Consider the following 116,059-nt stretch of genomic DNA (forward strand, 5'->3'; position numbering starts at 1 on the left):
CTTTTGGCCTCTCGAATGCTCCTAGTACTTTTATGCGAGTGATGACACAAGTACTACGACCTTTCATGGGCAAATTTCTAGTCGTGTACTTTGATGATATTCTCATCTACAGCCAATCAAAGGAGCAACACTTCGATCATTTACGACTGGTATGTACAGCCCTGCGAAATGCCAAACTTTATGCTAACCTTAAGAAGTGTTCGTTCTTTACTTCTTATGTCAACTTCTTAGGCTACATTGTCTCCTCAGAAGGTTTGTTTGCTGACCCTGATAAAGTCACTGCGATAGTCGAGTGGCATGAACCTAAAACCCTCACCGAGGTTCGCAGTTTTCATGGGCTTGCTACTTTTTACCGTCATTTCATTAAGAGGTTTAGCACAGTTATGTCCCCAATCACTGATTGCCTAAAAAGGGGCGACTTCCAGTGGACTAGTGCTGCTGTTAATGCATTCCACGATGTCAAGAAGATGATGACGGAGGCGCCAGTTATGCGTTTGCCTGACTTCAGTAAGGCCTTTGAAGTGGAGTGTGATGCATCTGGCCTTGGCATCAGTGGGGTGCTCAGTCAAGAACGCCATCCCATAGCATACTTTAGTGAGAAGTTAAATGAGGCTAAGCAAAAATACTCTATCTATGATAAGAAATTTTATGCTATAGTCCAGGCTCTCCGGTATTGGTGCCACTACCTGCTACCTAATGAATTCGTACTTTACTCCGATCATGAAGCTCTTCGCTACCTTAACTCCCAAAAAAAGTTGAATTCTAGGCATGCCAAATGGGTTGAGTTCCTTCAGGAATACACTTTTGTCCTTAAACACACATCGGGTGCCTCCAACACTGTTGCTGATGCACTGAGCTGGTGAGTGACCCTACTCTTGACCATGTCCATGCATGTTACGGGCTTCGACAGACTCAGAGATGACTACTCCTCTTGCCCCGATTTTGGAGAACTCTACAAAACCATCGCTGATGGACATGAACCCTCAATTAATGGATTTTATCTTCATGATGGATATCTATTTAAGGCGGCGAAGCTCTGTATCCCACGGACATCAGTAAGAGATTTTTTGGTGTGGGAAGTACATGCCGGTGGCCTTTCTGGACACTTCGGGCGAGATAAGACCATCGAAGAGGTAGAACACCAATTCTTTTGGCCTAGCCTAAAATGGGACGTTGCTAAAATTCCTAGCCAATGTCGCACATGCCAACTAGCCAAACACCGAAAACAAAACACTGGTCTCTATACTCCCTTACCGGTACCTGATCGTCCTTAGCATGACATTAGTGTTGATTTTGTGCTTGGTCTTTCCCAGACCGCCCGAAAACATGATTCTATTCTTGTCAAAGTGGATCGTTTCTCTAAAATGGCCCACTTCATTCCATGTTCCAAAATCTCGGATGCTTCTAAAGTGGCCAAACTTTTCTTTGATGAGATTATTAAACTTTATGGCCTTCCCCACACCATCGTATTTGACCGGGATGTACGTTTTATGAGTTACTCTTGAAAAACTTTGTGGCACTCGGTTGGTACGAAACTTAAATTTTCTACTGCTTACCATCCACAAACTGACGGCCAAATAGAAGTGGTAAACCGAAGTCTGGAACGGTGCCTTGTGGGTGAGCATGCTCGTAACTGGGATTCAGTTCTTCCTGTCGCACAGTTTGCTTACAATAATTCAGTCAATCGGTCCATAAGCATGAGTCCATTTGAGGTTGTACATGGTTACAAAGCTAGAAAATCTTTAGATCTTTTATCCATGTCACCTCATGTTAGGATTTCTAAGTCTGCACACGCATTTACACAACATATTCATGAGTTACATCAGGAAATCCAAAAGCGCATCCATGCTAGTAATGCTCAATATAAACTACAAGCTGATTCTCATAGACGGGACAAAATATTCCAACCTGGGAACTATGTTATGGTACGTCTTCAGCCGGAGCGGTTTCCGCATGGGACCGTTAAGAAACTGCAGACGTGTAGCACGGGGCCATTTCGGGTATTGCACCGGGTGGGCACGAATGCCTATGTTATTGACCTTCCCTCTGATTTTGGTATCAGCTCTACTTTTAATATTGAAGATTTAGTTGCTTACAAGGGTCCACCATCCATCACAGATGATCCTTTTGTTGAGACCTTTCTTGAGCCTACTACTTCCCATATCCCTGATTCCATTCTATCTTCACTTCCTTTGCCTCTCCCACCGGCACAGAAAGAACTTATTGATGTCATTTTGGATGAGCAAACCATTTTATCCAGTACTAGTAGCATTCAACGGTTTTTAGTTCGTTGGCGTGGCCACCTAGAGTCCGAGTCGACTTGGATCACCCAAAAGGAGCTTCAGCGTATTGATCCAGACCTCTTGGAGTATTACCAGAGCTACACTGCGCCGCGTTCGTCGAGGTCGACTTCTTCCGACCCGGGGAAAGTTGGTGCGGACACCAGTACCGGACCGCCTGTGATGCGGGTCTACGATCGTCGCGGGAGGAGGATCCAGCCACTCTCGTTATGGCTGGACTGATTTGATATTAGTTTATTTTATGCAGTGCCGGCTCGAGCCTTAGGCGACTGAGGCGGTCGCCTAAGGCCCCCGGCCCAGGGAAGGCCCCCACCGGAAGATGCTGCAGCTATACAAATACTCATTCCTTCCATTCTCGTCTTCCCCCCTTCGTCTTCCACTCTTATCTTTCATCCCTTCTCTTTTTTGGTTTTGGTCTTGGTTTTCCTTCCCTCACATTACTCCTGATCCAGCTAGGCCATCGGGAAGAAAGATAGGGGGATCGGAGATGGACTTCTTGGAGGGTGGAGATTCTTTTAATTTTCTCCTCTCGGTTTCTTCTCCCCTCTTGGGTGGTAGAGAGAGAAAAGGAGCTAGAGGGAGTTGAATGGCTGCTGTGCTGTGATGTTGCAGTTGCTGCTTGGGTACTCACTTGAAGGGGAGACGGTGGGATGGGACTTTTATTTATTGGATGGAGTGAATTTCCCATAATGCCTCTACTTTCTCTTATAGAGAGGTGCAATTTTTTTATTATCTTGACAATGAAGTGGCATGAGATAACCATTTCCTATTCGGCTTTTGCTTGACATGGTAAACACTATTGTCAAGCATTATCTTAGTTAATTAATCAGTTTCATGGTCCTTCTTTTCGAGCAATTACTTTTATTTACTTTCATTTAAAAATTATATTAAATTAAAAAAATTTTTACCTATTTTTATTAAATTTATATATCTTTATTGAAATAGTATACTTGATAGCTATCTATTTCTATATCATTTTTTTAAATATTTTATATTTATTAAAAAAAATTATTATTAAAAAAAAGAGGCCTCATTCATTGGATTTGCCTTAGGCCCCCAAATGTATTGGGCCGCCCCTGATTTTATGTCATGTTATGTTGATTGGGTTTATGTACATATTGTTATATTATGTTAGAGTCTTATTGGGATTAGTTTATTTGGAGGGACTTTTTTGTATTTTGTAACCCTATATATAGTTTTATGCATTTGTTAACTGGATGATGAATGTTTAATAAAATCATCTGCCTTTTCCCCTTTCCCCTCTCATCTCCCTTTTTCCCTTTCCCCTCTCATTTCCTCCTTTCCCCTTTCCCCTTTCCCCTCCATCTCCTCCTTTCCTGAGGCGAGGTAGTGCTGCATCACTAGAGCATTGGAAGCCGCCAATTTTGACGATAGCACCTTGCGGGCCCGGTAATTTTACCTTCTTCCAAGGGCTTTTTCGTTTTTTTCCTTCTATAAATTGCCGAAGGTCTCTCCCTCGACAGCCAACGGTCTCTTCAAACTTGAGCCTCAACGTACTGAAGTGTGTCCAGCGGAATGAACAGAATCGGCAGCGACATCACGATCCGGGAGGTCTGGGAAGACAACCTCCCTGACGAGTTCGGCCAGATCGGCGAGATCGTTGACATATACCCCCACGTCGCCGTGAACGTCGAGTTCCCCGGCGAAATCGTTCAGCGTCTCGGCAACTTCGAAAGCCCCGCCGACTCCCGCTACCAGACTCTCCAAACTAACGTCGAACTCCTGCACCCCATCCGGATCACCTTCACCTTCTTCGACGATGCCGGCGACCTCCCCCGCTTCCCTTCCGACAAGGCGTGCCGCTGCGTCTGGCAGTTCAACTTCCGGGAGTTCGACGTCGATGCTGACATGGCCGACCCTGATGCCGTCGAGCTCCTCCGCGGACACGGTGTCGACTTTGGGAAGTTCCGGGAGCAGGGGATCAACGCCTGCGACTTTGGCGCGCTCCTGATGCCCTCCGGAGCCGTCCTCAATGACTCGGTCGAGTGGATCGCCTTCGATGGTGGATATGACATGGCCTTCCTCCTCAGGATACTGACGGGCCGCAGGCTCCCCGAGACCCGGGAGGGGTTCTTCGAGCTCGTCAACATCTTCTTCCCGACGGTGTACGACGTCAAGCACCTGACGGCATTCTGCGATGATCTCGATGGGGGGTTCGTCCAGGTCGCCGAGCAGTTGGGCGTGGAGAAGGTCGGCGTCTGCCACCAGGCGGGCTGCGACAGCTTGGTCACCGCTCGCGTATTTAGGAAGATGAAGGAGAAGTACTTCGATGGAGCCATTGAGAAATACGGGGGGTCGCTGCATGGTCTCAACCTCAATAACTGAGGAAGCTATCTATCTTGCTCTCTGTTATCACGTCATGACAAGTGCTTTACTTAGAGATAATAATGTTACCTTTTTGGTTTCATAGTTTCAGTATACAAGCTTTAATTGCATGGATAAATATCCCTTGCTCCGATCCTCTTTTCTTAAATTCATCTCCTCTTCCCGTCTTTCCTCTTGAGCTCTATTTTTGGTTCTATTTGCTCTTTTATACTTTGTTGGCCTTAAGAAGCAGGTGGAGCTTAAGAAATCCCTTGCACGAGCTTTTATTTTTCTCTTGCTACGTCATAAAAATCACGCTAGTGGGTTCATTCTCCTCTTTTTTTGTTTAAGGAGGAGAGACTTCATTCTTGGTTGATCATTATGATGTTCAATGGATATTTTTCCCTCTTCATTCGAGATAAAAGCAAGATTATGAGTTGCAATTACATCTATTCTATTGTGTAAGCAAAACACTGGACCATATTGTTGTTGTTGTTCTTATTATTCTTGTTATTATTATTATTATTATTATTATTATTATTATTATTATTATTTATTAAGATAGCAGCTATCCAACTTGCACTCTATTGTCACGTGCATGACACGTGCTTACGGATGATAACGCAAGTGCCTTATCTGACTGAACAAGCAAGCTCCTTCCATTCGTCGGAACCGTCCACTTACATGTTCGGCCCACTGATCTACGAAAAATTCGCATCATCCACCGTCCATCTAGAATCTCTCACCCCGATGATTAGGATGTGAAAGCCAAGAGCGAGGCGGAAACGGGTATTCCTTCCTTCCCTCGTTTCCCGCTTACGTTGACAGCTTGACGTCAAAAATAAATAAAAAAAAATCCGCTCGTCCGTTTTCTTCTCTCCTCTCCGCCCTCGGAAAAAAGATCTCAGAAACCCTAAATTTTCTCCCAAAGCTTCCCCCTTTCCCACGTCCATTTCCACCCCAAATCCATCCCATTTTCCTTCGATTTCTCCAGATTCGTCGTCAGATCTCGCTCCACCGTCGCCGATTCTGGGCTTTCGATCCATCTTCCTTAAGATCTAGGGTTTCTTGGATCCCGACGTCCGCCCGGGTTTCTTATGCCTCATTCGAAGTCGTAGGGATTCGAGGCGTTGATGTCGATTCCGGCGAAGAACGACGACCCCGTCGAGATCCGGGAGGTGTGGGCGCATAACCTGGAGGCGGAGATGGCTGTGATTCGAGAGATTGTCGACGAGTACCCCTTTGTGGCCTTGGACACCGAGTTCCCTGGCGTCGTCATCACCCCCGTCCGCGATTTCAAGAACAACGCTGATGAAAACTACCAGAAGGCCCGCGCCAACGTCGATCTCCTCCACGTCATCCAGATCGGCTTCACCTTCTCCGACGCCTCGGGCTGCCTCCCGCCCTCCCCTTCCGGCGTCGGCCGCCCCTGCGTCTGGCAGTTCAACTTCCGGGAGTTCGACGCCGACCGGCACTTCTGCAACCCGGCCTCCATTGACCTCCTCCGCCGCTCCGGCATCGACTTCCAAAGGAACCGGGAGTGGGGGGTCCATGCCCTCCGCTTCGCGGAGCTCCTCATGTCCTCCGGGGTTGTGCTTAATGATTCGGTCCAGTGGATCGCATTCCATGGCGCCTATGACTTTGCCTACCTCCTCAAGATCCTGACTTGCCGTCGGCTTCCGGAGACCACGGCGGGGTTCATGGAACTCGTTAGGACGTTCTTTCCTACAGTCTATGACATCAAGCACCTGATGAAGTTCTGCAACAATCTTTATGGGGGGCTTGCAAATGTGGCCGAGCAGCTGGATGCCGAGCGGATTGGGGCCAGCCACCAGGCAGGCTCCGACAGCTTGCTCACTGCTCATGTCTTTTGGAGGTTGAAGGAGAAGTACTTTGGTTGGTCCATTGAGAGATATGCTGGCCCTTTGTATGGTCTTTAGACTCGACAGAACAGTTATTTGGACAAAATAGAAAATGTTAGAAATAAATTTTGGATGAATCCAGAAAGACAAAAAAAAAAAAAAAACTTGCTTTGGTGAATACATGCTTGGTGTGATATTCTCCTCATTTGTCTACTTACATCTTTGGTTGGTGAAAATGGTGGTGGCTTCTTTGGCTGGTTTTTGTTACCTTATCTATTGCTTCTGTGCATTCAGGTTTGTAGGACTGCATTTCATCGCTTTATTCCTCGTGAATTTAATGTTGAATTACTGTGATGCTCATGGCTATTGAGATGCTGCAAGTATGCTCTAGGGGTCTTCTTTTCTGGTTATTTTTTCAAGTTCTGTTTATACCTCCACTAGGAACATTGACAATCTGAATTATCTTTTGATTATTATTGTTCCATCCACTAGTACTGTTATTGCAAGGTGGAAGGATGCTTCATTAAACAGAAACTACTTGTATTAAAGGACGTTATGCCATTCAAGGTATGCATGTGTACAAATTCTAGGATGTTAACAAGCTTTACTTCCTACTTCCTGAGCTAACTGTTCATTATTTGAGGCTTCTGTCGCTGATTTAATAAAATTCAAACCATTTTGATTCTTCTCTATGTTTCTCTATGTTCCCATGAGAACAAAAAATTGTTTGCCATTCTATAATGCATGATTTTCAGGGGTACTAATTGATACTACTACACTTCGACATTTGGATTGCTGAAAATTGTCAGTAAAATGCCAGTGTTAGTGAACATTCAATTATCTGATTAAGATTGCATGGAGAAGTTGTTTTCCGGGATTAGAGACTGAGGAATTTGTTTAAACAAGAGGTGAGAATTAATGCAGTAGGGTGGATTTGGTTATGAATTACTTTTTCATGGATTCAAGCACAGGATAGGGTTAAGTTCCACTTTTTAATGTGTAAGGAATAATATGCACATATTAACATTTCAGAAATGGAGATATACGAGGCCTGGTTATAATGCAAGAAATTGTGGAAACCCAAGAGCAAAATCTTGGGTTTTAAGGCAATTTTCTCATCTGAAAACTTGGATATACTAGTGCTGCTATACCGAAAATCTGAAAACTTAATCTCATCTGTGAAGGCAAATGGATCGGAGGCATTTGGAGATAAAGGGAATGTGTTTTAAGGATGGAAATTGGAAATTAGAGAGCTTCAACAAGATTGAATGTAGTGATCGGGTGAATGTTTGGCTTAGACTCTAGGCATTGGGACTTCAGATAAATAGGATGCATCACAAGGAGGTAAATTGAATATTGGTGAGTGCCAAAAGACTGCCTCTAGTGAATTAGTGATTTTTTGATGTTGGATGCAGCCAAGCAATTCTGAGTTTGTTTAGGTTTAGGGTTTTAACGTGTTTCGCTGTACTGGTGTTCAGCAACCAGTTGAGGACATGTTGAGACAACAATACAGCACCTGGCTTTTATGTGAAAATAAAATTCAAATTCCCAATTTTTTTTTAGGTTTTGGGTTTGGTGGTTGATTGTAGGAAAGGCTATTGGAATTATTTCAATTGGACTGTGAGCAGGTTTCAAGACTCTGTGCAGATCTTTTAGGTGCCTGCATGAATGTTTAAGGATTGGTCGAAACAAGATGACAAATATACTGGTTTTAAGGTAGGCAAGGATGTGGAAAGTAAATTTGTTTCCTATATCGCTTGTTTCCTTTGAGGGATGTAGCACAGGTTTCAAGCAAGAAGCGCAATCAGATCTGATTTTTAAAGAAAAAAACCTCCAAGAGAAGAAGAAGAAAGAAGTTGGGGAAGAATAAATTACAATGAGAAGGGGAAATTATGGAAAAGAACAGAGAAGAGTAAGAGTAGCTAAACCTAGCCTTTCTTCTTTTTCTTACATCAGAAAATCTTTTAAATCTATTTACGAAAGGGCTCCGAAAGCATGACACATGAAACCAGCTGCTGTTAGACCACATTTTGATCAGTTAAGCGGCCCTCACCTTGTTTTTTTGATTCCAACTAGGTCTCTTCCAGGTAAAAGAAAATACATACAACAGAATCATGTGCCTCTACGTCTCCCAAAAATGAAGAATAATAAAAAAGGAGGAAATGAAATGAGGCTGGCTTATTAACCTCAAAGTCCCCTCACATCATTACCTTAAATGACCCTATAACTTTTTTTGACTAAACTTCTGTAAGCCTCTTTTAGCAAAAAAAAAAGTCAGCCTTTAGATGAAACAGAATTTCAGTCCTATTGCCCAAAATCTAATTATTTGCCCTTGGACTTATACTTAGGACTCTAGTGTGTCCCAACTCAATGTTTGTTTCTCCCCAAAAAGCTCTTGCATGAGATTCCATCTATTCTGAAGGTTTTGTAGAGTGCTCTTCCATCATGTTCTCCTTTGCTAAACAAGGTTTAGCCCTATTAAATCAAGGGCTTCTTTAGAATATTGCCATTGATGCTGCTTGCACCTCTACTTAAAAGGGTGACCTGTTTCCCACCATCCATAAAAGTAAATATGCCTTCATGGGTTCAGGCATGATGTTGATGTAAAGAATGTGGATGGATCATAATATGCAGGATCATAAAGATTGAAATTAATCTTTTAATCTTTAGAATCGCATCATCTCTCAATCTCATCCATGCAAGGTTGTAGAAATATTTAGTCTCACTGTAGGAAGACCTCCTTGTCAGGGAAACAAGATCTTGTGAGACAATATTTGGCAAAACATCATCAAAAATTAAGTCACAGGTTTGCCAAGCTTAGGTTTCAAAAACATTTTTTTGCTGCGATCTTGTTATGATGGACTGATTAAGGAAATTTTGCTGCATGACAAGAATTCCCTGAAAATGCCACCTTGCAGCTGAACCATTTGCAACTGAAATTTATGTTCTTGACCATCATCTTCATGTTCTTTCTTCAAGCTTGCTATCTTTGCAGGCACTTTCCCTTCTCTCTGATGCTGCATAAGCACTGTTTTTCAAAATAATAATAATAATAATAATCTAAATCCTCCAATTACCTTGAGTGCAGAAAAGTAGGCAGGATTGCATGGTCAAGCTGGTTTACGAGAAATGAAAATATACTCAAGTTCTTGAATTTTCCTAACCTTAAAAATGTCCACATCAAAATTTAGAGCCAAGTATAACATTTATACCCAAGATGAAGTGTACCTGAAATTTGCATCACTCTTTCGAAAAGAATATAACATGTAAGACCTATTAAAAATTCCAGTGAATGCTAGCAGCCCTTTTTTTTTTGCATTCAAGATGAGGACAAGGTTCTTCCTTTCTTTCATCTCTTTTATTATATTGAGCACATATATATATGTCTTTATTTGCCAAGGAGTGACTTGATCCACCACAAGCCCTTTGTGTCATTGAGGCCTTCTTCACCCACTGGAGGAGGATCTATTTGCTGGGTCTTCTGTAGCTTTTTCACATCATAGCCTTGTTCTCTAGCCTTCTCCACCAGTTGGTTGTAGACATCCTCTTCCATGCGGATCTGCCTTGATAGTATCTGCCAACCCACCCAAATGTGAAACTTATTATCTTCAACACATACAAAAAAATAAATCATTAGCCACAAAAGAAGCCTCACTTTTCCTTATTAAAACATAATTTTCACACTTCAATAAAAACCCATTTTTTATTAATATAATATGAAAAGCCTTTAACTACTTAAAATTGGCTTCATCTCTCGACAAAAGGGGGATATATATATATATATATCTTTTATTTGTTTTGGGGGGGCCCGCTAGAATATCCAACAAAGACCTTTCTTATTATTCCCATTAAAAAAATGGCGATAAGAAAGCTGAGAAACAAGCCAATAATTGAGGCATTTAAAACAATACCAGTATTCATATATATATATATATATATATATATATATATATATATATATATATATATATATATATATATATATATATATATATATATTTGTCGGGAAAAAAAGGGAGATCGTACCCAGAGATGCTTTCTGGAAGGCTGGCCGACGAGGGCGTACTGATAGTTCTCGTCGAGGAAGAGCACCCAGTAGTCGCCGACGACGGGGAAGACGGGGAGGAAGGGCGGGACGTAGAAGCGGACCTTGAGCCTGGCCTCGTCGGCGGCGGGGTCGGCACGGAAGGCGGTGCCCTCGATGGAGGGGCGGCGGCTGCCGTCGGCGGTCCAGGTCTCGTTGAGGACGCGGACGGTGCCGTCCGGGCGGAGGGCGTAGGTGGCGCGCGTCCCCCGGCCGTCGCGGGGCTGGAAGGCGGACGGGAAGCACGCGATCTCGTACCACCGACCCATGTACCGCTCCAGATCCAGGCCCCGCACCGCCGTCATCGGCTTCCCCTCCCCATCCGGCTCCATCTCTCGCGACGATCTTTGGCTTCGATCTGGGGAAAAAAATTTAAAAAAATTAGAAAGAGTCAACCCGAGTTTGATCTATTTATTAAAAAGGGTTCGAGACAAAAATAAAAAAAGTAAAAATAAAATCCGACCTCTTTATTGATTCGGTAACATTGTCGGATCGGATCTGTGATGACCTATTAACTTGATTTGATGCAAATGCCGGTCCGCAAATAAGATGTACTCAACAATAGGTCTTCGAGAGTCTATATTACAAGTAAGAATCTAAGGTTCTAAGGTTATATATATATATATATATATATATATATATATATATATATATATATATATATATATATATAGTGGATGACTCATGCACATTTAATATGGATGTACCCAAAAATAAATAGAAAATAACAAATTTTGAAATGCTTTAGGCAACTTCTTTTTTCCGACCTACAACTCCAATATGGTCAGCCATGTACGAAGCCATTCAATCTATGAGCAGACTGTCATGATCTGTCAAGACTTCTCAAAGAGTGGAAGGCTTTAACTTGAATACTTGTTTCATATTGTTTAATGGCAGATTGAAACTAGATGCTCTTTAGGTAGGGGATAAGTCTTAAGTTTACCCAAACTTGACCCAAAGACTTAATAGGTCTTCAAATGTCTAAACTTGGTCAACCTAATCCTTCAACAGTCAAGGCCTGGAAAATAATTTAGAGCCGGATCTTCATTCTTCAACAAGCCATGGTCCAAGTTTGATCCCAACCTTTTATAGTGTCGAACTTATCTCTTAATTTAAGTGCATGATTTTGGGTTATCCCTCCGACCCTCCCTGTGAGGAGAGGGCCCATACTATGTTGGGCTCGTATGGAATGAAATTCTCCATAGCTAAAGCCCATTCTACATGTACTCTCTTATAAGAACAAGGTGGTTGTGGACTATTCTATTCTTTTAGGAGAGTTTTCTTGCTAGGAGATCTTGATGAAATGGCAACCCATAGCTTTGGGAGGCTCAAAGGTCTCAGTTTGCACTAAAAACCAGCTGTGTCGTCGATCCCAATCTTGATCCAGTCGTCAATAGAGCAGCAGAGCCATGCTGCAGCCAATCGATCGATGGCGTGACTCGTGCCGGGCAGCATTAGGAACAAGTATGTGAACAAGATCTGAAGGGAAATTTGAAACCAATCAGCCGACTCGGAGAGAATAGTGGTTGCCATATTAGCAAGAGATCAACAGCTTGGTATCCTTCGCAGAAAACGCTTGGAAAAAAAAAAAGAGGAAGAGAAGAGATGATTCTTCTAGTATCTCTTAGCTATGGATGGGAAGCATTTGGCTTACCTTCTTTCGAAGTATTAATAGTAGTGGAATCTCCTCCACTCCTAATTTGGCAAATGCAGCACATAACACCTCCTAGGCAGTGGCGAGCATGGACTTGGTTTGGAGATAGAAGCAAAGCATCAGCAGCTTTTGGATGCTCAAATCCATCAAAGTTCATCCTCACAGCGTCTGGATAAGGGGGAGAACGAAGTTGTGATAACAATCAAGGTACACCACTGCCTAAATCTTCTGCATCACAACCATCGATCAGATTATATATATCTGTACTTTATGATTCATGTTTCTCATTAGATCTATATTTTATGATTTATGTTCCTCATCAACACAATTAATGATCGTAAACAATAGAAGCGCACGCAAATTTTATTAAAAATTCTTTTACAGATGCATGATCTCTATTGCTGCAGCATATGTGGGCCATAACTTGCGTGCTGATCATGCATAGAGAACAGAGAGGAACACTATGTATGCAATGGCGAAATTGCACTTCAGAATTTTCATATTTGAAGTTACTTTATTATTTTTTTTGCAACTTTTTATCATTTTATCTGCCTACCATATTTAAATTTGTACCATGGGGATTATATTTAAGTTGAAGATCCAATTCAATATTGAACCATATTATCGGAAACAACATCGGTAATAGAAATCCACATTAATTATTTTTTAAAAAAATTATACTTTTTAGTTGTATGATTATTTTTTTCTAAATGTATAATAAATAATTGTTCTTTATTGAAAAAAAAAAAAGTCTTGCATGCATAATAAACCCAATAGGTTCTAACTCGAATTCATTAGCTTCGATTCGGGTGACCTGACTCGGCTTAGCCTAATGTTCTATGGGTCTAAAAGATTTTCATAGATCCGAGATCTGAGAATGTTATGGGCTCATCTAGGTCTAAAGTTCTCACTGACAGGATAAATAGGTTGGGTCCGACTATTCTTGACTTGATCTGGCATGCCCAAGTTGTAGACTTTTTTTTATGGGTAACTTGCAGGAAGAAACTATAGAGAATAATAGATGGAACAAAATGGAACAGAAACCAAAACAAAACAAAGAAGAAAGCAAGAATTGAGCCTTTAGGTAAATCAAACATAGATCAGCCTTGAAATAGTCAAAGGAAGAAATAAACTCACAGACGTTACTAAGTAATAGAATGTCACACTTTGGATTGATATTTACCATCAACCGTAGAAGAATCTCCTTCAAGGATCACCTCCCGCACATCCCTTAAAGTAAGCGTTGCAATAATGAGACCTTTCCATAGTATAGCCAACCTTTAACAAAAGATTTCTCTGAATCCGTTCTTGGCTCCTGTCGGTCAGACCTACCACGATGAAATCACTCACAAGATCCATGTAGTGCCCCACTTTTTAATACTCGAGGGAATAACCTATCTAGATTCTGTCATCTCTTCATCACCATTCATGCTTACCTGATTTTAGTCTTAATCTTATGATGCGAACATACGATCTATAACTTATATTGGACCGAGGTGTATTATAACAATATGTCATTATAAGGAATAGGATAAGGCCGAAAAGTTGACTGGCTTTTCGTAAGAGGACAAACGAGTCGGTCCTCATGGCGTTGATGGCTCATGGGGTGGCTGCAAGACTTCCACGTGAGGTGTGGAGGGAGGGGAAAAAAAATTATTCTTAATGATGAGATCATATTGGCCCTCAAATTCTTGAAGTCAGTGTCTTGGTTTGATCGAGACATCTCATAAATGTAGAATCTTCTTTGAAATGCTGGGAGATTAAATCAGAAATCTCAATCAAAAAGATTTCCCAATTAATCTTATAACTTTTTTTTATTTTTTTCCTTGTTCGGCACCTTTGCATGATGCCAGTTCAAAGGGAACAAAAGAAAAGCTGAACAAGTGCTAAGAATTACTGTGGATAGAATTTCTGATAGAAGAGTTTGGGGCCTTAATTAATCTTGAAACCGACCCAAACCATTGGAATCAATCATTCTGACTCATTTCTCCCTCCTCGCTTTCTTTTCTCACGCCATTCTCTCTTCCTCCTGAGCTTGCAGGAGAAAATGGCCTGGGTTTCATGGCTTCCTTCTATGCTGCTCCTCTTCCCCATATTTGCTTCCACAGCAGTATTCTCCCTACCAGCCTTCTTTCCAAGAGCACCCCTACAATCTCTAACCCAGAGAGCCCAAACACTGAAAGATCCCAAGCTCCCCTTCACCACCCACTTCTTCCCTCAGCAGCTTGACCACTTCACCTTCCAGCCGAAGGCGTACAAGGTCTTCTCCCAGAAGTACCTCATGAACTCAACCTACTGGGATCAAGGCCCCAACCACACTGCCCCAATCTTCGTCTACACCGGGAACGAAGGCAATATCGAATGGTTCGCAGAGAACACCGGATTCATGCTCGATATCGCACCCAAGTTTCATGCTCTGCTTGTCTTCATTGAGGTATCCTCAAACACAAACGAGCCTATTCGTTCTTTCTATAGCCATGCACCAATATGGTGATCCCAGCAATCCATCTATGCTCTGTGTGTTCTCTTTTAGCATAGGTTTTATGGGGAGTCGATGCCATTTGGGAAGGAATCCTACGAATCCGCAGAGACACTGGGATATCTAACTTCGACGCAAGCACTGGCAGATTACGCAGTACTTATCAGAAGCTTGAAGCAAAACTTATCCGCAGAGGCATCTCCAGTTGTGGTTTTTGGTGGCTCCTATGGTGGAAGTAAGTTCATCAGTGCTGTTCCTCGAGAAATTTATTAATCCATATCCAATTCGATCAATGCTTTCTATTTGTTTAACATATAGCTCACACTTTGATGGGGAACAAACTTCCATCTGTAAAGTTTAAACTAGAGTCATCCGTAGGAGTAGTGCAGCTAAGATTCCTCACATCAAGGCTTTAGCTGTAGTTACTTTCTTCTTCTTTTTCTTTTCTCGATACCCTTATGGTTTTTTTCTGATTTATTTGGTTTGATCCTAGTGTTGGCAGCATGGTTCAGGCTAAAATATCCCCACATAGCTATTGGGGCCTTGGCATCATCTGCTCCTATCCTGGAGTTCGATACCATAACCCCATGGAGTAGTTTCTATGATGCTGTTTCCGAGGACTACAAGGTCTGACTCCAAAGTGACCCACCTTGTATTCTTCTTCATGGTTTGACTTCGATCGTAAAAGATTCCCTTTTTTTCAGTACTGTTCATGTGACATTATTCTGATTGGGTATTTCATATAGGATGAGAGCATGAACTGCTTTAAGGTAATCAAAGAAAGCTGGAATGAGTTGATGGCAGTGGCAGCTCGGAAAGGAGGGATGTTGGAACTTAGCAAGACCTTCAGAGCTTGCAAGTAAGAGTTATTTCCCAAAGAGCACTTATAAACACCTTCCTTTTAGAACAATGCCCAAGATTTTCATACACACACACATACACAGAAAAAATAAAAAAAAAACTCGATTATTTTGCAACTTTTTTGTTGGTCATTCCACGCGTATTGGTCCAATAATAAAATTATACGTTCATTGTAGGACCTTTTTGTCTAAAATTTTTGTGCTCTGAATCATTTCCCCTCATAGAATTTGGAGCCACATCCATGGGCTAGCTTGCAGTCTCAGAAAACAAGGGGACCAGCTTCCTCTTCTGTCTTTTTTTTTTTACTCTCTTTCTCTCTCTCTCGTGTATGTTTTCGCTATATTAATAAATCTAATGGGTTTTGCCTATTATAATAGTACTATTAACTACTCTATCCGACTCTAATTTTATGTTATTTCTTCATCTAATTGAATAAAGGTTGGGTGGTAATTACCTCCCTTATCATAAAAAAATAATTTTATGTTATTTTTGAGAGTCAGAGACTTTGCCAAACTTTCGTCTAGAACATTATTATTTTTTATTATTTCTGAACTCTGATTTTTTTTTTTTTTTTGGGGGGGGGGGGGGGGGGGGGAGGGGGATTATGAAGCTTATTAGGGCTTTCTAATACCCATAATTATCACCAAATTAGAAAAAAAAATCAGCAAAAATTAGTAATAATAGCTTAGCAGGACTCTAGACCAAAAGAGAACAAGAGAACGAGTACTGTAGATATGGAGGCATCATGACTCCCATGTAAGTAAATGATGTACGTTAGAACAAATTCCACACTAGGCCGTGGATCCTAGCGAGGATATAACCTTGGCCTGCGGCCAATGGTCCCAATTTTTGAATGAGCTCTAGCTAGGAAAAAAGCGTCCGATATCACAGAGGACCACCGATTTGATGCTTGGGATAGCTACGTTGGTTTAATTATGTTTTGTCATGTCATGGTCCGCTTGTGAGACGGGTATCCATCTAACTGCTTAAGCTGATAGGATAAGATAGATGTTGAGGTTAAAGAGTGCAGAGACAGGGTTCGAATTCAGAACCTCTACTTTGATACCATATTAAAATCACCACTTATCCAAAAATTAAAGCAAGCTGATATGATGAGATAGATTTATTTCCTCTCAAATATGAGGACCATTTTTTTAGTATTCAAATGGAACTTCATCAAGCTTTTGAAGTCCCCTCAAATTTCTTTTTTCCAACATATTTTATAGTTGGCACGATCATAGCCAACATCTAAAGTCATCTTCAAAGAAGCATATTTTGTCTGATCTGTTTGGGTAGTTCAACAAGATTACTTTGAGAAGGTCATGTTGAAATTGTCGATTAAGATTCCTCCCTCGCTTGCACGTTGCTTTGACTGTGGGTGCAAGGCATGCCATGGAATTCTTTGCACAAATGGCTTACTTGGAGGACACAAAGTACCCGAGACACTTAAAGTTGATGACCTCATCCAGAAATATTTCCAAAGTTTGTTATCATCTTGTTTTTGGAATTACCTTAACACTGTCTAACTTCAATTTTCTTTATGTTAAATCTTTGGTATTACTTCTTCTCGTTCTTCACCTCTGCGCCAATTTGCCATGCCAAGATCGACTGAAAGGTTCAAAGCATAATTTTGCTGGCTGCACCAATATCAGAGTAGGATGAGCAGCCGTTATATCAAAAAAAAAAGAAAAAAAAAAAAGAAAGAAAGAAAAAAAAAAGAAGAGGTTCAAAGCATATACAGCAATACTTGATGGAGGTGAGGTTTAGATGCAATCAGTATGATTTGGAGAAGGAGGCATAATGTTGCTCCATTGACATGGCCCCTATTTTCGTTTTAAGAAAGTCATGCCCCTTAAATTTTAGGCTGCCAACTATTTGTCCTTTTTTTTTTCTTCATAGCGTCTCTCAACGGCCCGGACCATGCCATGAGCCACTGAATAAACCCAATAGATCGACTCAATTGCCTCTTCTATCAGTAGCCTCTCTTTCTCCCTTGAGATACTGCACCTTGGCAACCAGAATACCTTCGGCGAGCATGGCTCGTGCATTGGGTCTCCTCCGGTATCATTTGCTTGGGGTCACCCTCAGCTTCTACCATCAGCTATCATTTGTGATGACCCATGCGAGCATATATTTAGTTCCATATTGGTTATTCGTTGGATAAATTTTGAATACTTATATAAGATTAAGGAACACAAATAATACTTTTCGGCTAACTTTTTTAGGTGAGGTCCTACAAATTATCTTATTCGAGTTTTATTTTAAAAAAAATAAAATTTTCTTATCCCCTAACCTTTAGTTATTTTAAATGTTTTAAAATATCCTTTTATGAGATGCTTCTTTTTGGTTTCTGAAAAGATACGGTATTTTCGAAATATTACGTATCTTTGGAAGCATTGCATCTCTTCGGTCTTCGGATAGAGTCTATAAATAGACTCCTCTAGGATTAATCCTAATCCAATCCAATTTCTCTCTCTTTCTCACTAGTACTCTCTCTTGAACAGTTTCTTCCGCATATAGAGTTCTTCCACTCTTCAACTTTCTGCTAAAGGAGTCGGTCGGATCAAGCCTCTCCAACGATCGTACTCGTTAGAGAATGATCAAGCTGAGCCAGGTTATTGTACCTTAGGGACGAGATCGCCACAAGCTCGTACGTAGGAGCCAAATCACGTTCTTAGGACAGTATATATCACACGCCTCGATCCAGCCAAGCTCTTTTCAATCTTCTAATTTTATTCTAATAAATTATTTATTTATAATGCTTCTATAAAATAAAGATATAACAATTTCTAGACAAAATATTTTCAACATATCCTACTCAAGAAAACAGCCTTCTTTTAATGAAAGCCAGTAACAACAGATTGTAAAGATAGCAGCAGCACACATGGCTGCTCCGATCCCTAGGTTACATGTAACCCATTGTGATTTGCTTGATCAGTAATACAAATTACCCTAATTTAGAAAGGATAATGCTCTGAAAAGTTATAACTTTTGGTAAATGTCTGAATATTCTTCGCCCTTATGACTACAAAAGGTAGACACCCGTTCCTGCAAATATTCTTATCTCTTATCATCCATTTCTCACTGATACTGAATAAGAACTTGTTAAAGATGATGCCTTTCTACAATGCAGGAGTCTTCAATCTGTTTACTCTGTTCATGATTGGTTATGGACGGCATTTGTATATACAGCAATGGTTGATTATCCAACTGCAGCTGATTTCTTGATGCCTTTACCTGCTTATCCCATTAAAGAGGTAATCTCTCCCTTAATATTCTCTTGTGACAGCAGTTGATGAGATGTACTAAAAGAACAATGGAATAACATGGAAAAGTTACACAGATGATCTGTAACTATACTACTGGTTAACTTAGCAGGATACCAGCATTACAGTTACATATCAACCATGCAAACTCTTCTCTCTTTTCGTGAGATATTAATTCATGTTTTTTTTTGAGAAACATGAAAAAATGAGATAATTCATGTTAATTAATGTAACATCCTTATTCCACAAATAAATGATTTTCATCTTACATGTTTGAGGGGATGAAAGATATTGATTTATTTCTTATGGAACATCGAACCATGGAAGCACCTCCCCTTTAAGTTCGCTGCATGCATTTGTTGATATTTCTTCTATGAGGATCGTGCATATATGTGTTTAGTCCTGCATCAACTATGTACTAGGTAGATCTTGGATACTTATACAGGACTAAAGAATTCAATAACCTTTTTAGATGAGGTCCTGGATTGTTACTCCTTCCATACTTGATAGTATACTGAATGAATTTACAAAAGTTTTGTAGATGCAGAAGATAAGCTTCAAAATTCCTTTCAATTAATTAATAATAGACAATTTTTCCTCTAGTATAAAGTCATATATTATCAATTGAAGTGAACTTATCTCCTGGTTTATGGTTTCTGTTAGGTAGAAAGCCGGACTTGATTTGGTAAAAAACTATGAGTGTTTTGGATGATCTCTTTTTCAATTTAAATGTTTCATGTGAGTACTTGGTGCCTCTTCTGTTTCATGAAGATGTGCAGGATTATCGATGGATTCCCGCAAGGGGAAAGCAAACTTACCAAGGTGTTTTCAGCTGCAAACTTGTATTACAACTATTCTGGTAATAAATCATGCTTTGATATAGAAAATGGAACTGATCCTCATGGTCTCCATGGATGGGATTGGCAGGTAGAACCATCTTCTCTTATAATTCTATTTCAATTTATTTAAATATTTTTCTTTTTCAAGAAATCCATATGCTATGTGCTCTAGCTTTTAAATGGGTATTATTACTACAAAATACATGCTCCTTGTCATGACTGAAGTTGATCTCGTCGCTAAAAATATTGGTAATGATTTTTAGGTTTTATGCATATCTTCATGGCTAAAAGTTTTCATGACAACAAAAAAACTATCATCCCTAGATCTCAAAGTCGTTTGCGATGATTCTTTGTTGTCATCAAGCATGCTTCTTTTCGCGACAAAAAGTAGAAGACATATATTTTGCCATATGAATACATAACTTGTTCTCATGGTGATGAGGTTCTATTATTTGGTGACGACATAGGTCATCACAAAAGACCTTATTTGGCGATCTGCAGGGACGAAAAATATTTTCATGATATTTATTAAATCTAAACCGGAGTCTCATCGAACCGGTCTCTATACACTCGTCTAAATTAGGATCATGTGGCCTAGTATCTATGGCAAATTTGATGAAAGCCTTTAAATATACTGTCCAGGATCCTGAATGACATAGTATGGTCTCTGCAGCCCAAAACTCTATTCTCATTGACCACCAAAGTACTTGTACAAACAAAGGAGGCTGCATGCACATAACAAGATATGATTTGTGGTATAGTTTAATGTGGAAATGTGCTTTCTAAAGTTGTTAATGCTCCTACAGGCATGCACAGAGATGGTCATGCCGATGACATGCTCTAATGAAAGCATGTTCCCATCATCGAGCTATGATTATAATGAATTCGGAGATGAATGCATGGCAAAGTATGGAGTTCGACCAAGACCCCATTGGATCACTACAGAATATGGTGGCAATGTAAGTGCTTTCTTCCTTCTATACGTATCCAATCTCCAAAAAGAAAAGGGTAACCTCTTAAAAGAATGTATCTCATGAGTCATGATGAACCAAGAAATAGTTTTTTAATGCTTGCTTGGATGGTATCATTCATTGTTATTTGGACGAGGGAATGGGATTCAATTCAATTCTGGTTGGAGTCATCCTTCGAGGGGTAGAATAGGTATAGAGCAGAAGGTAAGAAAACAACAACAATAACAATAATAATAATTACATAAGCTTGCTCTGCATGCAATTGTTTGTTTAATCTATAAGATCCTTTCTATGACCATTGTTAGCATATAAAATCCTATGAATTTTTTTTAGAGAAAAGTTAAGAACATTTCTAATTGTCATGCTCAATGGTTGTGGTGCAACAGAGAATTGATGCAGTACTTAAGAGGTTTGGAAGCAACATCATTTTCTCTAATGGAATGAGAGATCCTTGGAGCAGAGGAGGGTAAACAGTTTTTTCAAAAAAAATTCGAGAGCTTTAAGACCAACTTTAAATCTTTTAAACATGCTTAAATTAAGATTTTGGCTGTTATAGTTTGTTCATAACTTGAATGCAGGGTACTCAGAAACATATCATCTAGCATCATAGCCCTGGTAACCGAGAAAGGTGAGTATCAAATGAGCATAAGATCTTTTTTTCCATCATTTTCCCTTCTTTTGAAAGTAAAGAAAGAAGTAGCTTAGGCCATTATGAGCGACTACAGCTTAGTTTTGCCATGAATGAATTTCCAAATATTTTGGCCCTTATTCTTAAACCTCAATTAAGTGCATCAGATAATCCTAAATTACAACCCACATAAGTGTTGTCTGTAATTCTCATGCATATATGAGAAAATCATAAGAACATCCACTACATTGTAATATATATATATTTGCCTTGTCTTGCAGGAGCTCATCATCTAGATCTCCGATTTGCCACAAAAGATGATCCAAAATGGCTTTTAGAGCAAAGGAAACAAGAAATTGACATCATCCAATCTTGGATAGATCAGTATCATATAGATTTCAAGGAATGATCAATGATCATATAGATTTCAAGGAATATTTAATGATTCAAGTGCCATTGAAGCATTAAGATGCAAATATTTGAATAGGACAGAATACATGAAAATTTCTACTTTTTGTAAGTCCTAAAAAGAATATACAGGTGATATGAGATTTCAACTGTAATAATTTTCCACAGAAACTGGTTACATGAGATATTTCCAGCTTTGAGATTGAACTGATTACCAGCAGTCAAATTTGATATATCATGCAGGCTACGTTTAATCTTTCTTATGAAACTTGGCTTGGATTTTGGTAGCTGTTCCACGTTGAAATCCATGTTGCTCATTGAAATAGATGCTGATATCACCTTTTTTTTCAGCCATTGTTTAGCCAGGAAATTTAAGTTAATTTATGTCACAAAGTTTGATGACCCTCTTTGTGAACTTGGCCTCCTGAGAGATTTTGAACCGTCACACCAACAAGGATATCGATATAAGTCCAAATGCAAGGCTCATTAACTTTGGATGCAAACTCATTCATGGTTTCTACCAGGCAACTCTTTGGTTCAGTGCAAAGTGATAGGTAATAGTTATCTACCACTTGGTTTCCTCTAGGAACCGTATGCTAATTGAGCCACTCCAGCATCCATGGCTACAACAGTGGCAGATGAGCACATCCTTTTCTCTTGGATCGCAATTCTTAAACTTAGTAAAATAATCTAATTCCATGACTCTTTGAATGTAACTTATATTTAAGTTAAATGTTCATCAATGTTGACATCTTCTTTGCTTCATCAAAAGGCATGTTCTTTGCTGGTCTCCAGAGACTCGAACAACAATTCTCCAGAGACTCTTTGAAGTTGCAACAAACAATGTCAAAATTCTGATGCTCCAACATGATGGCCAGCCCATTTCACCTATACAAACAATAATTATTCATACTAACATAAAGGTCCACATTGCAACATTTTAATGCAAAACCACCAACTTTCCATCAAATGATCATTTGACGCACACGCTTGAGTATCCTAGAAAAAGCAAAGGTAAACTAATGCGACAACTGTAAATAGCACCCATGAAAGAGGGACTGCACAGCAGCATAAAATAAGTTCAGAAATGATGTACAAATCTGTCAACAATGAACCATTAGTCCTCAAACTGAAGGGTTTCACTTCCATATTAACATTCACATCCTAAAACTCCATCCACGAATTTGACAACATTAAGTTCCTGCAAGACACAATATAATGCATTTAGCAACGTAAAAATATTTTACCTTATGCGATTATATGAAGAGATTACTTTTCTAAATCTGAAATCCACAACAGCTAGCTATTCAGATTTGGAATGAAATATGCTGAACAGAGAAGTGAATGGGGGGAATCTTAGTGATATAAATTTTGATCACAAAAATTGCAGTGGTTCCCAGAATCGTACATTTTGATTTCATTTTGGAAGTCATGCAAAAATGTTTCTTTCTGGTTCTTTAGATATAACTCACAATCACTTTCAGGTTTCTAATTGTATGTAAGTCTTTCTCCCATGATCAAATGTCGGTATGAAATGGGATGTATGAGAAGGAACACAAGCAACAAGTAACTCAAGTTCTTGCACACATTAAAAGACCCTAGAGTCAACAATTAATGTCCAGGTAGTAAATTGTGCAGTTAAAATTTTTATATGTGCAGTAGCAAGAAATATTCTTTTTTTTTTTTACTATTTGATGGCAACTGAAGATAAAGCTAGAGATAAAAATCAGCAAATAACACAATATGCAACAGTTCTAGAGATGACTAGTGTAAGGGAATTCTTCTGGTCGGGGAAGTAAAATCTTCATCTTAAAGATGCATGTTATGCACCCTCTCTCTCAAAAACAAAAAACAAAAGAAAAGAAAAAGAAAAATCTTATTCTGCTTCAGAGTTTTTGCCAGGTTTTAAAATGTGTGTAAAGTGAACAAAAGCATAATCTCAACTACAGTTGCCAGTGTTCTGCAATGGAAAACGTTCAGTAAGTCTCATCTCGCTTGAGTCATCGGGCCTCTATTTAGATTGTACATGATCGACACTCTTACCCTTTCAATACCCTTGCTCTTGTATATATTTTAGCAGTTTCTAGTATAGATTAAGTCTCCTCAGCTTTGCATCCAATGTACTTCTTATCCACTTCTATATTCTGTATACTGATTAATGGAAAATAACATTTCATGGTGACATATTACGTTTGGAGCACCACTATGTTCCTCTTTTCAAGCACAAATTGTTGGTAGGTTTATTTTATATTCCTTGTCTAGAGACATCTTTTCTAAGGTCTCTAGAAGCTGAAGAGTATTATCTCAATCCAGAAAGTATCAATTTCTCATCTTCCAGCATGGTTCATCACCAACCAGCAGACTCAAGTTCCTTAGAAAGTTTATGATCCCAACATGGAGACATCGTACATAAACTCAGTCGCAGCTAATGGTATTGGCAGAGACATTCAAGCTTTCATCTCACAACCTCATGCCAACATCTGCAGCTCTAACCAACAAAATCCAGAAACCAATCCTCTGCAGAACACAATCCTTACAGTTCAAATCCTGGTGGGCTCTCCACATCAACCTATTCAATATGGATGTAATTGCTTAAACTCTACAGATTGTTAATATCTTCACTATAAGCCGCTCAAATAGCTGTTAGAGTACAATGGACTCATGCAAAGGAACACTTGGAGCATTAATAGTCTGCAATCCTATAATATTATTCAGTAAAAGGGCACACCCATAAGCAAAGGCTGAGGTACCTCATTCACCAACAAATGTAACTAAAGTTCATCCAAGAACTGATCTCTTGAGAATTATAGCATTATAAGTCAGGGCATGCAGTGTTGCATAGACACAAACTTGTGTTAGATCCAAGGTTCACCATTTTAGGACCAGACCCTGTACCAATATCATCCTATTACAGTGTCAGTACAAGGTACTGTACGGTAAGGTTCGACATACCGAGTGTTGGTACCACATACTAGATCGGTACCAGTAGGATACAGTACGTCCGATACAGTATCTGGTACTGACTGGCACAACAAACCTTGGTCAGATTTATATGCATATCTAAGGGTCTCATTCAGCAAGAGGAAAAAGAAAAGGAGATAAGTGAATACATCAGAAAAAACAATGATAAAACTAAGAAATATATTAGCTTTTTAATATCATAAAACTGAAAATGTATCAAGGTGTTTTGTCTTCTATATAAATATAACAAAGCACCACTTTCTTGGTGCTAAATTATTAATAAGTTATTTGCATCAAAAAACAATAAAAATTAAAAATCCCATTCTTGATTTCACAAGTTTCAATACTTTTAACTTGTTTATGTGTTCATCAAAATGTGTCGCATTAGTAAATTGATGCTTGCAAGATCTTAAAGAGCGGTGATACATACAAAATTGCAAATCTGAAATATATGGTGGTTTGTTAACTACATATAGTTAGAATTAAAGCATTTAGCATCAAGAGTGACCAAAAGAAACATTACCAAGCCATATAGAATATTATCATCTAAATGCTTAAAAAACAAAAATAAAAGTTTATTGTTGTCTGTTTTGCCAAAATTTTGTTACCAAAGTACATGTTTCATGCTCCAAAATTAGCTGAAGGAAACAAGAGACAAAGCACATCATGAAGTTTTGCAATACCTCCATCCTTGCCCAAGATCCAAGAGCAAAAGAAGCTCACTTATAATGTCGCATGCTGGACTTACTACTGGAAGCATTCGGCTCTCCATCAACCTTTAAAATAACAATCAAAAGTGTTCGTAAGGATCCGAGCCAACACATTTCAACTTGCTGAAATGTTAATATATGGACACTTTGAATTAGGTGAGAGTCCAGGTATTGCTGGTTTGCCTTCTCAGGACCTAACTACAATTTGGGCTCAGAAAATAAAATAATCAAAATTATTTATGGGTAAGCGACCTATGCATGAATCTTTGCCCTAAACTATAGAAGAAATTTCTGAAACGACTGAGTTGAAAATTCAAAATGCATGACAAGGGGATCATCTACCAGTTGACAAAGTATGATAACAGAATATCTCAGAATGAAGAGCAGCATGTGTCTCTAATATATGCCATGAACAGTTCACATTCCATAAACTAACAATGAAACTTGAATGTACTATAGATAATGAGAAAAAATATATGATAAAAGAAAGATATTCCTCCATGCTTGACCTTTTTCAGGACATTTGCACATCACTCTATCTCTCTCTCCCTCTCTCTCTCTCTTACAATATATGCATGCTGAAAAAATAAAATGCAAGTCAAGGTAATGTAACAGAATCTTTCTATAATATATATTCTTGTCCAATTATTGGTTCTCTGTCAACACAATTTTGATATTTCCAACCTTTCAGGAAAGAACAACAATTCTGCTTGTCTAATACCCCCACCAACAAATGCCCAAGAACAAAAACATGGAAACTGTATCCGTCAGCAAAATATAGTTCCCAATCCGTTTGGTTCACCAAAAAGTGTATCAATCTGGAAAACATTTTTTTCTATACTTCAAAGAAAACTGAACTTTCATCGCCACCGAGAACCTCTAGAAAATGAAATATAGAATCAAAGACCCTTTTTAAGAAAGAAAATAAGCACCTCTTCTTTATTTTTCATTTTCTTTTTCCTAATATTTAAAAACTTTTTTTCAGCCAATCATCCAAGCATGCCCTAAAAAAGATTTTTATTTTATTTTCTTTTTTTCCCCAGGCTTCCTTGCAACCAAAGATACCCATATATTAGGTTCTCCAATAATCTACATATCATACGCACAGCTGATCCTTGGACTACTACAAAGCTAATGAAAAACACATATCAGTAAGTACAACATAGTGAGTGCAACCAACCAAAGGCATCTTGAATTCACCATCCCTATCATACTTAGTTATCCACATGCACGACCATCAACTCATACCTATTAGCATGCATGTATTTGGAGTAATGAATTGTTAAACACAAAGTTGTTCAGGCATGGACATGGATATGAGGACTGGATCCAGATAGATAACCAAAAATCTGATTCAACAAGAGGAAAAAAAAGGAGATATGGGAATACTAAATGCACTGGAAAAAAAGTAATCTTAATTAATAAATAAGTATACATTTAAATATAGTTTAAAAATAAATTAGTTAAAGATATTGTATCAAATGTATTATTTGTTAAGGTCTTCCAACATTCGCGTTCCTTATCCACATTTCCTAATTAGCTTAAGAATTTTAGGAAAATGATATTTTTGCAAAGTTATTTTTGTATCTGCATTCTTGACCAATCTCGAAAGTGAACAAAAGCTTACTTTTAACATTACTATACTGAATTTCAATATTCGAAAAAAAAAAAAATTCTATACTGAATTGAAGTCATGGTTGGAGTCCTACTCTCCACTGATTTTTAAAGCTGCAATTAAAAAAATGTAAGTATCCATATCTGACGCATACTCTATGTATGCTTCTAGCCCATAATCCTAAATTGACACTTATATGGTACTCTATGAATTATAGGAAATAACTTTGATTCTCAACATCTATAACAAGGATACTTATTGAGAATTTGTATATATAGAACATTGCTTTTGCTGATGCAAAACACTATTCATATTATGGAAAAAGATGAAACGATTAAAATTGTAAGAAAGGGATAAGAGATAGGAATTTGTACTTGAGAAAATCAAAGAACATCCAGCAATCATTTAAAATAGCTCCAGTTATCTACTCTTCCTACATTCAACCATGTTCTGAAGTTTTGGCTCAGAGATAAGATATGGACTAATAGTTTTTTTTCTATGTAAAGGGGAAAAAAATTGACCATACATTCATACCGGCTTAATCATGGCATTCACAAGTCCATCATGGCTGCAATCAGTAGAATTAAAATCACACTGCGACTTTATGATCTCCAATGCATCTTCATCCTTGTAAGTCAGCTGACCATTAGCTCTCGACTTATCGATACTGCAATCTTGTGCAAGGCCCGAAGCATCAAGCACCATTTGTCCAATCACATCTGTATCCGTCCTTTTGTTACCAATGCCATTGCTCAATATCCGATCATAAATAGGATTAAAGCTATGGTTCTGTTTGTCTGAGCTTCCAAAGTCTGAGAACTTTGGGTCTTTTTTAGCACCTATTGGAATAGGCATTATGCTCCCACCAAGGGAACCGACTTTGCCATGTACATCATTTCCTATCACTGAATCGTGCATAGGTGCCACTGTAACATGGATGGAAGGTTGACAACAAATATCACCATTCATATTTGAGATAATTGGAGAAACACGGCCTCCAATGTTGTTGGTAGAAGAACAGTTATTACTAAAAGGAGCACATATAGGCAAAGTGCTTGCACAAAGATCAGTTGATGAAAGAGCATCTTGCCAGGTGTCATCACATCTAACAAGATCAGGAAAGTAAGAAGAGTCCCCAAAACAAAACTCAAAAGGGTCTGAGCTAGAGGAAGGCATTCTAACAGAAGAATAATTGCCCGATCCCCCAGCGTGTGTCTGCTCCTTATTTGCTTGTATTGACAAAGCATTGTTTGTCATATTAGCAAAAGTGCTGCTGAAAACACCATTGGCCAGTCCACTGCCAGATAAACCAGAAGGCAATATATTGTTTGCTTCCTGCACTACCTTGGGTTGTTGCAGCTGATCTGGTCCCATAGAAGTTGGCATCCCCTGAAGTGAATTTCCTTGATGGTTTCCAAGTAGACTAATGCCCTGAAGCTTCCTGAGATCATTAATAGGATAGCTTCTATTGTTCTGGGTGCAGCCAAGTTGAACATTCTGAGAAGGTACCAACCCATGCATTCCAAATGCGGATGAACTATTCATTTTACCAGGTAAACCGTTTGGTTGAAAAGATGCAAGAGTTGGTAGCTGTCCAGATCCCCTCAGTGCGTGAAAATTACTAAAACCATCCAATGAACTCATATTAATATAGGAGTTTCTACCTCCTAAAATGGTGGCCATGTGAGTTTGCTGGTTTGCCACAGTACCGAGCCTTTTCAGGTAGAGCCTGTACTTCTGCAATCACAAGATGGAAGATTCAGCCAATTAGCTTCAGAGCAAGAAAACACACATGTAACGAACAAATGATGCTAGGCAGGACAAGGATGTATTTATAAAAGGCAGCCTGATTTGATTATCTTAAACATTAGCAGTTTACCCTTGCTTAAACTATGGCCTGCACCTTCTCTAACCTTTTAAAAGGAATTTATCAAATGGACAAGTAGATCCATTCACTAGAACTAATTATGAAGAAATTACCAAGTAGGTCCTCCCTATCCTTGTGCTAAAGTCTAAATCGGTTTTACCTGGACACTTACATCTAGCTCAAAAAATCTATGTCGGATACATATCCAAATCAGATATGTGTGAGATACTTAGACACCTACAAAATTCTCTGTTTATAGCTTTTAGAGATGTGTGGAGAGCTGGACTCATACCAACAACAAGTTAACTCTCCATTTTGACGTTAGAAGTGCGTAGGACAACAAATATATATGCCGAAAGACCTTACAGACAATATCTTCTAATTTAAAATTATAAATATATATTATTTAAGTAAAACTATCTTCTATCCTAAACATCCCCATATCTTCATTTTTTCCTCTTGCTGAGTCAGACAGTTGGATATGCGTACAAACCGGATTCCCATGTCCCTGCCTATGCAACACTGGTGTAAATGGCTTCCAATAAAAGTTGTTTTAGTGTTAAAATAGTTGTCTGGCAAATTGAAATTAAATATTCAAAATGACAAAATGCATCCTCAAATATTGTACCATATATTAGAGAAAGAATCATGTGCTAGCAGTTGACTGAAAATGAAAGCCTTGCCTGCAGATGGCTTGCAACATTTTCTCTTGTTAGCTTCTCAACATTCATGAGACTAAGTATCTTCTTGGGTACAGCCTCTGTTGTCAGAAATAACAAAAGGGGGCTTAGTACTAAAGAGGCAATGGCATTTAAAAAAGGATGGCGCTGATCCAAGCAAAAGGTTGACAAAGGCATTATAATGGAAACATAAGCTTTATGACAAAGGCATTATAATGGAAATACAAGCTTTATGCTTTCCCTTCTAACAAATGAACTACATTATCAATTGAAAGCTCTTACTGTCAACGCCCAATTGATTAACAGCAGCGACAAATTTGCGTTGCAACTCAACGGACCAAACGACTCTTGGCTTCTTCTGCGTTGAGGGATCTTCATTCCCATGCAGGTTTTCTTCAGAATCTAGTTCATCTTCTTCAGTCTGATCCTTCCTCTTCCTGTTAAGCTTACCACTACGATCACGAGGCCCCTGCACGCCTTCAGAATTAGGAAGTTGGGCCTTCAGACTACTCTCCCCTTCATTCTGATATCTTGAATCAAACTTTTTCCTCCTAACCACATGCTGCCAAATGTTCTTAAGCTCCTCAATCCGGATGGGCTTCAACAGATAGTCACAAGCACCATGAGTTATCCCCTTCATCACAGCTTTAGTATCGCCATTTGCAGACATCACTGCATTGTAAATTAGCACAGTTCAGCGAATCTATCATTGGTTGCTTTTCAGATTACATGCAATAAGAAAAAAGCAAATAGGGGGTAAAGTAAGAATCTCGTTGAAAAATTCCAACATAACCATTCAGCGCTTTTGTAATTTCATATAATCTCAAGAACAATGTTATCTTTTAATCACAAAGTTAACGATCGAGGAATTCATTTTAATCAGGAAACTAGGAATCAGATTAGAACTTGGGACTTACTAATAACAGGGAGGTCCATTTCGAGGCCCACAAGCTCTAAAAGCTTGAAACCATCCATGTCTGGCATGTGGACATCACTGATAACCAGATCAAACTTGTCTTTGTTCTCCCTCAACATCTTCAAAGCGACGATTGCCTGACTGGCTGTTGTAACTGAAGAAAAACAACCCACGTCTCTTTAATAAGCCTCCACTTCTTTTCTCAAAACAAAAACTTCAAAGAAACCCAATCCTTCTTTCGACTCATACGGATATTCACATTGAAAATCAAAACTTTCGATGAGAATCATAGAAAGAACAGCCAAAAATATAACAAAAAGAAAAGTTCAGTGAAAGAAGCATGAGGGCAGTCTCAAATACCATCAAAAATTGAACTTTTTTCCGTAGCGAAAAAACTATATCAAGGAAATCGACCAACAGCTATTATATAGAAAACGAAAAGGAAACAAAAGAAAACGGATTAAACGAGAACAAACCATCATAATGGCAGCGCAGGAGAAGATTCTCCAACAACTTGAGGCAAGTGGGATCATCATCGACGGCGAGAACACGCATGCCCGTGGGGAACTTGTCCGTGGTTTCCGCATCATTCCCCTTGCTTCTCCCGCTCTCTTCTACTGTCATTCTTCCACTCCAAAGAGAAGTCGAGGACCAGCGACCAAATCCGCGGCAGGTATCCAACACCTACCTAAGAACTCCCAAGGAACTCAAAACCACAATAGCCTTCTCAAATCCTATAACAGAACTGGTCAAAGAGAAAAGACCGGGAAAGAAGTCAGCAGTTGCCGAGAAAAAATAGGAGGGAGAAAGGGAGCGGATTTGAAGGGATTCGGAGTAGAGTTGGTTTGGCAAATGGAAGGGTTGACGGAAGGAAATATTTGAGGGGTTAAGGGAGGAGGTTAAATGGGGAAAGGAGCAAGAGAGCTTCGGATTGGGTGGAATCATGCAGGGGACCCATTGCATGCACCCACGAAAATGGAAACTTTCCTTGTTTTATTTTAAGATTTATTTCTTAATTTTCTATGTGCTATCAATTAACAAGAGAAATAATTTCCAGAAAATCATGGAAAACTAGGGGAGCTACATGAGGAAAAAAAATGAAGGAGAGATAGGCTTTGTTCCTATTTAATAATTATTTAGCTTTTTTAAAACATCATTAGGCTATTTTTCTAATTTTTTATTTTTAATAAAAGTTATATGCTCGTAGATACGGTGGTATGTACCATTCACTCAATGCATCAATTAGAAAGGTGCAATGTCAATCTATCATGTATGTTCACCAACACGCATCTAACTAAGCTTAATGGAAAGCTTCTTCTACTATCTTTGCTGGTCATCTGATAAGTAGCAATAATATGGCGCATAAGCAATATATATAGCTATGATAGAAAAAATACTAGAAAAGAATATCAAATACTATGATTTTAGTTATTATAAAGAGTACGGTAGCAATTTGGTGGTAATTGTAAAAATGTTAAAAGGAGGGTTGAGTTATGAAGCAGTTTTGATCTTATTTGGAAAAGATGAGAGAGCACCTATATTAGTCAAGGTGAGAAAGTTAGCAGGAGTAAGTAAAGTATTTTCAAGATAAATAGAAAGTATATATTTGGTATAAAAATTAGCAAAGAAAATCAAAAGAGAATATTTTTTGATTTCAAAACTGTTATTTTTATATATAATATAGATTATAGTATAGATACAAACAGGTATATATGCATGCATGCATGTATGTGCACATTATATTTCCTAGGAGTGTTCAGACATCCTTGTTCCATTTATAGGAAAGGCAGTAGGCTTGTGTTGGTTAACATTATGGAATAATAGACAAAAAAATTACTCGTAACTACTTTGTCTTTTCCCCCCTGCCTTATATTGGCTCCCTCACATACACATATATAGTAATTTCATAGGAATCTCTTAAAATCTTTCTTCCTATTTTTAATGAAGACAATGTGCTTATTTTGATTTTTTTTTGATACATAGTTCTTATTTTAATTATCATTGGTAGATTGTTATACAAGAGGATATTTAATAACGATTTTGTCTTCTCGCTCGTCCACATTAGTTCTCCCTCAACATTGCTCCTCTTCCTTCATCTAAACCAAGATAAAGCTCCTCTTCCTCAACATTAGAATTTCTCAGTGAAATTCTATACGGATCAAGTTGCGACCTGCAAACCATAACATTTGCCAATTATCTGTGACTAATCCAATGCTTTGGGAGATATTTATTTGGCCTACACATAATTACATCCAGAAAGCAAGATAAAATCAAAGTCATCATATAGATGTATATTGTATACATTCACCAAATTTGCCACAGAAAACTGTGAAAATCTCCTCCACGTCAATGCTTTTCACAGCTGCAATTTCCACTTGGTCAATTTCTATAGGATTTGCCCAGTTACCAACAACAAAGAAAAGCAGAGGTAAGAATTTATTGAAATTTTGCCTTCTGATGGATCTAAATTAGTTCAGATGTATAACCTTCCCTTTGAAAAAGAATTTATAGAGAGAAAGAGAAGGCATAATTTGTTTTTTTTGCTTCTTCATTGCTTATTTTCTTCCTATATAAGTTTGTTTTACCTACCCTAATTTCTCAAATTAATTCATTTTATTCCCTCCTCCATAAAAAATATAAGTTCCTTTCACTCTATTAGGCTCATGTTCGAATAATTATTCTAAACTTCCCCTTACACTAATCTTTCTTTACTTTTTTTCCCTGACTTGTCTCGGTACACCCCAAAATAGAGTGCGCTTAACTACCAAAAAATAACAGAACATATTTTCACTCCAGCTACCAGCGTCATGAAGAACAATTTGCAATGCATATGACAGTAGATTGAAGCTCCAAATTCAGCAAAGATATATTATCAATCAGAGTGTCTTTAATTGTTAAAAATAGAAAAAGAAGTGCAGCTTTGTTTGTTTGAAAAACTAAAAAATGACAAAAATAAATATTTCACAAGTAGTTTACATCCAATCTATACTGAAGGAGTGAATTTTCTTTAGAGTTTCAAGTGATTCTACTTATTTCACATACTGAAATAAACAGTTGGCTGCTTGTCAATTTCTCACGTAAGCTAACTAATCATATCTTAAGAAAAAGTCAAATAACTTCGCACTATTCGCAACAATACCAAGAATCAGATATACTCCCACCCTAAATAGCCTTGCAAATTTATAGCCATATTTCACATGTATTAAATATGACTAATGCCAAAGCATATATGATCCATCAACAAGTTCAGCTAGAAGCAGAGTAGCCAAATAATCCAGAATAGCAGACAAAGAACCAACCATGTATCAAAAGGATGCAACAACTAGGAGACGATAATACTGAAAGAAACTAAGCTAAGCATAAATAATAACGAATCAAATCCTAAAATTTATTTCAATACCTAGTTTAGTCATCTAACAATGTTGATATTTATCAAAAGTAGGCCTTTTCTATGCTTTAAGTACCAAACTACGAACTAGGGTTTCTAAATTTATAAAAACAAAAGCCCTAGAAGGGCAAGCAGCCTGATTTAGACTATTCAATTCAAGCCTATAAATTTTCTTCATATTTTTCCTTCGCTTTCAACTCCAGTGAGGACTTAGGGTTCAAAGTTAAGCAAAAAAGAAACTAATCGACCCACAAAAACTAGCAAAGGAGGGAACATTCCTAGGGTTTTGGATCAAGAGGCATTAATCCAAAACACCACAGATTAATTCAGAGGAGAAATTGGAGTACCTGCATGGTTCTCGCTGGAAATTCGCTCTCGAGCTTGGAAGGGGATCGCCCTCAGCCGGTCTGCCCAACATTTTAGATATTGGGGGCACGAGGCGGCGGAAGACCGCGCGTATAGAAATTTCTATGCAGTCTCCAAGTTGGACCCGGATCTGAGCCATTTGGGATCTATATGGCCTTCTCAACAGAGCCAATATGGACCGCCTAAGGCCCACCGTAGTCCCAAAAAAGCTCCCTGCGAAACAGTTCCAAATCCCACAGGCATTTCAGTTTTTCTGGCTGTTCTCCTCTCCCCCCTCCTCCTCGGCTTCTCGAAGTTCTCTCCTCTCCAGAGAAAGAAGGGGAGCCAGAGAGCTGAGAGAGAGAGGTTTTTCATTTCTGAGAGAGACTCTCCTCTCTCGGCAGGAGCCGCAGGACATCTCCCTTCGAGGCCGGGGCGCGAGTCGCGAGAGCGAACCGGCGAAGAACGCTTCTAGATCTGGCGCCGGCAGGTGGAAGTAGCTGTTCTTGGCCTCTTGGGCGAAGCCCTCACCGGCGACTTCTTCTCCTTCGGCGGCGGGCACGGCAGCACCGCCGGGATCCGGCACTCCACCCTCTTCGGCGTCTCCTGCCAGTCTCTCTTTCTTCTCTCTCCCAGAGGACCCAGACAAGCCCTCTTTGGCTCTTTCTCTATTTTTCAGGCAAGCCCTCTTCCCTCTTCGACTTGAGAATGCAAGGAAAGCCTCGACTTGAGAATGCAAGGAAAGCCTCGACTTGAGAATGCAAGAAAAGATAGTCTTTTCAAGTTGCCCCCTGACGTTCCAATTTTTTCACGTTGGTTCTTTCTTCTTTAAAAATTTGCAATCAAGTCCCCTATGTTTTCTGACGCAATGTGAATCCAGTGATACAACCGTGGTGGGCATCAGAAGACCAGAACAGCCATAGCTCTCATCCCAAGAGGATTTAGGATGGTTATTTGGACTAAAATATCAGTCACAAAAATAGTAATTTCTTGATTATCAATTTCCTCATCCAAAAAAAAATATTTTTAACTAATGAAATATATTTTCTTTTTTTTCTTTTTCTAATCTTTGAAGTTTGAATTCATGATTGTTTTGCTTCTAGGATTTCAGTTCTTGTTGTTCTTGTTGCGACTTCGGCTCTTCTCCAACTCCACCCGTCAGTCTCCAGCACCGTTTCAAATGTCTAATAGAAAATATGAATATAAAAAAAGGTACAAATCCCATGCTTGTATGGAGACCCATGATCCATATGGACTATGAATCAAATCTGCTCTAATACTATTTATAAAAATTTAGAAACGCATCAAAAAAGTATTATTTATATTTTTTAGTCCTATAATGATCACCAAAAAAAAGGATTTGTCTGACAAGTTATGCATTACTCCTTTGCAAAGCAAGCTAGCTAACACTTATTATGAATCAAGTGGTAGACATTTGACTTAGTTATTAGCACAATGATGCTCTCATGCAAATTATTGTCATATGTATTGTTTTCATGAGCTCATCTTTCCTCGTAAATTGTATGTATTGTATGGAGAGAATTAGCGAAAGGTATATAGTGCATGATCTTTAGAAACAAATTTTCGGGTGAAGAAGATATAATCAAGTTAGCAAGCAGATTGTTTTGGCCGCATTAGCTGGACTTAATTTCCTCTCTCAGGACTGCTATTGCTATTAGAGTATTCCAACAAGCTAGGATTTCAGTGAGCAAATCCAGTTGTATTTTTCATTTTATTCTTGTCAGGATGGAGTGTAATCTCTTTTTGTTAATTAGCTTTATGTTCTTCTCATCACTACTCCTCCTTGGTTAACTTCCAGCTGAGACCTGACATGGAGAAGAGGGTAGAAACAGGAACATGTCTGCTGTTTACTCTCAAAAGGAAATGTTCTGCTGTTCCTCAAATGTATACAGATTTTTAGCCATCTTTTAGATTTCCAGACATGCACGCGTGCGAGACAGGAACATCTCAGACTCTTCTAAAATGATAGAGTTTGTCCCCGGCAATCTATGGCTGCATTCGATAACAAATGAAGTGGTCTTCTCCTCACTGTTTGTCATGGCTGCTTGTAACAACCCCAAAATTTTTTTTTTATAAAAAGGGATAGAATAGTCCTTTAAAATTAATATAAGGGGTAAAATAGGAAAGAATCAAAAGATAATGGCATAGTTGTAGATGCATTGAAGTGGTAAGGGTAAAATTGGAAGGAATCAAAAGTTAATGGCATAACGGTAGATATGTTGAAGTGTTAGGGGCAAAATGGGAATTTAATAATATTAAACAAAGGGTGAATAGTGTCTTGATGTGATTTAATTGGAGGGTTTGAGCTGGCTTTTGGAATGAAACCGAGAGAAAGAGGGAGGGGGTTCTCAGGCGTGAAACAGAGGAAAGAAAGAAAGAAAAAGAGAAGAAGAAGAAGAAGAAAGAAGAAGAGGAAGGGGATTCAAGGAGGAAAGGGATCCCGGTTGCACTTCCAGCTGCAGGGAAAAACGTAGATCTCCTTCCCCTCTACGCAAGGACCTCGATTTCCAAAAAGAAAAAGGTAAATATCCATCCCTATCTAGTCTTTTGATGACATTAGGCTATACAAAGGGTGGATATAGTCTAGAGGGGTCGGATAAGGGCTGTAGAGGTGGTTAAAAGAAGAAGAATCGGATTTTGACAAATTTTTCCGGCACTACGGAAAAACTGTGTCGAAGTCCCAACTTCGGCAAATTATTTAGGGGGTCAAACGGCCTCCGATGATGATGCATGTTATCTCTTTGGAATCCTCTGTGAGTGTAGAATGTTAGGTAAAAATTTCATCAAATTTGGAGTCCTGAAAGTGGATCAAAACCGGGATGAAGTAACCCACTGTCAGTTTGGGTTACTGTTCATCCGGGTGGAAAATAGGGGATTTCATGCTATAATAGAGTATTAAGCCTAGATCAAGCTAAAAGGGACCTTGTACTCATGCAAAGGAGTCCCTAATACACATAAATGGTGAGTTAATTAATTAAAAAGGAAAAGAAGAAAGAAAAGAAAAGATTTAGGGAACAGGGGAGTTGAATCAATTAAAGTTTCCTATGTTATAATTGGCACGTAGATTATAGCCCTTGATACAAGACTAAATGTATTGTAAATGCATGTCACAGTTGGGCAAGAAGCTAGGGAACAAGAGAAAGAAGTTCCCCACTGCCTGCTGTAGATTTTTGGAGGCATATCAGGGCTGTGCCAGATTGACAGGTGAGTGGGAGTCATGTACTTTGCACCATGAGCATCCTTAATTCATTTTCATGAATGTCGCCAAGTGTGAATTGATTCAACTTGAGCATATTGATTGATATTGTAGTAGATTCCTCTATAATCTTGATTCTCCATGCTTGATTATTCTGTACATGCATTTGAGGGAACATTGAGAGGAATTACGAGGGGTTGATGAGTAATCAAATTGATTCCGAATTGTGAAATGATTTCTTTTGTAAATTGATTTCATTTCCTCTATTTTAAAGACTTGTGAGTCGTAGCTTGATTATACTCTTTTATGAGTAATTAAATTGGTTCCAAATTGTGAAATAACTTCTTTTGTAAATTGATTTCATTTCCTCCATTTCAAAGATTTGTAGAGCCTTTTTAGTGGTATATTGAGTTGCATTGTACATCCTTGACCCCTCACTCCCAACCCTGATGTTAGTTTATGATTGGGTCGGAGTCGAGTGAGCGGTAGTCTTGATCATACTCCTTTTTAGTAGAGTATTGGGAGGGTGCATTATGGCATTTATGCATGGCTTGGCAGTATCTGCAGGACACCTATAGTCGATGGGGGTTGAACATCGGCCTTTGTGCACATAGTAGCCTTCTGGGTGGGCGGAGCCCAGTCCCTTCCTAGGGGGGGACACGGCCCTAGGCGTAGGATCGGCCGGTCCTACGACTTATATTCTGCTTGCCGCCGGGCATAGTAAGACCCCGCGAGGTGCAGTATGGCTTTCCGCGGATGTAGAATTCCCGCGAGGTGCCGTTTAGTATGTAAATGTGAGATGGATTTCTGTTCTGGATACTGGCCAGCATTTACATGATCAGTGTGGTATCTTATCCTGCATATGCATGTGACAGTGGGGAGTTGTTGCTGGTTCGCCTGGGGCGTAAAACCCACCTCCCGATAGCTGTCTAGCATTTACATTATCGATATGGTGTCTTATCCTGCATATGCATGTGATAGTGGGGAGTTGTTGCTGGTTCGCCTGGGGCATAAAACCCACCTCCCGACAGCTGTCTAGTGATGATTTACATATTGGTGTGGTGTCATATTCGATATATGCATATGGCAGTAGGGAGTTGTTGCTGGTTCGCCTGGGGCGTAAAACCCACCTCCCGACAGCTGTCTAGTGATGATTTCAGCATATTGACACCTGATTTGTATGTTCCAGCATTATGATCTGTTGAGCATATTCATGAGTAGCATATATGTTTACTTGATTATTCCATATATGCTTCAGATGAGTTGATATTGATTGTGGTGATATTGATGATTTACTCCATATTCTCTATGTTGAGATCATGTTCATCTTGTTATTGATCTTGAGATTTCATCTCGAGCCATGATTATATTCTGTCTCATGTGCATAGTACTCTCTACTCCACTCACTGAGTATTCATATACTCACTCCCCAGTTTGATATTTTTGATTGCAGGGCAGGTATTGTATAGAGAGGAGCAGGATTAGTGGTTGCCTGCTAGCTGTGCCGCTCCATAGTATAGTATAATGTAGATAGTGGTTTATACCTTTTGGTGTATTATAAACCTTCTATTATATATAGTGCATAGTTACAGTCATAGATCCTGTTGTAGATATGGGTTTGACCATGGATGGATTGGGAAGCAGGTATATATATGTGTGCAGATCAGTTGTGTGCCTGTGATAATGTATTGCTATATATTGTCCAGGTTTATATGTGACAGATTATGTGATTGCTGCTCTGACAGGTAGTGTGTTGTATGTATTGAGATAATCCTGACAGGTCACTATAGGAAAAGTGATCATTTTGTGCATGCATCATGCCAAATTTTTCAAGATTTATTGATGATTGATAGGTAATAGGGTTCTACGTGGTGGCTGGTGGCCTTATGCCTACCCGCACCCTAGGACCGTCGCGGCGGCCCGCCGGGAACGGGGCGGGGGTCGTGACAGAGGTGGTATCAGAGCAAAGGTTAAGAAGAGTCCTGTCAGAGCAATAGGGTGAGTCAGGATTAAGTATAGGATTATACTATGGAGCATAAGGTTTTTCTGTATGTTAATTTATGAGTCATTTACAACTCAGTAAAATATATCATGACTCAGTGTGTAACGACCATCCTCTCTTTTTTAACTCTTTTAGAGACATATAAAAAATACCTCCAAGGAGAGGATCTGCTCGTCCTGGAAGGAGGATGGAGCCAGATATAGCATTGGATGCGGGTTCCACACATATCGAGCCCCAAAGAGAAAAATCTCCTCCTGCAGACAGGCGGAGAGTTGATGATCAAGGGGAGGTAGGAAATAGAGATGCATTGATGGAACAGTTACTGACGAAGAATCAGGCTCTGAGAGAGCAGATTGCTCAGGGGAAACCTCCTGCCCCGTCAGTAGTATCCATCTCACCTCCTGTACGTGTGCCAAGAAGTTTGGCCAGGCGAGCTCTAGATGATGAGGGGATTACTGTACAGGAATTTCTGAGGCTCAGAACCCCGGAGTTTAAGGGGGAAGAAGGTGAAGATCCTCAGAGATTTCTGGAGGAGACTGAAAAGATGATACGGAGACTGCCCTGTTCTGATGCAAGAGCAGATACAGTCACCCCTTTGAGTAATCAGGTAATTTACCCTTTTAAATTCGAGGACGAATTTAATATAAGGGGGGGAGGATGTAACAACCCCAAAATTTTTTTTTTATAAAAAGGGATAGAATAGTCCTTTAAAATTAATATAAGGGGTAAAATAGGAAAGAATCAAAAGATAATGGCATAGTTGTAGATGCATTGAAGTGGTAAGGGTAAAATTGGAAGGAATCAAAAGTTAATGGCATAACGGTAGATATGTTGAAGTGTTAGGGGCAAAATGGGAATTTAATAATATTAAACAAAGGGTGAATAGTGTCTTGATGTGATTTAATTGGAGGGTTTGAGCTGGCTTTTGGAATGAAACCGAGAGAAAGAGGGAGGGGGTTCTCAGGCGTGAAACAGAGGAAAGAAAGAAAGAAAAAGAGAAGAAGAAGAAGAAGAAAGAAGAAGAGGAAGGGGATTCAAGGAGGAAAGGGATCCCGGTTGCACTTCCAGCTGCAGGGAAAAACGTAGATCTCCTTCCCCTCTACGCAAGGACCTCGATTTCCAAAAAGAAAAAGGTAAATATCCATCCCTATCTAGTCTTTTGATGACATTAGGCTATACAAAGGGTGGATATAGTCTAGAGGGGTCGGATAAGGGTTGTAGAGGTGGTTAAAAGAAGAAGAATCGGATTTTGACAAATTTTTCCGGCACTACGGAAAAACTGTGTCGAAGTCCCAACTTCGGCAAATTATTTAGGGGGTCAAACGGCCTCCGATGATGATGCATGTTATCTCTTTGGAATTCTCTGTGAGTGTAGAATGTTAGGTAAAAATTTCATCAAATTTGGAGTCCTGAAAGTGGATCAAAACCGGGATGAAGTAACCCACAGTCAGTTCGGGTTACTATTCATCCGGGTGGAAAATAGGGGATTTCATGCTATAATAGAGTATTAAGCCTAGATCAAGCTAAAAGGGACCTTGTACTCATGCAAAGGAGTCCCTAATACACATAAATGGTGAGTTAATTAATTAAAAAGGAAAAGAAGAAAGAAAAGAAAAGATTTAGGGAACAGGGGAGTTGAATCAATTAAAGTTTCCTATGTTATAATTGGCACGTAGATTATAGCCCTTGATACAAGACTAAATGTATTGTAAATGCATGTCACAGTTGGGCAAGAAGCTAGGGAACAAGAGAAAGAAGTTCCCCACTGCCTGCTGTAGATTTTTGGAGGCATATCAGGGCTGTGCCAGATTGACAGGTGAGTGGGAGTCATGTACTTTGCACCATGAGCATCCTTAATTCATTTTCATGAATGTCGCCAAGTGTGAATTGATTCAACTTGAGCATATTGATTGATATTGTAGTAGATTCCTCTATAATCTTGATTCTCCATGCTTGATTATTCTGTACATGCATTTGAGGGAACATTGAGAGGAATTACGAGGGGTTGATGAGTAATCAAATTGATTCCGAATTGTGAAATGATTTCTTTTGTAAATTGATTTCATTTCCTCTATTTTAAAGACTTGTGAGTCGTAGCTTGATTATACTCTTTTATGAGTAATTAAATTGGTTCCAAATTGTGAAATAACTTCTTTTGTAAATTGATTTCATTTCCTCCATTTCAAAGATTTGTAGAGCCTTTTTAGTGGTATATTGAGTTGCATTGTACATCCTTGACCCCTCACTCCCAACCCTGATGTTAGTTTATGATTGGGTCGGAGTCGAGTGAGCGGTAGTCTTGATCATACTCCTTTTTAGTAGAGTATTGGGAGGGTGCATTATGGCATTTATGCATGGCTTGGCAGTATCTGCAGGACACCTATAGTCGATGGGGGTTGAACATCGGCCTTTGTGCACATAGTAGCCTTCTGGGTGGGCGGAGCCCAGTCCCTTCCTAGGGGGGGACACGGCCCTAGGCGTAGGATCGGCCGGTCCTACGACTTATATTCTGCTTGCCGCCGGGCATAGTAAGACCCCGCGAGGTGCAGTATGGCTTTCCGCGGATGTAGAATTCCCGCGAGGTGCCGTTTAGTATGTAAATGTGAGATGGATTTCTGTTCTGGATACTGGCCAGCATTTACATGATCAGTGTGGTATCTTATCCTGCATATGCATGTGACAGTGGGGAGTTGTTGCTGGTTCGCCTGGGGCGTAAAACCCACCTCCCGATAGCTGTCTAGCATTTACATTATCGATATGGTGTCTTATCCTGCATATGCATGTGATAGTGGGGAGTTGTTGCTGGTTCGCCTGGGGCATAAAACCCACCTCCCGACAGCTGTCTAGTGATGATTTACATATTGGTGTGGTGTCATATTCGATATATGCATATGGCAGTAGGGAGTTGTTGCTGGTTCGCCTGGGGCGTAAAACCCACCTCCCGACAGCTGTCTAGTGATGATTTCAGCATATTGACACCTGATTTGTATGTTCCAGCATTATGATCTGTTGAGCATATTCATGAGTAGCATATATGTTTACTTGATTATTCCATATATGCTTCAGATGAGTTGATATTGATTGTGGTGATATTGATGATTTACTCCATATTCTCTATGTTGAGATCATGTTCATCTTGTTATTGATCTTGAGATTTCATCTCGAGCCATGATTATATTCTGTCTCATGTGCATAGTACTCTCTACTCCACTCACTGAGTATTCATATACTCACTCCCCAGTTTGATATTTTTGATTGCAGGGCAGGTATTGTATAGAGAGGAGCAGGATTAGTGGTTGCCTGCTAGCTGTGCCGCTCCATAGTATAGTATAATGTAGATAGTGGTTTATACCTTTTGGTGTATTATAAACCTTCTATTATATATAGTGCATAGTTACAGTCATAGATCCTGTTGTAGATATGGGTTTGACCATGGATGGATTGGGAAGCAGGTATATATATGTGTGCAGATCAGTTGTGTGCCTGTGATAATGTATTGCTATATATTGTCCAGGTTTATATGTGACAGATTATGTGATTGCTGCTCTGACAGGTAGTGTGTTGTATGTATTGAGATAATCCTGACAGGTCACTATAGGAAAAGTGATCATTTTGTGCATGCATCATGCCAAATTTTTCAAGATTTATTGATGATTGATAGGTAATAGGGTTCTACGTGGTGGCTGGTGGCCTTATGCCTACCCGCACCCTAGGACCGTCGCGGCGGCCCGCCGGGAACGGGGCGGGGGTCGTGACACTGCTCCTTTTGTTTCTCTCTCTCATATCACTGTGAAAGACAACCAGAAAGACCCCACATTAATAGAATTTTCACTGCTGCACAAGCTGACTTCCAATTTTTTGTTTCCTTTCATGAGATGACCTAATTTGAGTCTACGTATACAGATGTTGTGGGACACCAAAAGATGCACAGTTCTGATTTTAGATGTACTTTCCACTATGGTGTTGAGATCTAACAATTTCCAAGATCAACCAAACATTGATAAACTCTTGGTTCACAAAGATATTGTTTGCTTGATTATCAATTCTGTTGTCTTGGAAAAGGTGAGGTGCAATTGGGACTATTATAATGCAGGATCCGACCATTATTCGGCTTGACCTGGACCTAATCCATAACCAAACTTAATAATTATGCCTTAAAAAGTTCAAAATTAAGAAAGAAACCATCCCAAACCTATCGATTCATGGGTTGGATCTTCTTTGACATCTCATAAGATCCATTAACTTGAAGCCAATTTGGGTTGGATCTAGGTCCAGTCAAACTTAATCCAATCCAACCCAACTTTCCCACTTCCAGTGATGGGAAAGGTGCAGCTTTACAAGAAGAGGAGAAAGTGGGGAAGGATCCATTGTCTAGCTGTAATTTTTAAATCTCTACAACTTTTATGGATTTTAGTTGCCTTGATTTAACAAAAGAAGAAAAAGAAGCATTGCTTATTGGAGGACTTTCCCCCCTCCTGCTTTCTTGTTTTCTGTAATATATTCTTTCTTTTAATCATCATTTCTGACATTGACATCTCCATCTATGTATCATCCTATGTTCAATCCATAATTAGATTGACTAAAACATGTTCAGTAATGAAAAGTGAGATCCACTATTATTAATTAGCAAATTTGGGGCTTGGTCACTGCTGAATTTTATATCTAAGCTAACAAGAAGCATTAAATGAGTAAGATATCAGAGCACCATTCATTGCCCCCACCTTTTAGGTCTCAAATCTTTTTCCATGCCATCACTATGGAGCAATGATAATTCAATGTGATATTAGCAGCACCAATTGTGTTAGAGAGAGAGAGAGAGAGCTTTACAAGGATAAAAAGTAACTTTTTAGTATAATCATGAACAATAGAAGAAGCAGATCATCAGAAGCAATATTAGCTTTACAACAGAAGCTTCTTCTGTTCTATTTTCACTCCAGAGAGATACATCTGATCACAACCAATCCCCATATATAAAAAATATAAGTCAGAAAAAATGAAACAAAAGAGTGACACAGAATATAGGTTCTTAAAAGGGAGAAGATCCTCTCTCAACTATCTCCATTTCTGTGGTCCCATAGAAGGGCAGTCCACTTGAGAACTCCCCAAACTCAATATTCTTCAGCTCAAAAAGATCAGAGCTGGAGTCAGTCTCCCCTCCATTATCCTCCATACTCTCCTCCTTTCTTCTAAACTCATCCCCACATTCCCCATGCTTCTCGAAGAACCCCTCTTTATTTCTATGTAACACCCATCTGTTCTCCAACAGCCCTTCATTCCAAGCCACATCAAGCTTCCCACCACCCAAAACCTTGCTTTTGTCATGAAGTCTATCACTGAACTTAGCTATCTCAGCTAGCCAAGTCTCCCCTTGTACCCTTCTCTCATCCCAAACCTCTCTTTGTGGACAGAAAGTTGCCACCTTTGGATGGCCATGGGCCAACTTATAGCTTCCGCACTGTTCCTCCTGCGACTTTGCTGGGATGTTGGTGTGAGGGGGAGGGGTGCTCCGGGAGTGGCAACTCCTCCTCCTACTCCTCCCTCCAGGCCTCTCTTCTAACTCTCCATCCTTCGATGACTTGGCGGTGGTGCAAGACTTGGATTTCCTCTTAGAACCAGTTTGGTTAAATATAGAGTTTAGAAAGCTAGCCAACCTAGTACCAGGGGAGCTTGGTTGCTTACCCTTCCTCTCATTGGAATGGCATTTCTCCACCCCTTGGCACTCTTGGGGAGGTATGGTCGTCATGTTGGCAGCGACCCGCACCGGAACCCACTCACACCGGTACAACCACCAACGTCGGACAAGCAAAGAGAGAAGCAAACGGATAAGCACTCTCTCGCTCCCTCGACACCGGACTCAAGGATCACCACTTCGCTTCCGCTACGAAGGGCAAAAGATTACCCCGTGGTATCAATAGGGTAAAACACTTGAGCACCGCAGCGGATTATCAAACCAAAAGAAGAAGAAATAGGAAGAAAATAGTAAAGCAAACACAAAGATGTAACGAGGTTCGGCTACAAGTAGCCTACGTCCTCCACCGCTCCAAATCTCAATTAGGATGAACAGATTACAGAGATAGCACACACCCGAACGATCACACGCGATCGCTCTACAAGAGATTCACACAGAATTTCCTTTGCACAAGAAGTAGGATCCCAATCCTCTTCTTCTCTAGAACCCTAGCCGCACAAAACAAGAGTCTCTCTCAAAAATTATCCTTGAATATCTCTACTCCTAGGGCTCTCATGAGTCCTATATATAGTCTCAAGACCTTCAGATGATCATAGCCGTCGAAACGCCACCAAAAAACACCAAAAGAAAATCGTCCGTACGATTTTTCGCGAGCCCGAGTCGACTCGGCTGTGGTTCGAGTCGACTCTGGCACGTCTGGACAAAACTGGCACGATCTAGAGTCGACTCGACTGTAGCTCGAGTCGACTCGACGATGCTTCGAGTCGACTCGACTGTAGCTCGAGTCGACTCTGACAGTCGAGACAGAAACATGGTTTTCTCGGTCTTCTGGCCTTTCTCCTCCCGGATCAACTCGACTGTTTCCGAGTCGACTCGACTGTTTCCGAGTCGACTCGACTGTAGCTCGAGTCGACTCCGACAGTCCGCCAGACAGAATTATGCAGAATTGATTCTCCTTCAATTCTCTTCATCACCAATGGTCTCCACATACCCCAACAATCTCCCACTTGGAGACCTTGGGTATATCCTCTTGTTACTTGGCTCTCCTCTGTGCTCCCACTGAAACTGAATCATCCTAGTGAGATAGGTACGATGCCTCCTCAACGTCTTCAAGCATGAAGACCAGCAGAAGCTGAACAACTCCTCAGCTTCTCCACCGTGACGACCTTCGTCAACATATCTGCAGGATTCTGACTTGTATGAATCTTCTCCAACTTGACGAGTCCCTGCTCGAGCAATGACCTCACAAAGTGGTACCGTATGTCAATATGCTTCGTCCTTGAATGGAAAGCTGAATTCTTTACCAGATGAATTGCACTTTGACTATCTGAATATAACATGCAATCCTTCTGCTCCTTCCCAAGCTCCTTCATCAAGCCCTGAAGCCATATTAGTTCCTTGCACGCCTCTGTGGCTGCCACATACTCTGCCTCCGTAGTCGACAATGCAACAACTGGTTGCAACCTGAAAATCCAACTGACGGCTCTACTGCCCAGGGTGAACAAGTACCCTGTCGTGCTCCTCCTGCCGTCCAAGTCCCCTGCCATGTCTGAGTCCACAAAGCCCTGTAACCGGATCTCAGAACCTCCATAGCACATTGATATGTGCTCCGTGCCTCTCAGATACCTCAGTATCCATTTGACCGCACGCCAAAGCTCCAAGCCTGGGCAGCTCATAAAGCGATTCACAACTCCCACTGCTTGAGCAATGTCAGGTCTCGTACAGACCATAGCGTACATCAAGCTCCCCACCGCCGATGCATACGGGATTTTTGACATATTGAGCTCCTCCACCCGCGTCTTCGGACTTTGTCCTTTTGAAAGCTTTAAGTGGGCACCTAGTGGTGTCCCACCGGTTTGGCATCCTCCATGCAGAATCTCTTGAGTACTCGGCTGATGTACTCCGCCTGAGATAGTCTAAGGATATGTTTAGACCTATCTCTGCTGATCCGCATCCCAAGGATCTGTTTCGCTGCTCCTAGATCCTTCATTGCAAATTTTCTTGACAGCTTCAGCTTCAATTTTGCAATCTCATGCATGCTAGCTCCTGCAACTAACATGTCATCAACATATAATAGCAAGATAATATAAGATGTACCGAAGTTCCGGAAGTAGCAACAGTGATCCTCCTGACATCTCCTGTATCCTATCTCAAGCATGTAACTATCGAACTTGAGATACCATTGCCTGGGCGCCTGTTTCAAACCATAGAGGCTTTTCTTCAATTTGCAAACCAAGTCACCCGTGCCAGCTGCAATGTATCCCTCCGGCTGCTGCATATATATCTCCTCATCGAGATCTCCGTGAAGAAAAGCTGTCTTCACATCAAGCTGCTCTAAGTGAAGATTCTCTACTGCCACCATGCTCAGCACCGCCCGAATAGAACTCATCTTGACTACAGGAGAAAAGATCTCCGTGAAGTCGATACCTGCTCTCTGCTGAAATCCTTTTACAACCAGCCTGGCCTTGTACCGTTTCTTCCCATTCTGCTCTTCCTTCAGCCTGTAAACCCATTTGTTTGACAGTGCTTTCTTCCCCTTGGGCAGATCCACCAAATCCCACGTTTGATTCTGCTCCAATGACTCCATCTCATCATCCATGGCCAACTCCCACTCCTTCCTGGTATCAACCTCCAATGCCTCCGTGAAGCATTCCATTATCTGTGAGCAGCAAATAACTAAGAGTCCCATCATACCTTTGAGGAGGCTTCCCATGAGTACTACGAGTGGACCTTCTTAGTTGTGGAGAGGGTGCCAATACTTCAGGTTCTTGCTCTGACTGAGTCTTCTGACCAGAATTTGTAGACTCCTCTTCAGGATCCACAAAACACGGCTCAACAGGTTTTGTTTCTGATTCAGTGCTCTGCTGCATTTTCTCATTAAATACCACATCATTACTACGAATGATCTTTCTGTGTTCGGGATCCCAAAAACGATACCCAAACTGTTGACCTCCGTATCCAACGAAAATGCACTTCTTTGATTTGGCGTCTAATTTGCTTCTTTGATTGGAATCAACATGGACATAACTGGTACAACCGAATACTCGTAAGTGCGCCAAATCAATCTTCTTCGCTGTCCATGCTTCCTCAGGAATTCCAAATTCAAGTTTCTTTGATGGCCCTCTGTTGATCAAGTAGGCAGCAGTGTTAACTGCTTCTGCCCAAAACTGTTGTGGCAATCCAGCATGTATCCTCATACTCCTGGCACGCTCATTAATTGTTCTGTTCATCCTTTCAGCAACTCCATTTTGTTGTGGTGTCCCTGGAACTGTCCTCTGCCTGACGATCCCAGCTTCTGCACAGTAGTCCTCAAACTCTCTGCTACAATACTCACCACCGTTGTCTGATCTCAGGCATTTTAACCTCCTTCCTGTCTCGAGTTCTACCATTGCCTGCCATCTCCTGAAGACCCCAAATACCTCTGACTTGTGCTTCAAGAAGAACACCCAAAGCTTCCTGGTAGCATCATCAATAAAAGTAACATAGTACTGAGATCCACCAATGGAAGAAACCGGTGCAGGCCCCCACACATCCGTGTGCACGAGATCTAGCTTTTCTTGCTTCCGAGGTTTACCTTCTTTGTTGAATGAAACACGCTTCTGCTTTCCGAGAATACAATCCTCACAGAAGTCCATCTCAACACTCCTGAGACCCTGCAGCTTTCCCAACTAGTGCATCACCTCCAGTCCCTGATAACTCATGTGCCCAAGTCTGCAATGCCATAACTTGGCGTCCACATCTGCTGTAGCAACTCCAATAGAGTTTTCCGTGCCGTTGGCGATATAAAGTGTCCCAACCTTCTTGCCACTAGCCACCATCAACGAACCCCTGGATATCTTCCACTGATCAGCTGTGAAAATAGTCTTGTACCCCTGGCTCGCCAACTGTCCAACAGAAATCAGATTCCTCTGCAGTTGAGGCACGTGCCGTACGTCCTCAAGCTCAAGTGAAGATCCAGAAATCAACTTCACTTCCGCGCTTCCCCTTCCTTGTATGGTGCAAGGCTCTCCATCCCCTAAGTAGACTTTGCCGAAGTCTCCCTTCTCATATCCTCCAAGAAGCTTCCGTTGGGATGTAGCATGGAAAGACGCGCCTGAGTCTATCACCCAAGACTCGTCACCGGTAGATAAAGATAGAACGAGGGCATCCATGTCACCGTTTTCAGCAAGATTTGCCAGATCCTTGCTGACTCCTTCGGTGTGGTCGCCTTGCTTCCCTTTAGGAGATTTGCAGTCCCTCCTAAAGTGCCCCATCTTCCCGCAGTTCCAGCACTTCGCTCTCTTGTTCTGAGGTGCTCGAGACCTGCTGGATCTCGACTTCGAGTCGCTTCGAAATCGACCGTCCTTCTTTTGTCTTCCCCAGTTAGAGATGTTTAGTGCACTTCCAGACGACTCCGTAGCTCCAGAAGATTTCCTTCTTGCTTCTTCACTCAGAAGCACTCCCACAACGTCATCAAAGATCAACTTCCCCGTCGCCGAAGAGTTGCTCACCGCCATCACCAGGCCCTCCCAGCTATCAGGCAGTCCGGAGAGGATTAGCAATGCCCGAATCTCATCGTCAAAACTCATCTCCACTGACTCCAACTGGGCCGTGAGTCCGTTGAACTCGTTGAAGTATTCTGCTACGCTGCCGCCATTTTTCATACGAAGATTAAACAACCTCTTCATGAGAAATACCTTGTTTGATGCTGAGGGTTTCTCGTACATCCGCGACAATGTTGCCATCAACTCCATCGTCGTCTTCTCGTTTTTGATGTTGAATGCCACTTGGGATGCAAGTGACAATCTAATGGTGCCGAGCGTCTTCCGATCGAGGACCTCCCAGTCTTCATCGGACATCCTCTCTGGTTTCTTTGCTCTACCTCCAAGAGGTAAATAGAGATCCTTCTGGTAAAGATAATCCTCTATTTGCATCTTCCAAAATCCGAAGTTCGTGCCATTGAACTTCTCAATTCGCAACTTCCCTTCATCCGCCATTGCAGAATACCAATAGCTCTGATACCACTTGTTGGCAGCGACCCGCACCGGAACCCACTCACACCGGTACAACCACCAACGTCGGACAAGCAAAGAGAGAAGCAAACGGATAAGCACTCTCTCGCTCCCTCGACACCGGACTCAAGGATCACCGCTTCGCTTCCGCTACGAAGGGCAAAAGATTACCCCGTGGTATCAATAGGGTAAAACACTTGAGCACCGCAGCGGATTATCAAACCAAAAGAAGAAGAAATAGGAAGAAAATAGCAAAGCAAACACAAAGATGTAACGAGGTTCGGCTACAAGTAGCCTACGTCCTCCACCGCTCCAAATCTCAATTAGGATGAACAGATTACAGAGATAGCACACACCCGAACGATCACACGCGATCGCTCTACAAGAGATTCGCACAGAATTCCCTTTGCACAAGAAGTAGGATCCCAATCCTCTTCTTCTCTAGAACCCTAGCCGCACAAAACAAGAGTCTCTCTCAAAAATTATCCTTGAATATCTCTACTCCTAGGGCTCTCATGAGTCCTATATATAGTCTCAAGACCTTCAGATGATCATAGCCGTCGAAACGCCACCAAAAAACACCAAAAGAAAATCGTCCGTACGATTTTTCGCGAGCCCGAGTCGACTCGGCTGTGGTTCGAGTTGACTCTGGCACGTCTGGACAAAACTGGCACGATCTAGAGTCGACTCGACTGTAGCTCGAGTTGACTCGACGATGCTTCGAGTCGACTCGACTGTAGCTCGAGTCGACTCTGACAGTCGAGACAGAAACATGGTTTTCTCGGTCTTCTGGCCTTTCTCCTCCCGGGTCGACTCGACTGTTCCCGAGTCGACTCGACTGTTCCCGAGTCGACTCGACTGTTCCCGAGTCGACTCGACTGTAGCTCGAGTCGACTCCGACAGTCCGCCAGACAGAATTATGCAGAATTGATTCTCCTTCAATTCTCTTCATCACCAATGGTCTCCACATACCCCAACACGTCATTGGTGTGTCCAAACTTTTCCTCTCTTCCCTCCAAAGCACACCGTCTTCCCCAATGACTCTCTGAGGACCAATTCTTCCGGCGAGACCAACTTCGTCCATGGCACCGGCAAAGTAGCGTACTGCCTCAAAGACGTCGAGCTCACCAGAGTCATGCCGACGGTGAGCTCGCCTGGAGCGGACGCTGTTGTCAGTGTTTGACAGCCCGATGGAGGACATTCTAGAGGAGTGGGTGCACAAGGACATGGATGTGTGGATTCCCTGCATGGGGTTGTCGGATGGTTCTTATAGGCTGGAGATAGTGGAGGAGGCTTGAGAGAGATTGGTGAAATGAAGGTGGCCTTTGGAATGGAGGAGAGTGGTGGACTGGTGAGGGGGGACAACACTTTTTAACTCCACCCACCACCACTAGAACAATGCATGCTTGAGAATTGCTTGATGAGAGGCCAACCTAACGCTATTTATGCTGCCCAACGAAGGAAAAAGGCAGCAAGGTGGGATCTTGAACAGTGTTACAGCCTAGCATGTGATGAAGATGTTGGGAAAAAAGAGTTTCGCCTCCTTTGGTTTATTGGCCAGGCTTCATTGGAGGAGATTTTTGGCTTGATTGGGTTTCATAAATATGTCAACAAGAGAACATTATTCTTTTAACTTCTTTTGGATTTTATATCCACTAGGTAGCTTTTTCTAGGAGCCAAAGCCATCTCTGTCTTATGTTGTGAAGAAGATGCTTTACTTTTTGGGAGCTGATCGGGACATAGATGTGACCAAGGGAGGTTGTTTTAAAACCTTAAGCTTGCATTTTGCAGTAAATATGAGAAAGAAAAACATTTTCATGTTATAAGAAGAGGAAGAAGGGAGAAGAATGATAGACATGAGAAACACACTGAAGCCTACTTCTGATCGCAATTCAGCTTTATTCCTTGCTGTTGCTCTGTTCCTAGTAGTTTTGCTTGTTAGAACTTTCTTCAAAATTCTTACAACCTTGTAACCTTTTATTCTTTCCTTGTACATTCTGAAGCTCCAGAGTTCTTTTGTAAACAGTTTCCTCAATAAAGTTGGGTGGCATGGCCTCCCGTTCTCTCTCTCTCTCTCTCAAAAAAAAAAACAACTTATTGATGCAAAAAAAGATAGACATGAGAAACACAAACTGTGAGATATGGGGCTGAAGTCGACAGCCCCAGCCGACTTCAGCCCCGTTCCTATTTTTGGGAGGACCGGAACAGAGGATCGCGATTGCGATCCTCTCCGGCTCCTTCGGGGACAAATGGGGCAAGGGCGCCGCGGGTATCTCGCGGCACCCCCCCTCCAGTCACACCGCGGCCGATCACGGTCGTGGATCGCGCTCGACCGCCGCGATTTTCGCGGCGGAGGGCCGTTATGATGGGCGATTTTCAATACCTAGTTTAGTCATCTAACAATGTTGATATTTATCAAAAGTAGGCCTTTTCTATGCTTTAAGTACCAAACTACGAACTAGGGTTTCTAAATTTATAAAAACAAAAGCTCTAGAAAGGCACGCAGCCTGATTTAGACTATTCAATTCAAGCCTATAAATTTTCTTCATATTTTTCCTTCGCTTTCAACTCCAGTGAGGACTTAGGGTTCAAAATTAAGCAAAAAAGAAACTAATCGACCCACAAAAACTAGCAAAGGAGGGAACATTCCTAGGGTTTTGGATCAAAAGGCATTAATCCAAAACCCCACAGATTAATTCAAAGGAGAAATCGGAGTACCTGCATGGTTCTCGCTGGAAATTCGCTCTCGAGCTTGGAAGGGGATCGCTCTCCGCTTGGACGACCCAGACAAGCCCTCTTTGGCTCCTTCTCTGTTTTTCAGGCAGGCCCTCTGCCCTCTTCGACTTGAGAATACAAGAAAAGATGGTCTTTTCAAGTTGCCCCCGGACGTTCCAATGTTTTCACGTTGATTCTTTCTTCTTCAAAAATTTGCAATCCAGTTACCCATATTTTTTGAGGCAATGTGAATTGTGATGCAACCATGATGGGCATCAAAAGACAAGAACAGCCATAGCTCTCATCCGAAGAGGATTTAGGATGGTTATTTGAAAGAGGGACGGGGACCACCGACGTTACTCTCCTCTTTTTAACCCAGGTTGCCCCCCTTCATTTGCCCCTCCCCTATTTTACCCCTCTCTTGTGCATTTCCTCACCCCCCAACTCCCACCTCTCTCTCTCTCTCTCTCTCTCTCTCTCTCGGTCTCAGCTCCTGCTCAGGAATCGTCTCCAAGGTGGAGCTCATCGATTTCTCCTTCTTTATTTGATATTAAAAGAAAGAATTAGATCCTTTTTCTCTCAAATGAATAATCCTAGTTGTCTATGATCTCTCGATAAAATCTCTAGGCGAGCAGGTCGATCATCAGTGAAGCTTCCAAGAATTCAAGAGTCCGGTGAGCTAGGGTTTCCGGAGCTATTCTCGGACCGATCTTTCTTCATTTATAGTGTCTCACTGCTGATCTTTTGATATCGCTTCTATCCATGCATTAGGTTTCAAGAAGTAAAAAGGAGGCGGCGGCGGAGAGAATGGAGGCGTCGTCGTCGGCGGCGGCGGAGAGAATGGAGGCGTCGTCGTCGGCGGCGGCGGCGAGAGGTCCAGGGACAGAGTCGCAAGGGCTGACGAGGCGGCCGTCGCGGAACGCGGCGACGACGACGGTCCCGACGGAGGTGTTCTACAACGAGGTGGTGCCGCCATCGCTTGCTGGAATCGTCCCCATCCTCCGCGTCGCTGCCGAGATCGAGCAAGAACGCCCTCGCGTCGCCTATCTTTGTGGGTACCCTTTCCGAGAGCTACGCGTTTTCTCTGGATTCTTGGCTTCATGAAATCTGGCTCATTGCGTTCTTTTTTTGCAGTATCATTAGGGACAAGCAAGCAAAGATTAGTCAATATCTTCTAAGTTTTAACTGAAGGATCTAGAATTGTACTTCATCAAGCATTTTGATCCTGCAACGAGAATAATAAACTCTAAGTCATGGTCTCGGAAGCCATCAGAATAGGATGTTACGACCAATACCTTACCGCTTTGGTGTGAAATTGGCGCCAACATAGGTGCTGGGATGCCAGAACCGTGTTCCAGTACATACTGGCCATATTAGTTTGGACTGATGCGCACCGGTGTGTACGAGATTTTTTTTTCATTTGTTTTGAATGTATCAGTTTCAGTATATCTCCTCTATACTTGTACCATGCCTGTACTTTATCATTCCAATAGAAAAATGATAGGGGGTTCATACCACTATTTATAACCTTGCTATAAGCTAAACATAATATGATTTCATTTCTAGTCTTCTTAGAATCCTACGTTCACAAACGTGAAGCCATTTCTTGAGAAGTGTCTCGATAATTATTTTTATGGTATGCGGTCTGTAATATTGAAGAAAACAATTTAATTATAAATTTTATCTTCCTTTTCAATCACAACTCTGATGGATACTGTGCTTCATCGTCTTAACACTTCGATGTCTGCCAAACATTTTCTTCTAATGAAGCTGGATGATAGAGCTGTTGATGCAGTCATGAATAAACTATTTAAAAACTACAAAACATGGTGCAGGTTTTTGGGGCATAAGCACAGTTTAAGGTAAGATCTGATGGACCAACACTTGCACTATTGTCACTTGTCAGTCTTCCTTCAGGCCTTTGGTAGATTTTTATTTTATGAATAAATTATTGCTTCAGGCTCTGTCAAGGTCAACAAGAAGCACAACAGAGAAAGATCCTCTACATGGGTCTATATCTTCTAATCTGGGGTGAAGCTGCTAATGTTCGCTTTATGCCAGAATGTCTGTGTTATATTTTCCATAATGTAAGATCTTATGATTCTTTTTCTTTGCTCTAATATCTATACATACTCTTGTTCCACATAAGGATCTATCCGTTTAGCCCTTATTGGAAGCTTCAAAATTCTTTCAGATGGCATTTGAACTTCATGGTCTCTTGGCTGGAAATGTCAGCATTGTCACTGGCGAAAACGTCAGACCTTCATATGGTGGGGATGATGAGGCATTCTTGAAAAAGATTATCACCCCATTGTATCATGTGATCGATAAGGTACTTATTTAAAGAAAGCATGCAATTACATTGGGACACTGTCAAAGGTTTAATTGAAATAATGGCTACATTGAATTCCTAGGAAGCCAAGAAAAGCAGAAATGGAAAAGCCACCCATTCGGTTTGGTGCAACTATGATGATCTAAATGAATACTTCTGGTCTGTAAGGGGTTTGACTTATCACCAAGTAAACTTCCAAACACAGTAGCTTGAGGCTTCTGTTGATTTTTTTCTGTATATTGTTCAGGTCAGATGATTGCTTTTCTTTGGGTTGGCCCATGCAAGTTGATGGTGAGTTTTTTGAGCAAACGTATGAATCAAAGACCATAGTGCAGGTATCACATGAAATGTTCTTACTAGTAGTGACTATCTCCTTTTATGTGTAGATTTATACAGTTATCCTGCTACAAGTGACAAGCAGAGGGGAGAACGGTTTCAGAAAAAATCTGATAAAAGCGCTGGTAAAATCAATTTTGCTGAGACTAGAACATTTTGGCACATCTTTCGAAGTTTTGATCGTTTATGGACCTGCCTTATACTAGCACTTCAGGTACAATTTTGTTTACTTAAGAATATTTGACCATTTTTGGCTCTAACAAATGGTCTAACATTTGAACTGTTTTCAGGCTATGGTTACCATCGCCTGGAGTGATTCTTCACCTTTTCAAAAGAATACCCTACATTCTATATCTAGTGTGTTTATCACAGCAGCCTTTTTACACCTTCTCCAGTGTATGAGCACTTTGCTTAACTTCTAGTTGTATCTAATGCATATACCATTTTCTGTTCTTTTCATTGCTAACAATTTTTTAACGATCAACAATACTGTGCTATTAACTATAACTATCTGATGGCTTCCTATGTTTACTTTGGATTGTTACATCTGCCCTAGTTGTGCTTTTGTCTGCACTTATATATAGTTCGACACCTAAATGTGGATACATTCTTGGTCTTGCACCATGATGCCTTACTATTGAACTATCATAGAAGAATGAATTCTAATAGATATTTTCTTTCTAGACACCATTTAAGGTTAATCACCTGGATATTTTTCAAGAGATAGCATAGGGCATAGATGGGAAGAAACCTTGTATTAAACCTCTGGATATGCTTATGTGCATGGTTCTAAACCCCGGTGGGATGATTGGTGTCCCTATGATCATGCCCAGATGTCCCGTCCCATGCTTGTGAGAAAATGGGAATTTGGGTGGGGATGGGACTCTAAAACCCATCCAAGCATGGAAAGAAGACGAAAGAGGATAGGAAGAAAGGGAGAAAAGAAAAAAGAAAGGAAAAATAGAAAGGAAAGAAAGATGAAGAAAAAGGAAATAAACGAAAGGGGAAGAAAAGAAAAGGAAGGAAAACAAAAGAAAAGAAAAAAAAGGAAAAAAAAACAAACAAAGAAAGAATGAAAGGAAGGAAGAAGGGGAGAGAGATGTATGCTCGACTGAGACGGCCACCGGGATAGGGTGGGCCAGCAAGGTGTCCGATTCTATCGAAAGATTAGGAGGTGCCTGAAATTCAAAATCTTGGTTAGGTGTTCATTTTCTGACAATTATCAATTTTCTAACTTGTCTGGTTGATGTTAAGTGATTTCAAGATGAGCAAAACAATTGCTGGAAAATAATAATATGTAATTACGTATTGTCATTAATTGATGAACCTGTATAGAATTTTCCTGATCTTATTTGGCTTATTTGTTATTGTTATATATAGTTGCATAAGGCATGTAGAGTAATGCAAACCATATACTCAACAGTATATACAAGCAAGAAAAACAATGTACCAGCTGTATTTGCATATCTTTACAGACCAATGTTTGTCGTATCGCCTCGAACCACCTAATACGGGGCATGCCATACTGTACCAGGTCAGAACAGGCACAAAAACACTATTTAGGTTTGTAAAGGGCCTATACCAACTTGTACCATCCGATATTGCCTTGATAAAAAGTGAGTGAAAGAGATCGTGGTTTATCTCAGTACGAGTTGCATACCATACTATATTGATCCATACTTTACTGAATCAGTAACATACCATTATAGTACCCGATACCGAGATTGCAGATCTTATTGCAAACTCAACATGGAATATATGCTTAAGTTTTTCTTTGTATTTAAAACTTCAATTTTTGTGTTATATAAGATTTTACATAGAATTATCTTAAGAAAAAATTTAAGCATTGATACCCCTTATCTTTTGAGAAAAAAGACTAAATAATATTTGCTAGTGCCGAACCAATACTAGGGGTCTTACCATCCGACAATCGCTCCGGTATGGTATTGGTATGTATCAAGGTCCGCCGTACTAGTATCGTCGGCATACCGGTGGTGGGCGGTACCGGTCCGTACCGGCCCCGTATCGGTCCTGTTGAATGGCCGAGTTTTGGGGATCCGCATACCGATCCCGTACCGGCCTGTACTGATACTGTACCGGTTCTTCAACGATAAGTTTCCGGTATCGGATTCCACACTGATCTGGTACCGGTTCAGGACGGTATCGGTACGTACCGGCCGGTACGACAGACCTTGGTATGTATTGTATCGAGCCGAGGCATATTGGAATCAAGAGAAGGGAGAGGGAGTGGGAGAGAGAGGGAGAAGGAGAGAGAGGGAGAGGGAGAGGAGGGGAGGCATACCTTATCGATAGCAATGATGGTATCGTAACCCTAGACGCATCATCGTTATTGCGAAACTCTAGCCCTAGTCAGTGTCATCATCGTGGAGCCGTCATTGCATTAACATTGTTCTTATAGAGTATCGAGAGATGGAAGAGGCAATGTAAGATCGGGATAGGAGAATCAAGAAATAAGGTGAGCGAGGGTAAGGAGAATCGAGAGATTAGGAGAGAGGGAGAGAAGAATTGAGAGAGAAGGAGAGGAACAATCAGTCAAACTATTCTGGTAAACAATCAATCTGTTTCTAACCAAAAAGAGTTCTTTTCGGAAACCATATCGACAGGTCAAACTATTTTGGTAAACAATCAGTCTGTTTCAATATGCCCCGAACCATCCAATTCAGGACAATTCGGCGGTCCTTGCTTGGTACCATTTCAAAAATGAGAGAAGATGTGGAGTTCCTTCACTGAAATAAATAATTACTAATTGGCAGATAACTCTACCCGAAGACTTCAAAAATATTTTTCCAACAATAAAATATCAACTTTCTACTCAATGACCATACAATGATCATATTGTGATCTTATAGCGCTTTTAAGAAAAAGAGTGCAAATATCCTGATGAATTTAGACCATTGAATTGAAATACACTTTTTTTTACTAGAACAAACCTGGAAATACCCTAGTAACTATCACCATATGCAACATAAGGCTCATATCACCAGAAATTCTTTAGGTAAATGTTTTAGTTGTAGAGATCCTATTTATGTTGGATAATGGATGTTCTAAGGTCTCAATTCCTCTCTCCTTCTCTCCTAATCTCTCGATTCTCCTTACGCTCGCTCTCCTTACTTCTCGATTATCCTCTCCCAATCTTCCATTCCCCTCTCCCATCTCTCTATGCTTTGTGAGAACAATGTCAGTGCAAGTTTGGCTCCATGATGATGAGATTGACTAGGGCTAGAGTTTTGCAACGACGATGATGCAACTAGGGTTAGGGTTCTATCATTGCCGCTGATAAGGTATGCCTCCCTCTCCCCCCCCTCCCCTCTCTTCCTCTGTTGATAAGGTATACATGACCAGATAAGTTGCATGGATTGTTAACCTTTGAATTATTTCCAAATACATGCTTGAAAGTGGTTCTTTGACTATTAGGAGATAAGTTGCATCAAACAAATCCCTGAATGAGTTGCATGATTAGGAGATATAGATGACCAGATAAGTTGCTGGAATAGTTAATCCTGAAATAGTTAACCCTGAATGTGTTGAATCTACATCTCCTGACTTATCTGTTTTGATTAACACTTTGCTTTCTATCAAAATAATCATGCAACTTATCAGGTGCTTTATGTGGAGACTTGGTCACCAAATACATGCTTTCCATTTACTCCTACCAGTCATCAGACACCATGTAGTGAAACAACTCATGCAACTTATCTGGTCATCAAACACTATGTAGCTTAACAACTAATTTGAAATCAGATTTAATTCACCTATTATTAAGTTAGTCGCCATTTGGTTTTCTGTATATTATTTTTCTAATAAACATTGCAGGAGATTTCTTTTCCAGAAACAAAAATTAGCCTCTTTTTTTGTTGCATGCTTGACATAATCTCATGAAAATTCTATGTTTCTAATGCTTGATATATGGTTAATGTGCTGACGCAGAATGCTCTGGTAGGTAGACTTCAGAACTTAATATACAAATTGCTTTGCTCTTTAAATTAGTAATCTTCGCTTTCTGGCATTGAAACACCTGACTGCTTGGATTAAATTTTTCTTGTCCTATGTTGTTGGTAGGTGTTTTGGACCTTGTTTTGAACTTTCCAGGCTACTGTAGATGGAAATTTACTGATGCACTGAGAAATGTTCTCAAGATACTAGTTAGTCTTGCATGGACCATAGCCCTTCCTCTTTTCTATATTCAGTCCTGGCCAGAAATCAGTATTCCAGTGAAATATCTGGATAAGTGGCTTCCTGAAGTGAAAGGCTTACGACCTTTATATGTCATGGCTGTCATGCTATACATGCTTCCAAATTTACTAGCAGGAATTTTGTTTATATTTCCAATGATTCGAGGATAAATAGAAAAGTCGGATTGGCATACCGTCAGGTTACTTCTATGGTGGTCTCAGGTACCATCTCGTCATCTCAAAGCTTGTTTTTATTATAATTGAAAAAATCTTAATAATAGCTAATGTATTGGGGAATTTCCAAGAAAAGGAAGGTTTTGATCAGCAAATATGTAAAAGAGAGATCTTTTTATGAAATCTATCCATAGAGGAAGAGGTCGTCCTTCTATGCAATTTGTCTATATAGGAAGGGTCATATGCAAAGAATGCAATTTTCATATATAACTATGCACATCTACATGCATGAACAAGCACAACGATATTATAAATCACTTTGAATCTTTCAGATGCCTCCTAGCTTTCTTTGGACAGTGTTATTGAGAATCTGAAATTGATGAGAAAGGGCAGAGAATGCCTTTTTCTCCTATGAATAGAAGAAAAATTATTCAAATTTCTGGGGAAAATGTGAAGGATAAGTTATTGCCTTTATGATGATGCATATGAGATCTGATAGTTTCCATCTTTGTCAGAACTTATTGGTTTGTTCAATAATAGCCTATTCCTCCTTAGGTGCTTAAAAAAATATTTCATGGTTGGATTTTTAAAAAAGACAAAGAATGAAAGAGGAGAACTAGAAAAGCCAAAGGGTGACTACTGGGAACACTAAGCTCAATTCCCCATTCAAAACAATTAAGATGAACTTAAATTCTGCCTTTGTTGCATCATATACCATTGATGTCATGATTGTCTTTTCTTCTGCATTCTCTAAATTCTTTTCTTCTTTAAATTCTGCCTTTTTGCTCTAAATATTTAGATGTCTCAATAGCATTTGCTAAATGCATTGATGCATTATTAATTTGCAGCCACGAATTTATATTGGACGGGGCATGCATGAAAGTCAATTTGCCCTTTTCAAGTGAGTTTCTGTGGGAAATTAAATTCTTAATGTTATTATGAGTTTTTAATCTCTTTTCGGTTCTGCTATTGGCGTCTTTTCTTTTTAGGTATACTTTGTTCTGGATGTTGCTGTTGGGTTCCAAATTTGCATTCAGCTATTATGTCCAGGTAGTTTTTCCTCCTTTTGAGTTTTGAGCATACACTCCATTAGTGATCATTATGTTAAGCAGTTCTAAATTCAGTGTTCGTATTTTTTTTGCTTATTAAATGTCTTTTGTTCTTACAGATAAAACCTCTCGTCAAGCCAACAAAAGATATACTTAATGTTCATAATGTTCAGTATGCGTGGCATGAATTTTTCCCTAATGGTATCTGTATCTTTTTTCTCTAAAGTTGATTCAACTTCTCTCAGATTAGGAATTATTAATGGTACTGATTTTCTTATCCACACAGCTCAAAAGAACATTGGAGCTGTTATCTCACTCTGGGCCCCTGTGATCTTGGTAATTTCATGACTGCATCTACCTATTGAATTGTTATAGTATATCATCTTTGTTTTAGTTTTGATGGGAAAGCAATATGTCAACCCTCAATGAAGAAATGTATATGAGCTGCTCAAGATTTATGCAGGTTTATTTTATGGACACTCAAATATGGTATGCAGTATTCTCTACTTTGTATGGTGGTGTTTCTGGAGCACTCGGACGACTCGGTGAGGTAAAGAGAGATTGGAAAGTAATTATATTACCATAAGTAGAGTATCTGCGCACCTTTTAATTTTCACAAAATAGGTGAGCTTGAGGCTTTTATTTTTCTGTGTGTGAAGCATAATGTCCATTAAATCTGTAATCTGACGCTAGAAGCATTCTTCATATAAAAGACAATTGTCATCTGGTTCCTAACTTGCATGCTCTCTGCATGCATGAGTCATCTGGCAAATCTGAAAGAGGAGAAAGGATGTGCCATATTATAATTTTGTGACTTGGAAAGTACATGAGGCAAGAAGCAGTAAGCTGTGCATCCGAATAGTAAACCAAGTGATGTGATCATTCATGCCCTAGTCTAAGTTACTCCCTCACCCATGATGTGATCTTCTTAAGGCCCATGGGTTGTTTGTAGAAAGCAGTAAAATCTCTTTAGAAGTTATTTACTTTAGCAGTGTTACACAAACTACTGCTGAAAAGGCACATAACTGGATGAAAATAATACGGGATATAGTTAGGTCCAACGTTCGCTGTATGCCCTGTACCGAGCATATCATATCATATTGGTACCAAACCAAAGGCATATCGAGTCTTGGTATGGGGTCTGGTACCTAGATTGCGAAACTTGGTTAGGTCATTCTTCATATAAGGATGATCAGTAATAATTGCTTTTTAGAAGGTATAGGTTGGAAATTGGATCAAGCATGGAAACTCTATGCTCGGACTTGACATACCTACTCCAAAAGTTTCCTCAAGCCAAGTCAACTTGATGGCTCATGTGAGTCATGTCTTTCGAGATAGGTGATACAAATTAAATATAGAAGAGTAATACAAACTAAATATAAAAATCAAATTAGAGTAGCAATAAAGAGCATCATTCAAAATAAACCATGCAACAATCAGTTTGCTTAAGAAAGAATTTACATGGTTTTTCAATTAACATGGGATGTTATTTTTTAGTTGCAATATGATTCAATCATTCACAACCCTCAAGCGTTGTTGGGTGTAACCTATCATGTGACCACCATGTGATGGCTGATAGGCACCCTTGTTCACAAAATTCCCCTAGTCCCTAATTACTGAGGGGGCCATTTTGGTGCTTAAAGGAAAGTGAACCACATGCCCCTCATGTGATCCTCTTCTCCAATTATGTCGTGTTCAACCTGAAGTGAGTAACCAGGACTTCGTCCCAAAGTGAGGAACCTTGAAGAAGTCCAGAACTAGATTGAGAAAGATAGAAGGGGATAGAAAGAGTCAACCCAAAGTAAAGAGATCATGCCATCATATCAAAATTTTGGCAAAAGTCCCTGCCAAGGCTCCGACCTTTCTCTGCTCAACCCCTTCCTATACTTTATCTTTGGAAAGAGAGCTCCATTGAGGACCTTTTGGACTAGTGCTAACCTTGGACGAAACTTCTGTGGGTGCATGATGGATGATGTAAGGTGCTTGCTTGAACCCCATTGATTTTCCTTCCCTCATATCAATTTTGGCTGCAGACAAACAGATTGTGGCTTTTTGAAGTGACATGATCCTCCAACCTCTCCATGTAGAACTCATCAACAAGGTAATCTAGAAGAACAGAAAGCTAGAGAATGAAATTGGGTCTGCGAAGCCAGAAATAAGTGTTTTGCATTGTTCTTTCTTGCTTCCTGGGTGATCACAGTGGCCTCTTGGCAATGGAGTGTGATAAGGGGAATTGGGATGCCAGAATGACTATCAAAGGCTTGTTTTAAGTAGCTTCATATGAGGAGGCAGTGGGAAATGCATCTCTTTAGTTCTTTGCAAAGTTTGCGATGCTGGGTTATAGTATTCGGTATGGGGCCTACCACACCATACCGTGCCAATAGGTTCTGAGACTTGGTACACCCTCTGTTTCAAGTGTCAATACTGAGGGGTATGTATCATATTGATAGCCGGTATAGAGTGTACCTACCGGTCGGGTACTGGTACAGTATCCAGTACCAAGTTTGCAAGCCTTGTTTATTTGACATGTGAGATTATTCAAAATGTTAGGTTAGCATAAGTATTAGGCTGTTTGAAAATGTTGAATTGACAAAAGGAAATGTCTGGCTTGTTTTCAGGTTAAGTCAATGGACAGTGTACCAGTGAAATGAATTGAAATGGTGGCATCATTTTGGTGATAGTTTTGCCATAATTATGTTCACCATTTGAACTATGCTATTTATAAATCAGAGTCACACAATGTTATAGCATGGTTGTATTGTAATGAATCCAATTTTATAAGGACAATACTATGCATCAACACTTGTAAGAACATTTGTTATCCTACAATGACATTTAGAGATTGCTCCTGTTCAAACAAAGAGAAACACTATGAGCTAAATTACAATCAAATTATAACCCCTGGTGTAAATAAAGTAAACTAAATATTCCCTGTTATAAATAACTAGCCTGAACTGAATTACAATGCAAGTAATTCAAACCATTGCAAGTAATTCAGTGCAAGTATTTCAAACCTGACACTGGACTGAGATACCACTGGCCTGATCTGCATTATGTTGCAAATAATTACAATGCAAGTAATTCACATCAAAGATCTGTCAAACAGCATCCTATAATACACTCAATTAAGAACAAAATGTGGGCTCTTTCCAGCATCCAGCATCCTGGGATGACATGATAGATGTAGAATTACTCCTTGACAGAGCCTGACATGAAATTGAACACCATCAGCTCCTCAACAATCCTCTTTCCACATCATCACGTGCTTTGTTTGAGGGCACTGCTACAAACAGATAGTGGGATTGACACACATCCCAAAAACTACAAGAAGAAACACTCTTACAGACAGAGTACTTCATTTGCAGCTAGGTTTTCATCCTCACTTTTTTTTTTCAGGCAGCGAAACATATGTTCTAACCTGGTTCTGATACATTATAACAGATTTCAGGTCAAGGGAACATCAGAAAAGAATGAAAGATAGAATCTTATAAGAAAAGGGGAGAAAAGAAAGAGAAGGGGAGAAGAGAGATGACATGAGACAGAAGGGGAGCTGGCCATAAATTTGGGCCTTAATGAAGGCCCAATAAGCATGGTCTGCCGAACTGGGATGTACCGTCCGGTTCAGACAGTACCGAACCGACCTATTGGGGCCGGAACCGCAAAGGGACCAGCCGGAACCGATCCTTTTCTGGTCAAAACTAGCCGGAACCGGTCGGTTCTGATCGATTCGATATTGACTTGGTGCGGCCATTATGGCACGCAGTGGCATAGTTGGGGGCTTTAAAAGTCCCTTTAGCAGCGTTTGGGAAGGCCCGAGAAGGCCTTTCCAATGGTGAGTCCATACAGAGCCAAGGCAAAATAAGGTGTGCTTTCTCTTTCCTATCTCCTTCCTTTTTTTTGGAAGGCGGGGCTTGAAAAAATAGCTCAAAAATTACAAAATAAGAGGAGATCATACCAAATTTTTTGATTTGGGTTTGATTTTTTTTATATGTTGTATATCTATGGACGATGTATACGTTGACATAAAAATTTTTAATTTTCAGATTATATATAATTTTTAAAAATTAAAAATTCATTTTTGGATTAAAAAGGATAATTTTTTAAAAAATAAATAAAAATAAAAAAATATAAAATTAGAAATGTATTTAGGGGCATGCAAGCTACTTTCTATAAAAATTTGATGCACATTCATCAAATTTTGATGCGATCATGCGCACAGTAGCCTAGGCCTAAATTTGAAGAAAATTAAGAAATAAATAGTATTTGATGCATGCCTGAGGGTTTAAAAAAAATATATAGCATCCATTATTGGATTGTACATAGATCTAAGTTAAAATTAATTTTTAAAATATTAATATTTAAAAATTATTTCTAAATTTAAAAAATTAATAATTAATACCAAAAATTACGAAAAATTAGTAGTATGTATTACATAATTTAGAAGTAATTTCTGATGTAAAAAGCATAGTTTTCTAAAATTATGATATATAAATATTTTTAAAAATAAAAATTATTAAAAATATATAAAAAAATAAAAAAATAAAAGATAAGGTTATGTATGAGATAAACTGGCGTACTTGATAAACCAGCAGGAATGAAGCCATCAAGAAAAAAGGACCCAGAGCGTGATATTAGCTTGGAGCATGGGCCAATGCTATTTGGCCGGCACCATTGGCAGCGCAACTGGTGCAACACAGAGTTTAAGGAAGGGGTAACCAGATTGAAGCAGCACTTAGCTGGTGGTTATCTCGACGTATCTATGTGTCGCAAATGCCCACAAGAGGTTCAGCAGCTAATGAAGAAGCTCTTTGCTGATTTCAGAGCAGTGAAGGAAAGTGCTACTAATAAAAATGCGAAGGTGGACCGCCGAGTGGCAGAGCCATCTTTCTATCACTTCAGGAAGTTAGAGAAGCTGTCTTCTCCAGATGACGAGGAGACAAATCCAGGTTGCCATGCAGGCGAGCCTGTATGATCAGTGGCAGCATGATAAGGTGATCAGGTATAGGGCTCGATTTGGGCCCTCATATTATGAGTTGGGCTCCGGTTTTGCGAGTAGTAGGGCAAATCTAGAGTTCAGAAGGACCACCTTAGTCAGGCAAGCCATCAATAGAGGCGGTGGCTGGATTGCATCTATGCTGAGGGCTTTTGATAGCAAAAAAAAGTCATCCAGAGAGATTCCACCAGGAGCAGCAATCCATGATTTAGATCCACGTGCCTTCTCTAGTAGAGATTCAAAGCAGCAGGGGGAAGCAGCAGGGGGTCACTCAATGCTAAAGAAGGATAAGAAGAATGATAAGTGGCGAGCTATTGGATCTTGATTCCACTTTAGACACATCTCATTGAATGTGACAGACAATACGTACTACAGGTCTGCCATATAGGTTGCCGGTCCCGATGTAGATATTGTAGGCCCGAAGGACATCTACGGTGAGCTTCTTGATAGTAATAAGGAGGATATAGAGAAATGGATTGCCTCCTACAAGAGCAAGTGGCCCACACATAGGCCGACTGTGATGTGTGTGGTTGGACCGGTCCTACCAGGCGGAGTATCATCAAATTTCTGACATACTACGATACCAAGACTTTTTTTACAAGTCGGTTGATGCTTCTGATCACGTGCACGACGCCGCGTACATCCTCAAACTTATGAAGAAAGTGATTGATCAGGTAGGAGAAGAGAATGTCATGCAAGTCATCACTAATAATGGGCCACAATATAAGGCCGTCGGGGAGGCCTTGTTGGAGCGGCGACCACATATTTTCTGGACCCCATGTGTTGCACATTGTATCGACCTCATGTTGATGGACATTGCTAAGGTTCATAGGGTGCAGCAGACAGTGGAGACAGCCCAAACAATCACCAGATATATTTATAATCATACATGGATCCTTTCGCTAATGAGGAGATATGCAGAAAAAGAGATTTTGAGATCAGGAGTTACACAATTTTTCACCAACTATGTTGCACTTGATAGTCTTTTTGAGAAGAAAGCAGCCCTATGTTAGAAGTTTGATAGTCTCGAGTGCAGAATTGTAGATATGCCCAGCACGGCATTGAAGGGAGCACTATCAAAAATTTGGTGACGGGCCACTACGGTAGTAAAGGCTATCAGACCATTGTATGAAGTGCTTTGGACCATGGATAACAAGATGTATGGAGAGGGCAAAGTCTCAGATCATTGAGGCAGATCCAGCCCATGCCTAGGAGTACATCGACATCATTGAGCGGCGGTGGAACTACCAAATAGGTAGGGACTTGCATCTAGCAGGTAAGCAAGAACATTGAAAATTAGACTGCTCCTATACTTGTATCATTTTACTAAGACGGTCTTCTCTATGTGCAGCATACTACTTAAATCCTCGGTTCTAATACAACATAACTGGAATTGGTATGGATTACGAACTTCAGGCCGCTCTGCATAACGTCATTTACAAGATGGAGCCTGATCTAGAAATCGCGATCCTATATTTAGAAGAGGTAACTTAATTTAAGAATATAGGTAAATTAATTGATATCTTTTATTATTAACATAGTACAACACGGTTCTTTTTCACAGACCAAATTATTTAGAGAGGGCAGCGACAGTTTTGGACTGCGGGCAGCTGTCGTGAGTAAAACAAGTATGAATCTAGGTATATTACACATTAGGACATTTACGTGGCGTTAAATGGTTACCTGATATGTTACTATGGATCGGATCTGTACTATCTTATATCTATTTTTCTTCAATATTTTTGCAGTTGAATGGTGGATTCATTTTGGGTTGTCTGTAAAAAATCTTAAGAGGGTAGCTATCTGGATCCTCTTCTAGACAGTCTCCTCAAATGGTTGTGAGCGCAACTGATCCACTTTCGTTCTCACCCACAGCAAGCTGAGGAACGGTGTGATACAAAAGCGCCTCAATGATCTTATATAGGTTCACTACAGTATAAGGTTGAGGCTAAAGTGCATTCAGAAGAAAGTGGAGCTCAAGTAGAGCTGATCACGGGCCTTCTGGCCCGCCCAGCCCGGCCCGAAATTTTTCGGACTTGGGCATTAAAAAAAGGCTCATGGGTCGAGCCTGGGCAGGAAAAGCGGCCCGACCAAAAAAATCGGGTCGGGCCTGGTCGGGCCATTCTGGCCCATTTTTAGATTCCAAATAAAGAAAAAATCGGGCCTGTCGGGTCGTGCCGGGCTAGACGGGCCTAGAACCAGATTTATAAAGTCGGGTCGGGCCTGGACAAAAATTTAAGCCCGACAGTCGGGCCGGGCCGGGCCTTGGCAAGACCATCGGGCCTAATTTCCGCTGTAGAGCCCGGCCCGAGCCCGGCCCAGCCCGGATTTTGATCAGCTCTAAGCTCAAGTATATAGATTCGATCCATAGTGCTTTCATTGATGATGAGGATGATCCTATGATAGGATGGCTTGTAGGCCAGCAGCAAGAGCCGGAGCTTGACGAGGTAGGATCGCCTCCACGATCGACCAGCTTCGTAGCCAACGAGACTAGGGTCGATGCAGGGCAATGGGCTAAGCGCAATATTCCATGCATTCCTACAAATAATCGGACACAACCACAGAGGAGCCAGTCACCACATGACTCCTTGTTCGAGATATTCTCTCAGAGATATGATCGAGAGATGGTTAGATGAGGCCACTATGCTGCCCAGTTGACTCGGTCAGGAGGACGACATAACCAGGCAGAGAGGCGCACAAAGAATAAGAAGGCACCCTAAAAAAGGAAAACAAAAAGCACCTGCAGCCCCAATGGAGAGTGTTGAGGAGTTCTGGAGCAGCAACGATGACAGTTCTGGTGGTCATAAATCTGCTGGTCATGGAGGGAGAGGTGGATAGGAGACTATTGTTTACGAGACAAACACAAGATGGTCTTCAATACACCGGTGAGTCTCAGTTTACACATGCTACATAGGATAGGAACCATGGTGGATTATCTAGTAGAGGCCGCGAGCAAGTTCTTAATGATCCTTTTTTGTTTAATGCTGATCTAAAATTCTTAATCTCACTTGTCTTTCCTGTATTTTATCATTTGTTTATTGGTTTTTGATTTTAATTATTTAATATCATCAGGAATCTCCCTATGTTATTTCTGAGTAATTTGTTGTAGAATTCAGCCACAAAAGGGTGAAGCTGTAGAAAAATGCTTATCATTGTCGTGAGCAAGTTTTCTTGTATAGGTAATAACCAAAAAAAAATGCGGTCTTTCCCTGAGGGAAAGTTGTATTGCATGAGGCAGACAGAGAGAATAGAAGATTACTGACATTTTTTTTTTTACTAAGATTTCTAGGGATAATGCAAGAGAAATAGCCTCTGTTTAATGCGTCTGGTACAAGTCATGTAAAAGTCTTGGCAAGAAATTGCAAGATGAAATTATGATTCATTGGGAAACTTTTGCAGGCAGAGGGCTCTGCTTTAGGAAACTTTTGCAGGCAGAAGGCTCTGCTTGGAAACTACATAGTACATACTTCACTTTCTTTTTCACTGTAAGGGTCTGACATGGAGTGTATATATGGTGTCTTTATAAAGTGCATCCTAATTCCATATGTGGTCTTGCAATTTAATTTCATTTTGAGGAAAATGGTCGAGTGAGGCGCTCAACTGCTTTAATTGAGGAAAGGAAAGATAGGACTAGTAGCCTAAAAGAAGTCCCAAGAAAAACGAAAAAAGGAGAAGAAGAGTAGAAAAAAGAGTAAGGAAATGAAGAATAAAGGAGAAAGAGAAGAATGGCGAAGGAGAACGAAGAACATAAATTTGCCCCTATCAAGGCACATAGCTAAGTTTTCAAGTATAAGAAGTAGGTCTGAACTCCTGAAGGATTGTGATTGGCAAACCTTGTCCAGTCAGTGGCTAGGAACTTGACTTGCTCGATCATAATTCCATTTGTTACTGATTTCTCTTTTCCTACTAGATGTCCATAATTCCTTCGCTGTCTAAGGAAGTTCCACTATCCTAAAACCCTTGCCTATCTTTTTGCAGTAGCTCAAGTAAATCTGCAATGAAGATTAAGATGATACACCATTTTATTATGCAGATTGCAAAGAACACAGAAGTTTGATGCTGTTGAACTCCTTGTTCTAAGATTTTGTGCTGTGAGAATTGGATAGTGAACTGCTAACAATTGACAAATATGACCTGGTCTGGAATGCAGCATTTCCACATAAGTTTTGCTTATGCTGAAATCATACCTCCAATGTTGAAATCTCTGTATAAACTCCTTCCTGAAGAGCTTTGGAGCTAACCGATCTCCAAAGCAGATGATCAGAAATGGAGTTAGGAGAGTATCTTTGTATCTTTTTGAAGAGAGAAAGGTAGTCGCCTTTGAAAGAATAAGTAACGAAATCTCTGAAATTAGTGATAAATGGATTTTTTATCATAAATTTCCTCTTTTTTTTCCACTTTCGGTGACACCTCTTTTAGTTTTAGATGAATCTTGTATGATTGAATTCTGCTAGGTATTTTTCTTGCCAGCTCTCCAATTGATTATCATATATCCAAGCTCTCGATGCACCTATCTTCTTGTTTAGGGTTTTTCTTTACTATGACTTCAACTTGACTTCTGAATGTTAGGTTTTCAGGGAAGGGAGAATAATTTGTATTTGATGCATAAAATTTGACTCCATAAAAGATGGATGGAACATGAAAATGCTTACCTAGTCTTCGCACTTGTTCTAGATCATTATCGTCGCAAATGCACATAGGTAGGTGAAGAACTCTACTTAGTTAGTAGCAAGGTTCGCTGTACCGGTCAGTACCGGTCGGTACCGAGCGTACCGTACCCGTACCGATGGGTACCGATATCGGTACACCAATGTCGGTACGGTCGGTACCGAGCATACCGTACCGTACCGACACTCGGTACGTTTATACTAGTGCGGCACCGGTATGGGGTTCGGTACCGGTACGGCGAACCTTGCTTTCAAAAGAAAACAAATTATTGCCATAAGCATTAATCATTGTTTTGGCTGCTGATTCTCTAATTTTATGTCTCACTACAATAAAAGTTAGAAAATATGATGCCGACGCACAACTTGCTACACCTGTCATGTTCATGCTACCATTTTTCATGTCTTCTATTCTTATAAAGCCGTCGATTAAATTTCAATGAGCAAAAATATATACTACCTTTCTTATTTTTATGCATGTAACCATGTTTATGTCTTAGAATGCATTAGTGGCATGATATCCACAAGAAAGTTTGTTCTCCACTTTTTTTGAAAGTACTTGCCGACTTGCCATGGTTAGCGAGCCAATTACTAACGCTCTAAGGTCTTGTTTGGCAAAAATTTTGGTAGGCTAGAAAGTACTTTCTGGCCCTCCAAAAAAAATTTTGAATGGTATACTAGAATTTGGTAAAAAATTGAAAAGCTGTTTTAACTTTGTGAGAAAACTCAAAACATCTATTTGAAAAAAGCTCTATTTTGGAGCTTCTTTCCAAAAGTGCTTTCTGACCAATGACGTTTTAGTTTTAGTAAAATTTTTCTGATGACGAAAATACCGACCAACAAATCTCATATTTACATCTTATATTATATCATATCATATCATAATATATTATTATAATATAAATATAATATAATATAATAATAAATTAATAAAATATTATGGTATATTATATTGTATTATTCTATTATATTACAATAATATTATATTATTATGGTAATAGCTATATTATGATAATGTAATATATTGTTATAATATACTATTAATAATGTAACAAAATAATATATTATATTATGTTACATTATATTCTATTCTATTATATTATAGTGTATTATTAGATTAGATTCTAATCCATTATATTATTATATTATATTATATTATATTATTATTATTATATTATATCATATTATGTTATATTGTTATGCTACAATATTCAATATTATATTATACTATATTATAATAATTTTATAATATATAATAATATGTAATATTGTGTTGTATTATACTCAACTATGCAATACTATGCAATATTCTTTATTGTCATTTTATCATACCAAAAGTATTTTCTTATTTTATTTTGATTACCAAATATATGTTAAACCTTCGCAACACTTTAGAAATATAGTAACCAAACAGCAACTAGCTTTTTACAAAAGCTCTACTTTTTGAAAGCTCTACTTCTAAAAGTTCTAAAAGCCTTACTGCCAAGAGCAATCCCAAACGGGGCTTAAGGCATTTAAAATCTCAACTTTGTTATTTTCTCAAAGACCCAAAAAGCCAGCACGATAAGATTGAGCAATTTACGCCTTAATTACCCATATCTCCTGTTTGTATGCTCAAGCATTTAGAAAGGCCACATGGATATTGATCAAACTTCCATTATTTGGTCCGACAGCCTCGCAAGCTCTTGCTGAACATGTTTCTTAAATTATTCCATCAATCACGAGGATCATAAATGTGCTGCCAAGAAATTTAACCTGCATCGATCCATTAGCAGATCTTATTTTAAGTCATGTAAAAGGTTAAAAAGAAGTCTCTCTTCCCCTAAACAAGTAACTGCTTCTCCAAGCAAAAAAAAGTCGAGTCCCTCATCTTTTACTTTTTTGGAGACATATCTCGCAAGAAATAGCAGGCCGTATAGCCCTTGTTTTCTAGTAGCCCGAGTGGGCACGGCCGTACGTTCCATGTGTGTGGGTTCCCCCGAGCATTATTGCTGGAATGGAAACCCTAGTCGCTATGTAGATTTTCCCTTGGAATCTTCCTTCTTTTCCATCTCCACCACTCCCCCCATTCTCCTCTTCATAGCTGCTCTTCATCTCGTCTTCCTTCTTCTACCAGTGCTTCTAATGGATTTGGTTTCTCCCACCGAGCATTTATGCTACATCCGTTGCACCTACTGCAACACTGTTCTTGCGGTAATCTCTTCAGTTCACAAACATGGAGACCAGCCCATGAAGTTCTTAGATATATCTACGGATGAAAGAAAGCCATCGAACTTCATCTACTATATGTGATTAGTTTTATTGTATGTAGTTGATATATAAGAAGCAAAGTTTGAAAAGTTTTTGAGAATTATCAATACGATCGCCTTCTCCTTTCCTCTCTCCACATATATTTCTTGTTTTCCACCTAATTTGTCTTCCTCTTGCGTCATAGGTGTACACCCTTGAAGCTCATTTCTCCTATTAAATTTTTAGAGTTGTATTTATGAAGGTGAATTTTCTTCAACAATTTGACCGTGGCTTTTGACGTTTAATATATCATGTAGAAATATGAGAAGTACTTCTGATTGCCTTTTCAGTTGCTTTCAACATATATTTTCTTTTTATTTCATCCACTTCAGTTTTCTCATCTGCTTGTTTTGCATCTTAAGAGCATACTTCTTCTTCTTCTTCTTCTTCTTCTTCTTCTTCTTCTTCTTCTTCTTTCACTTTCATCTTCTAGCCTAGACAGTGGACATGGGAAGGCCTATTTGAAACTATACTCATCTTTGTTTTGTTAGTACCGTCCTAGTTTAGATCACCCAGCTAAGGAATTGCAGTTGCCAGCTTGAGATTTCTTCTTGCCCTCTGAAAGAAAATCCATCATATTGATAACTCGATGCTCTAGCCTCTCTCTCTCTCTCTGTGTGTGTGCGTGTGTGAAGAAAAATCTCTACTCTCTTACCTTGTGGGAAAAATGTGGAACTTGCTTGGAAATAGGAACCTCTGAAGAGAAATCATGATCTGGGAATGCTGTACATATACCCCCTCCAAATTAAGCAGCTCTCATGTCTTGAAGGCATCTTTGGTGGTTGCAGGTAGGGGTGCCATGCAAACGGCTTATGGACACAGTGACTGTGAAATGTGGCCATTGTAATCATCTCTCCTTCCTTAGCCCCAGACCCATGATGCAATCCCTTTGCCCCGCTGACCACCAGATGACATTTCAGGTTTGTTTACCTCGCGCAGTCTTCCTTATCTCTTTCACCCATTACTACTAAAACTAACCTGATGCTTCTAATATCATGTTGACTTCATGGTTATGCGTAACAGAAATACTAATTTCTGTGATTCAGAATCCGATAAAGATGGTGCAAAATGGATCGACATATCCTAATATGAACCAGGAGTTTAATAATGACCTATGCAGCACACTACATAGTTTTTATTTCTTTTTTTTTTCTCTCTCTAAGAAATGACTTACTACATAGAGTTGCTTAATAGTTTACAGCTTGATTTTTTTTTTCCATAAGTTTTCTTTTCCTTTTTCTTTTCAATTAGCTTTTCTTCGCTAAGTTGCATTGTAGTTCGCTATCACTTCTATGTCATCATGATAGACCTTCATAATCCCATATTCTCTCTATTTAAAAGAAGGCACTCATTTGTATCAGTGCCAATGCTAACTTCTATGGACAGCACTGATATCCGGGGCTAGATAACGCTAGGTCATAGGCGTACTGGTTCCCTTTTTATATTTTTTGATCATAATACTTTTAATCTGCCTCCCAGTAAGAGAGAGATAGAGGTGTTTAATTTCATGTGCTATTGCTTTTCACTGTCAATTAGGGTTCCTGCAGCGACTGTAGGAGGGTTCAGCCTTCGCTACCGTCTTCATCGACGTCAAGCGAACAATTGATCCCCAAAGCACCATTTGTTGTGAAACGTAATATATCTCTATTTTTTTCTATATTTCTGCTGTTTTCCATGGCTATGATCTATTCTGCTATCTATTTTGGTTGATTTTTTTTATGGCAGCTCCGGAGAAGAAACACCGACTTCCTTCAGCTTACAATCGCTTCATGAAGTAAGAAACAAAGATGTCACATTACTACTTGTACTGTTAATTTGCTTCCCAGTAGTGCACACAACATGGATAAGCTTACCATTAATTGGTTTTGAGCTCATTATAAACATCCTCGCATAACTCAGCTGACAAGTCTGCCGAGAGCCATGCTGTAAGTAAGAGGCTCTCGAGCCACAAAATGCAATCGGCCATAAATTATATCTCATCGTTGCCATTTTTGGTGAAAACGCCAAGGTGAAATAGCAGTCGAATATTAAATAACAAGGCCAATAGGCTTTGGGGACTTGATTTTTTTTCATAATCAATTTCATGGACTGTAAGTTTCAACCAATCTAACTCATATGCAACATGATTCTATATAATCTGAGGATCAGATAATTAAACTATATATTGTTTTCATCCAGTATTTTGGCATGCATTCTAATTATCTTCCTATACAAGTTTCCACTTACTTGTCTTTCATTGTTCCTTTTCTTCTGAAATTTACATGAGAGCCTGCTCCTAATGAACTAGGACTTTCCCTAGTTCATTATGAATCAGAATGCCCGACCTCAAACTGGCTAAATGAAATATATGGTCCGAATGCTGAAAAACTATAATGTGATTTTAACAAACCCTTAGTTCAACTTCTTCATATAGAGATCCTGGATCCAACAAAATTAAGCCTTCATGGTAGCATCCTTCAATGCACCATTAATATTGGCAATCTTTCTATTGCATCCGATGAAAGAATTTATCCATTAAGTTGTGTGATTAATTGTTCTGTTATTATTTTAAAGTTTTTGGCCTTCTGAGGTTGTCGAATGAAACATGCTTTGCTGTCTTTATATATACATATATATATATATATATATATATATATATATATATATATATATATGGGAGGAGACAAAATATGTTTTGTTGGTTTACTTAACATTGGAGTGTGTTTTTGGCTAGCCAAACAGTTATGATGCTTCAATTGGAAGCTTACTAAGTTATGGAATAGGCCAATTACTCAAACTCAAATCACTAAAATTGGTGCCCTTGTGAGCAATTCCAGCAAAAAAAATGCATGCGAGATCATTATTGGGAGTGCAACCAACCACATTGTTCATTTTATAGCTTCATTTAGAATCAACAGAATTCTTTAATCATGACAGGGAGGAAATACAGCGTATAAAATCTGCCAAACCTGACATTCCTCATCGAGAAGCATTTAGCATGGCTGCAAAGAATGTAAGATACCCTATTGACATTGGTTTCCAAATAACAAGACATTAATTAGCTGGTATTGACCCATAACTATTTCTTATTTCTGTCTTATATTTTGCGCTTTTCTTTTTATCCCCTCTTGATCCGCAAATTATAGTGGGCTAAGTGCGACCCACGCTGCTCGACAAGTGTTTCAACCTCTGATAACATTGGAGCAGTGAGAACAGTTGCCCTTCCACTTGTAAGCGTCGTAGCACCCTTCTCTCTCTTCTACAAATAGCAGTATTTTAGACGGTTTCATATCATGGCTGACAAATTCTTTTTGGGCTGAATGGTGCAGGAAAGGGAAGGCCTTACAGTGGAACGTTTTGATGTTTTCGAGCAACTGGAGCACAAAGACTAGGTTCCTAAGCTCTTTAGATTACCTAATCAACACATCAAACCTTTTGTCTTGCTTGAATTGATGTGTTTTATGGTGTATGTTTTTTGATGGAAATCTTCCCTATGTTATATGAAACGCTGGCATAGTAGTATGCAGTAATTGATGTTATGAGTTGGAACCCATATTGATGTTTCACTCAGTCACTTGCTCCTCCTCTCCCCCCACCCCCCCTCCCCTCTCCTCTCCCTCACTCTCACACACATACTCAGAGAGAGAGAGAGAGAGAGATTGAAAATAAAGGACTGTCACTGGTATTATAAAAGATTAAGTGATCTTCCATTATCGAGAAAAGTTAAGATTTCCTGAGGGGAGATTCAGGTAGAGTTATCTCTTGTGTTTGTTCAAAATATGTCAGGTCATCATAACAATCATTTGATAAAACCAAGGGTGAAGCTCATAAGGAGATTCTGAAGAGGTGTACATTAATGCAAATTAAAGTAAGATGTGGTTGTGGAAATTTTGGAAAGCTTTTCTCCATCATCATGTTCTTCTCTTTCGATTAGGTATCACAAAGAAACACTCATACATAAATTTCTTTCATAAGTTCATATCCAGAAAAATGCCCTTCATATTCAATTGATTATCACCGAATCTATATCATTTCACATTACATAAGCATGTCCGCCACTCTTTCTTTCCATTGCCTTACCTAATGTGGTCTTGTCCCGGCATCTGCATCAGCAACCATAGGATATTTCGATATAGTCATAGTATTATGGTCAGTGTCTTCCATGATGGTTGTGATGGAGCTGTTTAACCATGTTCTTCAAGTTCTTGCCGTTTCTTTTCAAGAGACTGGCTATAAAAGACATGCCTGATCTTCTTTAATATGAACAAGTGAAGAGTTATAATGCTATAGTTTGGTTCCATCAGGAGTAATTAGTAACATGGTTTCACTTTCATTGTCAACTTTTAGCCATATTTACAGCTAATTCTAATTGAATTTTCGTCTAAACTAGTGGTTTTAACTTCTTCCTGGACATTGTTACTTCATGAAGATTAAGATGATTACTACATTAACCTTCATTTTGGCTAACTTTATGTGGGAAATTTTTGCATTAAAAGGATAAAAAGATGTCTAAGTATTAAATGGAATCAGAGTTCGGTGAAAAATGGATCATAGGAACTTGACTGCTTATAGAGTTGTAGAGGATTTCTGTAGCTGTAGTTTAAAGTTGTGTCAGTCCTACTTCGGTCAAAGGTTGAGGGACTCCAAGGGTCACTTGGATTTTGGTGTCTCCAAGTGACTGTAGAGTTCCAACTTTCATAATTATTATCATTCTCGTAAAACAAAACCATACTTTTTATGTTTTTTTATTTTGTTTGGAGTTTTTGGACATTACCTTGAAACCATGGATCTAGAGATAGAGATGTTAGTCAAATCTAGAAAATTATCCTAAAGCCAGTCAAATTCTTTTTCCTTCTTTAGGACTAGCTCCTTAGTTAACTTTTCCACCGATCTCGTTTTGCTCTCCCAAATCCTTGAATGTTCTTTTCTTCTCCTTCGCTTCATCTTTTTCTTGAGGATATTCTCCTTCCCTTAATCTTTTTAGCCACTGAATATAATGGCACAGGTTGTTTCTGCATAATATCCTGACAATATAATTTATGGCATACTGATATCATAATTTTGGTCTCACAAGGAACTATCCCCAGTTAATTATCATGATTCATTCATGATATGCATAACGTCCTTCTACTATAGCAGTAAGCTGTTCCCTTATGTTGGATTTGTGGAACAGTCAAGGGCTAAGGGTCATGAACAATCTTGTTGCTTCTATAGTTCAATTGACAAACTTGACTCAGAATTTTTGAGCTTGTTAAGATGCCAAGTAGTTTCCATAAGTCAACTATGGCCTTTTATTATTCTAGATTTTAGATATCTTACATCTGATGGTTTTTGTCAAAATCAAAAATTGGATTTTAATTAACTCATGCTGTGTAGTGCATGTGTTGACACATATGAAACATCTTTTAACACAGCATTTCTATATTCTGGAATCCACATATTTTTATTGGATCATCAATTGGGTTATCAATTCAGATCTAGCCCCAATCCAAACTTGATTCAATAAGCTTATCAATTATAATATTAGCATTTAAAGTCAATTATTTTCTAACAATTCAGGTTAAGACTATAGAATTAGCAGTCCTGAGCTTATGGGCAATCCAGTGACCTCTTACCATATGCATTCACTTCAGAAGGAAGCTTGAAGATGGTAAAAAGCAGAGAGTTGGATTTGAACTAGTTGTCATCGTTATCAAATGTCTACCAAAGAAAAGGTAGAATGGCCAAGCTGGAATCGACATCTTTCACGAAAACTGGAATTGACCAAGCGACGGCTACGCCGCTGGAATCGGGAGGTCGTAGGTGATATTTTTAGGAAGCTGGAAGATGTGGAGGGTGCGATTGCTGACCTCCAAAGTAGAGAGGATCAGGTGGGCGTGCTCCCAGAGGCTGATATGGTGAGTCTCCGGGGACTACTCGCCACCCACCACTCGATCCTACGGCAACATGAGATTTTCTGGAGACAGAAATCCAGAATTCAGTGGGTCAGAGAGGGTGACCGGAACACTAGTTTCTTTCACCGATCGACGGTTATTAGGAGGCAGAGGAACACTATTCGTTCCTTGCGGGATGAGCGGGGTCATTGGGTGGACGATGATTCGGCGATTAGCCACCTCCTACTCGAGTTCTTTCGCTCCCGTTGGACGGAGGATAGTGGGTCGGACGTTGCCGGCCTGCTCCCGAGAGCTGAATCCCAAATCGGGGTGGCTGCGAATGCACTATTGGTTCGACCAGTGACGGAGGGGGAGGTGCGAGAGGCTGTCTGGGCACTGGGCGAGGACAGGGCTCCGGGCCCAGATGGCTTCCCTCCTTTCTTTTTCCGGAGATACTGGAGCATCGTTCGGTTCGCAGTGGTAGAAGCGGTCCTGTGTTTCTTTAGTCGGTCAGGTATGCCTGACGACTGGAAGGCCACTTTTGTCACGCTTATACCTAAGCGAACGGATGCGTCCGAGCCGAGCCACTTTAGACCGATCAGTTTGTGCACTACTTTATACAAAGTGGTGGCAAGAATTCTGATGGATCGTATGAAGCCTTTTCTCTCCGGCATTATTTGTCAAGAGCAAGGTGCTTTTGTTGGAGGTAGGAGTATTTTCGATAACGCTATGGTGGCCCAAGAGATGATGTGGGATCTTCGACGGGCCCCGAAGCGTCGAAGCCTGATGGCTATCAAGCTGGATATGGAGCGAGCTTACGATAGAATCAGGTGGAGTTTTCTTAGGCGAGCTTTGGAGAGTCTGGGTTTCCATGAGACCTGGATTGGTTGGGTTATGGGGTGTGTTCGGAGTCCGCGGTTCTCCATCTTGATCAACGGCTCTCCGTCCCCATTCTTTAGTTCTACTATGGGGCTTCGGCAGGGATGCCCGCTATCCCCGTACCTATTCATCATCTGTTCTGATGTTTTGTCTCGATTGCTGCGGGCTGCATGTGCCGCCGGAGAGCTGGAGGCTTACGTCCCAGCTCTAGGGGCCCAGCCGATATCCCATTTACTATTCGCCGATGACTGCCTACTCCTGACGCGTGCCCGCGCAGCAGATGCCCTGGCTATTAGGCGGGCTTTGGTCGCCTATTGCTATGCATCTAGTCAGAGAGTGAATGCCCAGAAATCCTCTATCTCCTTTAGCCCGAGTTCGCCACCCGGGGTTCGACGTGAGATTCGGAGGATTCTGGAGATGCCTGAGCAGGACGGGACCTGGACATACCTGGGTGTTCCGATTACAGGTAGGAGACTGCGTGTATCTGAGTGCTCCGGGATGGTGCAACGGGTCCAAAGTAGGCTAGAGGGCTGGCGAGCAGCGTCTCTATCTATGATGGGTAGAGTTTTGCTGATTAGATCTGTCTTGGGCTCTATGCCTATCTATCTCATGACTTGCACGGTGGTACCAAGATCCGTCCTACTAAAGATTGAGCGACTGATTCGGGGCTTCTTATGGGGCTCGCTTGGGGGGGCCGTGGGGTGCACCTGGTGGCATGGGAGAGTATTTGCCTCCCTCTCAGGGAGGGTGGCCTTGGGGTGTTGTCTCTCCGGGAGAGACGAGAGTTGCTCCTCGCCCGGCATGCTTCCCGCTTCATCCTGGAGCCGCAGAGTTTCTGGACCCGGATCATGACCGCCCGCTATGGGGGGGTAGGCCGGGAGGGCGGGGTTCGAGGAGGGCGGGGGTGTTCCTTTTTATGGCGTGAGATTGCGAGATATGTGCCCATGGTGTCGGATCACACTCGATGGCTGATAGGCGATGGCCGCAGTATTGAAGTGACCAGGGACTCATGGGTTGATGGCCTCCCCCTGTGCCGTTGGCCGACTACTGTTAGTATTGAGGCTGGGGAGGGTTTACAGGTCTGTGATCTTATGACTCCCGGGGAGGCTGGATGGGACGAGATTCGATTAGCCCGCTTCTTCGGGGAGCATCTGGCGGAGCGGATTCGCTCCCTCCCTCTGCCACAGAGTGGTGGACCAGATGTACGAGTGTGGAGCTCCTCGACCAGTCCCAAAGTCAGGATGAGCGTCCTTTCTCGCATTCTTAGGCGGGAGTATGTACCTGGTCCTGACTGTGCCTGGATCTGGCGATTGGGCCTCCTCCCGAGGGTTACGCTGTTCCTCTGAAAGGTGGTCTGGGACCGTCTTCCAACGAGAGCAGTACTTGGTGGACGAGGTTTGAGGATCCCCCTAGAGTGTGGGGTGTGCGGTGTGGCCGAGACGGTCGACCATGCCTTGTTTCGGTGCTCTAGGGCGAGGGATACTTGGCGTCTGGCAGGGGTCCCGCAGCCGGTATGGATCTGTAGGGACCAGTACTTACGGGCCATGCGCTAGGCCTCGGAGTCCCCGGCGCTTCGTCAGGAGGTGACTCGAGTGAGCTGCACTGCCTACCAGATCTGGTTGGCCAGGAACGCTCGTATATTTGGTGAACGATGTATGTCGCCGAGATTTGTGGCCGAGAGTGCCCGTAGTCAGGCGGCAGAGATGTGTCATGCCTCCACCACTGGAGGGACCTTGACAGCTCGGGACATCTGGGGCCCCCACCATGCTTCGGCAGTATCTCACACGGTGTTTTTCACCTGGGAGCCCCCACCCCCGAGTTTCCTCAAGGTCAATTTTGACGGGTCAGTCCTGGATGGTGGCACGAGGGGTGGTGCGGGCTTCGTCATTCGGGACCCTTTCGCTAGGGTTGTAGCCGCTGGTGGTAGTCACTTATTTGATACCTCGGTTCCGAGTGCGGAGCTGAGCGTTGCCTGGGCAGGCTTTCGACATGCCCGGTGCGTGTTACAGGCTAGGTCTATCACCCTAGAGGGTGATTCTGCCACCGTTATCAGTTGGATCCGAGAGGGTCCTAAGGGTGACAGTAGTGACCACCCTTTGCTTCGTGATATATGGACTATGGCGAGGGATGGAGAGGCCTTTCAGGCCAAGCACATCTACCGTGAAGCCAATGGGGCTGCGGATTGGGTGGCTGCATTTGTAGCTCGCCATTCCGGAGACACATTGTGGACAGGTGATGGGGAGTTGCCTTTGGCACTCCGAGGTATCCTATTTTTTGACTTTATTGGGTGTATCTGTACCCGACAGATATGATCCACCCGTATTAGCAAAAAAAAAAAAAGGTTGAATGGCCTTTTTAAACAACATTTGAAACTTACTGAATGAAGTGATAAATTAAAATAACTGTGGTACGAGACTTTTTAACCATTGACAACCTGCCAGCATCAAGTGCCGGCTGAATTGGGGATGGCAATACTTACCCATTTAACTTAATCCAACTGGTAGATTAGATTATCTATTTAATAAAATAGTCTTATCAATATTTAGATTCTAGACCCATTTAATATATAGGTAGAGTTCGGATTGACAAGTTTTTGTCTTTTTTTTATCCAATTGGTCTGACCCGGCCTGATTGCCACCCCTCATTGGATGCTGAGTAATAAATTCTGGAGAGATTTTAAGTTGAATAAGCTGCCAGATTTATTAGCACAGCAGGCACTGCCCAAATAAAAAATAAAATAAACTACAATAAAAATCAGATTAGAGGTTTTTCGGTGGGGATGACCTGGGTGAACTCTTAGAGCTTTGGTTGCAAAATAATCTGATAAAACTTCAGGTGAAAAGACTTCTCAAAAGCTGATCAGCGTGGAGCAATGCATAGTACCTACGTCCAGCAAGTATTGCTTGACAATATTTTCAAGGAGCCGAGCAGAGCACAGAGTTCTTCCTCAACCATCACACAAAAAACTGTTAAAAATTGTTCTCAATGGCTTACCTGCTTAAATAAAAACACCATGCTGCGTACACAATCAAGACCTAACGTTTATAGCATTTAAAACCAAGCAAACTTAACCATCTCACTGAAACAGGTTCGCCAGAAATCCTAACAGAAGCAAAACAAAGTGCCACCTAAACGAGTACAGACTATCTTAAGTCCACATCCCTCATGTAAACCCAAGAGTCCACTAAAAAGACATTGTCATCATGCTCGATATGGATGCAATAATAATGCTTTCTCCTCCTCTTTCAAACAAAGCTAATATACGATGGAAGAGTATTTGCTGCAGTGCTTGCTTCGAAAATACTTCAATCCTCTTCTCTCTCGGGAGGAAGTCCACAAGGCAACAGCATTTTCTGTAAGAAAGATCAAGAAGTAAACTACCATGCAATTCAAATTAGCAAAACAAAAGGAACTATTTGCGCACAAAATTTGGGGATATTTGCATTCTTCCAGAATGGTTCAAGTCATCTTTAGTTCTTTTTCATCAAAAGGAATAGCATATCTTAATAAAACTTTACATAGCAAGATTCACCTAGGTTCCCTAACAAAAGTGCATCATTTCATCCTATATATTAAAGTCATATACATGGCACCCATCACAACTGATGCAATTCAAGGAGCACCAGCACAAGCAATATCAAAGGAATAACAGTGCCATATGGATTAGAAACTAAGAAAGACTCCTTTAATTCACAAGAATCAACTCATAGAATTGGTAGTTGGGAAAATTAATATATTAAATTGCATAAAAATACATATCATATAATTGAGGTATGTTATATTACATGATGTGTATCACTTCATTCAGATTCTTAAATGAAGTTAATGGCTTACCATAATTTGAGTTGAGACCAAAGTGATTCCCTCACCTTACATCAACATATTCTACAAGGGGTACTTTAAGTCACCCTCATAGCATGTCTCTAGGCTAAAAGATCACCAAAATCACCAACCTAGCCTGGACGTTCTTTTACCCCACTTTCAGAAGACCGTTTCACTTGGAAATTATTATTATCCGTCTTCCTCAGGCATAAAAGCATCAACTAAAACTTTAAAATCAGTACTCATCTTTTTGAGAAAAGCTTCAGAAAATGATTTCTTGGAGAGTTGTACTTAGAAGAGAAAAACCAAGTATTATTACGTAAGTTGATAAATTTTGACAAAGCCATCATGGGCCATCTCCAAGCTCAGCTCAGTGACAGCCAAGCTTTACTCTCATGTACCACATTGGTAGGAATAACCCTTATCAAGCATGTTCTTGTTGTTGCTATCATATGTATCCTCATGAAAATCTTAATCCCGAAGGACATCCTTTCAGGACTAAAGTGCATGGCTTGACTCCTGCAGACTCATTTGAAAAAATATAAACAAACTCCAGTTATTTAAGTGAAATGGAATGCTAAATTTAAAGTTTATTCAAGCCTTGGCATTTATATAAAGCACATGTGGAATTTTTCATAGGCAAGATTCTTATAGATGGCAAACTATTTACCCGGAATATCTTACTTCACCAAATTTCTATTCATAATGATTGACAAAATCCTATCTTTAAAATAGGATTAAATATAGTAGGTTCTAGAATGATCTAATAAATATTGTTATATATATATATAAATTGCATTTATTCCTTTAAACATTTAAGAATCTCAGTGAAATATCAATGATCACTTGAGACATCATTATAAAGGTTTCCTCATATATTGTGTCACTATAATACCAACTTTTGTAGAGCATCTTAAGAAAGGGTGCTTTGCAACAGTAATCCTGCTCAAGCTTTTCCATTAAAATAATACACTTAGCAAATACATTGTGAACTTTAGGGCCTTGTTATAAAGGAAAGGAACATGTATGTCTGATAGGTATTTATCTCAAATAGTGAACAAACAAAAGGAGAAGCAACTTAAATTCTAAACTTTTCATATGTGAATCAGCACATCATTAAGTTATATGTACTACTTTCACACTTCTGCAGACCCACATATTAAACTTTATTATTTTGGTGGTCTGATGGAAGACAAACACATATGAGGTCTATATAATATATAGAATTATATAGCAATAATATCTAAGAATGCCATACCTGCATAAAATTGTAGCGTTCTCTTCCAATGGATTCATTTTCAGCAATGGCGAAATATGCCAAGAGGGGGTAGTGGCCAATATATGATGCATAACTATCACGTTGGATGTTTACTGCCCATTCACTGTTTTGAAAAAGTGGGACAAACAAATTTAGATCTATAAATTAATCAAATTTACGAAAGTAGGTAAGAAGGGATGATTTATCAATATTTGGAAACTCACAATCTATTCAAGTCAGCATGCCCTGTACCAACATACTTAGCCTGAAGATGCTCAAGCTGAGAATTAATGTTAAACCTGTCGCTGGCCTGAGAACAACACAAAAAAATCAGTTCAGACATATTGTAAGCAAAAAATTTAGTTTTATCTTAAGCCAAAATTCTGACTTCATGGTAGAGCATGATTATGCACAAGTACTAAAGTGTGAATAAAAACATCTGAAATCAATGCATAAAGATAACCATCAACCCTGTGATGATAAAACTAGAGTAGCCCGATATGTCGAAGGAGAAATACTACACTCACAAAGTGATCTACCTCCAGACATGGGTTAAGAATTAATATGATAACAGGCTTACAACGAGCTCCCTAAATAAGCTGCTTTGGTGCACTCGAAGACTTGGTGGGAACCTAAGCAGACTCTTATGGAACAAGGACTGTAGAAAAGCAACTTAAACACTGGGCAGATGCTTTCATCCTACTTTATCAATGGGAAAAAGAAAAAGAAAGACCAATCAACAACTGAATAAAGAAAACTGGATGTCTCCAATGCAACATAGATACTTATAAGAAGGTCCTTTAGGAAGTGATACATGTAGATAAAGATACATAAAAGTTGATGTGCATGATCGTAACAGAGAAACACTAAGGTCATACATCATAACCTTCCGGTCTATGTCCCAGCACTCAGAAAATGGTATATTGGTAAAAAGAAATCATAATAAACATACTTATGAGTTTTAATATCATTAAGAGGGTTTTATTTTTTTCCCTGTTTTTTCTTGGGTAAGCCATTAGAAAAAGGGATGACACAAAAAATGTCCCATGAGCTGGCATTTGAATTTCTCCAAATTATTTAAGCCATCATTAATTATGAGTCCTATCATTAATTATAAGAAATTAATTGTTTGATTAACGTCTTTTAGTTTTTCATGTGAACTTCTAGTATTATGTGTCATCTTAGTACTTCATGATGTCTTTTTTCATATTTTGCACTTTCATCCCTTCTAGTCAAGGGTGAATTGATTGTTTTATTTTGTCTGCATAGAGATGGGGACACGTCTCATGTCTATGCCTATATATAGGGGCACTTTGTATGGAATAAGATATATAGTGATAAATTTGACAAGTTGAATGAAAATTCAGCATTAGGCATTGGAGTTGGAGTTCTCCTTTTTTATCTTATGCTCCTATCCTCTTGGTGGATTCCTTGTGGGAGAAGAGCATTTACCTGATTCCACTTGTGCTATCTCCTTACCTCCGACTCGGCATTTGATCCCCTAATTCTGGTGTCAAGGGATATAAGGTATAAAAAAAGTAAAGGTCACAAAAAAAGAGTGAATTTTCCCAGTGATTAGTTCTTGTGAGAGCACTTATTAATTTCTAGCTGGTAGGTGGCTTCATTTTGATCCAAATTGTTTATAAATATCATGGATTGATAAGGATGAAGGAGGTTCAACCATTATCATCAAGTGCTGAAGACTGTATAAGAGCAGGGGCAGAGTGGTAGTTTGGAATTATAGGATGATACTTTCTCCAAGCTTTCAATGTAAACTTCTTTTTCTCCTATAAGTTTTTTATCTCTTAAACTTCAAGGTTAAGCCTCCTCCTTCCTAGCCATCCATGATGACACTTGAGCCTCTTCCATCCCAAACCATAGAAAATTTGAACTGATACTGATTTAATATAGGTTGTAAAACTGATCACATTGATATCTACCAATTTTTCATCTACCTAAAAGAAAATCACCTATTGAGTGTTGATTTGTCACTTGTCTTAACTAGTTTTACGGTGAATTTTGCACTCAATCTCATTTACGAGCCTTCTAACCCTGCACCTTTGCCTTTATCTCGATCTCTTCTTATACCTCAGTTCTAGCACTCTCTGTTGAAAGAATTATATTCAATTGTTTATCCTTTATTGAGTTACCTATTGTTTCTACTTCTCAGAAATTAATCAAGAAGCCACAAGGATTACCTGTTTCCTTTTCCTAGTATTCAAATAAACTTATTATTTCACTATCTCAATTTCAGTTGATTCATCTATAGAATCCTCACTTTTAATTTTTTTTGGAAAAAATCACATAGCCCAAACAAAAATCATCCACCAGTCCTCCATGGAAGACAAGCAAAATGATCAAGAATTGGAATCCAATTGTGGAAGAACAAAACAGAATATCATTATAATATGTCTCTTGGATACGTAGACTAGCTAGAGGTATTCAGAAAATCCACTCATTAGGTGGAAGAAATAGGAAATAAACTGATTTCGATCCAAAACTCAATACTAGTGCCTCATCTAACAAAGGTAAAATAGTATGTTTCTTTAGGTTCCCCCCTGAGATAAATCTACAAAGCACTCATATATGTGTTAGTTTCATCCATCTTATTTCTCAGTGAAATTCTATACGGATCAAGTTGCGACCTGCAAACCATGACATTTGCCAATTATCTGTGACTAATCCAATGCTTTGGGAGATATTTATTTGGCCTACACATAATTACATCCAGAAAGCAAGATAAAATCAAAGTCATCATATAGATGTATATTGTATACATTCACCAAATTTGCCACAGAAAACTGTGAAAATCTCCTCCACGTCAATGCTTTTCACAGCCGCAATTTCCACTTGGTCAATTTCTATAGGATTTGCCCAGTTACCAACAAAAAAGAAAAGCAGAGGTAAGAATTTATTGAAATTTTGCCTTCTGATGGATCTAAATTAGTTCAGATGTATAACCTTCCCTTTGAAAAAGAATTTATAGAGAGAAAGAGAAGGCATAATTTGTTTTTTTTGCTTCTTCATTGCTTATTTTCTTCCTATATAAGTTTGTTTTACCTACCTAATTTCTCAAATTAATTCATTTTATTCCCTCCATAAAAAATATAAGTTCCTTTCACTCTATTAGGCTCATGTTCGAATAATTATTCTAAACTTCCCCTTACACTAATCTTTCTTTACTTTTTTTCCCTGACTTGTCTCGGTACACCCCAAAATAGAGTGCGCTTAACTACCAAAAAATAACAGAACATATTTTCACTCCATCTACCAGCGTCATGAAGAACAATTTGCAATGCATATGACAGTAGATTGAAGCTCCAAATTCAGCAAAGATATATTATCAATCAAAGTGTCTTTAATTGTTAAAAATAGAAAAAGAAGTGCAGCTTTGTTTGTTTGAAAAACTAAAAAATGACAAAAATAAATATTTCACAAGTAGTTTACATCCAATCTATACTAAAGGAGTGAATTTTCTTTAGAGTTTCAAGTGATTCTACTTATTTCACATACTGAAATAAACAGTTGGCTGATTGTCAATTTCCCACGTAAGCTAACTAATCATATCTTAAGAAAAAGTCAAATAACTTCGCACTATTCGCAACAATACCAAGAATCAGATATACTCCCACCCTAAATAGCCTTGCAAATTTATAGCCATATTTCACATGTATTAAATATGACTAATGCCAAAGCATATATGATCCATCAACAAGTTCAGCTAGAAGCAGAGTAGCCAAATAATCCAGAATAGCAGACAAAGAACCAACCATGTATCAAAAGGATGCAACAACTAGGAGACGATAATACTGAAAGAAACTAAGCTAAGCATAAATAATAACGAATCAAATTCTAAAATTTATTTCAATACCTAGTTTAGTCATCTAACAATGTTGATATTTATCAAAAGTAGGCCTTTTCTATGCTTTAAGTACCAAACTACGAACTAGGGTTTCTAAATTTATAAAAACAAAAGCCCTAGAAGGGCAAGCAGCCTGATTTAGACTATTCAAATCAAGCCTATAAATTTTCTTCATATTTTTCCTTCGCTTTCAACTCCAGTGAGGACTTAGGGTTCAAAGTTAAGCAAAAAAAAAACTAATCGACCCACAAAAACTAGCAAAGGAGGGAACATTCCTAGGGTTTTGGATCAAGAGGCATTAATCCAAAACACCACAGATTAATTCAGAGGAGAAATCGGAGTACCTGCATGGTTCTCGCTGGAAATTCGCTCTCGAGCTTGGAAGGGGATCGCCCTCAGCCAGTCTGCCCAACATTTTAGATATTGGGGGCACGAGGCGGCGGAAGACCGCGCGTATAGAAATTTCTATGCGGTCTCCAAGTTGGACCCGGATCTGAGCCATTTGGGATCTATATGGCCTTCTCAACAGAGCCAATATGGACCGCCTAAGGCCCACCGCAGTCCCAAAAAAGCTCCCTGCGAAACAGTTCCAAATCCCACAGGCATTTCAGTTTTTCTGGCTGTTCTCCTCTCCCCCCTCCTCGGCTTCTCGGAGTTCTCTCCTCTCCAGAGAAAGAAGGGGAGCCAGAGAGCTGAGAGAGAGAGGTTTTTCATTTCTGAGAGAGACTCTCCTCTCTCGGCAGGAGCCGCAGGACATCTCCCTTCGAGGCCGGGGCGCGAGTCGCGAGAGCGAACCGGCGAAGAACGCTTCTAGATCTGGCGCCGGCAGGTGGAAGTAGCTGTTCTTGGCCTCTTGGGCGAAGCCCTCGCCGGCGACTTCTTCTCCTTCGGCGGCGGGCACGGCAGCACCGCCGGGATCCGGCACTCCACCCTCTTCGGCGTCTCCCGCCAGTCTCTCTTTCTTCTCTCTCCCAGAGGACCCAGACAAGCCCTCTTTGGCTCTTTCTCTATTTTTTCAGGCAAGCCCTCTTCCCTCTTCGACTTGAGAATGCAAGGAAAGCCTCGACTTGAGAATGCAAGGAAAGCCTCGACTTGAAAATGCAAGAAAAGATAGTCTTTTCAAGTTGCCCCCTGACGTTCCAATTTTTTCACGTTGGTTCTTTCTTCTTTAAAAATTTGCAATCAAGTCCCCTATATTTTCTGACGCAATGTGAATCCAGTGATACAACCGTGGTGGGCATCAGAAGACCAGAACAGCCATAGCTCTCATCCCAAGAGGATTTAGGATGGTTATTTGGACTAAAATATCAGTCACAAAAATAGTAATTTCTTGATTATCAATTTCCTCATCCAAAAAAAAATATTTTTAACTAATGAAATATATTTTCTTTTTTTTCTTTTTCTAATCTTTGAAGTTTGAATTCATGATTGTTTTGCTTCTAGGATTTCAGTTCTTGTTGTTCTTGTTGCGACTTCGGCTCTTCTCCAACTCCACCCGTCAGTCTCCAGCACCGTTTCAAATGTCTAATAGAAAATATGAATATAAAAAAAAAGTACAAATCCCATGCTTGTATGGAGACCCATGATCCATATGGACTATGAATCAAATCTGCTCTAATACTATTTATAAAAATTTAGAAACGCATCAAAAAAGTATTATTTATATTTTTTAGTCCTATAATGATCACCAAAAAAAAGGATTTGTCTGACTGACAAGTTATGCATTACTCCTTTGCAAAGCAAGCTAGCTAACACTTATTATGAATCAAGTGGTAGACATTTGACTTAGTTATTAGCACAATGATGCTCTCATGCAAATTATTGTCATATGTATTGTTTTCATAAGCTCATCTTTCCTCGTAAATTATATGTATTGTATGGAGAGAATTAGCGAAAGGTATATAGTGCATGATCTTTAGAAACAAATTTTCGGGTGAAGAAGATATAATCAAGTTAGCAAGCAGATTGTTTTGGCCGCATTAGCTGGACTTAATTTCCTCTCTCAGGACTGCTATTGCTATTAGAGTATTCCAACAAGCTAGGATTTCAGTGAGCAAATCCAGTTGTATTTTTCATTTTATTCTTGTCAGGATGGAGTGTAATCTCTTCTTGTTAATTAGCTTTATGTTCTTCTCATCACTACTCCTCCTTGGTTAACTTCCAGCTGAGACCTGACATGGAGAAGAGGGTAGAAACAGGAACATGTCTGTTGTTTACTCTCAAAAGGAAATGTTCTGCTGTTCCTCAAATGTATACAGATTTTTAGCCATCTTTTAGATTTCCAGACATGCACGCGTGCGAGACAGGAACATCTCAGACTCTTCTAAAATGATAGAGTTTGTCCCCGGCAATCTATGGCTGCATTCGATAACAAATGAAGTGGTCTTCTCCTCACTGTTTGTCATGGCTGCTCCTTTTGTTTCTCTCTCTCATATCACTGTGAAAGACAACCAGAAAGACCCCACATTAATAGAATTTTCACCGCTGCACAAGCTTACTTCCAATTTTTTGTTTCCTTTCATGAGATGACCTAATTTGAGTCTACGTATACAGATGTTGTGGGACACCAAAAGATGCACAGTTCTGATTTTAGATGTACTTTCCACTATGGTGTTGAGATCTAACAATTTCCAAGATCAACCAAACATTGATAAACTCTTGGTTCACAAAGATATTGTTTGCTTGATTATCAATTCTGTTGTCTTGGAAAAGGTGAGGTGCAATTGGGACTATTATAATGCAGGATCCGACCATTATTCGGCTTGACCCGGACCTAATCCATAACCAAACCTAATCCATAACCCGGACTTAATAATTATGCCTTAAAAAGTTCAAAATTAAGAAAGAAACCATCCCAAACCTATCGATTCATGGGTTGGATCTTCTTTGACATCCCATAAGATCCATTAACTTGAAGCCAATTTGGGTTGGATCTAGGTCCAGTCAGACTTAATCCAATCCAACCCAACTTTCCCACTTCCAGTGATGGGAAAGGTGCAGCTTTACAAGAAGAGGAGAAAGTGGGGAAGGATCCATTGTCTAGCTGTAATTTTTAAATCTCTACAACTTTTATGGATTTTAGTTGCCTTGATTTAACAAAAGAAGAAAAAGAAGCATTGCTTATTGGAGGACTTTCCCCCCTCCTGCTTTCTTGTTTTCTGTAATATATCCTTTCTTTTAATCATCATTTCTGACATTGACATCTCCATCTATGTATCATCCTATGTTCAATCCATAATTAGATTGACTAAAACATGTTCAGTAATGAAAAGTGAGATCCACTATTATTAATTAGCAAATTTGGGGCTTGGTCACTGCTGAATTTTATATCTAAGCTAACAAGAAGCATTAAATGAGTAAGATATCAGAGCACCATTCATTGCCCCCACCTTTTAGGTCTCAAATCTTTTTCCATGCCATCACTATGGAGCAATGATAATTCAATGTGATATTAGCAGCACCAATTGTGTTAGAGAGAGAGAGAGAGAGAGAGAGAGCTTTACAAGGATAAAAAGTAACTTTTTAGTATAATCATGAACAACAGAAGAAGCAGATCATCAGAAGCAATATTAGCTTTACAACAGAAGCTTCTTCTGTTCTATTTTCACTCCAGAGAGATACATCTGATCACAACCAATCCCCATATATAAAAAATATAAGTCAGAAAAATTGAAACAAAAGAGTGACACAGAATATAGGTTCTTAAAAGGGAACACTAGTAGTGGAAGATCCTCTCTCAACTATCTCCATTTCTGTGGTCCCATAGAAGGGCAGATTAATTCAGAGGAGAAATCGGAGTACCTGCATGGTTCTCGCTGGAAATTCGCTCTCGAGCTTGGAAGGGGATCGCTCTCAGCCAGCCTGCGCGACGCTTTAGATATTGGGGGCACGAGGCGGCGGGAGACCGCGTGTATAGAAATTTCTATGCGGTCTCCAAGTTGGACCCGGATCTGAGCCATTTGGGATCTAGATGGATCCAATATGGACCGCCTAAGGCCCCCGGCCCAAGGAAGGCCCACCGCAGTTCCAAAAAAGTTACCTAATTTGTTTTTTTTGCTTCTTCATTGCTTATTTTCTTCCTATAACAGTTTGTTTTACCTACCCTAATTTCTCAAATTAATTCATTTTATTCCCTCCTCCATAAAAAATATAAGTTCCTTTCACTCTATTAGGCTCATGTTCGAATAATTATTCTAAACTTCCCCTTACACTAATCTTTCTTTACTTTTTTTCCCTGACTTGTCTCGGTACACCCCAAAATAGAGTGCTCTTAACTACCAAAAAATAACACTCCATCTACCAGCGTCATGAAGAACAATTTGCAATGCATATGACAGCTAGATTGAAGCTCCAAATTCAGCAAAGATATATTATCAATCAGAGTGTCTTTAATTGTTAAAAATAGAAAAAGAAGTACAGCTTGGTTTGTTTGAAAAACTAAAAAATGACAAAAATAAATATTTCACAAGTGGTTTACATCCAATCTATACTGAAGGAGTGAATTTTCTTTAGAGTTTCAAGTGATTCTACTTATTTCACATACTGAAATAAACAGTTGGCTGATTGTCAATTTCCCATATAAGCTAACTAATCATATCTTAAGAAAAAGTCAAATAACTTCGCACTGTTCGCAACAATACCAAGAATCAGATATACTCCCACCCTAAATAGCCTTGCAAATTTATAGCCATATTTCACATGTATTAAATATGACTAATGCCAAAGCATATATGATCCATCAGCAAGTTCAGCTAGAAGCAGAGTAGCCAAATACTCCAGAATAGCAGACAAGGAACCAACCATGTATCAAAAGGATGCAACAACTAGGAGACGATAATACTGAAAGAAACTAAGCTAAGCATAAATAATAACGAATCAAATCCTAAAATTTATTTCAATGCCTAGTTTTAGTCATCTAACAATGTTGATATTTATCAAAAGAAGGCCTTTTCTATGCTTTAAGTACCAAACTACGAACTAGGGTTTCTAAATTTATAAAAACAAAAGCTCTAGAAGGGCACGCAGCCTGATTTAGACTATTCAATTCAAGCCTATAAATTTTCTTCATATTTTTCCTTCGCTTTCAACTCCAGTGAGGACTTAGGGTTCAAAATTAAGCAAAAAAGAAACTAATCGACCCACAAAAACTAGCAAAGGAGGGAACATTCCTAGGGTTTTGGATCAAAAGGCATTAATCCAAAACCCCACAGATTAATTCAGAGGAGAAATCGGAGTACCTGCATGGTTCTCGCTGAAAATTCGCTCTCGAGCTTGGAAGGGGATCGCTCTCCGCTTGGACAACCCAGACAAGCCCTCTTTGGCTCCTTCTCTGTTTTTCAGGCAGGCCCTCTGCCCTCTTCGACTTGAGAATACAAGAAAAGATGGTATTTTCAAGTTGCCCCCTGACGTTCCAATGTTTTCACGTTGATCCTTTCTTCTTTAAAAATTTGCAATCCAGTTACCCATATTTTCTGACGCAATGTGAATTGTGATGCAACCATGATGGGCATCAAAAGACAAGAACAGCCATAGCTCTCATCCGAAGAGGATTTAGGATGGTTATTTGAACTAAAATATCAGTCACAAAAATAGTAATTTCTTGATTATCAATTTCATCCAAAAAAAATATTTTTTACTAATGAAATATATTTTCTTTTTCTATTCTTTTTCTAATCTTTGAAGTTTGAATTCAGGATTGTTTTGCTTCTCAGGATTTCAGCTACTCATACGTGTTCTTGTTGCGACTTCGGCCTCTTCTCCAACTCCACTCGCCAGTTTCCGGCACCGCTTCAAATGTCTAATAGAAAATATGAACGTGGGTATGAAAAAAAAGGTACAAAAGTTTAATGAATCTTGAGTACAAAAATTTGATTAGTAACTTTTGCATCTCAGAAAGCTAGACTAATTATTTTTAAATAAATTTTTAAAATATTTTGCACTTATTAAAATTTTTTATCACTTTTTTAAAAAGAATAAGACCTCTCTTAGTGAGTTTACTTTAGGCCCCCAAATGCATTAAGCCGTCTCAGTGTGGAACTAAACCCATGCTTGCATGGAGACCCATGATCCAATGATCCATATGGACTGTGAATCAAATCTGTTCTAATACTATTTATAAAAATTTAGAAACTCATCAAAAAAGTATTATTTATATTTTTTAGTCCTATAATGATCATCAAAGAAAAGATTTGTCTAACTGACAAGTTATGCATTACTCCTTTGCAAAGCAAGCTAGCTAACACTTATTATGAATCAAGTGGTAGACATTTCACTTAGTTATTAGCACAATGATGCTCTCATGCAAATTATTGTCATATGTATTGTTTTCATGAGCTCATCTTTCCTCCTAAATTATATGTATTGTATGGAGAGAATTAGCGAAAGGTATATAGTGCATGATCTTTAGAAACAAATTTTCAGGTGAAGAAGATATAATCAAGTTAGCTAGCAGATTGTTTTGGCCGCATTAGCTGGACTTAATTTCCTCTCTCAGGACTGCTATTGCTATTAGAGTACTCCAACAAGCTAGGATTTCAGTGAGGAAATCCAGTTGTATTTTTCATTTTATTTTTGTCTGGATGGAGTGTAATCTCTTCTTGTTAATTAGCTTTATGTTGTTCTCATCACTACTCCTCCTTGGTTAACTTCCAGCTGAGACCTGACATGGAGAAGAGGGTAGAAACAGGAACATGTCTGCTGTTTACTCTCAAAAGGAAATGTTCTGCTGTTCCTCAAATGTGTATAGATTTTTAGCCATCTGTTAGATTTCCAGACATGCACGCGTGCGAGACAGGAACATCTCACCCTCTTCTAAAATAATAAGTCTGTCCCCCGCAATCTATGGCTGCATTCAATAACAAATGAAGTGGTCTTCTCCTCACTGTTTGTCATGGATGCTCCCTTTGTTTCTCTCTCTCTTATCACTGTGAAAAACAACTAGAAAGACCCCACATTAATAGAATTTTCACTGCTGCACAAGCTTACTTCCAATTTTTTGTTTCCTTTCATGAGATGACCTAATTTGAGTGTATGTATACAGATGTTGTGGGACACCAAAAGATAGATGTACTTTCCATTTTCACTCTCAGTAGTGTTGAGATCTAACAATTTCCAAGATCAACCAAACATTGATAAACTCTTGGTTCACAAAGATATTGTTTGCTTGATTATCAATTCTGTTGTCTTGGAAAAGGTGAGGTGCAATTGGGACTATTATAATGCAGGATCCGACCATTATTCGGCTTGACCCGGACCTAATCCATAACCAAACTTAATAATTATGCCTTAAAAAGTTCAAAATTAAGAAAGAAACCATCCCAAACCTATCGATTCATGGGTTGGATCTTCTTTGACATCTCATAAGATCCATTAACTTGAAGCCAATTTGGGTTGGATCTAGGTCCAGTCAGACTTAATCCAATCCAACCCAACTTTCCCACTTCCAGTGATGGGAAAGGTGCAGCTTTACAAGAAGAGGAGAAAGTGGGGAAGGATCCATTGTCTAGCTGTAATTTTTAAATCTCTACAACTTTTATGGATTTTAGTTGCCTTGATTTAACAAAAGAAGAAAAAGAAGCATTGCTTATTGGAGGACTTTCCCCCCTCCTGCTTTCTTGTTTTTTGTAATATATCCTTTCTTTTAATCATCATTTCTGACATTGACATCTCCATCTATGTATCATCCTATGTTCAATCCATAATTAGATTGACTAAAACATGTTCAGTAATGAAAAGTGAGATCCACTATTATTAATTAGCAAATTTGGGGCTTGGTCACTGCTGAATTTTATATCTAAGCTAACAAGAAGCATTAAATGAGTAAGATATCAGAGCACCATTCATTGCCCCCACCTTTTAGGTCTCAAATCTTTTTCCATGCCATCACTATGGAGCAATGATAATTCAATGTGATATTAGCAGCACCAATTGTGTTAGAGAGAGAGAGAGAGCGCTTTACAAGGATAAAAAGTAACTTTTTAGTATAATCATGAACAACAGAAGAAGCAGATCATCAGAAGCAATATTAGCTTTACAACAGAAGCTTCTTCTGTTCTATTTTCACTCCAGAGAGATACATCTGATCACAACCAATCCCCATATATAAAAAATATAAGTCAGAAAAATTGAAACAAAAAAGTGACACAGAATATAGGTTCTTAAAAGGGAACACTAGTAATGGAAGATCCTCTCTCAACTATCTCCATTTCTGTGGTCCCATAGAAGGGCAGTCCACTTGAGAACTCCCCAAACTCAATATTCTTCAACTCAAAAAGATCAGAGCTGGAGTCAGTCTCCCCTCCATTATCCTCCATACTCTCCTCCTTTCTTCTAAACTCATCCCCACATTCCCCATGCTTCTCGAAGAACCCCTCTTTATTTCTATGTAACACCCATCTGTTCTCCAACAGCCCTTCATTCCAAGCCACATCAAGCTTCCCACCACCCAAAACCTTGCTTTTGTCATGAAGTCTATCACTGAACTTAGCTATCTCAGCTAGCCAAGTCTCCCCTTGTACCCTTCTCTCATCCCAAACCTCTCTTTGTGGACAGAAAGTTGCCACCTTTGGCTGGCCATGGGCCAACTTATAGCTTCCGCACTGTTCCTCCTGCGACTTTGCTGGGATGTTGGTGTGAGGGGGAGGGGTGCTCCGGGAGTGGCAACTCCTCCTACTCCTCCCTCCAGGCCTCTCTTCTAACTCTCCATCCTTCGATGACTTGGCGGTGGTGCAAGACTTGGATTTCCTCTTAGAACCAGTTTGGTTAAATATAGAGTTTAGAAAGCTAGCCAACCTAGTACCAGGGGAGCTTGGTTGCTTACCCTTCCTCTCATTGGAATGGCATTTCTCCACCCCTTGGCACTCTTGGGGAGGTATGGTCGTCATTGGTGTGTCCAAACTTTTCCTCTCTTCCCTCCAAAGCACACCGTCTTCCCCAATGACTCTCTGAGGACCAATTCTTCCGGCGAGACCAACTTCGTCCATGGCACCGGCAAAGTAGCGTACTGCCTCGAAGACGTCGAGCTCACCAGAGTCATGCCGACGGTGAGCTCGCCTGGAGCGGACGCTGTTGTCAGTGTTTGACAGCCCGATGGAGGACATTGTAGAGGAGTGGGTGCACAAGGACATGGATGTGTGGATTCCCTGCATGGGGTTGTCGGATGGTTCTTATAGGCTGGAGATAGTGGAGGAGGCTTGAGAGAGACTGGTGAAATGAAGGTGGCCTTTGGAATGGAGGAGAGTGGTGGACTGGTGAGGGGGGACAACACTTTTTAACTCCACCCACCACCACTAGAACAATGCATGCTTGAGAATTGCTTGATGAGAGGCCAACCTAACGCTATTTATGCTGCCCAACAGTACAGAGAGAAGGAAAAAGGCAGCAAGGTGGGATCTTGAACAGTGTTACAGCCTAGCATGTGATGAAGATGTTGGGAAAAAAGAGTTTCGCCTCCTTTGGTTTATTGGCCAGGCTTCATTGGAGGAGATTTTTGGCTTGATTGGGTTTCATAAATATGTCAACAAGAGAACATTATTCTTTTAACTTCTTTTGGATTTTATATCCACTAGGTAGCTTTTTCTAGGAGCCAAAGCCATCTCTGTCTTATGTTGTGAAGAAGATGCTTTACTTTTTGGGAGCTGATCGGGACATAGATGTGACCAAGGGAGGTTGTTTTAAAACCTTAAGCTTGCATTTTGCAGTAAATATGAGAAAGAAAAACATTTTCATGTTATAAGAAGAGGAAGAAGGGAGAAGAATGATAGACATGAGAAACACACTGAAGCCTACTTCTGATCGCAATTCAGCTCTATTCCTTGCTGTTGCTCTGTTCCTAGTAGTTTTGCTTGTTAGAACTTTCTTCAAAATTCTTACAACCTTGTAACCTTTTATTCTTTCCTTGTACCTTCTGAAGCTCCAGAGTTCTTTTGTAAACAGTTTCCTCAATAAAGTTGGGTGGCATGGCCTCCCGTTCTCTCTCTCTCTCAAAAAAAAAAAAAACAACTTATTGATGCAAAAAAAGATAGACATGAGAAACACAAACTGTGAGATATGGGGCTGAAGTCGGCAGCCCCAGCCGACTTCAGCCCCGTTCCTATTTTTGGGAGGACCAGAACAGAGGATCGCGATTGCGATCCTCTCCGGCTCCTTCGGGGACAAATGGGGCAAGGGCGCCGTGGGTATCCCGCGGCACCCCCCCTCCGGTCACACCGCGGCCGATCACGGCCGCGGATCGCGCTCGACCGCCGCGATTTTCGCGGCGGAGGGCCGTTATGATGGGCGATTTTCAATACCTAGTTTAGTCATCTAACAATGTTGATATTTATCAAAAGTAGGCCTTTTCTATGCTTTAAGTACCAAACTACGAACTAGGGTTTCTAAATTTATAAAAACAAAAGCTCTAGAAGGGCACGCAGCCTGATTTAGACTATTCAATTCAAGCCTATAAATTTTCTTCATATTTTTCCTTCGCTTTCAACTCCAGTGAGGACTTAGGGTTCAAAATTAAGCAAAAAAGAAACTAATCGACCCACAAAAACTAGCAAAGGAGGGAACATTCCTAGGGTTTTGGATCAAAAGGCATTAATCCAAAACCCCACAGATTAATTCAGAGGAGAAATCGGAGTACCTGCATGGTTCTCGCTGGAAATTCGCTCTCGAGCTTGGAAGGGGATCGCTCTCCGCTTGGACGACCCAGACAAGCCCTCTTTGGCTCCTCTGTTTTTCAGGCAGGCCCTCTGCCCTCTTCGACTTGTATTCAAGATGGTCTTTTCAAGTTGCCCCCTGACGTTCCAATGTTTTCACGTTGATCCTTTCTTCTTTAAAGATGGTTATTTGAACCTTAAAAAAAAAAAAAAAAACTTATTGATGCAAAAAAAGATAGACATGAGAAACACAAACATGCTTCTTCAAGGCTTGAGGTGTTTCTGGGAAGATCTCAAAGTACAGGTTCTGAAAGGTTTCTTTCAAGCATATATTGTAATATGCCTTCTGATTATTTCTTTGAATGTTGTTTTGGGTTTAATTCTTGGATAATTCTTTCGGCAGAGAAGTTATACCTTAAAAGCAGGGTTCTGACCATACTGTTACAGCTATGATGAATGATGGTCTAATTCCGAAATTTGCATAATATTATAAGCAACCATTAACTGAAAATTTAAAAGAAAACTACTTTAACAGTAATCTTCTTTTTTTTCTTTCAGATTATGGTGGCTAATTTAGCATTAGTATGTTAAAAGATGGCTTTGCTTGATTCACAATGTGCAGTGCTATTCTTCAGAATTATTTCTTGAGAAAAAAGATGTCAAAAAAGAATTTATCAATTAAATTTCATAAGCAAACATTAGATTCAAATATAGATAATTTATTGCTATAAACTTCCACATCTATATACGACAGGCATTGTGTGTGTGTTTTGAGCAAAAGATAAGGATCATGTTATCCGGCCAGTATGTGCATTGTAGCTTTAAACTGTGATAATGGCCGTCGCAGGCAACCATGATTGGAATGCTGTGCATTGTAGCATCATGTTATCCTTAGGCTGTTAGCCTTAGGCCTTAGCCCGACCCAACCTGTTTTATACATTAAGCAGCACAAGAAAAAAAAGAAGATAAATGTAGAAAACATTATAAAAATCGTCCCAACATCATTGGCATTAAAAAATTATTCAATCTTTACCAAAAAGCTGAACATAAAGAATATAAGTTATTTGTTCATTCATCAATTTACATATGGAATTGCCCGAAAATACTATCTGCATCACATAGAACAAATGTCAATATACATGATTGCCTCTGATGCTAGGAAAGCACAATACTTCTTATGTATACAAAATTTTTGAATACAAAATCTCCCACCCTGTGTTGAAGTATACAAAATTACAAATCAACAAAAGGCAAGTTATTAAAGCAGAAGGAAGCATAACATATGAAGACAGTGAACTTATTATAACCAATGATTTTAAGGCCAAAGAAAGCCCCTCTTACAGTCTTACTAAGAGGATCAACGCTTTAAGCATAAATCTTACTATTATTTTTCCAAAAAAATGACACTCTCATTCTAAGAAAGCTACAGTATTTTGTATAACATGACGGCATGCATCTTGGGGTTTTACCAGCATTCAAAAAAATACCACTTAAAAACAATTATTCTTGTGCAGAATCTATGTAGAATCTTCCACAAGAACTACTACTCTACTAGACTGTTTATACCAAAAAGCATTCGCAACTCAAACTGTAAACGAAAAAAAAAATAAAAAAATAAATGAAGAAAACAGAGCCAAAATTTTAGACCCCATAGAGAATAGAAGAAGCTAGCCTAGGATAAACCCCACAGAGAATAGAAGAAGGGAGGAACCGAAAAAAGATCACCCCAGCCGAAAGAAGAAAAGGTGGATCATTTTTACCTCGGTAGAGCAGAGGATCCGACCTCTTTAGGAGCAGTCGAGCAGAGATTCAACCTTGGTTCCCAGGACCCGTCGAGCCGCCGCGGTCACCGTCGATGGGGAGGCCGAAGTTGTCGGCACGGGGGAGGAGAGGGCGGAGGTGGAGGTCCGGAGGAGAGGACTCCGGAGGCGAAGAATCCGGAGGAGAGGAGAGGGGAGAGACTCGAGAGAGACTGAGGGAGGGAATAGAGCTCGGGCGGGGCACAAACCCTAACCCTAAGTCCCTAACTAAGGAGAAGTCGCGGACGGTGGAGTGTGGTCCTCGAGCCGCCGCGGTGGCCGTCGATGGAGAGGCCGAACTTATCCACACGGAGGAGGAGAGGGCGGAGGCGGTGGTCTGGAGGAGAGGGCTTGGGAGGCGAAGAATCGGGAGGAGAGGAGAGGGGACTAGGGAAGAAACTTGAGACTTGAGAGGCGACGGCAGCACAAACCCTAAATCCCTAAGGCCACGAACTCACGAAGTCGAGAAGTCGCGGGCGGTGGACGGGTTAAACGGGTCGCGCTGAAGTTGGGCCGACGCGGGAAGTTGGGCCGATGCAAATAAAACGGGCTGAAGCGGGTCTATCAGCCCAATAGCTAAACGGGTTAAACGGATTACACGGGTCATACATCTGAAATCCGTATCTGACCCAATTAATAAACGGGTCAGACATTTAAAACCCGTATCCGACCCGAACCCGTTTAGACCAAACCCAAACCTGTTTATGGCGGGTCGAACGCGAGTCGGGTTGGCGGGTCAGGTCATATTTTGCCACCCTTAGTTATCCCTCCATCACACAATATTGTCTCCTGTGGATTTTCAATAGGCAAGCATTAACTTATTCAAGGCATCCAATTATCTACATTTCTCCGGGTCCCTCCTTCAAACCACGTAGTACATTGCTTCTACTTTGGTTATAAACAGGGGCAACACCAAAGAATAATGGGTGTGTAAGTAGAATTGAAAAAGAGTACACTTTTTAACTGTAGTGGCCCCATATACTGGTGCAAACAATCCAGGCCAAGCTGCTCAGCTCGGCTCAGTATGTTGGAAGAGCTTCTTGAGCTTAGCTCGAGCTCGGGCTAAGCTTTGGATCAGCACGGTTCAGCCAAACTTTGAGCCGAGCTTTAACTTAGCGAAGCCTGATTTCTCTATTATTTTTCAAATCGAACCATTGTTCAAGCTCAGTTGTTTTGGAGCAGAGCTTCAAAAAAAGAATATATATATATATATATATATATATATATATATATATATATATATATATATATATATATATTGAGCTTGGCTAGTTAATTTTTCGACCGGGTCAAGTTTGAACCAGCAAACCCTAGCACCCGATGTGTTGATAAATGAATCAACTTTGCTTCCCCAAACTTCCTTGGAGCAATGTTAATTGAAAATGTTAAAGACATCCATGCATGACTTATCGATGTTTATGCCTGCATGCGTATATCAAGGGTTGTGGAGTCAAGTTAATATAAGTCAAGATGCTAACTTAAAGCAAACCAGAAATTATGGGATCAAAAGAACATGGCAGCAAGTGGCATGCACGATGCCACACTACGTGGCACATGTTCCAAACCTTGAGAGGCCCACAAAAGAAACAGTGTGAAGCTCCTGGCTGACTGCCACAACAAGCAATGGCCCTGTTACGCCATTTGAGGGCCAAGGTATCACGAATCTTTGGCAGAGTTAATCCAAGCCAAGTTTGGGGAGTCACTCTTATCATTTCTTTGTATGGTTGCTTTCGTTCTTTTCTGGGGTACATGTATGGTTGCTTTCGTTCTTTTCTGCCTCCAAGCATTCTAAAAGTCAACATTGGCTGGCCTTCCGCTCCTCTGGAGTCCTAGCTTTTGGGGCAAACGTTCAGGAATAGTTATTTTCCTTTTGCTCAGCTCCATACAACTTAGATAGCATTGAGCCTCTTCACCTCACAAGTCCCATCTTTGCCATCTTCAATAGGATATTTCCTTTCCTATGAGAATAAGGAGCCAGCTTTTGGTGATCGTAGATCACTAGTTGTTGAAATATTTGCAGAAGAAGAGAACAATAAGAGAGAGAAAAAGAGAGAAAGAAAAGTGATTTCATTTCTCTATTTCATTACATTCGATATATCTCGGGAGTTACATATACTTATGTATAGACTCCATATAAAAAAAATAATGTAGGCTGATATATAATCATAATAACAAAGAAAAATATTATGGGTGATACAGATTATTATGTGATCCCTAAAATCACTCGAAGAAAATCTTGCTAATAAAGAAAAATAATATAGGTTGATACATGATCATGCTAATAAAAAAAATAATAAGGATGATGCAGGTTGTTACGTGTCACTAAAATTATGCTAACATCCTCCCTCAAACTCGAAATGGTACTGTAGATGCAAATTTGAGTTTGAAAACTAGATTACGAATACATCCAGAAACTCAGGTACTAGATCAAGAGTTAAAGTAGCAGCTCAAAAACTGACGTGATAGACTCAGAGCTGACATAGCAACTCAAAAGCTGATGTGGTGGTACATCAAGAATTGATGTGGCAGAACATGAGCTATTATAGCAGCTCAGAAGCTGATGCAGCAGATTAGAAGTTGACATAACAACTCAAAAGATGATATGACAGACTGATGTGTCAAGCTGATGTGAGAATATAGAGAATTTGATATGGCAGAACAAAAACTAACATCGTAGCTTAAAAACTGATGTGGCAAATCAGAAAGCTAACATAACAAACTGATGTATTTGACAATACTAACGTAGCTCATTGATGTGGTAGACTAATGCGTCCACCAACATGACTGACTAACATAGCAAACTATTGTTTGTCGATGTCTCTAACTGACATGACATATTAATGTGTCTACCAATGTGGCTAATTAACTTGTTTGATGATGTGGCAATGAGAAGATACATGAAAGATGACAGTTGCAGTGAAGACAGAGCTCAGAGAGAAGGCAACCGAAGGTTGACGATCCTCGTAGACAAAGGCACTATGGAAAAGAAGCAAAAGACGTCGAACTTGATAGTGAAAGAACTGGAGGCAGCAAATAAAACTAGAGATGAAGAGAATGGGGTTGAGCAACGGTGAGGAGAAACGACTGAAGATCTGAAGCTGAGAAGAAAAGTAATGGAGATGAGCTACAGATCCATTAGAAAATAGAAGATCTTCGAGTATTAATCCACTAAAAATAGATGATATATAGATCTACTAAGGAGTATGAGATCTTTGAATGTTGATTCACTAGAAAATAGAAAATCTGCGAAAAAATAGAGAATCTGCGAATCTACCAGAAATAAAAGATTTTGGGTGTTAATTTACGAGGAAACAGATATCAATAGATGGGTAATGGGGTCTTTAAAGCTTCTATACATCACAATGATGACCACAACAAAGACAGAAGAGATGGTGGCAGTAGATTAGGTGATCGATGGCTCTGATACTATTTTAAAATATTTATAAAAAATGAGAAAAACAAGAGAAAAAGAGAAAAAGAAAAGTAATTTTATTTTTCTATTTTATTACTTTCCGTACATCTCAAGGATTATATATATTCGTGTACAAAACTTCATATAAGGAAAATAATATAGGCTGATATATGATCACGCTAACAAAAAAAAAATATTATAGATGGTACAAGTTGTTATACGATCTCTAAAAATATTCTAACAAGATTTTGCTAATAAAAAAATAATATAAGTTGATACAGAATCATGCTAACAAAAAACAATAATATGGGCGATGTAGATTATTACGTGATCGCTAAAATTATGCTAACACCAGTAATTCTTATCCCAGAATAATCTAATCCCCGATGATTTAAGATCATCGTGTTTAATATGCTATATTTCGGTGATTAAAGATTCCAGATATCCATGAGTAACATATTTAATATTTTGTAAAAATGCAAAATCATTGACCATATAATACTAAAACTATCTATTTGTATATTCCATATTAATACATTTCATAAAAATATATTTATTAGTCCTATAAATTATTAATCATATAAAAATATATTATTTTTTATTATAGAATTAATATTTTCATTCATACTTATAATATATGGTCCCACTTAGTTATGTATGAATTTTACATGCATTATTGACAAATTAGGAGAAAAATAAAAAATATTGAACTACCAGAAAGTAGGGGTGGCAATCGGGTCGGGTCGGACATAAACGGGTCGGGTCAAATGTTAAACGGATCAGAAAAGTATAAATCTGAACCCGACCTGTTTATTAAACAGGTCAGAAAGTACAAACCCGAACCCGACCTGTTTATTAAATAGGTAACCCGGTCCGACCCGTTTAACCTGTTTAATAAACAGATCAATTAAACATTTAAACGGGTCGGGTTTTCTTCTCTGACCCGTTTAACCAAATAGAGAGAGAGAGAGAGAGAGATGAGAGGCCAGGAGGGTGGGCTGGTCACCCTGTCGTCGATCTCGGCCGCCGATGGGGTTGCTTCTAGCGAGAGAGAGAGAGAGGTGGGGGATTCGACAAAGAGAGAGAAAGAGAGGTGGGGGTTCGACGGAGAGGTGAGACTGTGGTCTGTGGGAGGGTTCGACGGAGAGAGAGAGAGGTGGGACTGTGGGAGGGTTCGACAGAGGAGAGAGAGAGGTGGGACTGTGGGAGGGTTCGACGGAGAGAGAGAGAGGTGGGACTGTGGGAGGGTTCGACAGAGGAGAGAGAGAGGTGGGACTGTGGGAGGGTTCAACGGAGAGAGAGAGAGAGGTGGGACTGTGGGAGGGTTCGACGGAGAGAGAGAGGTGGGACTGTGGTCTGTGCCTCTGTGGGAGGGTTCGACGGAGAGAGAGGGTGAGGCCGAGATCGACGACAACGGAGATGGAAAGATCGAGTTCGGCAAGGCAGTGATTCGAGAGCAAGGTCCGCCGCCACCGCCGCTGGAGCCATGACCTTCTTTCCCATCTCTTCCTCTCTCCACTCCCTTGACGTGTGGTCCCTGATCTTCCGAGGACCTGAGCGAGGTGGTGACTCTGCGAGGGTCTTGAGGGAAGACGGGAGAGGAAGAGGGAAGCCTGAATCGGTGAATCCCTGATCGAGTGATCGATTCGTGCCCTCGCAGGCTCGCGGTGAAATCGGGCCGAAGGCCATGCAGGCCCATGCGGTCATGCGGCAGAAAGTTGGGCCGCCCTGAGCCTTTGTCTCTTGGTCCTTATCTACCATCAGCCCAATAGATTATACGGGTTAAACGAGTCGGACGTCTAAAACCCGTATCCGACCCAATTAATAAACAAGTTAAACAGGTCAACCTGTTTATGACCCGAACCTGTTTAGGTCAAATCCAAATCTGTTTATGGCGGGTTGAACCCAGATCGGGTTGGCGGGTTGGGTCATATTTTGCCCAGAAAGAGGTCGACGGATGAAACCACAAACAAAAGTAATTAAATTTGCAAGAAGCCTCAAACCTGCACCAGTTTCCTCTACGGCATGGGGCTTAACCAACCGAGCCAGCGATCAAAGGGATCTTTTTGGCTTAAATAGTTTCCTAAATTATATTATAACAAAAATGAAATATCCGTCTTCCCCATCCTTTCCCCGCGACCCTCGCCCCTTTGTCGTCTCTCTACCTTTCCCTCGCCACCCTCCTTTCTCTCCTTGTCCTCTTTTCAACATGCAGTGTGCATGGCCATTAGAGACTTGAGGTGATTGGGAATGGAAAACCTCACAGCCAGCGAAATAGCCGGGTTTGGAGTCGGCGCGCTGCTGCTCTGCGCCACCATCGCCGCCCCTAGAGTGGATGCCTTCATCTCCTCCTCTCAAAGAAGGTCTCTCTTTCTCTCTCTCTAAAAGGAGTTCCCTTTCCATCTAATTGTACTTGTGAACATGATTTCTTGCATCCTTGTTGTCATGAAAAAGAGTAAATTTGCCCAACAAGTGCTGTAGGGCATGAATAAATGTTTGGCTTCCTGGTCCTATTTATGCACCTGCCTATCCATTTTACTATCGGTGTTCAGGCTTGCAAGCTAGGTGGGTTGGTTTGGGTTCTGGTACCATCCAATCCTGATTCATGTCTGAATTGAGTAGGAAATGACTCAGAGATCCAATAACATATCAGCTTTGCATTTTTGAGTTGGTTTGTTTACAGCTCGGGTCGCAGATCCAATTCAATTCATATTTTTGAGTTGTTCGAGATTGGAAATGGATTTGTTTACCGGTGATGAAGAAAATACCATTTACGGTGAAATGCTTTGTCTCCTCAGTATTAATGACCAATATAACCAAGTACCCTGTATATTGTTCTGATAGTGATTTCATAACCCATTGGCTTAATTTCATTTCTTTTTTTTGCTAAAAATTTCATTTTACTCATAAGTATATGTGGAAGCGGAACCACATAAGTAGGCAGCATTGATCTCAACAGTTGTTTGTTTACCTCATCTTTTCTATGTATACACTCTTCGATGCCTTTCAATATATTTGAAGCGGGAAAAGCACCACAAGTATTTGTGTGAGCAGCCATCTACTACATAGCTGCAGAAACCAGGCTACAAGTCTACAACTATACATGCATCATTAAATAAAGTTCTTTACTTAACATGTTTCCTTGATTTCCTATTTTGGAGTGCTTTTTTGCAGTTCTCTGGGAATGTGCAAGAGATGTGGTGATCTGAGGATGATAGCTTGCTCACAATGCAAAGGAGTGGGTTCGGTCAAAAAAGGAGGGCCCTTTGGTTTCAGCATGCTTTATGATTTTTTTGAGCCACCTGGAGATGGAAGTATGCCAAAACAGTTGATACCATGTAAGAAATGTCAATCTAACGGGCGCATGCAATGTCCTGATTGCTCCAGGTTTTCATTAATTTATCAACGGAGTGACCCTGAAAGCTAAGGTCTTCTACTTGTTCCTCTTAGACTTGTGAACATCTACGCGTACTTTCTTCTCTCTAGAAAAAATGTTCTATGCTTTTTCAATGTATTACTAAGCTTAAACGTTTGTAGTTGAGCAACTCCATTTATGTTATGGTAAATTATGTCTAACACAATTTTTGGAAGTGGTAAAGTTCGACATACTGAGTATCGGTACGGTCGGTACCACATACTAGATCGGTACCAGTAGGATACAGTACGTCCGATACAGTATCTGGTACTGACTGACACGACAAACCTTGGTCAGATTTGTATGCATATCTAAGGTCTCATTAAGCAAGAGGAAAAAGAAAAAGAGATTAGTGAATACATCAGAAAAAACAATGATATAACTAAGAAATATATTAGCTTTTTAATATTATAAAACTGAAAATGTATCGAGGTGTTTTGTCTTCTATATAAATATAACAAAGCACCACTTTCTTGGTGCTAAATTATTAATAAGTTATTTGCATCGAAAAACAATAAAAATTAAAAATCCCAATCTTGATTTCACAAGTTTTAATACTTTTAACTTGTTTATGTGTTCATCAAAATGTGCAGCATTAGTAAATTGATGCTTGCAAGATCTTAAAGAGCGGTGATACATACAAAAATGCAAATCTGAAATATATGGTGGTTTGTTAGCTACATATAGTTAGAATTAAAGCGTTTAGCATCAAGAGTGACCAAAAGAAACATTGGCAAGCCATATAGAATATTATCATTTAAATGCTTAAAAAACAAAAATAAAAGTTTATTGTTGTCTGTTTTGCTAAAATTTTGTTATCAAAGTACATGTTTCATGCTCCAAAATTAGCTGAAGGAAACAAGAGACAAAGCACATCATGAAGTTTTGCAATACCTCCATCCTTGACCAAGATCCAAGAGCAAAAGAAGCTCATATATAATGTTGCATGCTGGACTTACTACTGGAAGCATTCGGCTCTCCATCAACCTTTAAAATAACAATCAAAAGTGTTCGTAAGTATCCGAGCCAACACATTTCAACTTGCTGAAATGTTAATATGGACACTTTGAATTAGGTGAGAGTCCAGGTATTTCTGGCTTGCCTTCTCAGGACCTAACCACAACTTGGGCCCAGAAAATAAAATAATCAAAATTATTTATGGTTAAGGGACCTATGCATGAATCTTTGCCCTAAACTATAGAAGAAATTTCTGAAACGACTGAGTTGAAAATTCAAAATGCATGATAAGGGCATCATCTACCAGTTGACAAAGTATGATAACAGAATATCTCAGAATGAAGAGCAGCATGTGTCTCTAATATATGCCATGAACAGTTCACATTCCATAAACTAACAATGAAACTTGAATGTACTATAGATAATGAGAATAAATATATGATAAAAGAAAGATATTCCTCCATGCTTGACCTTTTTCAGGACATTTGCACATCACTCTCTCGCTCTCTCCCTCTCTCTCTCTCTCTCTCTCTCTCTCTCTCTCTCTCACAATAGATGCATGCTGAAAAAATAAAATGCAAGACAAGGTAATGTAACAGAATCTTTCTATAATATATATTCTTGTCCAATTATTGGTTCTCTGTCAACACAATTTTGATATTTCCAACCTTTCAGGAAAGAACAACAATTCTGCTTGTCTAATACCCCCACCAACAAATGCCCAAGAACAACAACATGGAAACTGTATCCGTCAGCAAAATATAGTTCCCAATCTGTTTGGTTCGCCAAAAAGTGTATCAATCTATACTTCAAAGAAAACTGAACTTTCATCACCACCGAGAACCTCTAGAAAATGAAATATAGAATCAAAGACCTTTTTTAAGAAAGAAAATGAGCATCTCTTCTTTATTTTTCATTTTCTTTTTCCTAATATTTAAAAACTTTTTTTCAGCCCAATCATCCAAGCATGCCCTAAAAAAAATTTTTATTTTATTTTTTTCCCCAGGCTTCCTTGCAACCAAAGATACCCATATATTAGGTTCTCCAATAATCTACATATCATTTGCACTCCTTGGACTACTACAAAGCCAATGAAAAACACATATCAGTAAGTACAACATAGTGAGTGCAACCAACCAAAGGCATCTTGAATTCACCATCCCTAACATACTTAGTTATCCACGTGCACGACCATCAACTCATACCTATTAGCATGCATGTATTTGGAGTAATGAATTGTTAATCACAAAGTTGTTCAGGCATGGACATGGATATGAGAACTGGATCCAGATAGATAACCCAAAATCTGAGTCAACAAGAGGAAAAAAAAGGAGTTATGGGAATACTAAATGCACTGGAAAAAAAGTAATCTTAATTAATAAATAAGTATATGTTTAAATATAGTTTAAAAAATAAATTAGTTAAAGATATTGTATCAAATGTATTATTTGTTAAGGTCTTCCAACATTCGCGTTCCTTATCCATATTACCTAATTAGCTTAAGAATTTTAGGAAAATGATATTTTTGCAAAGTTATTTTTGTATCTGCATTCTTGACCAATCTCGAAAGTGAACAAAAGCTTACTTTCAACATTACTATACTGAATTTCAATATTTTTTAAAAAAAAGTTCTATACTGAATTGAAGTCATGGTTGGAGTCCAACTCTCCACTGATTTTTAAAGCTGCAATTAAAAAACTTATATGTAAGTATCCATATCTGACGCATACTCTATGTATGCTTCTAGCCCATAATCCTAAATTGACACTTATATGGTACTCTATGAATTATAGGAAATAACTTTGATTCTCAACATCAATAACAAAGGATACTTATTGAGAATTTGTATATATAGAACATTGCTTTTGCTGATGCAAAGCACTATTCATATTATGGAAAAAGATGAAACGATTAAAATTGTAAGAAAGGGATAAGAGATAGGAATTTGTACTTGAGAAAATCAAAGAACATCCAGCAATCATTTAAAATAGCTCCAGTTATCTACTCTTCCTATATTCAACCATGTTCAGAAGTTTTAACTCAGAGATAAGATATGGACTAATAGGTTTTTTTCTATGTAAAGGGGAAAAAAATTGACCATACATTCATACCGGCTTAATCATGGCATTCGCAAATCCATCATGGCTGCAATCAGTAGAATTAAAATCACACTGCGACTTTGTGATCTCCAATGCATCTTCATCCTTGTAAGTCAGCTGACCATTAGCTCTTGACTTATCGATACTGCAATCTTGTGCAAGGCCTGAAGAATCAAGCACCTTTTGTCCAATCACATCTGTATCCATCCTTTTGTTACCAATGCCATTGCTCAATATCCGATCATAAATAGGATTAAAGCTATGGTTCTGTTTGTCTGATCTTCCAAAGTCTGAGAACTTTGGGTCTTTTTTAGCACCTATTGGAATAGGCATCATGCTCCCACCAAGGGAACCGACTTTGCCATGTACATCATTTCCTATCACTGAATCGTGCATGGGTGCCACTGTAACATGGATGGAAGGTTGACAACAAATATCACCATTCATATTTGAGATAATTGGAGAAACACGGCCTCCAATGTTGTTGGTAGAAGAACAGTTATTACTAAAAGGAGCACATATAGGCAAAGTGCTTGCACAAAGATCAGTTGATGAAAGAACATCTTGCCAAGTGTCATCACATCTAACAAGATCAGGAAAGTAAGAAGAGTCCCCAAAACAAAACTCAAAAGGGTCTGAGCTAGAGGAAGGCATTCTAACAGAAGAATAATTGCCCGATCCCCCAGCGTGTGTCTGCTCCTTATTTGCTTGTATTGACAAAGCATTGTTTGTCATATTAGCAAAAGTGCTGCTGAAAACACCATTGGCCAGTCCACTGCCAGATAAACCAGAAGGCAATATATTGTTTGCTTCCTGCACTACCTTGGGTTGTTGCAGCTGATCTGGTCCCATAGAAGTTGGCATCCCCTGAAGTGAATTTCCTTGATGGTTTCCAAGTAGACTAATGCCCTGAAGCTTCCTGAGATCATTAATAGGATAGCTTCTGTTGTTCTGGGTGCAGCCAAGTTGAACATTCTGAGAAGGTACCAACCCATGCATTCCAAATGCAGGTGAACTATTCATTTTACCAGGTAAACCATTTGGTTGAAAAGATGCAAGAGTTGGTAGCTGTCCAGATCCCCTCAGTGCATGAAAATTACTAAAACCATCCAATGAACTCATATTAATATAGGAGTTTCTACCTCCTAAAACGGTGGCCATGTGAGTTTGCTGGTTTGCCACAGTACCGAGCCTTTTCAGGTAGAGCCTGTACTTCTGCAATCACAAGATGGAAGATTCAGCCAATTAGCTTCAGAGCAAGAAAACACACATGTAACGAACAAATGATGCTAGGCAGGACAAGGATGTATTTATAAAAGGCAGCCTGATTTGATTGTCTTAAACATTAGCAGTTTACCCTTGCTTAAACTATGGCCTGCACCTTCTCTAACCTTTTAAAAGGAATTTATCAAATGGACAAGTAGATCCATTCACTAGAACTAATTATGAAGAAATTACCAAGTAGGTCCTCCCTATCCTTGTGCTAAAGTCTAAATCGGTTTTACCTGGACACTTACATCTAGCTCAAAAAATCTATGTCGGATACATATCCAAATCAGATATGTGTGAGATACTTAGACACCTACAAAATTCTCTGTTTATAGCTTTTAGAGATTTGTGGAGAGCTGGACTCATACCAACAACAAGTTAACTCTCCATTTTGACGTTAGAAGTGCGTAGGACAACAAATATATATGCGGAAAGACCTTACAGACAATATCTTCTAATTTAAAATTATAAATATATATTATTTAAGTAAAACTATCTTCTATCCTAAACATCCCCATATCTTCATTTTTTCCTCTTGCTGAGTCAGACAGTTGGATATGCGTACAAACCGGATTCCCATGTCCCTGCCTATGCAACACTGGTGTAAATGGCTTCCAATAAAAGTTGTTTTAGTGTTAAAATAGTTGTCTGGCAAATTGAAATTAAATATTCAAAATGACAAAATGCATCCTCAAATATTGTACCATATATTAGAGAAAGAATCATGTGCTAGCAGTTGACTGAAAATGAAAGCCTTGCCTGCAGATGGCTTGCAACATTTTCTCTTGTTAGCTTCTCAACATTCATGAGACTAAGTATCTTCTTGGGTACAGCCTCTGTTGTCAGAAATAACAAAAGGGGGCTTAGTACTAAAGAGGCAATGGCATTTAAAAAAGGATGGCGCTGATCCAAGCAAAAGGTTGACAAAGGCATTATAATGGAAACATAAGCTTTATGACAAAGGCATTATAATGGAAATACAAGCTTTATGCTTTCCCTTCTAACAAATGAACTACATTATCAATTGAAAGCTCTTACTGTCAACGCCCAATTGATTAACAGCAGCGACAAATTTGCGTTGCAACTCAACGGACCAAACGACTCTTGGCTTCTTCTGCGTTGAGGGATCTTCATTCCCATGCAGGTTTTCTTCAGAATCTAGTTCATCTTCTTCAGTCTGATCCTTCCTCTTCCTGTTAAGCTTACCACTACGATCACGAGGCCCCTGCACGCCTTCAGAATTAGGAAGTTGGGCCTTCAGACTACTCTCCCCTTCATTCTGATATCTTGAATCAAACTTTTTCCTCCTAACCACATGCTGCCAAATGTTCTTAAGCTCCTCAATCCGGATGGGCTTCAACAGATAGTCACAAGCACCATGAGTTATCCCCTTCATCACAGCTTTAGTATCGCCATTTGCAGACATCACTGCATTGTAAATTAGCACAGTTCAGCGAATCTATCATTGGTTGCTTTTCAGATTACATGCAATAAGAAAAAAGCAAATAGGGGGTAAAGTAAGAATCTCGTTGAAAAATTCCAACATAACCATTCAGCGCTTTTGTAATTTCATATAATCTCAAGAACAATGTTATCTTTTAATCACAAAGTTAACGATCGAGGAATTCATTTTAATCAGGAAACTAGGAATCAGATTAGAACTTGGGACTTACTAATAACAGGGAGGTCCATTTCGAGGCCCACAAGCTCTAAAAGCTTGAAACCATCCATGTCTGGCATGTGGACATCACTGATAACCAGATCAAACTTGTCTTTGTTCTCCCTCAACATCTTCAAAGCGACGATTGCCTGACTGGCTGTTGTAACTGAAGAAAAACAACCCACGTCTCTTTAATAAGCCTCCACTTCTTTTCTCAAAACAAAAACTTCAAAGAAACCCAATCCTTCTTTCGACTCATACGGATATTCACATTGAAAATCAAAACTTTCGATGAGAATCATAGAAAGAACAGCCAAAAATATAACAAAAAGAAAAGTTCAGTGAAAGAAGCATGAGGGCAGTCTCAAATACCATCAAAAATTGAACTTTTTTCCATAGCGAAAAAACTATATCAAGGAAATCGATCAACAGCTATTATATAGAAAACCAAAAGGAAACAAAAGAAAACGGATTAAACGAGAACAAACCATCATAATGGCAGCGCAGGAGAAGATTCTCCAACAACTTGAGGCAAGTGGGATCATCATCGACGGCGAGAACACGCATGCCCGTGGGGAACTTGTCCGTGGTTTCCGCATCATTCCCCTTGCTTCTCCCTCTCTCTTCTACTGTCATTCTTCCACTCCAAAGAGAAGTCGAGGACCAGCGACCAAATCCGCGGCAGGTATCCAACACCTACCTAAGAACTCCCAAGGAACTCAAAACCACAATAGCCTTCTCAAATCCTATAACAGAACTGGTCAAAGAGAAAAGACCGGGAAAGAAGTCAGCAGTTGCTGAGAAAAATAGGAGGGAGAAAGGGAGCGGATTTGAAGGGATTCGGAGTAGAGTTGGTTTGGCAAATGGAGGGGTTGACAGAAGGAAATATTTGAGGGGTTAAGGGAGGAGGTTAAATGGGGAAAGGAGCAAGAGAGCTTCGGATTGGGTGGAATCATGCAGGGGACCCATTGCATGCACCCACGAAAATGGAAACTTTCCTTGTTTTATTTTAAGATTTATTTCTTAATTTTCTATGTGCTATCAATTAACAAGAGAAATAATTTCCAGAAAATCATGGAAAACTAGGGGAGCTACATGAGGAAAAAAAATGAAGGAGAGATAGGCTTTGTTCCTATTTAATAATTATTTAGCTTTTTTAAAACATCATTAGGCTATTTTTCTAATTTTTTATTTTTAATAAAAGTTATATGCTCGTAGATACGGTGGTATGTGCCATTCACTCAATGCATCAATTAGAAAGGTGCAATGTCAATCTATCATGTATGTTCACCAACACGCATCTAACTAAGCTTAATGGAAAGCTTCTTCTACTATCTTTGCTGGTCATCTGATAAGTAGCAATAATATGGCGCATAAGCAATATATATAGCTATGATAGAAAAAATACTAGAAAAGAATATCAAATACTATGATTTTAGTTATTATAAAGAGTAGGGTAGCAATTTGGTGGTAATTGTAAAAATGTTAAAAGGAGGGTTGAGTTATGAAGCAGTTTTGATCTTATTTGGAAAAGATGAGAGAGCACCTATATTAGTCAAGGTGAGAAAGTTAGCAGGAGTAAGTAAAGTATTTTCAAGATAAATAGAAAGTATATATTTGGTATAAAAATTAGCAAAGAAAATCAAAAGAGAATAATTTTTGATTTCAAAACTGTTATTTTTATATATAATATAGATTATAGTATAGATACAAACAGGTATATATGCATGCATGCATGTATGTGCACATTATATTTCCTAGGAGTGTCCAGACATCCTTGTTCCATTTATAGGAAAGGCAGTAGGCTTGTGTTGGTTAACATTATGGAATAATAGACAAGAAAATTACTCGTAACTACTTTGTCTTTTCCCCCCTGCCTTATATTGGCTCCCTCACATACACATATATAGTAATTTCATAGGAATCTCTTAAAATCTTTCTTCCTATTTTTAATGAAGACAATGTGCTTATTTTGATTTTTTTTGATACATAGTTCTTATTTTAATTATCATTGGTAGATTGTTATACAAGAGGATATTTAATAACGATTTTGTCTTCTCGCTCGTCCACATTAGTTCTCCCTCAACATTGCTCCTCTTCCTTCATCTAAACCAAGATAAAGCTCTAACTCATCTAATTATTCTTGTATTTATTATTGGGTGTATAAGTGGAGGATTATTGACATCCCTAGGGTGTTGGGAAACCTACCATCATTTCCACAATTGCTACTTTTAATGTGAGTGTTGGAGAACTATAGCCTTCAATAAGATTATGGGTGAGGTGAGAAATTGATGGTGAGTTCTTTAAAAGGAGGTGGCCAATATTGTAAAGA

General features: G+C 39.8%; 8 protein-coding genes and 3 pseudogenes across 17 annotated transcripts; 5 read left to right on the top strand and 6 right to left on the bottom strand.

Annotated features, from left to right (window-relative positions):
- Window positions 1-3,808: 3,808 nt before the first annotated feature.
- Window positions 3,809-4,789, top strand: LOC120112513 (putative CCR4-associated factor 1 homolog 7 pseudogene; annotated as a pseudogene).
- A 594-nt stretch (window positions 4,790-5,383) lies between these two features.
- Window positions 5,384-6,815, top strand: LOC103699423 (putative CCR4-associated factor 1 homolog 7 pseudogene; annotated as a pseudogene). The gene has a single exon (XR_015974650.2). The product of XR_015974650.2 is annotated as a putative CCR4-associated factor 1 homolog 7 pseudogene (transcript).
- A 2,918-nt stretch (window positions 6,816-9,733) lies between these two features.
- Window positions 9,734-10,957, bottom strand: LOC103700008 (temperature-induced lipocalin-1-like). The gene is made up of 2 exons (XM_008781988.6): window positions 10,514-10,957; window positions 9,734-10,061 (listed from the first exon to the last, which is right to left on the bottom strand). Exons 1-2 carry the CDS (start codon window positions 10,901-10,903, stop codon window positions 9,876-9,878), a joined length of 576 nt encoding a protein of 191 aa, XP_008780210.4. The 5' UTR covers window positions 10,904-10,957; the 3' UTR covers window positions 9,734-9,875.
- Window positions 10,958-13,918: 2,961 nt separating this feature from the next.
- Window positions 13,919-21,964, top strand: LOC103695880 (alpha/beta-Hydrolases superfamily protein). The gene is made up of 10 exons (XM_039131421.3): window positions 13,919-14,659; window positions 14,759-14,939; window positions 15,198-15,331; window positions 15,451-15,563; window positions 18,699-18,822; window positions 19,603-19,758; window positions 20,477-20,629; window positions 21,028-21,107; window positions 21,220-21,269; window positions 21,551-21,964. Exons 1-10 carry the CDS (start codon window positions 14,273-14,275, stop codon window positions 21,676-21,678), a joined length of 1,506 nt encoding a protein of 501 aa, XP_038987349.3. The 5' UTR covers window positions 13,919-14,272; the 3' UTR covers window positions 21,679-21,964.
- Window positions 21,965-22,559: 595 nt separating this feature from the next.
- Window positions 22,560-31,733, bottom strand: LOC120112349 (two-component response regulator ORR24-like). Of its 3 annotated transcripts, none has more exons than XR_015974648.2 (7): window positions 30,903-31,733; window positions 30,428-30,580; window positions 29,793-30,182; window positions 29,514-29,590; window positions 27,338-28,700; window positions 25,322-25,414; window positions 22,560-22,878 (listed from the first exon to the last, which is right to left on the bottom strand). XR_015974648.2 is itself a non-coding variant. In XM_039131419.3 (7 exons), exons 1-6 carry the CDS (start codon window positions 31,048-31,050, stop codon window positions 25,358-25,360), a joined length of 2,028 nt encoding a protein of 675 aa, XP_038987347.3. In that variant the 5' UTR covers window positions 31,051-31,733; the 3' UTR covers window positions 22,560-22,878; window positions 25,322-25,357. The 3 variants fall into 3 exon arrangements, 2 of the variants coding, with proteins under 2 accessions (XP_038987347.3, XP_088570357.2); XM_039131419.3 differs by having other exon boundaries at window positions 27,498-28,700; XM_088714231.2 differs by lacking the exon at window positions 30,428-30,580 and having other exon boundaries at window positions 27,498-28,700; window positions 30,903-31,276.
- LOC103695878 (two-component response regulator ORR24-like) lies at window positions 22,745-114,596 on the bottom strand. 3 transcript variants are annotated; one of them, XM_088714232.2, is made up of 7 exons: window positions 114,216-114,588; window positions 113,741-113,893; window positions 113,106-113,495; window positions 112,827-112,903; window positions 110,811-112,013; window positions 108,637-108,729; window positions 22,745-22,878 (listed from the first exon to the last, which is right to left on the bottom strand). In XM_088714232.2, the coding sequence occupies exons 1-6, from the start codon at window positions 114,361-114,363 to the stop codon at window positions 108,673-108,675; spliced, it is 2,028 nt and encodes a 675-aa protein (XP_088570358.2). In that variant the 5' UTR covers window positions 114,364-114,588; the 3' UTR covers window positions 22,745-22,878; window positions 108,637-108,672. The 3 variants fall into 3 exon arrangements, with proteins under 3 accessions (XP_088570358.2, XP_089784558.1, XP_088570359.2); XM_089928432.1 differs by lacking the exon at window positions 22,745-22,878 and having other exon boundaries at window positions 108,540-108,729; window positions 114,216-114,596; XM_088714233.2 differs by lacking the exons at window positions 22,745-22,878; window positions 113,741-113,893 and having other exon boundaries at window positions 108,540-108,729; window positions 114,216-114,501.
- On the bottom strand, window positions 44,405-45,121 carry LOC149750968 (protein BIG GRAIN 1-like E). Its single transcript, XM_089928417.1, has one exon. It carries the CDS (start codon window positions 45,119-45,121, stop codon window positions 44,405-44,407), a length of 717 nt encoding a protein of 238 aa, XP_089784543.1.
- LOC120103957 (callose synthase 5-like) lies at window positions 54,358-76,335 on the top strand (annotated as a pseudogene). The gene is made up of 18 exons (XR_015974649.2): window positions 54,358-54,635; window positions 54,734-54,860; window positions 54,968-55,105; window positions 55,188-55,264; window positions 55,353-55,396; window positions 55,492-55,655; window positions 55,732-55,837; window positions 59,522-59,856; window positions 60,657-60,709; window positions 60,798-60,858; window positions 60,977-61,058; window positions 61,144-61,193; window positions 61,321-61,407; window positions 74,340-74,436; window positions 74,529-74,577; window positions 75,720-75,795; window positions 75,929-76,012; window positions 76,112-76,335. The product of XR_015974649.2 is annotated as a callose synthase 5-like (transcript).
- LOC103700706 (uncharacterized protein At4g14342) lies at window positions 82,502-101,425 on the bottom strand. 4 transcript variants are annotated; one of them, XM_088714234.2, is made up of 6 exons: window positions 100,877-101,379; window positions 99,101-99,312; window positions 93,714-94,273; window positions 84,839-84,924; window positions 84,615-84,738; window positions 82,502-82,887 (listed from the first exon to the last, which is right to left on the bottom strand). In XM_088714234.2, exons 3-6 carry the CDS (start codon window positions 93,717-93,719, stop codon window positions 82,840-82,842), a joined length of 264 nt encoding a protein of 87 aa, XP_088570360.1. In that variant the 5' UTR covers window positions 93,720-94,273; window positions 99,101-99,312; window positions 100,877-101,379; the 3' UTR covers window positions 82,502-82,839. The 4 variants fall into 4 exon arrangements, with proteins under 4 accessions (XP_088570360.1, XP_038978837.1, XP_038978836.1 ...); XM_039122909.3 differs by lacking the exon at window positions 93,714-94,273 and having other exon boundaries at window positions 100,877-101,425; XM_039122908.3 differs by lacking the exons at window positions 93,714-94,273; window positions 99,101-99,312; window positions 100,877-101,379 and adding an exon at window positions 92,278-92,372.
- On the bottom strand, window positions 95,032-98,893 carry LOC120112350 (protein BIG GRAIN 1-like E). The gene has a single exon (XM_039131420.3). The coding sequence runs from the start codon at window positions 97,620-97,622 to the stop codon at window positions 96,633-96,635; it is 990 nt and encodes a 329-aa protein (XP_038987348.2). The 5' UTR covers window positions 97,623-98,893; the 3' UTR covers window positions 95,032-96,632.
- LOC103722305 (uncharacterized) lies at window positions 106,444-107,908 on the top strand. The gene is made up of 2 exons (XM_039122625.3): window positions 106,444-106,690; window positions 107,502-107,908. Exons 1-2 carry the CDS (start codon window positions 106,578-106,580, stop codon window positions 107,752-107,754), a joined length of 366 nt encoding a protein of 121 aa, XP_038978553.1. The 5' UTR covers window positions 106,444-106,577; the 3' UTR covers window positions 107,755-107,908.
- Window positions 114,597-116,059: the final 1,463 nt, after the last annotated feature.

Source organism: Phoenix dactylifera, chromosome 18 (assembly GCF_051530095.1).
Source record: "Phoenix dactylifera cultivar Ajwa chromosome 18, Ajwa_hap1_PhDact_Kaust_v1.1, whole genome shotgun sequence".
In the NCBI taxonomy this organism is placed as follows: domain Eukaryota; kingdom Viridiplantae; phylum Streptophyta; class Magnoliopsida; order Arecales; family Arecaceae; genus Phoenix; species Phoenix dactylifera.

Excerpts from the sequence above, each read along its gene's own strand:
- LOC103700008 (XM_008781988.6), bottom strand. The coding sequence starts at position 10,903 with ATGGAGCCGGATGGGGAGGGGAAGCCGATGACGGCGGTGCGGGGCCTG. Across the intron at positions 10,062-10,513 it reads CTTCCAGAAAGCATCTCTGG|ATACTATCAAGGCAGATCCG; the intron begins GTACGATCTCCC and ends GTGGGTTGGCAG.
- LOC103695880 (XM_039131421.3), top strand. The coding sequence starts at position 14,273 with ATGGCCTGGGTTTCATGGCTTCCTTCTATGCTGCTCCTCTTCCCCATA. Across the intron at positions 14,660-14,758 it reads CTCTGCTTGTCTTCATTGAG|CATAGGTTTTATGGGGAGTC; the intron begins GTATCCTCAAAC and ends GTTCTCTTTTAG. Across the intron at positions 20,630-21,027 it reads CTACAGAATATGGTGGCAAT|AGAATTGATGCAGTACTTAA; the intron begins GTAAGTGCTTTC and ends GTGGTGCAACAG.
- LOC120112349 (XM_039131419.3), bottom strand. The coding sequence starts at position 31,050 with ATGACAGTAGAAGAGAGCGGGAGAAGCAAGGGGAATGATGCGGAAACC. Across the intron at positions 29,591-29,792 it reads TAATCAATTGGGCGTTGACA|AGGCTGTACCCAAGAAGATA; the intron begins GTAAGAGCTTTC and ends TTCTGACAACAG. Across the intron at positions 28,701-29,513 it reads ATGTTGCAAGCCATCTGCAG|AAGTACAGGCTCTACCTGAA; the intron begins GCAAGGCTTTCA and ends TTGTGATTGCAG.
- LOC149750968 (XM_089928417.1), bottom strand. The coding sequence starts at position 45,121 with ATGACGACCATACCTCCCCAAGAGTGCCAAGGGGTGGAGAAATGCCAT.
- LOC120112350 (XM_039131420.3), bottom strand. The coding sequence starts at position 97,622 with ATGCAGGGAATCCACACATCCATGTCCTTGTGCACCCACTCCTCTACA.
- LOC103700706 (XM_039122909.3), bottom strand. Across the intron at positions 84,739-84,838 it reads CATGCTGACTTGAATAGATT|TGAATGGGCAGTAAACATCC; the intron begins GTGAGTTTCCAA and ends TTTTCAAAACAG. Across the intron at positions 82,888-84,614 it reads AACGCTACAATTTTATGCAG|AAAATGCTGTTGCCTTGTGG; the intron begins GTATGGCATTCT and ends TCTTTCTTACAG.
- LOC103722305 (XM_039122625.3), top strand. The coding sequence starts at position 106,578 with ATGGAAAACCTCACAGCCAGCGAAATAGCCGGGTTTGGAGTCGGCGCG. Across the intron at positions 106,691-107,501 it reads ATCTCCTCCTCTCAAAGAAG|TTCTCTGGGAATGTGCAAGA; the intron begins GTCTCTCTTTCT and ends GCTTTTTTGCAG.
- LOC103695878 (XM_088714232.2), bottom strand. The coding sequence starts at position 114,363 with ATGACAGTAGAAGAGAGAGGGAGAAGCAAGGGGAATGATGCGGAAACC. Across the intron at positions 113,894-114,215 it reads CCTGCGCTGCCATTATGATG|TTACAACAGCCAGTCAGGCA; the intron begins GTTTGTTCTCGT and ends GTTTTTCTTCAG. Across the intron at positions 108,730-110,810 it reads CGAATGCCATGATTAAGCCG|GTTGATGGAGAGCCGAATGC; the intron begins GTATGAATGTAT and ends GTTATTTTAAAG.